Raw genomic sequence first — 144,179 nt, 5'->3', positions numbered from 1 at the left:
GAGCGGAACGGATTTTGCACCCATGCTTAATATCTTTATTCAGGACAAGTGCCGCGCAGCGACCAACAGGCAAGGTAAGCATCAGATAACTGACACTGGAAATACAGTCTAACATCAGCATTCTAAAGAAGAATACTCATTGACTCGCGCGATGAATCTCATGCTAAACTTAAGAGAAAAGGTTAAACACTACATTATCCTCCTTCTATATACAGAGAAACATAAAAAATTAAAAAACAAAAACAATAAAAAAACAAGAAAACATTTTTAAGAACTGAAACGAAACAATCTTAAGCGTAAAACAATTGTAAAAATGTCCAAAATTAGATTTACAACTGTAAACCTAACAATATCTTGCAGGAACAAATATATTTCTATGTAAATCTAACAATATCTTTCAGGAACAAATCTTTGTCTATTGCTTCTACGTAAAACAATGTTGGAATGTACTGAATTAGTGGAAACACCATCTTCGCAAAAAGATGTTTCCACAGGTCTTAAACCTCCAACATTTCTCACAACTCTAGAAACATTCCACTACTGTTTATTAGTCATCCTAACAGCATTTCCTTGAACTTTCTCGATGATCATTGGATCAGAGAATTTCAAGCTTCCTTTCTTCTTATGCATAAGAAACCTAACCCGTACAACATCACCAATAGTAAACAAATTATCAATCACTCGTTTTCTGAAATCAAAATATTTTTTCTGTTTAGATAGTGCTAACGAAACATTTTCTCTAACAACTTTGCCAATATCAGAAATTGAGTTCATTTTAACCCATTTAGACATCCATCCTGGACAAATCTTAGAACAAGGTTTTCTTCCACGTAAAAGTTCATAAGGAGAAACTTTGGTGGAGGAATGCGGAGTAGTGCAGTAAAACCATAACATAGATCTAACTGCATTTTGCACATTGCATTTCTCTGCCAAAGCCCACTGAACACAATTGTTGAGAACCCTGTTCATTCTCTCTACCAAACCATTTGTTTGTGGATAATAAAGAGAACTCTTTAAATGACTAATACCACTTTCGTTCAAATATTCCTCAAACTCATGACTGACAAACTGTACACCATTGTCACTTACAATGGTTGATGGAAACCCCTCACGTAAAAAAATGTCTTTTAAAAAACCAATCACATTCTTAGAATTAGGCTCACCAATAAAACGCACTGCAGGCCATTTAGAAAAATAATCAATTGCAACTATGGCAAATCTTGATGAAGATGGAAGTACATTGAACGGACCAACCAGATCAATAACAATTTTCATCCATGGTGAATTTGGCAACTCTATGGGTTGCAAAGTTGGTGTTCTCACAACAAAACTTTTCTCTGCCCCAGAACAAACCACACAATCACCCACAAACATATCTACATCTTTGTCCATCTGTGGCCACCAAAAATATTCACGTAATCTTCTCTTGGTCAATGTCCTTCCCAAATGTCCCTCATGTGCTCCTTTAACCAAACGTACTAATTTCACGCAAATCATCCAGATCAGCTATTTTAACGCAAACACTGTTTTACTTGTATAATAGACTTTTGTTATCTCCACAACTTTTACATAAAAGATTCACTAATACTCCGGATACTTATTGGTCTTGTACATCTCCAAATGCAGACTTATTCCATTTGCTGTTCTCATGTCCACCAGTTTATAATTTTTGAAAACAGGTCTGGTCCCAAATGAATTACATTTTTAACACACATTTTCCGTTTTCTATGACAAATATCTTCTTAGGCTGACTTTCTTCGGTTTGGGATAACAATGCAAATAACTTCAAAATAATTGATCTATTAATAGCTGTCGCTTTCCAACAAATAACAAGAAATTGGAAAGATTTCATGTAAATTTCATACAAGGCCTGGTGGTATGATGTGTGCCACAACCATAGACTGGATACATTATCCAATTTACCTTCACCCACTGCTTTCTAAAGACTTCAGTTATGGCTACCAATTACGACATTTTTTGACAGATTTGCTAAAGAACACTCCTTATTATTGCCTTCTCAACAAGAAGTACTCAAGCCTCCATAGTTTCTCAAACTTCCTTTTCTTTCTTTTGTAACTCTTGTATTATCTTTTTTTCTAATACTTATTATGGATGCTATTGTTTCTGTTTGTATTTAAATATCCATACTGAACTATGATAGTATTTTATTGTTTTTGACTCAAAACGTGTTGCTTATTTGCATTTTTAATACAATGAAGCTGAAAAAAGTGAGCCTGCATGGCTCAAATGTCCAATGCTTGCCTATATTGTGAACCTAAAAGATCCAATCAAAGATGATGAATCCTAGAAATACATTTAAAAAAAAATCAATATACTTGTTTGCCAAGTTGGTTGTAATGTGAAATACTCTGATGCACTCTCTTCTTTATATGTGTAATAGCAAAATTTAAAAACAAATAGTGAAGTTTTGTTGAATGTTTTGCACATTTTGCACATTTTATTCTCATCAGTATGATTGTCTTTTAAAAGTTCTGTGGCATGAAATCTGAAGCGACAGTAAAAGAAATCAGAAATGTGTCATGTCAGTTTAAGTTTTCTTTTTAACAGCAATCATAGGCAATATGATTTTATCTTCCCGTACGCCACCCGTAATCCTACCATACTGCAGTTGGCATATTCACAGAAACAATATTAAATATGTCAGCCGGATTTTTGTCATTTATTTGGTTCATTGGCATAAAAAGTAATCAAGAATTGCTTTAATGACAAAGATAATAATTGTGTAGATTCTGTGTGCTTTTCAATCTGCCCTTTCAAGGATTGAATAAATCATGTCCTTAGAGGCAAACACAGATGGGAAAAATATGTGTCATTGTGGAAGAAAAACTGTACAGGATAGTTAGTATTGTGGTTCCATAATAGCTATAAATCTAGATAGCAGATGGCCATATATGAATAAAGATGCGGGCCTGCTCTGGATTAGCAAAGAGATCATGGTAGGTTTAAATGCATTTTAATATGAATTGCGACTAAACATACAAAGTCAATACTTTACAGTAAACCCTTTCAATAGCAGTCTACGCTTCAATTTCTGTTTGCCTATTGCTTTTTTATGTTGTCCTATGGCCAAACAAAACAAACATTGAGGGGCTTATTTTTAAGCTCCTTGCGCCACCGGTGCGTCACTTTTAACCCGGTAAAAAGTGGCGTAAAGAAGCGCAAGGGGCTCTGGTAATAATCCCCTCAATATTTCCTCTTTCATAAAAATATAGCGGCCATAATGATTCTTGTTTCGACATCTTTCCTCGTCAAATCTCCTTAACAAAATGATGACCACAGAAACGGTATGTAAAAATTACCGGAATAGTGGTGTTATGTATTGAATGAAAGTGGGTTATTATTTCACAAGTGATAAGTCTGCAACCCTTTGCCACACTCGACTCTTCAAAGGTAGCAAGGCAGGGCAGTCCAAGGCCTACTTGGTGGAGGAGGTGTGAGGTAATATCCCAGTAAGCAGGTACATAACCGACTGCAACCAAAAATGATTGTCCACTCAGTGATTTTACTTACGTAAAAGAAAGGTACTTTATTTCCACACACAACTCTATACTACACATTAATTCATAAACATATGCAAGCTGGCAGGTGGAAATAACTAGGATAACACCCTCTTAATAGTTCTCACCCCTAGCAAGCCCCAAATCCCAAAAATGCTGTAGCTTCCACATATATTAGACACAATGAGTGGTGTGGCTCACTGGTTAGAGGCGGCAGACCAGGAAGCAGAGGACGGCCCGGGACCAGGGTTCAATCCCTGACGCGGCAGGGTCGTGAACCAGGTTTAGCGGACTCGATAATTCTCGCCTCGGTGCCTACTCTAACCAGGGATCACTCTGGGCATTAGCTTGCCTCATCCCCAAAACGGCCCCCCACAAAGCCGGGGACGCCTGGTTTCATCTTGGAGATACCCAGGAGGGAACATCTCACAGGGAAAGCCAGGACGGGTTCCCCAGCGGTCTATAGCGCCAGGACGCCTCCGGGTAGCAGTGCGCTTTACAAGACACACACATTTACATTTACAATGTAATGGAATGTAGCTGTCAAAGTTAAGCTTTACTTACATTGGCAGGGTGTCTCTTAGAATAATTAGTCAGAGAAATATATTAAATCGTGAAGTCTGGACATATGATATTACCATTAAACATGCAAGTTATTTGTTTTTTACAGTAGTATGGGTGTGTCAACCTAGTCTGTTGGATTAACCATGACGAAAACGTGATTTGGTGCAGATTTTACCCATAATGCTTGCGGGAGTACAACACAGATACTTTTTAGTGCAGCACTACATACTTACTCTATCAATGCCCACCCACCTTAAGACTTGCACAGGTCAGAACCAATCCATGAAGGGTCCAATTCTTCGAACGGCTACCTGGGCTGGCATTAATCCTTTCCCCCAGCCAGCCCATACATGTCTGCACTGTGCGTGCACTCATTTTCATATGCAACCAACCAAGCGCCTCTAACCCCAGCGGTGCAACAGTAGACCTAATTTTAAAATAACAGAATCTGTGGCAAGTACTCCCAATACATTTTTAAAAGAGCTCTCACTGGGTGAGACTCTGTTAGTGACACACACTCTCAGCACAAGCCCAAATGCCAGGTAGAAAAAGAAGAGAAAATCCAGGGATTTAAATGAGTTAGAACACGATTTCCTACACTTGTATTTGGTATATACATATTTATAATGGTCAGGAGCATAAACAATATAACAATTCATAGGTTTATCAATTAAAAGAGTCATAGATAGGTCATATGAGGTTTAGTATCTATACAACTTAGAAGAAAAAACAAAGTAGGAACTTGCAATGTTCATAGTGCATTTTGCCTTGTGCAATTTTGAAAGTAACAATGAAATTAATGAAAAGGGTGAATCATTCAAAGTATGAGTGAAAACGTTTACTCAAGTTGAAATATCACATTCACCAGTTTTCCTTCAGTTCTCAGAAGTAAAAAAGCATCTATCCATAACATAAATGTTAGGTCCCATCTGGGATGTTGTGTACTCAGTAATATGTCATCTGTGACCACGTAATATGGAATTTATATGGCAAGTACACTCATTTTCAATTGAACACAGTGCTGCAACCTAAGTTGGTATGCTGTATTGAGTTGAGGATTGAGAGGGAGAAAAACAGTGGCCCTACTTTTACGATACTCTGCTTCTGCTCTCCTTCCTGCTGCTGGTGGACTTTTTAACTGTTTAGTGTGAGGTGCAGACCCCTGTATAATAGACTAGGCTAGCATTAGACTTGTGGTGAAAAGGTACCATTCTAGTACAAAATATTATGCTTACACTAAGATTAAAATACCTCCCCTTTGTTTGCATTTTGTAGAGTACTGAACACATGCAAAGTAAAAAAAATGACATTTTCCCCCTACTTTGCTCCTGCCTTAGGAAGGTGTACATTTGTGGTACAAAGTGCCATCTACAAATGTCATTAGATAGGGTTTATGCATTAAAAGCCATGAGTGGCTGCATAGTAATAGCCATGTATTAACCTTGGAATGCCCTGTGACACAAAATAGTGCAAAATAAGTAAAAAAGAACGCAACGCACGCGCAAAAGTACTATTTCAAATGCAATACAAGTATTATGCTGGAAAGTTAATCTGACATAAACACCATTTTATCTCACTGTTGGTGACTTTATACATTCACAAATTGTTTCTAAAGTGTGACACTATGTTTGTAAGTAATTTTTTGAGACTCCACAAGGTAGTAGGAAGAGCTCATTATTCTTAACTGTTGTCTTAGGGCTTTTATAAAAAAGGTGGAGGGTACACGGACCCCCCTTCTGGTACTGGGGCAAAAAAAAGGAAAATGTAGTGGGTCTGTGCGGTCTGTACAGATACAGAGCCCTGGGGACAACCACCTCTCTGGGGAAATACATTTTTTTAAAAGAGGGAGGCTGTAGGGACCACTACCTACCTGGAATACAAGAAAGGAGGGGGACCACGCGACCCCCCCCCCCTTGCTGGAGCCATATATATGGCCCTGTCGAACACCACCCCCAGGGCCAGTTCCTACTATCTCCAGAGGTGCCCACCCTTGAGAGATAGCTGTTTGCTTTTGATTGGCAAGGCGTGTGGCAGCTCCCACCAAGAAACATCTAACACTCCTCTTCCAGTAAGCAGGAGCTGTCAAACTGTGGGCAGGGAAGCTGCATTTTCAGCAGCTCCATGTGTGCGAGAGCAAAATTGGCTACCTCAGGAGGAGGGGTGCTGGCTGGGACCACATGAGCCTACACACAGACTTACTCAAAGACACACACAGGCACTCGAACACCCACTCAAAGATCCACCCAGGCACTCAAAAACCAATTCACAGAGCCAAACAGGTACTCAAACACTCACTCATAGAGCCATACCGACACACATTAGAGCTGCAGTAATTTTAACTACAATGTATGCAGAAGCTGTTTGACGGCAGGACCCGTACCTTCATTTTAGGTAGAGTTGCTGGAAAATGGAACCTGGGATAATATTAAAACAAAGATTCATATGTGGGAGAGTTTGATGTTAAAAAAGTGGCAGTGAGGCTACCTGCTTTTACACCTTTCAGATCCCCCAATCACACAAACTCTTTTAGTCGTTCTTTGCCCAGGGAGTGAGGTACTAGTTTTGCAATGAAAGCAGTACCCCAAAGCAGATCAAAGCCTCTCTCATACAGGGTGGTCTTACTATAAGCAAACCAAGCAATCCTCTCACAGCCAGCAGATTTGAGGAGAGCCCTATTCACAGTTCTATAGAATTCCAGTTTGTCTATCAACCACAGTCTATGCCCGTACAAGATAGGGATTTACTGGATAAGTTGGTTCATAGGACCGATTCCCAGGTCAAGCACTTGGGGGGAGTTGGAAAACACTCTGAGGAAGGTTGAGAACGCTCCTCATAAATCCTTTTTCAGTTTTACTGAGATCATTCTCTTTGACTTGTCCCCATAATTCTACACCATTCATTGCCAAGCTTTTCGTTTTGATGTAGATCTCCACTGCTGGTTCTGGAGAATATGCATGGGCCCATTTGCACAGTTTGCCTCTGGCACCAGCTTCTTGTTTACGTTTTAGTGGACATTTCTTGATAAGAGAGGACCGACTCATTTTATGATTCAGGCAAACCCCAAATACACAGACATCTGCAATTTTTCTAGAGCATTGCCCTGCACCTGAAAACTTGCTCTTACAGATTTATATGGACTAAAATCCAACAATTTAGTTTTATTGGTGTTTAGTTCAAGGTCACACTTGCTACAGAAGATTAAAAAGGTGTGAAGTAGTGCCTGCAGACCATTCAGGGTTTGGGAAATTAAGAGCGAGTCATCGGCTAATAGTAGCATGTCAATTTCATGAGGGCTAAGTTTGGGTGAATCATTTCCGGAAAAGTCAAGTGCAGTTTCAATCTTATAAGGGTCTGTGAGCTCACCTCAGTTGCCATACCTGACCCTGGCAGTATTGAGTGCATGCAACCTGATAAGGACTGAAAGAATGTTTCGGGGTACACCCATCTTTTCCAGAACTTCCCACAGGTTGGCTCTATGTATAGAATCGAAAGCTGTCTTCTGGAAGACAAAAACAACTCATCTAGTAAAACTGTTTTCCAATATAGGGCACAGAAATGGATTATTTGGTCCACTGTACAGATCCTGTGTCTCAAATCTGCCGGAGCTCTGAGAAAACAGAACTGTAATTAGCCCAATCAAGCAGTTCGTCCAATATAAGGCAGACTGTTTGAGTACCGCTTAATATTCCTTCCTAGCATAAATTATTTTTTGAATAATTACGTTTTTTGAACTTTGTATAACACTACAGCTGGAGTTCCAGGAACTAGAATTGAATAAGGTACAGCAGGATATGACCTTTAGGGTTTTGCGGACATCCTTGCTAATTATGGCATTAATGGAGATTCAAAAAAATGTCATGCAATATAGCAATAGATTTATAATCTATACTAGGTGGCTTCTCGGTGTTCAGTGCATACAGGATATCCTTATAAACAGCACCTTATTTTATACTTATTACCAGTGCTTATCTGTCCGGCCTACTTATGAATAGACTCCAACACTCCTAAGGTAAGCAATTTCCAATATTTATTTTAATTCTCAGCTTTACTGCACATAACGCAGTTCGTCTGGCTCTCCAACCCTTTTTCAAAACACATTCCTTTGTTGAGTGCTATCCACAGTAAAATGAAAATTGACAAGAGGATGAGTGCAGGTTTTCTATATGTTTTCTATTGATGGGGAGAAATAATGTATATATATCGGGGTCCAGTAGGGCAGTAGAGCAGGGAGTGAAGTAGTGTGGCTCACTGGTTAGAGGCGGCAGACCCGAGAGCAGAGGACGGCCCGGGACCAGGGTTCGATTCCCGGCGCGGCAGGTTTCTGGACCAGGGTCAGCGGACTCGATAATTCTCTCGCCTCGGTGCCCACTCTGATCAGCGATCACACTCGGCAACTCTGGGCATTAGCTTGCCTCATCTTCACTAACGGCCCCACCAGACCGCCGGGGATGCCTGGTCTCACCCTGGAGATACCCATTAAGGGACCATCTCTCAGGGAAGCCAGGAAGGGTTTCGCAGCGGTCGAAGCGCCTTGGGACCCTACGGGTAAGTAGTGCGCTATATAAATGCCTATACATACATACATACATACATACATACACATTAGTTCAGTGGCAGTGGACTATTTGGACCTGAGGGTGTTCATTGATAGCGGTAAAATCTATACTGCACTTTTCAGAAAAGAAACTGCTTTCAATCCCATCTTGTTCACCAGCAGTAGCCACCCACCCCAGATGGTCAAAAGCATACCCGATGGGGAACTGCTAAGACTTCGAAGAAACAGCTAGAGAGATCAGGATTTCAAGGGGGCTGCCTTGGATTGCCTCACGCGTTTTAGTCTTAAAGGGTATGATGATGGGCTGTTACAGAGCACCCTTAAAAAGTCAGAAGAATTCTGAGGAAAGAACTCCTGAGTTAAAAATCTTTGAATAGTGAGACCAGTAAAGAAGGGAAATTCAGGATGGTGACCCCGTACTCTTCTGGGGCCAACCATTTGGGAGCCATATTGAGAAAGAACTGGCACATTCTCCTTAGGGACAATGCACTGAAGGATGACTTACCACCTCACCCCTTAGTGACCTTCAGTAGAGCAAGGTCATTGAGGGATATGCTGGTGAGAAGCCAATTGGAGAAACCTATTATCAAGACAAACACCCTGAGGGCTATGAGGGTGTTTTATCCCTGTGGCCGCTGTAAGGCCTGTGCAGCAAGTAGAAGGGTTGTCACCTATGATATACAGGATACTGGGAGATCTGTTAAGATATTGAAATGTATTACCTGCAGTTCCACCTATGCAGTGTATTGCTTGGTCTGCCCGTGTGGCTTGAGCTACATTGGGAGCACGATCAACCAATTAAAGATGTGAATACTTGAGCATCTCTGGGCCATCGATAAGGCCAATCCGGCATATCCGGTGGCCCGGCACTTTGCAGAACAGCATGGGAAGGACAGAAACAAACTGCAGTTCTTCAGATTGGACTCTGTACCACAGAATGCAAGGGGAGGGGACCGCTTGAGGTGGCTGAGGAGGCTTAAATCTAGATACATTATTGATTTGTCGACCAAATATCCCAGAGGCTTTAATAGTGGTGAGGAGATGGCAGTGCACCTAGGGAAATGATTAGAAATTACAGAATGTAAATATTAATATTTTTCCTTTTGTCTGATGAGTTTTGATAATGGGAATGATCTGATGTATTGGATCTATGAATTAAGTAATGTGTATATATCATTTTTGTATTGGTTGAATACTATTGTCAGTTTCACTTGGAATGATAGAGCTAACATTTTTGTGTACTAACTTTCGAGGGACATTAGCCGATCGACAGCAAGATAATTTGGTATTTTCCATTTTGCATTATTTTATACCCACTGCATCCTAATGAACCGACACATGGTTTAACGATTGTGCTTATATGTGCATCCAGCAACATACTCTAAGATGGTGTCTCATTTGACACAGAGGGGTTAATCCCTTGTTTGTTGCCACAAAATTGCAAATGCTTTATCAGTAGTGCATTAGCTATGTGTCATTGACACTGATGAAGGCTTAACGCCGAAACGTGTTTGTTGTTATTCGAATAAAGACCCGTTCAAATCTGCCATCTCCAGAGTGCTGTTTTTCCTGTTGTAACTATAGGAAAATTAAGCGTTATATATATATATATATATATATATATATATATATATATATATATATATATATATATATATATATATATATATATATATATATTACCTACTGGCGGTCGCCAGTAGGTATATATAGTTAGGATTTTTTCCCTATGGGATTTCTGAAAATTCTATGTCTAATAACTTTGGCGTTTGTGGACGGAATCGGCTGAAATTTTTAGGAAAATGGCACATTTTGTTTCTGAGCAGCTCCTGGAAATTTGGGGGGGGTTCGTCAAGGGGGGGCCGAGAAAAAAGGGGGGTCCCAAAACGCGTTTTTCCCATGTTAATTTCCATAGGGCAGTTGGACTCACTTTTAGCCCGAACGGCTGAATGGATTTCCACGAAACTTGGCAAAATTGTAGGGACTGCTAGCCCGATGTGCCTTTGCTAGGTCTCAATATATGTGCTTCAGTGGATTTTGAGAAATTAACGTTTAAATCAAGATATATATCTGTAACAGCGCTCCGGGCAGCGATCCGGTTAGCGAACTTTTCGCGTATCGGAACTTTGCGAAGCGAAGCTGATTGGCTCTCCGGTGTCTGTCAACATTCTAAACAGTCCGGAGCGGCCGCCATCTTGTCTCTCGGTAGGATCGAGAGACAAGAGGAGGCCAAAACAAAGGGGGAAATGAAGGAATGGGGGCAAGGAGACCCCTTCTGACCCCCTAGGATTGATGAGGGGGATATTATAGAGCCACGCGGGGCCCCAAAAAAAAAAAAAAAATCCGATTTTTTCGCCGTAGAGACGCGTCTTGGTAAGCGAACCGGGCAGCTAACCGGGCATCTAACCGGGAAGCTAACCGGCAGTGTAACGGGAGTCTGAGGAGTAGCTGATTGGCTGTCAACATTGTAAACAGTCCGGAGCGGCCGCCATCTTGTCTCTCGGTCGGATCGAGAGACAAGAGGAGACCAAAACAAAGGGGGAAATGAAGGAAAGAGGGCAAGGTAGACTCCTTCTGACCCCATAGGTTTGATGAGGGGGATATTATAGAGACACGCGGGGCCCCCCAAAAAAAAAAAATTCCGATTTTTTCGCCGTAGAGACCCGTCTTGGTAAGCGAACCGGGCAGCTAACCGGACAGCTAACCGGGAAGCTAACCGGCAGTGTAACGGGAGTCTGAGGAGTAGCTGATTGGCTGTCAACATTGTAAACAGTCCGGAGCGGCCGCCATCTTGTCTCTCGGTAGGATCGAGAGACAAGAGGTGGAAAAAAAAAAGGTGTAAATGAATGAAAGGGGTAAGGCAGACCCCTCCTGAACCCCTAGGATTGATGAGGGGGCTATTAAAGTTCCCTGCGGGGCAAAATAAAAAAAAATTGCGATTTTTCGCGGTAAAGGTGCTTCCTGGTACGTTAACCGGGCAGCTAACCGGCAGCGTAACGGGAGTCCGACATATTGTGTTTTTTGAACGTTTGTGATATGTGCACGTGTGCATTTTGTCTAATTAAGGTTAAAAAAATATATATATATCTTTAAGCGTGTTCTGGCGCGCTTACGTTTTGGGTTTGGTTTGCGCTGCAGAGACGATACGTCACGGTTATGCGATGCATCATGAGGCGTCTCACGGGCTACGTGATACGTCACTTAATAAAGAATATATTTTACAGCTATAGATATTAGCTTTTAAAAAACCAATGAAATTCACAGAAAAAACCATAGGTTATAGACCATATATAGTTAGGAATTTGCATTTACAAAACCTTGAAAATTCACTGAAAAAACCATAGGTTATAGACCATATATAGTTAGGGATTAGCATTTAAAAAACCTTATTTTATTTGCACAAAACCATTGAAATTCCATATATAGTTAGTTGCACTAACTATATATCGCGGACCCGCAATCCACTGCTAATGATGTCACATATTACATCATTCATGACATGGTCAGTGACATCACTGATGACATCACTGATGACATCTCAAATGACATCACTGATGACATCACTGATGACATCTCAAATGACATCACTGATGACATCACTGACATCTCATTTGACATTACTGATTACATCACTGATGATATCATTTATGTGATAATACATCTTCAGACTCTAATATAACCTTAGATACACTCAGTGTAAACAGGCACTCACAGACTGTCACACATCCATGGAGTTACTCACACACCTAGTCAGTCATGCAAAGAATCAATCACATCTCCATTTCCTCAACTATACAGTTATACACACCTTACTTATTCAAACATATAGTAACACATATTTACTCTCTTATACAATCCTTGATACAAGTTCACAATGATTCATACAGCCACTCACACATTCACTGGCTCTTATGTTCAGTTATTTATATATGTCAACTCTCACATGGAGTGTGTTTTACATATGTACTTACTTTGACATGTAGCACTGAGATATCCATTCACTCACCAATATACTCATGCACACAGTCAACTGTCCATACAGCTGTTTCTACATGCACTTTTGAACCCATACACCTAGGGAATCAACTGCTCACACATCTATGCACAGAGTTATACACCTCCCAGCCACCCACACACATACTCAGTCTCCCATACAAATACTTGGGCAACCATTCAATAACCCATATAGTTACTGATATAGCTACTGATTTAAACATGCAGCAGTTTACAGAACAACATAAATAATGATTGCCAAATTAAGACACTTTAATCACTAACCCATACACTCAGTGAGACACATTTAATCATTCTCTCATACAGTCAGTCATGCACCTACTAAATCCTTCATCCAGACACTTATACATCCACTCATTCTTCAATATGTAAGACATATTTTAACTTTACAGAAACATACAGTCACTGGGTGTTGTCATCAGTGATGTCATCAGTTATGTCATTTGAGATGTCATCAGTGATGTCATCAGTGATGTCACTGACCATGTCATGAATGATGTAATATGTGACATCATTAGCAGTGGATTGCGGGTCCGCGATATATAGTTAGTGCAACTAACTATATATGGAATTTCAATGGTTTTGTGCAAATAAAATAAGGTTTTTTAAATGCTAATCCCTAACTATATATGGTCTATAACCTATGGTTTTTTCAGTGAATATATATATATATATATATATATATATATATATATATATATATATATATATATATATATATATATATATATATATATATATATATATATACCTACTGATGTGGTGCAGTAGTCCTATGTTTATGTTGATTTTCTGTGATGTCCACACTTAGGTTTTTTTCATGTATACTTTGTTGAAAGAACAAAATAATGACCCGTGACCAAGGAGCTGGACTCCGAACGCGTCGGGCAGGACTGCCGATTTATGACTGAATAAATCAATTTCACATGCAAAAACGGAGTTTGGGCTCGGTTCTTTCGCTCTTTGCTCGCAAAGGTATCCACGAAGGAAGTTGGTGTCATATTGGGAGGTTTGCTACCTTACCGGAGCCCACCGTCACTCAAGAGGCAGAGGAATCGCGAATTGTTTGTTTGCCAATCCTTGGAGAAAAATACTCTGCCCGCGGGAAAGTACGGTGCCTCATGTGAAGTGAAATCACCGAGGTCAGCAGGAGTATCAAGCAAAAGGGAGACGCGAGACCGGAGGGTCTTTGCCGAAGTCCTGAAGCGAGAGAAACGGGCTGACTAAAACCAGCGGTGAGAAAAGAATTGTGTATTGAGGTAAACGTAATTCCCGGCTGACTGAACCGGCGGAGCGGCTGCTCTTTGCCGAGGAACTGTGTGTGAGCGCTGAGCAACGAAGCGCATCTGTTCTATTTAAAAGTGGAACGGCAAATCAACATTACAATGTTGTCGGCAGATAGAGAGGCTACAAGGAGACAAGCAGCTGACATGCTGTTTACAAAAAAGTGACATCGGAACAGCAGGGCAAAGTGCAAATAAGGATAGCGCTCTAGACAATAAAAAAACGCTGTGGGACAAACTATGGAGGGCTGCAAAATTGGAGCAAGTCAAGTGGTGGGAAGCCACGGCACTGCAGAAATATGTGGAGGCACAAATGGTCCCGAGGGGGCTGAGAGTATTTATAACACAAACCTTTGCAAACCCAGATCCAGAACTAATTAAGGAATGGGTACAGAGTAATCATGCCTGCTCAACTATAATGCTAAAATTGCTTATAAAATATGCCATTAAAGAGAAAGAACAATTGGCTGAAGAAATAGAGAGGATTTCAACTCTATTAAAGGCACTCTATACAGATACAGAATTTGAAACAGAGATTAAAAAAGTCAACCTTCGCCTACAGAAAGCGGAAGATGAAATTAAGTTAAAAAAACAGAGAAAATTCTACAGAGACCAACAAGATTATAAATTGGGACAAATATTTACCTTTGGCAAAAAGTTTGATCAATTAAGAGGAGCAAAACAAGGCGGCTCTGGCAATATCCTAGAAACTGTTACAACAGTACAAACTGTGGAGCAGGAAAACTCTGTGTCACAAGTAGTAAGTAATCAAACCACATCAAGCAGTCAGGTGGAAGTTGATGCAAGCACAAGTGGGCAAGCAGGAGTAAAATCAAAAATTTTAAAGGAGTTCGACCTAATGGCACTGGCGAGACAAGGTCAAAATCCTGAAAGTCCAGGACCCCAAGCAAACAAAGGACGTGGTTGAGGCACCAGAGGAGGAAAAAGTCGAGGTGCAGGAAAGCAATGGAATTCAAATCCGTCCGTGGGAATGATGACAAGAGGAAAAGCGGTAAAGGAATAATGAAGGAGCTGACTGTGGTAAATTTATCAGATATTATACTTACAGATACCCAGATCAATGTACTCTCTTTGGGGTTGACTTTCTGCCCGACGATCAAATTTGACTACACTGGTGGGAGAATAGATCTCTTCCACTTCACACGTAAACTAAAACTAAAGAAGTGGTTTGAGCATAAAAAATCATTACAGGGGTTGAATAATGTGGGAGATCCCAGTGAATTAACAATTGGGGATTTCTCCACTGTACAACTGCTACATGAGCTAAGATATGAGGAGACTAATGAAATTGATCCAGCTATAGTAGCAGCTGAAGAACAGCTTATCATTGACAAACAAAGTGGCAGTAGCTTAAAACCCCGTTCTGTATTCTTACCTCAAATTCATTGTGATTAGGCCTGGCCGAAGCACTACGCAACGCTCGCGGAGTTTGTGAAGTTTGCGCAACTTCGCAGTACGCGAGCTGCACTTAGCACAGTGCGAACACGCGTAGTGCAGCGTAGCGTAGTGCAGCGCGCATTTTTTGCTTGTTCGCAATCCTGAACGTCATGTTTGCGACCGCAAGCAGGCAAAATGAAATCCCGGCGAGATTCTCAAGGAGGGGAGGTACGTTTTCTCATTGTGAACGGTTGCGCATGCTCGCGACCGCTCTCAATGAGAAACTACCAGTTCGCGTTGAGAAAGCTGCAGCTCGAGTAATGATCTACTCGAGCAGCAGAAAACTACAGCTCGCACTGTGCAAGATGCCGTTTTCAATGATTGCACAGTGCCGGATGCTTGTCCGCACTGCGCAATCATTGAAAACACATCTTGCACAGTGCGAACATGCTACTACGCAGCTCGCGTAGTGCTTCGTGAAGTTCGCGTATTGCGAAGTGCACTTCGCGTTGCTTCGCGTAGCGCTAGTTCGCGAACTACGCCCCACCTTAATTGTGATGCCATAGACATTTTTGAGAAAGGTGTCAAGGATGAATTTAAAAAACTTAATCAAAGCAAAAGTAAAATTGTCCATAATCTAACAGTAGAACAGAATAAAGCCATTGTGGAATTGAAGAATAACACCTCAATAGTCATAGAAAAAAAGTGACAAAGGGGGGAATATTGTTGTCTGGCCCTTAAAAATTTATTTAGAATATGGTCTTAAACAGTTGAATGATAAAGATAATTAATGTAAGACAACAAGGAAATGTTAAGAACAAAGCAATGAACAATATATGAATTGCTTAAAAATATGGAAAAATGAAATGTTGATCTCTGATGACGAATTTAAATTTCTGTACTGTGACTATCCAAGGCAATCCACTCTGTATTTACTGCCTAAGCTCCACAAAAACAATACGACCTATAGTTTCTTCTATGGGGAGTCTATATGAGATGACGTCCAAGTACATTAATCATTTTTTGAGACCCTATGTACAATCACTACCATCGTATGTACGTGACACAGGACATTTCCTAAGATTAATTGATACCATTGAATGGGATGAGGGGATGTGGCTAGTAACACTAGACGTGAATAGTCTATATACCTGCATACCCCACTCCCTGGGTATAGAAGCCAGTAAACACTATCTAAAAAAGAGACAGGTGTCATACCTCAAACATACGGACATTTTGGTAGACATGATGATGGCATGTTTGAATAACAATTTTTTTCTATTCAATCACTCCATCTACAGTCAGACCCAGTGGACGGCAATGGGAACATGCTTCGCCCCCAGTTACGCTGGATTATTCCTAGGCTGGTGGGAGGAGCATGTGGCAAGTAAGATCTATGCCTTTTCCCATAACGTCGTCCTCTGGGCCGGATACATAGATGATATTTTTTGTATCTGGCGGGGCACAGAACAGGAAGCACTTGACTTCACTGATACACTAAATAATAATGAGCTGAATCTCAAATTTATAAGTACAGTGGCTAAGAAGAGAATGTAATTCTTAGACATTGAGATTTCAGTGAATGACAAGAAATTAGAAAGCAGGCTATTCAGAAAAGAAACATCAGGGAATAGCCTGCTTCATTCCAGCAGCTGCCACCCTAGGAATTTAGTGAACAGTATTCCGTATGGAGAACTGTTACGTGCAAAACGTAATTGTAGCACAGAAGCAGGGTTCCTAGAAGAGATGGAGGTCATGTCCATACGTTTTAAGGAAAGAGGGTACCCTGACAAGATTGTGAAAGAGGCATGTAAGAAAATCCTACTGGTAGACAGAAAAGAATTGCTAGTAGACAGAGGAGAGGAAGTAGATGCCAACGCTCCATTACGTTTCATTACAACATTTAGCAGCCAAGCTTGGGAGGTGCGGCGCTGTTTGAAAAAGTTCTGGAGTGTGTTCCTAACTGATAATACCTTAAAGAAATGGATAGGCGATAATCCCAAAATCACCTATCGCAAATGTAAAGCTCTAGGCGATCTATTGTGTAGCAGTGAGGTGCAAGACAAGCAGAACAAACCACCGATTATAGGGTTCTATACTTGCAGAGCCTGTAAACCCTGCAAATATATCAACAATATGAAACAAATGGAACTGTTGACACATCATAAACCTTTTGTGATAGACAAACATCTATCATGCAAATCGGATTACTGTGTATATGCCCTGATCTGCCCCTGCCCAAAGATTTATATAGGCAGTACTATGCACAAAGTCAAGAAGAGGGTCCTAGAGCATAGACGAGCTATCGTTAATGAGGATAAACAATACCCGATAGCTGGGCATTTTAAGGAGAAGCATAGTAAAAATGTTGATCTCCTTAAATGTTGTGCATTGGACCGAGTTGCAAAGGATGAAAGAGGGGGGAATCGCCTGAAAGAACTTAGACGCAGGGAATCCAAAATGATCATCAAATATGAAACATGTTCCCAGTAGGATTGAATAAGGACGAAGAGCTTGCGGTCCATCTAGGATAATATGTTAAATGCTGTATAAACCAAAGTAGCCTGTATTGATTTTATTTGTTTAGTATGAAATACTTTTTTAAGAAAACCATGAACTCACTGTACGTATATGTATATTTTATCATAGGAGACGGAGACACCAGCATCTGTAAAATGGACTTTATTGAGGAAGCCAGTATTGCCATACACAATAGCCCACTGGGGCAGAATTGTACCAAAATTTCTTATTCTGTTGCTAAGTATACTTGGTTATTTAAATAGCCCACTGGGGCAACATTGACAAATGTATATAACTTACTTTTGACCACCAATTAATTGGAAATAGGATAATTTTCTAAAAATGTAATTCCTAATGTAAAGTATATTAATTTACATCTGGTCATATTATTTGCCTAAACCAATTCTATACAATGAATTGTAATCACATTTAACCAATATGAGACTGATACAAACTATGCTTTGGATAAGGAAATGTAATACTACAAAATGGCGCCCACGTTTCCTTACCTTCTGATGTGGTGCAGTAGTCCTATGTTTATGTTGATTTTCTGTGATGTCCACACTTAGGTTTTTTTCATATATACTTTATTGAAAGAACAAAATAATGACCCGTGACCAAGGAGCTGGACTCCGAAACGCGTCTGGCAGGACTGCCGATTTATGACTGAATAAATCAATTTCACAAGCAAAAACGGAGTTTGGGCTCAGTTCTTTCGCTCTTTGCACGCAAAGGTATCCACGAAGGAAGTTGGTGTCATATATATCTATCTATCTATCTATCTATCTATATATATATATATATATATATATATATATATATATATATATATATATATATATATATATATATATATATATATATATATATATATATATATATACATATATATATATATATTACCTACTGGCGGTCGCCAGTAGGTATATATAGTTAGGATTTTTTCTCTCTGGGATTTTTGAAAATTCTATGTCTAATAACTTTGGCGTTTGTGGACGGAATTGGCAGAAATTTTCAGGAAAATGGCACATTTTGTTTCTGAGCAGCCCCTAAAAATTTGGGGGTGTTTCGTAAAGGGGGGCCGATAAAAAAGGGGGGTCCCAAAACACGTTTTTCCCATGTTAATTTCCATAGGGCGGTTGGCCTCACTTTTAGCTCGAACGGCTGAATGGATTTCCACAAAACTTGGCAAAATTGTAGGGACTGGTAGCCCGATGTGCCTTTGCTATGTCTCAAGATATATGCTCCAGTGGTTTTTACAAAAATTAACTTTGAAAAATATATATTGGGCTACATTGGGCTATATATATGTTAGAGCCCAAATGTAGCCCAATGTAGCCCAAAGATGGCCACCAGAGACAAAAAAAAACAAATGTAGCCCAAATATCAGCCAGATGTAGCCCAACTATAGCCCAGTGACAGAATGTCCCAGAGTGTTCTAAAGAACAACTAGAGCGCTAACAGTCTTACTTATGACAAAAGTCTGGCACACCTGAAGTCATCTTGATTGGAATAAAGTGTTAAAACTTAAAACATTTAATTTGCAAAGGAACAAAATGAGGGGTTTCATTTTGCCATAGAAATGTTATATATATATATATATATATATATATATATATATATATATATATATATATATATATATATATATATATATATATATATATATATATATATATATATATATATATATATATATATATATATATATATATATATATATATATATATATATACATACATATATATATATATTACCTACTGGCGGTCGCCAGTAGGTATATATAGTTAGGATTTTTTCTCTATGGGATTTTTGAAAATTCTATGTCTAATAACTTTGGCGTTTGTGGACGGAATTGACTGAAATTTTCAGGAAAATGGCACATATTGTTTCTGAGCAGACCCTGAAAATTTAGGGGTGTTTCGTCAAGGGGGGGCCGAGAAAAAAGTGGGGTCCCAAAACGCGTTTTTCCCATGTTAATTTCCATAGGGCGGTTGGCCTCACTTTTAGCTCAAACGGCTGAATGGATTTGCACGAAACTTGGCAAAATTGTAGGGACTGGTAGCCCGATGTGCCTTTGCTAGGTCTCAATATATGTGCTCCAGTGGATTTTGATAAATTAACATTAAAAAAAATATATATATCTGTGACAGCGCTCCGGGTAGCGCTCCGGTTCGCGCACTTGACGCGTAACGGAACTGTGCGAAGCGAAGCTGATTGGCTCTCCGGTGTCTGTCAACATTCTAAACAGTCCGGAGCGGCCGCCATCTTGTCTCTCGGTAGGATCGAGAAACAAGAGGAGGCCAAAACAAAGGGGGAAATGACCATAAGGGGGCATAGTAGATCCTCCCTGAACCCCTAGGTTTGTTGTGGAGGCTTTAAAAGGGCCCCGCGGGACAAAAAATAAATAAATAAATAAATAATAAAAAAAATCGTTTTTTTGCGTGGGGAGCGCCTGGTACGCTTTTGTGCAATGGGCGGTGGTAATCTAAATGATGAGGAGGGGGGGGGGGCAGCGTTCAACGCACATCAGCGTGCATCAACACGAAAATGTTTTTATCTACCACGTACTTGACTTATCTCTCTTAGATGCATTCCCTTGTGTTTCAGCAATGGTAGTCTGTTCATTACATAGATCGCCCGAGGGCGGTAGTACAGACCGCGCGTAGGAAAGGGTCAAAAGCCAGGGGTATAGGAGTATGTAACAAGCGAGCCATTTAATTGAAAAAACTAAACGTGACAAATGGTTGCAGGATCAGTGAAGGTTGATTTTATAATTGAAAGTATAACAGGATCAGTTACAATGAAATCGTCCGTACGCACACCATGGGCGAGTATCATGGGTAACATTATTTCGAAGCTTTATTAATACAATAATCAATAATGAAAAATCGACATCAATAGGGTTGTCCGTATTCCCAGTCAGTACCCTTCCCCGCCCGCCATGTGCACAAAGACCGCATACATCCCCCATAACGTCAAGGCTAAGTAACTAGAACGTCATAAGGAGTTGCAAGTCGCTCCCATACTGGCGCCATTTTGGTCGAGGCCAGGCAGGTCCAGAGTATAGTTCAATGTCTCCAATAAGTAGCGGCAGGACCAAAATCCCTTTCGGAAGTTCTGGCTTCGTCATTACGAGCACTAGAAAACAAGACATTCTGGGCAATACCACCCTTGACGCAGCCCTTCATTCTACAAGATGGTGTCTTTCAAAAGCCAGGGGTATAGGAGTATGTAACAAGCGAGCCATTTAATTGAAAAAACTAAACGTGACAAACGGTTGCAGGATCAGTGAAGGTTGATTTTTTAATTGAAAGTATAACAGGATCAGTTACAATAAAATCGTCCATACGCACACCATGGGCGAGTATCATGGGTAAAATTACTTCGAAGCTTTATTAATACAATATTCAATAATGAAAAATCAACATCAATAGGGTTGTCCGTATTCCCAGTCAGTACCCTTCCCCGCCCACCATGTGCACAAAGACCGCATACATCCCCCATAACGTCAATGCTAAGTAACTAGAACGTCATAAGGAGTTGCAAGTCGCTCCCATACTGGCGCCATTTTGGTCGAGGCCAGGCAGGTCCAGAGTATAGTTCAATGTCTCCAATAAGTAGCGGCAGGACTAGAATCCCTTTCGGCAGTTCTGGCTTCGTCATTACGAGCACTAGAAAACAAGACATTCTGGGCAATACTACCCTTGACGCAGCCCTTTATGCTACAAGATGGTGTCCTCCATTCAGAAAATATTGTTGGCAGCATTTTGAAAGGAAAGATAAACGGCCGTTCTCCTGGTGAGTCTCACATTGTTACATTTATGAAGAATGTTGAAGAGTAGTATGTTGAAAATCTGAAGCCATCGTTCTACAAACTCTCAACCAGCCTTGGATGGAAAAATCCTGAAGAATGTACAAACTGAAAACCAGTTTTTGTCTGCATAGCATCAGCAGCAACACTTGAGTCAGCTTTGTGTGAAGCTGCCATCTTGATCCAATCAATACTGTCCCCCTGCACACATTCAGGGACCAGGCCGCAGGACGTTTCTTCAGGTCAAACGGATTGTGGGACAAGGTCCAGAATGGAAGAGTCACCAAAAGGCAAAAAGTTCCGCCGGACCCCGGGAGCCAGCTATGTCGGGGGCGATCTCAGGCCACACCAGGGCAACAAGACTTGGGGAGGGGGCAGGAGCCAAGCACCCCCTCCCAGTCCGCGCTACCACACCGCCCCTCGGGGGCCTCCGTCAAGCGGTTCAGGGAGGCACCGCAGGCAGCGGTTCTTCAGATCAGTGGCTCTCACCGCCAAGGCTCCCCTCCGTTAGCAGCGATCGTTGGCGCTGTGGTTGCGGCCGGAGGCCCCGCCTAGTCAACGCCCCGGCCTCTCCATGTCGTAGGCCGCAAGAGTGGGCGCAACTCAGCTGGCCGAGCGAGACTTGGGGAGGGGGCAGGAGCTAAGCGCCCCCTCCCAGTCCGCGCCACCACACCAACCCTCGGGGGCCTCCGTCAAGCGGTTCAGGGAGGCACCGCAGGCAGCCGTTCTTCAGATCAGTGGCTCTCACCGGCAAGGCTCCCCTCCGTCAGCAGCAATCGTTGGCGCTGTGGTTGCAGCCGGAGGCCCCGCCTAGTCAAAGCCCCCGCCTCTCCATGTCGTAGGCCGCAAGAGTGGGCGGAACTCAGCTGGCTGAGCGAGACTTGGGGAGGGGGGCAGGAGCCAAGCGCCCCTTCCCAGTCCGCGCCACCACACCGCCCCTCGGGGGCCTCTGTCAAGCGGCTCAGGGAGGCACCGCAGGCAGCGGTTCTTCAGATCACAACAGAGTCTCATGCTCGATCGATTGAGCTGGCCGAATCAGGCAACAAGAAGGTGTGGGGGGGCACCTCTTGCTCAACCACCACCTGAGGAGGTGGTACTCTCTTCCTAGGAGGTGGTGGTGGTGGTGGGGATGCACCAGCTGAAGCTACAACACTGTCAGAATCTGTCGCGCCTCAAGAAACTAACGGGTCCGATGGGGAAAAACTACATTTCCCAGAAGGCTCAGCGGCCGAGAGGCGGAGTATAAATAGACTCTACTTCCTGCAGCCGGTGTCGGATATTCCGGTTCGTGGTTCCTGGCGTTCCTGTCGACTGTGCGGTGAGGTGTTTCCTGAGCTCTAGTTTTACTCTGTATCTTGGACTCCCTCAGTTGCGTTTATTCCGGCGCTGTTGTTTCGGTTCTGTCCTCCGTTGGAGAGCCTTGTCACCGGCTATTGCGGAGGACGGTCTTGTATTGCTGGCATTGTTGTTTCGGTTCTGTCTTCCGTTGGAGAGCCTTGTCATCGGCTATTGCGGAGGAAAGTCATTGTATTTCCAAAGTTGAGTGCACATGTCTCCGTTGGCGAGCCCCCTTGCCCAGGCTCTTGCGGAGGACACGTTTTGCTTAATCCCGTTTCCTCCGTTGGCGAGCCTTTTTGCTACGGCTATTGCGGAGGAAACAGTTGTTTGTTTTCGCGGTATTTTCTGTACCAGATCCTCTGTTGGAAAGCCTTCTTGCACCGGCTATTGCAGAGGGTCTGCTTTATTTAGTTCCGGGCTGGGACGAAGAGTTTCCTACACCTGAAATCACTTTCCTTCAGGTAACCTTGTTCTCCTTTATTTTTGGGTGACGTAACCCTTATTTACTTTGTGGGAGTTACTGGATACGTTCTACGCTTTCCTTAGAACCTTGTCTACGTTTCTTCAGAACTCTGAAGCAAAAAGATTAGGGTATGTAGTGTCCTTCTTTACCTATATAGGTGTTGCCATTACCGGGGTCTTAGGGGGTTGTCTTACTATTAAGTTTTGTGTTCACAGGGGAAGGCAATCACAGGCTGAATTTACGTACCCTCAGTAGAAGAGAGGCATCTCATGAGTTAGTGCGGTCAGCATTCTTATTACAGGTATAGCACGGTATAGTCGGATTGGTAGCTTGAGTATAGAGAGAACTTTCCTGAGAATTGACACCAATCAATTGTTTGTTTGTTTTCTGTCTTCGCAGCTCTCCCTCCCTGCAGTCCCCTTCCTTTCCTCCCTGTTTATTATTTTGCCCTCACCTGATCCTTCTCTAGCCCACGGCTATTACAGCATTCGGGGCTTGGATAGATCTGGAGGTGGCCTACTTGTACCACAAGCTGATCCTGAGGACGGAGAGGATAACAGACACATCCTGAATGGCAACTACAACATGGCTTTCCAATCAACCAAGGACGGATGCTGGTGCCCTCTGAATCTTTGCGGAAACAAATGTTTGAGTGGTGTCACACTTCACCCAGTGCTGGACACGTTGGGGTAGATAAGACTATGGATCTGATTCAGCGTAGGTGTTGGTGGCCTACGATCAGGGTTGATGTACGGAAATGGGTGACTGAGTGTGAGGTTTGTGCTCGCGCCAAGACTGATCATCGTCGTCCTGCAGGGCTGCTGCAGCCCATGCCTACCCCTTCTACTCCCTGGGAACGTATATCTTTAGACTTTGTGGTAGGTCTACCCAGAGATCAAGGTTGCACAACCGTGTTGGTAGTCATTGATTATCTAACTAAGATGGGGCATTTCATTGCTTGTCCTCAGGTGCCTACAGCAGGTCAATTGGCACAGCTTCTTATGAGACATATTGTGCGTCTGCATGGCCTACCAACTGTCATAGTGTCAGATATGGGCTCTCAATTTACCGCACGGTTTTGGAAGGCATGGTGCTCCTCTCTCCATATCGAAACTGCGCTGTCCACGAGCTTCCATCCACAGACTGATGGACAGACGGAACGTCTCAACCAGACATTGAAGCAATTCTTGCGATGCTATGTTTCTCAGGGTAAAAAGGATTGGGTGGAGCACCTTTGGCTTGCTGAGGTGGCATACAACAATGCGACGCATTCTGCCACGAGAGTATCGCCTTTTTATTGTACTTATGGTCATCATCCCCGATTTCTCCCCTTTGTGCAGCCTTACAATGAGGAGACAGTGCCTGAAGCCGCCAGGAGGGTTTCCCGACTCAAGAGGATTTTGGAGCAGGTACAGAACTCCCTAAAGACCTCCAAGGTGGCATATAAGAAAACGGCTGACAAAAGACGTCGTCCTGGTCCTTTGTATCGTGTGGGGGATTGGGTGTGGTTGTCCACCCGGAACTTCAGGTTCAGACATTACAGCGTGTTTAACCCTCGATACATAGGTCCGTTTCGTGTGGTGCAGCGCATCAACCCGGTGGCAGTGAAGTTGCTGTTACCTAGACATCTGCGTATACATCCAGTTTTCCATGTGTCCCTGCTCAAGCCTGCAGCTGCAGTAGTACGACGCCTCCCTCCCCCTTTGCTGGTCTCGGAAGGTCTAGAATACGAGGTGGAGGGGATTCTGGACTCGAGGTGGCGTGGACGTGGCCTTCGGTATTTGGTGGCCTGGAAAGGCTACGGTCCCGAGGAGAACTCGTGGGAGCCTGCATCGGGTGTTCATGCTCCGCGCCTGGTGGCTGCTTATCATCGCCGTTTCCCTGAGCGCCCTGGTCCCCTTCGGCGCTCTAGGTCAGGGGGGATGTACTGTCAGAATCTGTCGCGCCTCAAGAAACTAACGGGTCCGATGGGGAAAAACTACATTTCCCAGAAGGCTCAGCGGCCGAGAGGCGGAGTATAAATAGACTCTACTTCCTGCAGCCGGTGTCGGATATTCCGGTTCGTGGTTCCTGGCGTTCCTGTCGACTGTGCGGTGAGGTGTTTCCTGAGCTCTAGTTTTACTCTGTATCTTGGACTCCCTCAGTTGCGTTTATTCCAGCGCTGTTGTTTCGGTTCTGTCCTCCGTTGGAGAGCCTTGTCACCGGCTATTGCGGAGGACGGTCTTGTATTGCTGGCATTGTTGTTTCGGTTCTGTCTTCCGTTGGAGAGCCTTGTCATCGGCTATTGCGGAGGACAGTCATTGTATTTCCAAAGTTGAGTGCACGTGTCTCCGTTGGCGAGCCCCCTTGCCCAGGCTCTTGCGGAGGACACGTTTTGCTTAATCCCGTTTCCTCCGTTGGCGAGCCTTTTTGCTACGGCTATTGCGGAGGAAACAGTTGTTTGTTTTCGCGGTATTTTCTGTACCAGATCCTCTGTTGGAAAGCCTTCTTGCACCGGCTATTGCAGAGGGTCTGCTTTATTTAGTTCCGGGCTGGGACGAAGAGTTTCCTACACCTGAAATCACTTTCCTTCAGGTAACCTTGTTCTCCTTTATTTTTGGGTGACGTAACCCTTATTTACTTTGTGGGAGTTACTGGATACGTTCTACGCTTTCCTTAGAACCTTGTCTACGTTTCTTCAGAACTCTGAAGCAAAAAGATTAGGGTATGTAGTGTCCTTCTTTACCTATATAGGTGTTGCCATTACCGGGGTCTTAGGGGGTTGTCTTACTATTAAGTTTTGTGTTCACAGGGGAAGGCAATCACAGGCTGAATTTACGTACCCTCAGTAGAAGAGAGGCATCTCATGAGTTAGTGCGGTCAGCATTCTTATTACAGGTATAGCACGGTATAGTCGGATTGGTAGCTTGAGTATAGAGAGAACTTTCCTGAGAATTGACACCAATCAATTGTTTGTTTGTTTTCTGTCTTCGCAGCTCTCCCTCCCTGCAGTCCCCTTCCTTTCCTCCCTGTTTATTATTTTGCCCTCACCTGATCCTTCTCTAGCCCACGGCTATTACAGCATTCGGGGCTTGGATAGATCTGGAGGTGGCCTACTTGTACCACAAGCTGATCCTGAGGACGGAGAGGATAACAAACACTTGCTATTGCTAAGTGATGAAAAAAGGTCTTCCTCTCACAAAGATTAAAGTTAGAGTGAGGAAACAAGGAGGGGTTTTCATCATTTGGGACAAAAAATAGTTCTAAACCAATGAAAAGTGTTATTTTTAGGTCAAATGACCTAGCCTTACATCATTAGGAACCCAAAAGTGAAATGAACCAATGAAAAGTTTTATTAACAAGTCACATGACCTATTATGCTTACGTTACGCGCTCCGCGCCGCGCCCCGGATCGCTTCCGGGAAGCTGCGCTTCTCGCCTCGCGCACTGGAGCACTTCCGGGTGCGCTAACGCAGCGCGTCATATGACGCATTACGCGACAACGCGATAGGTTGCGGTTACGCGACGCGTCACGATGTTGTTTTCTAACGCAGCAGTTGCGCAAACAGAACGATTATCGGCCGGGCATATGGAATACATACACATTCATACCATACAATCAGGGTCTTCAAGGCTGAGGGGACGCTTTTGGGAATGGGGCCCATGCCCTAGCAGTCAAGCGTCCAAGTTCCAGGGTTGCCCAGAGCCATCCTTGCAGGCCAGGCCCAAGTCTGTGGAGCCGACCGCCATTTCCTGAGCTCCGTGGCAGCCGCCTGTCGCTGTACCACAAGAGTGGGTGCAATTCAGCCGGATTGCGGGTGAGACGCTGTAATAGCAAGAGCAGGCGCAATTCAGCTGGCCGAGCGAGGCACTGTGCAGGAGCGGGCGCAACTCAGCTGGCCGAGTGAAGCGCTGGGGTGTAGCTGAGAAACCTCCACCTGGGGAGGTGGGGGAGGCTCGTTCGCGCCGCCTCTCCCTTCCAGTGCACCCCACGCCGTCTCCTGGCGCAGGTATATGGGATGGTTGGACCAGGGCACCGCAGGACGTGTCTGACTTCAGGTCAAACGGATTGTGGGACAAGGTCCAGAATGGAAGACTCACCAAAAGGCAACAAGTTCCGCCTGACCCCAGGAGCCGGCCGCCTATGTCGGGGGCGATCTCAGGCCACACCAGGGCAACAAGACTTGGGGAGGGGGCAGGAGCCAAGCACCCCCTCCGAGTCCGCGCCACCACACCGCCCCTCGGGGGCCTCCGTCAAGTGGCTCAGGGAGGCACCGCAGGCAGCGGTTCTTCAAATCAGTGGCTCTCACCGGCAAGGCTACCCTTCGTCAGCAGCGATCGTTGGCGCTGTGGTTGCGGCCGGAGGCCCCGTCTAGTCAACGCCCCGGCCTCTCCATCTCGTAGGCCGCAGAGTAGTCGGGGAGAAATCCCGGGAACGGCGGCATGCATTTGGATCGATGTTGCAGCAGGCTGCCATGTAAATAGTTATTTAATAAAACGTTTTACCCTGTTACTTTGCTGCTGTGTTGTATATATTTATAATATTTGCATAGGGTTTGTCGTTATTTTGGACGGGGTGGGCGGCGGAGCCGAGCTGTCTTGCAGCCATCATGGCGTCGAGCTCAGTTCCTCTCACTAGTTTCATATTTCTCATGAGGGGTTGTTCCTAATGTTTCTATTTTAGCGAGGTCAAAAAGAGATCCCATTAGTGCCCTACTGATTTTGCTTGATTCCTTTTGTTTTTTCTAACGATTTTTCACTATCTGCTAAGACTAAACAGAGTATTGCGACTCTGTGCTTGTTTGTAAATAGAGAATGAACCAAAGAGAACCAATTCCAAAACAGTAAATGCTTGGATAACAATCAATCAAATGGAGAGGGAAGCAGGCACGATGGATTACAACGGGGGCAAAGGCCTGCGTTACCTACCCTTCACTATCTGCAAAGAGAGAATACTCCTAAAAGAAAAGAGGGGGGGGCAGCGTTCAAAGCACATCAGCGTGCATAAACACGAAAATGTTTTTACCTACCACGTACTTGACATTTTAAAGCTTTTGATATTTGCTATTAAAAAAACATTGAAATTCACTGAAAAAAACATAGGTTATAGACCATATATAGTTAGGAATTAGCATTTACAAAACCTTGAAAATTCACTAAAAAAACCATGGGTTATAGACCATATATAGTTAGGAATTAGCATTTACAAAACCTTATTTTACTCACACAAAACCAGGGACTGGCATTGCTGGGGGGAGATTATTTCAGGGTTGAAAGGTGCAGGCTTCCAGCTGTTGCCCCCGTGTTTTGCAGCATGTCCTTAAGCCTCCTTGGGTCCCCACAATCGTTCTTGCCCCTCAAACAGACATCCGGCGGGCCTTGCGACAGGATACAATTATTCCCACCGCTTCGTGCAGGGACGAACTGCTCGTGGCAGAAGCCCTGTCCTTCGTTCATCCTCCGGGGCGGTCCAGAGTTAACCAAAACCTTGGTAAAGTCAAATAAGAACAACCTGAGTTGGACCAGCAACACTCTGGACTCTTTGCAGAACTTGGGCCTCTGGCACGCCACTGGCAGCATGCAAATATCCAAGACAGTAACCCTCTAATAAAGAACGGTGAGAAGCCACACAGGGAAACCTTTTGGAAGCTTTATTTAGAACACTGCGGCATAATGCATTTCGGCGCGACACGCGCCTTCCTCAGATGCCCGGAGAAACACAGTCTTTCAGGTCCCACACCTTTGAATACCTCATGATGCGCTCCCATTGGTCCGGGAGCACCTGCCCTTGATCACATGTCGCGAAACAACAGAATGTGCCCCCTCCCTCAATTACTTCAATGTTAGGGACCCAATGAACGAAAAAGTTAAATAAGGTCCGGTATGTTTATTTATACCTTTTTCTTTGAATGAATGTTTCAAAAAACACTTTTCTATGACAGATAGATAATACAACATACACAATCATTGACAATAAACATTAACCTACATAAACACAATGATATTGACAAACTATGTGAAAAACGATTTCAAGTGTAACATCCCACAAATAATGCAGTGCTAAATCATAAGCATAACGATAAGACAATTTTATACAGACAAATCAGAAACACGAAAAAAGAGCCATTTCAATACAAGAGCACACAGGCGTAAGGCAATATGTTTTAGTACACAGTCAATGTATATAATTAGCTCTTGCTGGGTTGCCGACGCGTTTCAAGTTTAGGCATGGAGTTTCCAAACTATCATCAGGGCTCTTGGTAATGTTCTGAATGTTGGTAATAGGTTGGCCTGTGTGGGTTTCTATCAACGGACCGAATCCTCTATTCAGGACACAACCGGAATGACTTCAATGACAACACCAACCTTATGTAGATCGGTTTTATGGCCAAAAAAGGGGGGCTGGGGGGCGGAGGATTATCTTTTCTTGGAAACCTTTCAAGCTCTTTTACTGGGAGGCGGCAGGAACTTCTACCCTGTGCCTTTCGATTTGATCTTGGCAGCACACCTCGCCCCCACTCTACGGCCCCGGCCGGGGCTGTCTGGAATCGCAGGGATTCGATTCCAATCGGCGCTTCACAGACGCGAACCGTCGTGTTCTTGGAAACCTTTTTCTTTAGCGGCTTAGACGCGGTGCTTCTCTCTCGCTTGCTGTTGATCACATGTCACGCAACTTCTGCAGCTTGATGTAAGAACTACAGGTCCCAGAGTTCTCTTTACCGGGACTGGCATTGCTGGGGGGAGATTATTTCAGGGACCGGACCGGTTTCGAGGTAACATCTCTCATCAGCCCGGCTAGCTTGACTCCAGTGGTGTGGAGTGCCTGGGACCCACGTCTGAGCATCCACAGCGCACTTATGGCGGTATTGCAAACAAAACAGGTGATGGACCGAATGTGGATCAATGTCACACATTCATCCCAGTCAAAAGATCTGGGCGCAAATCCATTGTTTTTTTGCACTCCACACCACCCTGGGTTAGACAATGGTGATATGCAAATCAGCTCTGACCCTGTGCCCCATGGGAACAGTCCGGTCCGGTCCTCGGATGCTTGATTCCGTTCTGGGAAGGACATGGCTTTTGTAGTTCGGACTGGACTGTTCCCATGGGGCACAGGGTCAGAGCTGATTTGCATATCGCCATTGTCTAACCCAGGGTGGTGTGGAGTGCAAAAAAACGATGGATTTGGGCCCAGATCTTTTGACTGGGATGAATGTGTGACATTGATCCACATTCGGTCCATCACCTGTTTTGTTTGCAATACCGCCATAAGTGCGCTGGGGATGCTCAGACGTGGGTCCCAGGCACTCCACACCACTGGAGTCAAGCTAGCCGGGCTGATGAGAGGTGTTACCTCGAAACCGGTCCGTTCCTCGGATGCTTGATTCCGTTCTGGGAAGGACATGGCTTTTGTAGTTCGGACTGGACTGTTCCCATGGGGCACAGGGTCAGAGCTGATTTGCATATCGCCATTGTCTAACCCAGGGTGGTGTGGAGTGCAAAAAAACGATGGATTTGGGCCCAGATCTTTTGACTGGGTTGAATGTGTGACATTGATCCACATTCGGTCCATCACCTGTTTTGTTTGCAATACCGCCATAAGTGCGGTGGGGATGCTCAGACATGGGTCCCAGGCACTCCACACCACTGGAGTCAAGCTAGCCGGGCTGATGAGAGGTGTTACCTCGAAACCGGTCCGGTCCTCGGATGCTTGATTCCGTTCTGGGAAGGACATGGCTTTTGTAGTTCGGACTGGACTGTTCCCATGGGGCACAGGGTCAGAGCTGATTTGCATATCGCCATTGTCTAACCCAGGGTGGTGTGGAGTGCAAAAAAACGATGGATTTGGGCCCAGATCTTTTGACTGGGATGAATGTGTGACATTGATCCACATTCGGTCCATCACCTGTTTTGTTTGCAATACCGCCATAAGTGCGCTGGGGATGCTCAGACGTGGGTCCCAGGCACTCCACACCACTGGAGTCAAGCTAGCCGGGCTGATGAGAGGTGTTACCTCGAAACCGGTCCGTTCCTCGGATGCTTGATTCCGTTCTGGGAAGGACATGGCTTTTGTAGTTCGGACTGGACTGTTCCCATGGGGCACAGGGTCAGAGCTGATTTGCATATCGCCATTGTCTAACCCAGGGTGGTGTGGAGTGCAAAAAAACGATGGATTTGGGCCCAGATCTTTTGACTGGGTTGAATGTGTGACATTGATCCACATTCGGTCCATCACCTGTTTTGTTTGCAATACCGCCATAAGTGCGGTGGGGATGCTCAGACATGGGTCCCAGGCACTCCACACCACTGGAGTCAAGCTAGCCGGGCTGATGAGAGGTGTTACCTCGAAACCGGTCCGGTCCTCGGATGCTTGATTCCGTTCTGGGAAGGACATGGCTTTTGTAGTTCGGACTGGACTGTTCCCATGGGGCACAGGGTCAGAGCTGATTTGCATATCGCCATTGTCTAACCCAGGGTGGTGTGGAGTGCAAAAAAACGATGGATTTGGGCCCAGATCTTTTGACTGGGATGAATGTGTGACATTGATCCACATTCGGTCCATCACCTGTTTTGTTTGCAATACCGCCATAAGTGCGCTGGGGATGCTCAGACGTGGGTCCCAGGCACTCACACCACTGGAGTCAAGCTAGCCGGGCTGATGAGAGGTGTTACCTCGAAACCGGTCCGTTCCTCGGATGCTTGATTCCGTTCTGGGAAGGACATGGCTTTTGTAGTTCGGACTGGACTGTTCCCATGGGGCACAGGGTCAGAGCTGATTTGCATATCACCATTGTCTAACCCAGGGTGGTGTGGAGTGCAAAAAAACGATGGATTTGGGCCCAGATCTTTTGACTGGGATGAATGTGTGACATTGATCCACATTCGGTCCATCACCTGTTTTGTTTGCAATACCGCCATAAGTGCGCTGGGGATGCTCAGACGTGGGTCCCAGGCACTCCACACCACTGGAGTCAAGCTAGCCGGGCTGATGAGAGGTGTTACCTCGAAACCGGTCCGGTCCTCGGATGCTTGATTCCGTTCTGGGAAGGACATGGCTTTTGTAGTTCGGACTGGACTGTTCCCATGGGGCACAGGGTCAGAGCTGATTTGCATATCGCCATTGTCTAACCCAGGGTGGTGTGGAGTGCAAAAAAATGATGGATTTGGGCCCAGATCTTTTGACTGGGATGAATGTGTGACATTGATCCACATTCGGTCCATCACCTGTTTTGTTTGTAATACCGCCATAAGTGCGCTGGGGATGCTCAGACGCGGGTGCCAGGCACTCCACACCACTGGAGTCAAGCTAGCCGGGCTGATGAGAGGTGTTACCTCGAAACCGGTCCGGTCCTCGGATGCTTGATTCCGTTCTGGGAAGGACATGGCTTTTGTAGTTCGGACTGGACTGTTCCCATGGGGCACAGGGTCAGAGCTGATTTGCATATCGCCATTGTCTAACCCAGGGTGGTGTGGAGTGCAAAAAAACGATGGATTTGGGCCCAGATCTTTTGACTGGGATGAATGTGTGACATTGATCCACATTCGGTCCATCACCTGTTTTGTTTGCAATACCACCATAAGTGCGCTGGGGATGCTCAGACGTGGGTCCCAGGCACTCCACACCACTGGAGTCAAGCTAGCCGGGCTGATGAGAGGTGTTACCTCGAAACTGGTCCGGTCCTCGGATGCTTGATTCCGTTCTGGGAAGGACATGGCTTTTGTAGTACGGACTGGACTGTTCCCATGGGGCACAAGGTCAAAGCTGATTTGCATATCGCCATTGTCTAACCCAGGGTGGTGTGGAGTGCAAAAAAACGATGGATTTGGGCCCAGATCTTTTGACTGGGTTGAATGTGTGACATTAATCCACATTCGGTCCATCACCTGTTTTGTTTGCAATACCGCCATAAGTGCGCTGGGGATGCTCAGACGTGGGTCCCAGGCACTCCACACCACTGGAGTCAAGCTAGCCGGGCTGATGAGAGGTGTTACCTCGAAACCGGTCCGGTCCTCGGATGCTTGATTCCGTTCTGGGAAGGACATGGCTTTTGCAGTTCGGACTGGACTGTTCCCATGGGGCACAGGGTCAGAGCTGATTTGCATATCGCCATTGTCTAACCCAGGGTGGTGTGGAGTGCAAAAAACGATGGATTTGGGCCCAGATCTTTTGACTGGGATGAATGTGTGACATTGATCCACATTCGGTCCATCACCTGTTTTGTTTGCAATACCGCCATAAGTGCGCTGGGGATGCTCAGACGTAGGTCCCAGGCACTCCACACCACTGGAGTCAAGCTAGCCGGGCTGATGAGAGGTGTTACCTCGAAACCGGTCCGGTCCTCGGATGCTTGATTCCGTTCTGGGAAGGACATGGCTTTTGTAGTTCGGACTGGACTGTTCCCATGGGGCACAGGGTCAGAGCTGATTTGCATATCGCCATTGTCTAACCCAGGGTGGTGTGGAGTGCAAAAAAACGATGGATTTGGGCCCAGATCTTTTGACTGGGATGAATGTGTGACATTGATCCACATTCGGTCCATCACCTGTTTTGCTTGATCACATGTCAGCGCACCTCCTGCACCATAATGTAAAAACTATAAATATATATATATATATATATATATATATCTATATATATATATATATATATATATATAGATATATATATCTATATATATATATATATATATATATATAGATATATATATATATATATATATATATTCACTGAAAAAACCATAGGTTTCACACATGTTATAGCTAGCTGGACATTTCACTCATACAAAACCATTGAAATTCCCCCGTTATAGTTAGCTCAGCTAACTATAACTAGCCCGCCCTTAATGCACTGCTGATGACGTCACATACTACATCACTCATGACATGGTCAGTGACATCCCTCATGACATCACTGATGATATCTCAAATGACATCACTGATGACATCATCCTTGTGAAAGAGTGGCAGACCTCTTCTCACCCTAATATAACCTTTGATAAACACATTCAAAAATAGAAACTAAAATTTTCTAAATAATGGACATACCAATACCAGTTAAAACAACCTATTCAGTAATTCCAACATCTACATACACATCCACTCATTCAGCAACAGTTTCTATATAGTCAGTCATACATGTACTCATTCATCATATCTACTCATACACCTATACATCCTGTTACACACTGATACTCATGCAAAACAGCAATTGATGGACAGAATGCAGAACAATGTCATACATTCACCCCAGTACAGAGATCTGGGCCTAAATCCATCGTTTTTTTGCACTCCACATCATCCCAGTTCAGACATGGCCATATGCAAATCAGCCTTGACCCTGTGCCTCATGGGAACAGTCCAGCCCGAACTGCCAAGCCATGTCTTTCCTGGACCAGAATTAAGCATCCTAGGACCGGTTTCTGGCTATCAGCCATCTTCAGCCAGGATAGCTTGACTCCAGTGGTGTGGAGAGCATGGGACTCACATCTGAGCATACCCATCCCACTTGGGGTGACAAATGCAAAACAACAATTGATGAACAGAATGCAGAACAATGTCATACATTCACCCCAGTACAGAGATCTGGGCCTAAATCCATCGTTTTTTTGCACTCCACACCACCCCAGTTCAGACATGGCCATATGCAAATCAGCCTTGACCCTGTGCCTCATGGGAACAGTCCAGCCCGAACTGCCAAGCCATGTCTTTCTCTGGACCAGAATCAAGCATCCTAGGAGCGGTTTCTGGCTATCAGCCGTCTTCAGCCAGGATAGCTTGACTCCAGTGGTCTGGAGAGCATGGGACTCACGCCTTAAGTGTGGCAGGGTATGCTCAGACATGAGTCCCTTGCTCACTTTGCCACTGGATTCCAGCAAGCCAGGCTGAAGACGGCTAGAATGCCAGAGACCGGTCCTCGGAAGCTTGTTTCCGGTCCACTGAAGACATGGCTTGGCAGTTCGGGCTGGACTGTTCCCATGAGGCACAGGTCAGACTGATTTGCATATAGCCATATCTGAACTGGGTTGGCAGAGTGGGCTAAAGAACGGTGATGGATTAAACCCAGATCTTTTGACTGGGTGTGAGTGTTTGATTGATTCAGATGCTCCGTCCATCAACCCCCTCTTTTGTACCACACTGACACTCATCCATAGAGTTACTCACACATGCAAATAAACTATTAAACATCCATTTACTTACATATACAGCTATACACACCACTACATTTACTTCTACAGAAACGTACACATACTTACTCTCTTAAACAATCACTTATAGAAACACATACTTATTTATACAGGACCTCTTCCAATGTCTCACTCTCACTCTCACATATACTCACTTATATACATCAATACTCACATATACTAGTTTAAAACATATGTAGTTACTCATGAAGATACTATTGAGGCAGTCTTTCACTCACTAACACACCCATACACACACTCATCCACCCATACAGTCCTGCACACAGTCAGTCATTCATGCATCTGTGCGCTAAGTAATACCCCCAACAAACCATACAGACACTCATTCTGATACTCAAAAAAACAACTGTGCACGTGTCCGAGTGCCTTTCAAAACTCAGGCCAAATGAGGCGCATCTTGATTACAAGAGCCATGCAATTGTATGTGTCTACAAATTAAGGAGTTATCTGGTGCTCTTGTGCAATCCTCGCCATTCACATAGACTTCTTTTCCCTCCCTCATGCACCTATATGTAATTGATAATAACCAAGCGTCATGCAGATAAGCGCTGCCTAAAGATCCATATCTGCCTATAGCATAGTATTTCATGCTAACCTCAAACTTAAAGAGGCTAAAAAGTAACGTTATGATACCGTGAATAAGCCACACAGCTAAATCGCATCTCCAATGAGTGACCACTTCTAACCATTCTCATAGCGCGCCCTGTGCTCTGATTTGACAGTGAGAGAGTGATCGCACCATAGTTTGTACTGCTAATCATTCTCAGCATACGCTACGAATACGTTTTCACGTTACACGTCGCCTCAAAGCTTCCATGTGACGTCATGTACGGCGCCCCGTGAGCAAAGACGCAAATATTTTTAATTGTTTAAAAACGTATATTTATGTATTTATTGAACATACTAACAGAAGACATTATCTAGGATAATTATGATTTTTTTTTTAAAGCTCCAATAATCCTATATTACTTTTAAAAGCAATTACACAAATCACGGTGAAACGTCATGCGTACTCGCATCGTAAGAGCACCGTAATCACAGCGTAAGCGTACGCAAAGCCATGTGACTTTAAAAGAAGAGATCTGATTGGTTCATAACACTTTCTATTACAAGTGTTGAAACTTCCGTCTCATTTTAATAATTCTACTTTGACTTTCTAAGAAAAAGCATCTCTTCTGAGAATCTTGTCAAATAGAACGAAGTTTACCATAATAACAGCAATGGACTCATCTTCCAGACATTCTTCAGAGGAATATTTCATTCCTAAAGAACCTCCAAAGAAGAGGAAAGAAGCTCTAATTTGGCAGTTTTTTACTTTTCCAGATGTACAAAAAAAGGTTAATGCTCCAAAGGTAACATGTAAAATTTTCCAAACTCTTTAAAGGGGTGATCCATCTCAAAAATACTCCTTTGACACAGCAAATATGGAGCGACACATAAAGAACTTACACCCCAACAACTTTGCTCGAACTGCAACACAGAGGTTGAAGGACAACCCACCTGCTGCTGCACCAAGCACATCAACTGCTGCACTGGCATTTTCAGCAAGCAGTCCACACCCACAAATTCATCCTGATTTTGCTCTAGTTAAAATTCTATACATTTATTGCAATAAACTTTTGTGTTATGGGAAACTGTCTATTGACCTGATAAAACGCAGGAAGCAGGAGCATCGCTGCCCTCAACATTACTTTTTTTTTTCATTCTTTTGTTTCTGTTGGACACTTCCAAGCCACCATGTACCAGTACAATACACCTACAACGCGTTTTTTTATTTAAAAAAAATAATAATATTTGCGCCTATAGATCCATGTGGGACCCCCTGATCAGGCCTAGAGGGTCAACCTGTTTCTACCCTGCCCTTTTTCCTTATTTTTCAACTTTATTTTACTGACTCAGTGCTACCAAGGCACAGACAGTTGACATCCAATCAGCATGCAGCTCATGCTTGTAATTGTACGGATTTAAGTACGCATGCTGTACTTCGTTTCTAGATATTACTATGATTTTACTTTTTATTTTCACAGGAACTACAGAACGGATTTACACCATTTAACAAAAAGCACAATCTGCAAACCGAACTCTACCTCTCTGTCAATTTGGTGTAATTCCCTTCAGCCGTTCGGGCTGTAGCCCTGGCTAAAGGTCCCTATGGAAAATTGCATGGGGAAAACACGTTTTGGGACCCCCTTTTTTCTCAGCCCCCACTTGACGAATCACCCCCAAACATTAAGGGAAGGAGCGAAGCGGAGCAGGCCAATTTCTTGGAGAAATTCGCGATGATACTACTTCCACCAGCGCCAACGTTATTCCAAATAGAATTTTGTGGATTTCCTATGGAAACTAGGTCCTAACTATAACTACCTACTGGCGACCGCCAGTATGTAATATATATTCACTGAAAAAAACATAGGTTTTACACACATCATACTTAGGAATTAGCATTTAAAAAACCTTGCAAATTCTTTGAAAAAAACGTAGGTTTCACACTTGTTATAGTTAGCAGGACATTTCACTTATACAAAACCATTGAAATTCCCCCGTTATAGTTAGTTCAGCTAACTATAACTCACGCGCCTGCAATGCACTGCTGATGACATCACATATTACATCACTCATGACATGGTCAGTGACATCACTCATGACATCACTCATGACATCTCAAATGACATCACTGATGATATTTTGAATACACAAAAACCTGGGGGTCTGAAATCGCAAAAGAGACAAAAGTGCTCTAAGGACTATACTAATTCTTTAGTCATAAAAGTACTATATTTAATAATTGCATAGTCATCTTACAGAGTTTACAAAACCAACGCATATGACCACCAGCAAAGGTAGGTGAGACCCAAGATCCAGAGATGGATTACCATCAAAATCTTGTTAGTGATGTTATTTTCTTATCTGGCCATCCACAGTACAGGGCTGGATTGTCTCTAGATCATTTGAGACTTATTCCAGATCGCCTGACAGGACTTGGGTCAAACCCACTATCACATGCTGACCATGCGTGGGATCACTAAATGGAATCAAGTGCAGTGCAAAGAGTGAACGTGTAGGGAACATGAAGTTAAAAAGGAATAGAGAACTCACAGTAAGGAAACTTTAATGGCTGTAAGCCTCTTTCTGTTTAAAAACCAGAACAGTGCAAAATCGCAGTGTAAACAAAGGACTGCTTAGGGGCCAACATGTTTCTGCCAGGTCAGGGATTAACTCCCTTGGCTTTCTTCAGGGCCTCTGTTCTTAAAAACTTTTGCTACTGCTAGTGCAATGTACACTCAAAGAAATATAGAAAACAAAAACCGTGACATCATAAAGGATATATACTCCTATTCCTCCATGTCAGCTGGTGTATCAATCACCTAAAAAGAAGATGCACAGTGGTATAAATACATTGGATATTCAACAGTGTAAATCATTTTGGAAAAGGACTACCACGGTTCCTTACTGACCCTTCTTGACAGGGGAAATTACCTCACCTCACCTGGACCAAGCTCAGAGTAAGGGAGGCCACGCTCTAAGGATAAGAAAGGAAGGGGAAACCCAAAGTCAGACACAGAAAAGGAACTATACTTTTCTATCTTGCGGGAGTCCCTTATAGATATCCTATCTCAGAGGAACATTCTCTCCACCCGACTCCCTCCTGTGCTCACCCACGGGCCCTCAAACAACAAGATTTTGGAGGAAGTGTCTAAAAAGTTCACTATAGGGACATAGGCTTGTATTACAAAAAGTTGGGAACCACAAACTCCTGGCTACACTTACCTCTCCGTCGTTGCCCTGAACTGTATCTGAGGTTTGGGGAGGCAACGCCCTAGAGGTGTGTTCGTCATTTGTAAATGCCAAGCCTCTTCGATCACCCTATCACCCCAGAGGTTGATCACCATGTGAGTGGGAGGGCTCTGAATAGTTATTGTTGATTTCCGCTTTAGCGTTTCGCAAAGTGGTTTTAAAAAACGGACGCGGTTCCAATCGGCTCCGCGTAATCTCGCTTACAAAATGTTTTGGTCGCGTGTTCTCGCGAGATCTCTGCGGAACTACGAGAACATGGGAAATGTAGTTCGTAACGTGTCTAGATCAAATTAAACTAAATTCTCACTTATCGGTGTCTAGATCTTACTTTAATTATCTGAACCAGGGGCAGGACTCCATGTATATTATTGTAAATATAGGGACATCGCCGTAAGAGCCGGTTGCTCACAGCTCCGCGTAGTCTCGCAGCAAGTGTGCACGGTAGCGTGTTCCCGCTGGATATATTCAAGAACTACAAAACACTGGGAATTGTAGTCCACCAAATAACCTTGCTCAATTTCATTGTGGTTATAATCGATATTTAGCGTGTCAGTATTTTATATTATACTATTGTAATCAAGAACATGGGCAGCACTTCATGTATATTATTGTTAGTATATTCTGAACTATATAGGCCATTCAGGAGGGGGATACTCGAGCCAGTGAGCGACTATGATGATCTTTAGAACAAATGAGAAACTATGGTATTTCATAGTGGACAGATGACTATGTAGGTATTAAAACTAGTACTTTTATGACTAAAGAATTAGTATAGTCCTTAGAGCACTTTTGCCTCTTTTGCGGTTTCAGACCCCCAGGTTTTTGTGTATTCAAATTACGTAATAGGGGATGATAACCTGGGTAGGTCTCTAATTTCCATTAGACCCTCCAACCCCCGTCCGTGTTTTATATATTATCACTGATGATATCACTGAAGACATTATCCAGTGAATGTGTGTCTTTCTGAAAAATAAATCTTGTTTTTATATGTATATCTAAAGGTCGATGGAAAAATAAATAGGTAAATAACTGTCTAAATGGATTTTTTTTGGGTAAAATTTATGGTATAACTGACTTATTCAGTGTATCTTAGTGAATACATGTATTAACGAGTAATGTTTAAATATGTAAATATCTGTATCAGTGTCTCACTTTGTGTATAAGGGGCTGCATGGGTTGGTGAGTAGCTACATGAGTGTGTATATGGGTTATTAGTGTTTTTTTTAGTATCAGTATGTGTGTCTTATGGTTTGGTGGGGGATATTACTTAGCACATAGATGCATGAATGTCTGACTCACTGTTTATATGTGTTTTGAAGACAGCATGTGTGCAGGACTGTATGGGTGGATGAGTGTGTATATGGGTGTGTTAGTGAGTGAATGACTGTCTCAATAGTATATTTATCAGTAACTACATATGTTTTAAACTAGTATATGGGAGTATTGACTTTATTAGTGAGTATTTATGAGACTGTGAGATTGGAAGAGTTCCTGTATAAATAAGCATGTGTTTCTATAAGTGATTGTTTAAGAGAGTAGGTATATGTATGTTTCTGTAAAAGTAAGTATAGTGATATGTGTATAGCTGTATATACAAGTAAGTGGATGTTTGATAGTTTATTTGCATGTGTGAGTATGTGTGCGAGTAACTCTATGGATGAGTATCTGTGAATAACAGGATGTATAGGTGTATGAGTACATATGAAGAGTGAGTACATGTAGGAGTGACTATATAGAACTGTTGGTGTCTGAGTAGATGTGTATGTTGATGTTGAAATTACTGAATAGGTTGTTGTAACTGGTATTTGTATCTCAATTTTTTTGAAAATGTTAGCTTCTATTTTTGAATGTGTCTATCAAAGGTTATATTAGGGTGAGAGGAGGTCTGCCACTCTTTCACAAGGATGATGTCATCAGTGATGACATCAGTGATGTCATTTGAGATGTAATCAGTGATGTCATGAGTGATGTCACTGACCATGTCATGAGTGATATAATATGTGACATCATCAGCAGTGCATTGCGGGCGCGCGAGTTATAGTTAGCTGAGCTAACTATAACATGTGTGAAACCTATGGTTTTTCACTGAATTTGCAAGGTTTTTTAAATGCTTATTCCTTACTATAACGTGTGTAAAACCTATGTTTTTTTCAGTGAATTTGCATGTTTTTTTAAATGCTAATTCCTAACTATACCGTGTGTGAAACCTATGGTTTTTTCGGTGAATTTCAAAGGTTTTGTAAATGATAATTATTAAAAGTATTAATTATTATTTTTTTAATATAAATATTGATATTTATTTTATTATTTTATTTATAAGATTTATATTTTATTTTAAAACTAAATTAAAAAATATGTTAAAATTGAATTCTATATAATTCCTTTAGCTTTTTTTTTATATAATCATACCGTACGCATACGCTAAATAAATTACACCAAATTTGGCAGAGAGGTAGAGTTCGGTTAGCAGATTGTGCTTTTTGTTAAATGGAGTAAATTTGTTCAGTAGTTCATGAGAAACCCCCAACTGACTGTGCAGGTAGTCTTCTATGCACCGCCAAACTTGTATTTTATACCTTCAATTCCCCAATCTGTATCCTTACACTTCCAGTAAACACTATCACACTTCTGTTTCAGTATTGTAGTGACCATACAGCACTATGTGCTTATCTATACACTATTCTAAAAGAATCCATTCACTACATTAAAACACTAATCATCAGATGTACAATAAGTGGTACATTCCCAGAGATATGACAGTTATTGTGTACTGTGATATCACCTCCTTCTGGTGCAGGGCTTTATAATGTGATGCACCTTCCACACACCATGGCACATCTTTTGCACTACCAGTGCATCACAAAAGTGACGTAATGGCTGTGTTAAAAGAGGCACAAGGGGGTTGTAAATCCACCCCTAACACATACAAATTCACCCAGGCAGTTTCACCAGCGATGCAGATTGAAGCATAAACTTGTAACATATTTATATGGATAATTTACATTCAAGTGCTTCGGAGGTACTACAGTATAGTATTGGTAAACACCTTATAGAATTATGCTGTAGCACTTCCTTATAGTTCTGCACTTTCACATTCACCATACACTAGTAATGTATTCTTTCATTCATTTATGAACTATACATTCATTCTGAGAACCTTTTATACACTAACATAGAAATATAGTTCTTTCTTTGGCCAGTGAAGGTAGTTCTACAAATAACTGGTTTTTTGGTGTTTTTAAATTTCTATTTTTTGTGTGTTTTGTCAACAAGTTTTTTTTAAAACCAAAAAAATGGAACTGTAACCCAAAAAGTGTCCAACAGGAACAAAAGAATGAAAAGGAAAAAAACTAATGTCGAGGACAGCTATGCTCCAGCATCCTGCGTTATATCAGGTCAATAGACTGTTCTCTAAAGCACAAAGGTTTATCGCAATACATGCATACAATTTTAACGTTAGCAAAATCAGGATCAATTTGTGGGTGTGCACTGCTTGCTGAAAATTATGCTGCAGTAGTTGATGTGCTTGGTGCAGTAGCAGGTGGGTTGTCCTGAAACCTCTGTGTTGCAGCTCAAGCAAAGTTGTTGGGGTGCAAGCTCTTCACGTGTCACACCATATTTGCTGTGCCAAAGGAGTATTTTTTAGATGGATTACCCCTTGAAAGACTTGGTTGCCAAATTTTTCAGGTTACTTTTGGAGCATTACCCTTTTTTTGCACCTCTGAAAAAGTAAAAAAATTCCAATTTAGAGCATCTTTCCTCTTTTTTGGAGGCTCTTCAGGAATGAAATGTCCCTCTGAACAATGGCTGGAAGATGAGTCCATTGCTGTTATTATGGTGATCTTCCTTCTATTTGACAAGATTCTCAGAAGAGATCATCTTTCTTACAAAAGTCAAAGTGGAATGATTAAAATGGGATGGAACTTTCAACAGTTGCAATAGAAAGTGTTAGGAACCAATCAAATCTCTTCTTTTAAAGTCACATGGCTTTGCGTACGCTTATCTTGTGCTTACGGTGCCCTTACAATACGAGTACGCAGGACGGTCTACCGTGATTTGTGTACTTGTTTTTAAAAGTAATATACGATTGTTAAAAGTTTTAAAAAACTATTTTCATAAATATCCCAGATAATGTATTCCCTTAGTATGTACATTAAAGACATAAATGTATGTTTTTAAAGAACTAGAAACATTGGCGCCTTTCGCGTACAGTATGCCGTCCGTGGCGTCACACAAAAGCTTTGATGCGACGCGGAACGTCAAAGCATATTCATACCGTATTCGCGGGTACGCTGAATATGATTTGCAGTACAAAGTATGGTGCGATTACCCTCTCAGTGACAAATCAGAGCACAGGGCGTGCTAACGAGATTGGTTACTCATTGGAGATCTAATTCTGGGCCTGCCTCTGCGCACATGATAACCTCGCCCCGGTCTCTCTCTGTTGTTAATTGTTGCTGCACACACTCAAACTTGCACATGCGCAGTGCCACCCGTCCACACTCCCCAGATGCCACCACCTAGGATGCTTGCTAACACTAAGCATGGAAAGCAATACATTAACCAATGGGAGGTCCCCCAGGGACATCATTTTGGTCGAGCACGAAAAAGCTACCAATGACGGCCCTGGGCTTGGTTTGGTCAGCCCCGCGGTTCCCATATAATGTGGGCACTGACGTGACCACCCTCTCTTTTGCCTGCCTGTGCTGGGATGACAGACACACTGTCATGGTCGATTTTACTACGAAATGTTTGGTCGAGTGGGGGAGGACTTGTTACACTCGAAGTGGTGTCACTCCTGCTGCTGCGCAGCCAGAACACCAAAGGCGCGGAGGCAGCGGCGCCAACGCGCAGCCCACCCCAGTTCCAGCCAAAGCCCCATCCTTTGAAGACAAGACAGGAGACAACAGAAGCAAAGGTAGGAGAAGCCGTCACAATATCAGCCTCCGCTGTAAATTGTACCTGCATGATAGAATTTATTTTACTGCGTCACGTGGCCCTCCCAGCTCTGATTTGATTTACTTGTGCTTCATCCTATTTGCTCCCTCCTAATCCTGCCGTGACTTTTACTATTTATTGTTACCTTACATGGCCTTTCCAGGCTTTTATTCTTATTGATCGTACTTGGATAAATTTATTATTTAATTCCTTTTGCGTCATGGGACCCTGCTGGGCCTCTCTTTAATAATTTATGCGTGCATTAATTTCTGTGTCATATTTTTGAAGTGTGTCACGTGCTTTTGTGTCTGTTCTTAAAAATCTTACGTGCTTGATGGTATTTTTTTCTGTGTCACGTGGCCCTCCCAGCTCTGTTTTGCTTTATTTTTGTGGGTTGCATGCTTTGTGGTTCATCGTATTAGCTCCTTCCTAATTCTCCCATGACTTTTAATATTTATTACTGCCTCACGTGGCCTTCCCAGGCCTCTATTCTTAATGATCGTAATATTTTTTTCTTTCTGCATCATGGGGCACTCCTAGGCCTTTCTTTAATAAATTATGCGTGCATGAATTTCTGTGTCATATTTTTGTAGTGTGTCACGTGCTTTTGTCTCTGTTCTTATAAATTTTACATGCTTGATGGTATTTTTTTGTACGTCACGTGGCCTCCCAGCTCAGCTTTGCTTTATTTTTGTGGGGTACGTGCTTTGTGCTTCATCGTATTTGCTCCCTCCTAATGGTCCCATGACTTTTAATATTTATTACTGCCTCACGTGGCCTTCCCAGGCCTCTATTCTTATTGATCGTACTTGGATGATCGTAATATTTATTTCCTTCTGCGTCATGAGGCCCTCCTACGCCTTTCTTTAATAAATTGTGCTTGCATGAATTTCTGGGTTGTATTTTTTAAATGTCACGTGCTTTCGTGTCTGTTCTTAGAAATTCTACGTGCTTCATCATATTTTTTTCTGCGTCATGTGGCCCTCCCAGCTCTGTTTTGCTTTTTTTGTGGGGTACATGCTTTGTGGTTCCTCGTATTTGCTCCCTCCTAATTCTTCCATAACTTTGAATATTTATTACTGCCTCACATGGCCTTCCCAGGCCTGTATTCTTATTGATCATACTTGCATGATCCTATTAACTCCTTCTGCGTCAGAGGGTCCTCCTATGCCTTTCTTTAATAAATTGTGCGTGCATGAATTTTACAAGCTTGATGGTATTTTATTGTACGTCACGTGGCCCTCCCAGCTCTGCTTTGCTTTATTTTTGTGGGGTACGTGCTTTGTGCCTTATCGTATTTGCTCCCTCCTAATTGTCCCATGACTTTTAATATTTATTACTGCCTCACGTGGCCTTCCCAGCCCTCTATTCTTATTGATCGTACTTGCATGATCCTATTCCTTCTGCGTCACGGGGCCCTTCTATGCCTTTCTTATAAATTTTACGTGCTTGATGGTATTTTTTGTGCGTCACGTGGCCCTCCCAGCTCTGTATTGCTTTTTCTTTCTCCCATGAATTTTAATATTTATTACTGCCTTCCCAGGCCTGTTTTCTTATATATTGTGCTTTCATAAATATATATGTTGCATTTTTGTGCTACACCACGTGCTTTGTGTTTCAACATACTTACTCTCTCCTAATCATGATATATTCTCCCTTTTAATCCTCCGCTAACTTTTAACATTTCTTGCTTCCTCTCGTGACCTATAGTTGTTTTTTATGTGCTTTAGTTGCCCTACGAAAGTTTTGCCTCCTCAGACTAGCATAGTTTTAATTCATAATAATCGTTGGATTTATAACCTTGACACTATGGTAATGTATTGGCCCTTTATTTGGCTTAGGTTCCCTAACCATTTTTCTCTCTATTATACATCTTTTTATGATATGCTTTCGCCGAAATACATGTTTTGGACACTTCACCACTTCATGATCAGTCTTTAAGTGCAATTGCTTCCTTTTGAAAGTGTATTGTTAATTGTTTGTCCATGATTAAAATGTTAGCCTTGATAGTTATGTATGCTATGGGGTCGATTCCGATCCTGGAGATAAACCGTACGTACAATTCGTATCCGGAGCCCTCTCCTTAGGACTCGTACAGACGCCGTACGACCCGACGAGTATGATCCGGACCGCGGTATCAGGACTCGATTCGTATGGTCCACGTTAGGTAAGTGCAATTCGTATGGAAAAGCACACATTCACATACACACCATACGGTGTGTACCCCCTATGATCGCAGGGGTACGCACCGTACCCCTGCGATCATGGGGGGTACGTGCATAACCCCGCGATCATGGGGTGTACGCACCGTACACCCAGCGAACATGGGGTATGGTGCGTACACCCCATGATTGCGGAGTACGGTGTGTACCCCACATGATCGCAGGGGTATGGTGCGTACCCCTGCGATCATGGGGGGTATGCACCATACCTGGGGGGGGCGCTGCATACCTGTTTCAGCGCGAACTCTGCTTTTACGGCTGTTTTAAGCTCCCATAGAAATAGGGTCGTACGGTGCGTCCCCAACACGTATCGTACTTGCTGGGTCATAAAAACCAGCTGTGAACCGTACAGATGTCGCGTACAGCGGGTTCCGAGGGAGAATCGTACAGTGATTAGAGTCGTACGGTCTCTGTACGATTCGTACAGAGTCCAGCCCCTGGTACGAATCGTACTTCGTCATACGTACGGGGGACATTGCAGGGTACAATTTGTACGGGAAAAACGCTCCGAACGGCTATTCGGAGCGGTTTTTGCCCGAATCGGAATCGACCCCTATGTATACCAAGGCTGCTCATGTAAATGCTACTACTGGGCCTACTGCAGTAACTGTGCCATCCACACAAGAAACTCTAAATATAAAAATCAAGCCTATCACTGCAGGGCCTGAGCCCCCTATGTTAAACTGTCATGTTTTTAAACTGCATCCATTTGACAGGCCTTACCTCTGTATTTGTATAGACTGTACTCTATATCCCTTGCTTAAACATATTTTTCAAACTACATTAATATAAGAAAGGTATTTCTGATGGACTTTTTGTGTTTGAGAAACATTTGTGGTAGGGTATTAAACTAATTTCTTCTTTAAGAAATGTTACTTTTTCAAAATGAATTTGCAGGAAGCATAACAAGTGATAATTCACCATGACCTGATCCATCTTCAGGACCTGTTCCATCTTCAGGAACTGTTCAATCTTCAGGACCTGTGCCAGGTACCTCACGTTCTGCTACATGTAAATTGTGTATACTATGGCTAATAGCGTATGATGTACATGTTGGTTCCTCTTTAGAAGCTCATTTGCTTTCATATATTTTTACAAGTAATTGAAAAATATGTCCCTCAACACCAAATATATGTATATTTTCATTCCTATTACAGTTACTTTGATCAACATTAAATCTGGGTGTTTGGAGCAGGGAGGCCGTATTATATTTGCCAGGTCGTATTAAAAGACCCTATGCAGGAGGTTACCCTCTGAACATCGTGCCGGCCATCAAGATATTCTTTTTGCACAATTATTTATTACCAAGTGACTCGTTACCGAATCTGTTTTCACCTGGAAAAGAACAGAGCATTTTCACAAGAAAATGCGCATGCGCGGCCGCCCGCACATGCGCATTACTAAAGAAGACGGAAGACGGAAGATAGTGAGCCCCGGGGACGCGGCGGGCAGCGGCGGGCAAGGTAAGTGCTTTTTAAATTATTTGATTCCTTTATTTGAAAGTATTTAGGGAGGGCGGGAGGGAGGCGGGTGGCGGGGCTGGCGGCCAGTGGTGTTTGCGGAGTGGGGCAACGCGGAGTGCGGAGGTGGGCGTAGTTTCTCGCCCACTTCGCGTAGCTCCGCGAAGCCCCACTCCGCCAACTCCGCCCAGGGTTAGATATAAGTCCTTGGAGTCTTTAGAACGCATTAAGTCTCCAGTTCACATTTGTCTGATACAGGGCGTATATTAGTGTGACTCAGATAACTGAGGCATTTGCAAGGGTCTTTTTAAAGTTACGTCCACCATGTTGGAAAGCTGACTATGCACCCTTCCAAGTTATGGAGTCATTATCACATTTCCACTAAGTGTTGAGAGATCACTATGTTTACCATGTAAATACATATAAAGTTTTCATTTCAAAAAGCTATTGACCTTTAAACAATGCAATGTTAATAACAAGTTACTTTTCACTATCTTCCCAACAGGCCCAATGTTTCGAATACAGCAGATGACTCCACCTTGAAATTATAAAACCAAATGTAAATCCTACTTACCTTTTACTGGTTAGATATGTACAAAATGTATGTTTTTAAGTAACATATGATCGCATGCAAGATGTCTAATTAGATAGACACTCCTGCAATCTAGTGTTGTGTCCGGATTATCATGAAAAGTAATGTTTAGACACACTTCTTTCAGCTGTCACGATTTGCACAATCCTTATAGAGTTGGACCAGACTTCCTCTAACATTCCTACTTAATTTTTTTTTTTAAATTGAGCAATTATTTTGTTTAGGTGTTGAAATATAAATGTAAATCTTCCTCCTCTTTAAAGCTCAACAAGCAATACCGCTCCCCTACACATTATTGTTCAATGGTAGTCTAAAAAGTAGTGGTAATTGCACTATCACTAAGGTAGACATCTGACAATAGAATCCATGGTCATAATACAAAACGTGTGTTTAGACTCAACAAAAAGAACAATTATGCACTTTTTATGCTGGACAGTATGACTTCTAAACACCCTTTCACTCCTTCTTCCATAACTTCAAAAAAGATTTCATGGATTTACGTGCATAGTCTTTCAGGGCTCTATATCTCTAATGTAAAACAAGCGTACTTGTTTTTCTTTTCTTTTGTCACTGACCTATATAAACTCATCAGTCACTCCTATGGTAAGCCTTTAGAATCCTGAATGCTGAGTGCTGGGTTTTGTGTGAGAGGATGCCCATGCATAACCAAGCTAAGTTTTCTTTAGCTGCATGGAAACATGTAGTGTAACCTGTCAAACACTTTGAAATGCTACCCTGCCACCAGTCCTAGAGGCAGATGTAGAATTCAACCGTTCTTCATAACATCGAATTGGATGCCACTAAGTACAAAGTGTTTCTGTAATATGCAAGCCCTAATGTAATTAAAAGCAGGAAACAAGAGCATTGCTATCCTCCACATTAGTCTTTAGACCTTTATCAAGCCTACTTTTTGTATCAACTACCCCGGCCGAAGGCAGTGGGTAATTTGCGCACTTGCTCCCTTTCTTGGCTGGGGTTATCAATTCTTCTTCTTGTAATACAAATTCAAAGTGCAGGCCCTTTATTGAGCCTTCTTGGTAACTATTACTCGTGAATGGCAGTAGGTAATTTCCACACTTGCAGCCTTTCTTAATACTTACAGTATTCATCTTCCACTCAATCAAACCATCATCTACACATACACACACCTACTTGCAGCCTTTCTTAGCTATAGTTAACAACTATTCTTCTATTTCATATCTGTATTCAAAGTGCAGGCCCTTTATCGAGCCTTTTTGTTGTAACAACTACCCCGGCTGAAAGCAGTGGGAAATTTGCACAGTTGCATCCTTTCTGTGACACACAGTCTGTGTAATGAGCTGGGTATCCAAAGGTCTACTTCCCTGATAAGACATTGGTTACTTTGCACGTCTGCAGTCTTTCTAACTTTTTACCTTATTCATCTTCCATTCAATGAACACATCATCTACACATACACACACCTACATGCTGCCTTACTTGGCTATGGTTATGAACTATTCTATTTCATATTCATATTCAAAGTGTAGGCCCTTTATCAAGCCTTTTTGTTGTAACAACTACCCCAGCCGAAGGCAGTAAAAAATTGCACACTTGCTGCCTTTCTTTGCTGGGGTATCAATTATTCTTCAATTTGATAATCTGTTTCAAAGTCAAGGCCCTTTATGGACCCTTTTTTGTTGTAACTACTTCCCCAGCCGAAGACACTGGGTGATTTGCACACTTGCAATTTTTCTTGGCAGGGGTTGTCAATTATTCTTCTATTTAGATAATATGTATCACAATATCTGTATTGATACAACAGTGAAAAATATTGAAACGATTGGTGTACAAAATGTTGAAGATAAACCGCTAGTTATTTTAGTTAATGGCGTTCGTACTGAGAGTAAGAAAATCTGGCAAGAATTAGTGCATGTTAGGAAAGTGAAAAAGGCAACGTTGTATCTGGTAAAAAATAATCAATACTATAAAAATTTGTATTTGGTAGAAGAAGAAATAACTGTAGAAGAAGAGATTCCACATTTGGACAAATTGAACGACTAGATGAGTCCAGAACTGTAGAGATCTACGAACAATACAGTGTTCATCCACTTCATTATAAAGAAGTGATGGGGAATACTATAGAGTTATTCCAAATGAAAGAAGCAAAGGGAATTCCCATTAGTGTATGGGAAAAAAAGCTTGGAAGCGTGTTGTTTCCCTCAGTTGTTTCCAAAAGGGAAAGGACGACGATATGATAACCAACCTGTGCAGATTCCTGAATCTGAATACCGGACATCAAGGTTGTATGCAGAAGATCCAAGATTTCGACAATGTATTCCGTATTTGTTTCATCTTTTGTATGAAAGTGATTTGTCTGGACTTTCTTATGCAGTAAACCATATATTGAAAACAGGTGTACATCTGCAAAATGTTTCGGGAAAGGAATTCATAGATAAAGTACTCCAGAAAGGTAATGTTTTGGAATCTCAGCTAATTAATCTCATGACATGTCAGGGTGGTACTAATGAGTACTGGTACCGTCGTCATGGAGAGTTTAAATGTATCCCAAGGAACTTAGGAACTCCTACATGATTCCTTACTCTAAACTGTGTTGAATATGCTTTCGATGATTTACTTCAATTTGTTCGAGAAGCAAATCCAAATATACTAAATATTGAATACAAGATACCTGGAGAAATGTGCTCTTTCGATCCAGTTAATGTATGCAAGAGTTAAAGCTATGATGTCTTTTATCACCAATATAAAAAATCCTCCTCTTGGATAGGTTTTGGATTTCTTTTGGAGAAAGGAGGATCAAGCGAAAGGTGCTCCACACATACATATGCTAATATGCATCAAATATGCTCCCAAATTTTGAACTGAGTAGGATGATACTGTACTGTATTTCATTGAAAAATATGCTACATTTGATATACACAAAAGTACACAAGACAAGAATTTGAAACAACAAGTTTTACGATTCCAAAGCCATTGTTGTGGGAAATACTGTCGTCGAAAATACAAATCTAAGGACAAGTTCTACACCAAATGTTGTTTTGGATTTCCACGTCCTGTAATATCGAAAGGAATAGTGAACAGTTTTCTGTCATCTTTGCGACATATTATCACAAGAAAGTCTCCAAACAATACCTACAACTCAAAAAGAAATGAAGAAGCAAAATACATAAATCACTACAACCCAGTCATTTTATCCATGTGGAATACCAACATGGACAATCAATATGTTGCAGACAATTCCATTGCTGTTCCTCCATATGTAACATCCTATATAACAAAATCAGAGAAGACAGAATGTGGGAAGAGATTTCCCACCAGAAGAGTCTAACTAAGAAATTATATAGTTACAGTTTGAAGATGTTATCTCATCGAGAAATTGGAACATAAAAATGTTCAGATGGCTTATCATCTGCAAATCTTTACTCCAAATCTAGAAGAATCATTTGGGTGATTCTAGGTCTTGCTGCAACACGAAATTGAGTACTTAAATCTGTACAAGAAATGTAATATTTAGCTGAAAAAGAGCCAGAAAGTATATTTATTGTAGTGTATTGGTTCATAACACATCCTCAACCAACTGTTGAAACATCCCTCCCATTTTATACATTCTACTTTGACTCACTAAGACGAACCATCTCTTCTGATAATCCGGTCAAATTGAAGGAAGCTCACCATAATATTAGCAATGGACTCATCTTCCAGCTATTCTTTAAAATGAGATTTCATTCCTGAAGAGCCTCCAAAGAAGGATAAAGAAGCTTTAATTTGGAAATTATTTACTTTCCCTGAAGGGCAAAAAAAGGTAATGCTCCGTTAGTAACCTGTGAAATGGTACTCATGAACTTTTGTGTTACTTGAAACAGTCTATCAACCTCATAAAAAACAGGAAATGGGAGTATCACTATCCTCAACATTAGTCATTAGACATTTATCAAGCTTTTTTTACTGTAACAACTACCCCGGCCAAAGGCACTGGGAAATTTGGAAACTTGCTGCCTTTCTTGGCTGGGGTTATCAATTATTGTACAATTTCATATTCTGATTCAAAGTCAAGGCCCTTTATCAAGCCGTTTGCATGTAGATACTGCACTGCCAGAAGGCAGCGGGAAATGTGCGCACTTGCTGCATTTCTTCGCAGGGGTTATGAACTATTATTCAATGTCATATTCCTATTTAAAGTGCAGGCCCTTTTTGTTCTATCAACTACCCCGGCCAAAGGCAGTGACAAATTTGCATGCTTGCTGCCTTTCTTCACTGGGGTTATCAATTATTCTCGAATTTCATATTGTGATTTGAAGTCAAGACCCTTTATGGAGTCTTTTTGTTGTAGCTACTACCTCGGCCAAAGTCAGTTATCAACTATTCTTCAAGTAATTCAACTTCAAAGTCCAGACCCTTTATTGACCCTTTTTGCTAACTATTACTCGTGAATGTCAATGGGTAATTGGCGCACTTCCTGCCGTTCATGTATAAAAAAAAAGCTTAACAAAATTCTACCAATATTAAAAATGTGTTTGTTATTCTAATTCAAACTACAGGCTTTTTATTGAGCCTTCTTGATAACTACTACCCGTGAATGGCAGTGGATAATTTGCACACTTGCAGTCTTTCTTAGTTTTTTACATTATTCATCTAGCACTCAATCAACACATCATCTACACATACACATACCTACTTACTACCTTTCTTGGCTATGCTTAATACCTATTCTTCTATTTCATATCGCTATTCAAAGTGCAGGCCCTGTATCAAGCATTTTTGTTGTAGCTACTGTACTAAAGGCACTGGAAAATGTACACACTTGTTGACTTTCTTCGCACGGATTATCAACTATTGTTAAATTTCATATTTTGATACAAAGTCAAAGCTCTTTATCTAGCCTTTTTCAATTACATACTATCCCGGTAGATGTTAGTGGTAAAGTTGCACACTTATTGCCTTTCTTTGCAGGAGTTATCAACTATGTTCAATTTCATATTCCTATTCAAAGTGCAGGCACTTTATCAAACCTTGTTGTTGTATCAACTACCCCGAAAAAAGGTAGTGGGAAATTTGTGCATTTGCAGCCTTTCTTCGAAGAGGTTATGAACTATTGTTCAATTTCATATTCCTATTAAAAGTGCAACCCCTTTATCAAGCATTTTTGTTGTAGCTACTACCCCAGCCGAAGGCAATAGGAAATTTGCACACTTGCTACCTTTCTTGGCTGGGGTTATCAATTATTGTTAAATTTGATATTCTGATTCAAAGTCATGATCCTTTATCGAGCATTTTTGTTGTACCTACTACTGCAGCCAAAGGTTAATACTGCAAAAGTAATCTTTAAAATTCGCCAAACAACTCTTTCAAAGGGTAATCCATCCAAAAATACTTCTTTGGCACATCAAATGTAGTGCGACACGTGAAGAACTCGCACCTTAACAACTTTGCTTGAGATGCAACACAAACATTGAAGGGCAACTCACTTCCTGCAACAACAAGCACATCAACAGATAAGTTCATCAACCTCATCAAAAACAAACAGGAGCATCGCTGTCCTCAACATTACTCATTAGACATTTATCAAGCTTTTTTGTTGTAAGAACTACCCCGTCCAAAGGCAGTAGCAAATTTGCACACTTGCTGCCTTTCTTGCCTGAAGTACTCAATTATTGTTCATTTTGATATTCTGATTCAAAGTCAAGGCCCTTTATCAAGCCTTTTTCAAGTAGATACTACCCCGGCAGAAGGCAATGGGACATTTGCACACTAGCTGCCTTTCTTGGCTGCGGTTATCAATTATTCTTGAATTTCATATTCTAATTCAAACTCGTGGCCCTTTATTGAGTCTTTTTCTTATAGCTACTACCCCGGCCGAAGGCAGTGGTAAATTTGAACACTTACTACCTTTCTTGGCTGGGGTTCTCAATTATTATTCAATTTCATATTCTGATCAAAGTCAAGACCCTTTATCAAGCCTTTTTGTTGTAGCTACTACCCCGGCTGAAGACCGTGAGAAATGTGCACACTTGCTGCCTTTCTTGACTTGGGTTATCAATTATTCATGAATTTTATATTCTGAGACAAACTCCTGGACCTTTATTGAGCCTTTTTGTTGTACCTACGACCCCGCCCGAAGACAGCAGAACATTTTCACACTTGCTGCTTTTCTTGGCTGGGGTTATCAATTATTCTTCAAGTAATTCAAACTTCAGACCCTTTCTTGAACCTTCTTGGTAACTACTACGCATGAATGGCAGTTGGTAATTTGCACACTTGCGTCCTTTCCACCACACAGTGTGTGTACTTTGTGCACTTGCTTAACTCCTTAGATGAGATTCCCATTTCTCAGGCTCCCAGTGCGGAATCCGACTCAAAGTCTGTAATGGACTGGAAAACCAAAAACCAATTTCCTTTACAAGGCAGTGGGTTGTTTCCGCATCTGCTACCTTTCTTCCTTTTCACCTTATTCTGCATTCATTACCTGAAACACACCTACCTCCTAATTTTCTTGCATCCTTTGCCAAGTATTATTCTAATTCAAAGTAGAATCCCAGAAATGGGCCTGGTGTTGTAATTTTTCAGCCTGCCGCCCACAATGGTAACTTACTGCACTTCCATTGCTTCCTTCGATGTCATAGCCATTTCTTATGCTCCTACTGCAAAATGTGATGCCCTATCCGTATAATGAGTTAGAAATCCAAAGATCCACTTCCCTGAGAATGCAGTGAATAGTTTGTGCGTCTGCAGCCTTTCTAATTTTTTACCTTTTTTTATCTTCCAATCAATCAACACATCATCTACATGTAACACACACCTACTTGCTACCTTTTTTGGCTCCAGTTATCAATTATTTTTCAATTTCATATTCTCATTGAAACTCGTGGCCCTTTATTGAGCCTTTTTCTGTTGTAGCTACTACCGCAGTCGAAGGCAGTGGCAAATTTGGACACTTACTGCCTTTCTTGGCTGCGGTTATCAATTGTTCGTGAATTTCATATTCTGATATAAACTTGTGGCCCTTTTTTGAGGCTTTTTGTTGTACCTACAACTTCGGCTGAAGGCAGTGAAAATTTGCACACTAACTAGCTACTTGGCTAGGGGTTATCAATTATTGTTCAATTTCATTTTCTGATTCAAAGTGAAGGACCTTTATTGAACCTTTTTATTGTACCTAATACCCCAGCCGAACGAAGTAGGATATTTTTACAGTTGCTGCTTTTCTTCACTGGGATTGTCAATTATTTTAAAAGTGCCTACAAGCTTAGCAACAATATTTTCTTTAGGAAACAAATTTCAAACTAATCATCTCTGTAAAACTTCTTTGACATGTTCAGTCATTTCTCCAATTCTTATTTCTTGTAGAATAGTTCCAAATTCAGCATAATTTCCCTATTGCATATTTGTAATAACTTCCTTATATTAAACATATAACCAAATGTTAACATTACCAATGCTACTTTAAATTTTTTACTTAAACTACCTATGGAACATAACAACAAATTACAGTACCACAAGATATCTGGAGAAGCTTGTTGTGAAGACTCTTCAAGAAAATGAAACTTCTCATTATTGATTACATAAGCATGGTATCAAACGTAATGCTTGCCTTTGTGCATTTAAGAATGCTGCAAACTCTTAAGGAGTACGACATATTAGTCTCAATTTATTTAAGGCACAGACAATTGTACTATGTCCTCAGATTCTGTTAACTGTAGAAAATACCATTCATCAATGTTTGTGTCTAGTAGCACCTCCAATATACATTGCAGACATCAGGGTTCACAACTTCAATTCAGCTTTCCTTCTACATTAATGACAGCATTGAATCCAGCCATGCTTTACTTAAGGCAGAGACAATTTTACTCTGTCATCACATTCTGTTAACTGGTACGATAGAGAATATAGCAGGTGACAGTACACTAGAATAGTGCCACAATGTAGCCTAACAAATGGTAAAGTATTGAAAGTATAACTAGTACTTGCGCTGAATTTCTTTGACATTGCCTACTACTACAAGAAATAGTACTGAAGGTGAAGGACACAGCAGCGTAATAATTTGCCACTTCTAGGAGGAGGATGTTCTTGATGACCTATCAAGTTGATGGCGGCATGGAGCACATGAAAATCTGCTTTCATTTGCCAATAGTGACTGAGTGTAAAGCTGAGTAAGTATATAATATATCCTCGGATTCCTTCACCAGCCTGTTGCTATGAACTTATCCTCCCCAGCAAGTGTGTGGAATTATTGCTGTCATTTAGTCACACATCAATCAAAACCACACAGCCCAGGGAAAGAGGGTTAGGGTTTGTAAAATGGATGGGAATGGGGGATTTTGGGAAAGTTTTTTTGAGAGAAGAAAAAAAAGCACAGCATGGACAAACAATAATTGAAGATAAAGAAATCTTTGGGTACAAAGCTAACCATAAATCTTTTAAGTGACATAAAGGAAGTGCATGCACTACTGCATGCATGGTTACTGGAAAGTAAGTAGTACTTTCGACAACCTTGAATGACAGAATGCGACAGTACAGGGCTGCAGCGTTTTCCCTTGCCTATCTCTGCACTCAGAGAAACACTTCTTCCATTATATTAGGTTTAAAAAATAGCCAAAGTAAAACCTATAGAATGGCTGTAGGGATCAATTTAGAAGCAGAGAGAGATCCAAGAAATGCAGAGTCACACTCATAGAAGTTCACAGTAATAACATTACTTAAAAGATAATTAGAAAAGAACGGATACTGTATCTGTATGTTGTTGTAGTTGTCCTGTTGAATTTGGTAAATAAGTTGCATGCATCAAACCATTCCTCTTATTGGCGGCACTCCTCCATTCCAGCTGACACTCTGTCCATCAATGTTGGTGACCAGAAGACACCTTGTCCACTGCCTGCCTGGCGGATGCTGAATTGCGGCTCACTAATGTGAAGCCTGACTTCATCCTTTTTTCCCATTTCACAGACTGAAACCCGGCCTGTAATTATTGATGGAAAAACAGGAAGTGATATTAGAACACCACTGAAAAATAAATATAAGGTATGTACGCTGTATAGCGTAAAAAGTCACACTTTGAGTGTCCTAATAGACACTACAATATTTTTGAAAGTGCGTACTGTCTGATTCTCCTTTTGAAAGATAATTAAGTATGGGCAAATGAATTTACGGATCTTTCCCCTCAAGCTATGTGTACTGTAAACTGTGTTTTAGAACAAAATTAGACCTTCCCAGCAGTGCTCCCACCTAGACCCTTACTAAAGCCAGTCGCAAAAATGTAGAAGACCCCCAATCACATCTCAAAAAACGAGGCCTAGTAGAAAACTGGTGACAAAACGTACTTTGAAAGTAAAAGTAGGTCCAAATCCCCCCTTACCCACCGTGGATTGTATTCAAACCACTTGCAAGCAAGCAAAAGTATCCATACCCAGCATCGCTCCAAGACTCACAAACCCCCCCACAAACAGCCCCCCACCCAAACACATGCAATACAAATACTGCTAACCCTAACGAGCCCTAAGTTAAGAATAGTGGCAAATGCTTTCTTTAACTATGCCAAATCCCCCCCTTTCCCACCATGGATTTTCTTCAAATCACTTGCAACCAAAATTACACATTCCCACGAGTGCTCTAAGACCCCAGAACTCAGTTGCAAAAATCTAGAACACCCCGAAACACATGCAATCCTGCTGCTAGGGCTAACCCTAACAAACCCTAAGTTACAAAAAGTGCCAAAAGGCTTTTCCGCATGGATTTTCTCCAAACCAGTTTTATCCTTCAACATCGTGAAAGAGCTTTCCAACCCCAGCGCAGGAAACAACGACATCACCCCATCGCAAGACCTCTGCAACTCCCTCGCTTCATACTTCCACAACAAGATCGCGGACATACACAACAGCTTCAACAACCAACCAACGCACACCATGACCGAACAACCACCCCCCACCACCACCCTCCACGCCTGGACCCCGATCAGCACCGAAGACACCATCCGCACGATGAACTCCATCCATTCCGGATCACCGACCGACCCCTGCCCTCACCACGTCTTCAACAAGGCCGACGCTATCATCGCACCCCACCTGCGAGACATCATCAACACATCCTTCGACACCGCCACCTTCCCTGAGAGCTGGAAACACACCGAACTCAGCGCTCTACTCAAGAAACCAACAGCGGACCCCACCGACCTCAAGAATTACCGCCCCATCTCGCTCCTCCCGTTTCCAGCCAAAGTCATCGAGAAAACCGTCAACAAGCAGATGGCCGCTTTCCTCGAGACGAACGGATCCCTCGACCCCTCACAGTCCGGCTTCCGAGCCAACCACAGCACCGAGACCGCCCTCATCGCCGCCACCGATGACATCCGAGCCCTGATGGACAACGGAGAAACAGCGGCCCTCATCCTCCTAGACCTCTCCGCGGCATTCGACACGGTCTGCCACCGCACCCTAGTACGGCGCCTCAGCAACGTCGGAATCCAGGACAAGGCGCTGGAATGGATCATCTCCTTCCTCGACGGAAGAACACAGAGAGTCCGCCTACCACCGTACAAGTCAGAGGCCACCGAAGTCATCTGCGGCGTCCCCCAAGGATCATCTCTGAGCCCCACCCTCTTCAACATCTACATGAGCCCCCTCGCGGCCATCGTACGCAAACACAACCTCAGCATAATCTCCTACGCCGACGACACCCAGCTGATCCTCTCCCTGACCAACGACCCCGCCGCCGCCAGAGCCAACCTACACGAAGGGATGAAAGAGGTAGCCGAGTGGATGACGACCAGCCGCCTGAAACTGAACTCGGACAAGACGGAGGTCCTCATCCTGGGCTCCTCTCCCTCTGCCTGGGACGACTCCTGGTGGCCTCCCGCCCTGGGCACCGCACCCAAACCGACAGACCATGCACGAAACCTGGGCTTCACCCTGGACTCCTCCCTCTCCATGACCAGGCAAGTCAACAACGTCTCCTCGGCATGCTTCAACATCCTTCGCATGCTACGGAAGATCTTCTGGTGGATCCCCACCGAGACCAGGAAGACCGTCACCCAGGCCCTCGTCACCAGCCGACTGGACTACGGCAACGCCCTCTACGCCGGTACCACCGCCAAGCTCCAGAAGAGACTCCAGCGGATCCAGAACGCCTCAGCCAGACTCATCCTCGACATCCCACGAACCAGCCACATCTCCGGACATCTGAGAGACCTTCACTGGCTCCCCGTCAACAAAAGAATCATCTTCCGCCTCCTCACCCACGCACACAAAGCCCTACACGACCAACGCCCGAGCTACCTCAACAGCCGAGTCAACTTCTACGCTCCCAAACGCCACCTCCGATCAGCCAACCACGCCCTCGCCACCGTCCCCCGCATCCGAAGAGCGACTACAGGAGGAAGGTCCTTCTCCTACCTGGCCGCCAAGACCTGGAACTCCCTCCCTCCCGACCTGCGCCTGACCCAAGACCACCTCTCCTTCAGGAAGAAGCTGAAGACCTGGCTGTTCGAGCAGTAGCGGCTCCCCCCCCCCAGCGCCTTGAGACCCTACGGGTATGTAGCGCGCTCTATAAGTGTCACTGATTGATTGATTGATTGATCCGGTATTAGACCTTCCCAGCAATGCCCCAAGACCCGCCAACCCACCCGCAAAAAAGCACAACACCCCCATACAGCCAAAAAGCCAAAATGGAAAATCTCATACTTACAATATTTTTCGTCCTTCTGTCCAAACGCGCTGTCATAACTCCCGTTTTCCACCATGGATTTCCTGAAAAGCAAATGCAATCAAAATTAAACTGTGCCAGCAGTGCTCCCAGACCCCAAAACTCACCCACAAACACACGGAACCCCCCCAAAGAGCACCTCAAAGACAAGCAAGTCAGCAAAAACGCGAAAAGAATTTCGCCTCCGATCTGGTCCAAACCACTTTTATCCGGTATTAGAGCTTCCCAGCAATGGCCCCAGAGCCGTCAACCCAGGTGAAAACAAGTAGAAGACCCCCAAACAGCCAAAAAGCAAAAGTACAAAAATGGGGCCTTAATCATTTTCATGGCAATTTCCAAAATCACTCCGTGCGCGCTCTGCAGCTAGGCCCTATCTCCCCTCTGCCACCATGGATTTGCTTCAAACCTCTTGCAATCAAAAGTATCCATACCCAGCAGTGCTCTCAGACCCCGAAACCCACCCACAAACACCAGGAAGCCCCCCAAACTGGCCCCTGAAAGCATGATAGTGAGCAAAAAGTCAAAAACGTTTTCAAGTCTGATTTGGTCTAAACCAGTTTTATCCGGTATTAGACCTTCCCAGCAATGCCCCAAGACCTGCCAACTCACCTGCAAAGAAGTAGAATACCCCCACAAGTGCAGAGTCTTTCTTCATTGGGTGTAATCCAGCCCTCTGCTTTGAGGGAAATAGGAGTCTGGAGGAGGAGGATAGAGGAGCATGTTCTTGTGAACTTGTGAACCTGAGGAATGCAGACTGCGGCACCTTCAAATCAATAAGCAAATAAGTGAAGACAGTTCTGCTGATGGGCTTGTTTTTGTGATTAGGTGATTAAAGTTTTAATTATATTAACTGTGCAAAACAAAGAAAGACAGACACACAGGAATAAAAGTGAATAAGGACGAAAAAGAAAGTTATTGATTCATTTGCTCATTTTCAGGGCTCGGTGTCAGGGAATAAGAGTTCGTCCTCATACTCTGCGAATTCAGGCAGGAGTAGGTTAGTGTCACCTAACAGAGAAGAAATTCCCTCATCTAAATTGCTGTCCTCCTCGTCTTCTTCCGGCGTGTATTCTCATACTTTGTAATCTGGTGGTATGAGGTGCTGATTCATCTTGATCATTGTTAACCTCTCCACATTTTTGGGCGAGAGGCGGGTCCGTTTGCAAGTTACAATGCCACCAGCAGCACTGAAAACACGTTCAGAAGACACGCTTGCGAGTGGGCAAGAGAAGTAGTTTATAGCCAGTTTGGAGATCTGTGCCCACAATTCTTTTTGCCCATGCCAATACGCCAAAGGGTCAGCATTAACATAGACCTCTGTTGAGTCATTCAGATAGTCCTGCACCATCGACTGAAGGTTCTCCACGGTTCCTCCACTTTGCTTACTTTTTGCTGGGACCTTTTGAGAACCAAACCCAAGCAGAGTTAGCCAATCCTCTTCTTCACCAATGTTACTGTTGTGTCTGGTGCAGATGATCCGGTTGCCGGTGTCTATAATGGCTGAGAGGTCACTTCTGCCACAGCCGCAGGTGCAGAAGTGTATTCTTTTGACTGGGGATGGCCTGCTGATGCTGATGTACTGCCTTTTCCTTCAATTTTCTGCTGTTCTCTTTCAAACCTCATGGCTGACAAGGCTAGCCAACGTTAGTACTTTGTAACATCTTCATCACCAAAAGGAAAGAATGCTCTGCCTGCCAGCGCCTTTTTGTAGCGTGGATCCAGAATAGTAGCAAAAATGTAATGATTTCTGAGTGGATCATTTGAAGACGTTCATCGCCAAGTAGGCGCTCTAATAATTTTTCCACCAAAACAAAAGTTTCTTGGTTTTCTTCATCTTTTTGAAACATAGAAGACACCGCCTTCAGTTGGTGCTCCAGCATGCGCAACAATGGGATAGCTTTTCCCAAATTACAGTCCTCCCTGCTGACTGCACGCGTGAAGACCACAAAAGGACGAAGCATGTCTGTCAGGCTTTTAACTAGCTTCCATTGCGCCGCATCTAGCCTCAGGTCCTTCTGAGCTGTACCCAGTGTTAAGAAATACAGATCGAGTACCGTAAACTGCTCATACAGACGCTCAAGCATGTAGAAGGTTGAGTTCCAACGTGTTGGCACCTCCTGGATGAGTGCTTTCACTGGCATACGACGTTCATGTAGCAGGCCCCTCAGATGCTTCCGGGCCTTAAAAGAATGGCTGAAATTGTTGCAAATTCTTCGGCAGGTGGCCACTAACTCGCACCCTGGACTGTCTTCACTCAAGAATTTTTTAATAACCAGGTTTATACAGTGCGCCAAACACGGCACTCTGAAATAGTTACCCAGATCCATGGCCTTAACTACATTGGCGCCATTATCCATGGAAACATAACCAATCTTGCGTTTTTTTGGTGACAGCCAGTGAAAGACCTTTGTGTTAAACTCATTCAAAATGTTTTCTGCTGTATGACGTTTCTCCAAGCCAAACATGGCTAGTGTTGCATGTTTCCGAGCAGCTTTGAAAACTTGGTCCGGGTCAACACCTGCATTTAGCTTTGCTTTAACCCCTGAAAAAGAGACCCAGTGTGCAGTGATGCACATGTAATCAGTGCCTGCGCCACTGGTCCACATGTCTGTTGTCAGATGTATAGTGTGAACAGCACTCTTCTGCAAAGCTGCCCCAATCACCTCCAGCACATCTTCATGTAGTGCTGGAACCGCAACTCTGGCAAAATAAAACCGGCTAGGAACCTTTCATTTAGGGCTGAGCGCTGCCACTAATTCTAGAAAACCAACCCCTTCTACAAAAGAAAAAGGGAGAAGGTCCAGAGCTAGCATTTTAGCCAGCTTAGTGTTATACAGACGCGTCAGTGGGTGGTTGCGTTCATATGGCGCTTCTGAAAACAACATGGTTCTAATGTTGGCCTGGACCATTTTACGGGATGATGATGATGACTTCTTCGACCCAGTTACGCTCGCTGATGAACTTTTTCGCATTGGTGTCTCACTCTCTCCCACACTCTTAGTGTGGCTCACAGGGGGTGTGCTGACAGGGGTACTGGGTGTAAGTGAAGTGTTTGACGCTTCTTCCTCCTCGTCATCATCAGATGAAACATCAACGTTTTGTTGACTTGCAATTCGGGCTTCCTTGATCTCCTTTAGGTGCGCAAACCATTGGACAAAGTGCTGTCTCTTAAGATGACCTCTCTGGCCTCCGGTCCCAAAGTTGGTATCAAGCTTACCATGACTAACTGCAAGCTTATAAATGCTACAAATGGCTATGTTTTCCTTTTTTGGGCAAACACTAAAGAAGTCCCAAACTGCGGACTTGAAATGTCTGTGGGGGCCGGAGGAGGCGATACTGGTGGTGGTCATGATGCTAATGCCAGATGAAGTGGAGGATGTGTATTGCCGAACTTTAGTACGTTGTGCACTTTCACCACCACTAATTGAAGTCGAGGTGGATGGAGGTCCCTTCTGGCGACGAAGAAATATGGAAGCGGTAGGTGGTGGTGTATTAGTTAACTCCAATTATGGTGTTCCCATTGCCTCCTCGTCAACAACATCATCACGCTCAGCAGCTTTTCTGGCTAGGGTCAAAATGTCTGTTTGCTGCATGCCTGCTGAGGCTGGAGTGAAGCCTATGATGACTGCGTCGTCGTCGTGAGAGTCTTCATCAGCAGGAGTATACGCCACTTCTTGTTGAGCGTCATCACACTCCATAACTATGAGAGTTTCGGGGACCTTCCTTTTACGCTTAGATACCTTTGTCAGATCATGGTGTGCCGCACTCTCAGACGGCAGTGGTGGTTCCCAAGTTAGATCCATATCATCAGAAGGAGGTGGGCTTGAAGAAGAAGTAGACACCACCCTTGATCTTTTCCTTGCTAGGGATGTGGAAGACAATGAATTATCATCAGGAGGAGTGGCTTCCTCAAATGATACCTCGGCTTGATTGTCGATTTCCTGATGTGCCCCTACTTCGGGAGGAACAACTATTGTGGGCACTTGTGCCCCTCCATGCACCTCTGCTTGCGCATCTCCTTGCGCTGCCTCTCCTTCCACATGTACTTGGGCTTGTACTTGCACATGTGGTTGTTGTTGCGGCTGTGGTTGTTCAACACTCGTCAGATGAGTTACAACAACCTGTGTTGATTGAGGGACATTGCTGCTACTTTCTTGCGATGAGCCAACATCACTGGTCGATGGTGATTGAACAAGTAGACTGGCTGCCTCTGCAGCACTCAAGGACTTGGACTTAAGTTGGCGTGGTGGTGGTGGCACTGAGACCAATGGAGCGGGGGTGCTGCTCGCAGCTTGGTCCCCAGCAGATCCAGCTGCTGCTGCAGGCGTACTTTTTTTTATTCCAAAAAAATGTGGCGGGCGGCACACCAGTCTCCTTGGTAACTTGCTTCTTCTGCTCCATACTGGCAACTTTCTTGCTAGAGGAGCTACGGGGAACTTTTTTTGGGGCCATCTTCTTCAGAGGTCAGAACAGCAGGCCGCAGTTGCCCGAGTTGCAGAGTTGTCTGTGGCCAGACGTGACATCGCGTGACGTTATGCTGCACATACACACCGCTGCAGGACTTCTTCATGGCACTGGTGGTTCTTGTGAGTCTTGTGCACCTAAAAGCAATGGAAGACAGAGGAACATCAGTTCAGTTATACACCCCAAAAAATCGAAAACCACATAAAAATCAGCACAATCCCATGCCATCCAAGCCCTCAATGATGTTTAAATTCAAGACACCCCACAGAAAGACTAGGCCCATGCACCACTCACTACCCCTGGGCATAATGAATAAAAGCTAGGCAAAATGGGTGCAGGCCTGAGAACACTACCTGCATTCAAAATGGCCCCGTGCCTCCCAGCACATGGCCAGGGCCTGCCTGTACCAGCACTCAAAATGGCCCCCACCCACATGGCCAGTCCCCATGAACACCCCAAAAAATCGAAAAACACAGAAAATTCAGCACAATCCCATGCCACCCATGCCCTCCATGATGTTTAAATTCAAGACACCCCACAGAAAGACTAGGCCCATGCACCACTGACTAGCCCTGGGCAAAAGGCCCCAACAACAGCCCAAAAATCGAAAAATACACAAAAATTCCCACAATCCCATGCCATCCATGCCCTCAATCATGTTCAAATTCAAGACACCCCACAGAAAGACTAGGCCCATGCACCCCTGAGTACCCCTGGGCATAATGGATGAAAGCATGGCAGGCTGGGTGCAGGCCTATGGCACAACAAAGCACACTGCCTGACTTCAAAATGGCCCCTAGACCCCCACCACATAGACAGGCCCGGCCTGCACCAGTCCTCAAAATGGCCCCCACCCACATGGACAGGCCCATGAACACCCCAAAAAATCGAAAAAACACACAGAAATCACAATACCATGCCATCCATGCCCTCAATTATGTTTAAATTCAAGACACCCCACAGAAAGACTAGGCCCATGCACCACTCACTAGCCCTGGTCAAAAGGCCCAAACAACAGCCCAAAAATCGAAAAACACACACAAATCACCACAATCCCATGCCATCCATGCCCTCAATCATGTTCAAATTCAAGACACCCCACAGAAAGACTAGGCCCATGCACCCCTGAGTACCCCTGGGCATAATGGATGAAAGCATGGCAGACTGGGTGCAGGCCTTTGGCACAACAAAGCACACTGCCTGGCTTCAAAATGGCCCCTAGACCCCCACCACATGGACAGGCCCGGCCTGCACCAGTCCTCAAAATGGCCCCCACCCACATGGACAGGCCCATTAACACCCCAAAAAATCGAAAAAACACACAAAAATCACCACAATCCCATGCCATCCATGCCCTCAATGATGTTTCAATTCAAGACACCCCACAGAAAGACTAGGCCCATGCACCACTCACTAGCCCTGGGCAAAAGGCCCCAACAACAGCCCAAAAATCGAAAAACACACAAAAATCACCACAATCCCATGCCATCCATGCCCTCAATCATGTGCAAATTCAAGACACCCCACAGAAAGACTAGGCCCATGCACCCCTGAGTAACCCTGGGCATAATGGATGAAAGCATGGCAGACTGGGTGCAGGCCTATGGCACAACAAAGCATACAGACTGGCTTCAAAATGGCCCCTAGACCCCCACCACATGGACAGGCCCGGCCTGCACCAGTCCTCAAAATGGCCCCCACCCACATGGACAGGCCCATGAACACCCCATAAAATCGAAAAAACACACAAAAATCACCACAATCACATGCCATCCATGCCCTCAATGATGTTTAAATTCAAGACACCCCACAGAAAGACTTGGCCCATGCACCACTCACTAGCCCTGGGCAAAAGGCCCCAACCACAGCCCAAAAATCGAAAAACACACAAAAATCACCACAATCCCATTCCATCCATGCCCTCAATCATGTTCAAATTCAAGACACCCCACAGAAAGACTAGGCCCATGCACCCCTGAGTACCCCTGGGCATAATGGATGAAAGCATGGCAGACTGGGTGCAGGCCTATGGCAAAACAAAGCACACTGCCTGGCTTCAAAATGGCCCCTAGACCCCCACCACATGGACAGGCCCGGCCTGCACCAGTCCTCAAAATGGCCCCCACCTACATGGACAGGCCCATGAACACCCCAAAAAATCGAAAAAACACACAAAAATCACCACAATCCCATGCCATCAATGCCCTCAATGATGTTTAAATTTAAGACACCCCACAGAAAGACTAGGCTCATGCACCACTCACTAGCCCCGGTCAAAAGGCCCCAACAACAGCCCAAAAATTGAAAAACACACAACAATCACCACAATCCCATGCCATCCATGCCTTCAATCATGTTCAAATTCAAGACACCCCACAGAAAGACTAGGCCCATGCACCCCTGAGTACCCCTGGACATAATGGATGAAAGCATGGCAAACTGGGTGCAGGCCATTGGCACAACAAAGCACACTGCCTGGCTTCACAATGGCCCCTAGACCGCCACCACATGGACAGGCCCGGCCTGCACCAGTCCTCAAAATGGCCCCCACCCACATGGACAGGCCCATGAACACCCCAAAAAATCGAAAAAACACACAAAAATCACCACAATCCCATGCCATTCATGCCCCCAATGATGTTTAAATTCAAGACACCCCACAGAAAGACTAGGCCCATGCACCACTCACTAGCCCTGGTCAAAAGGCCCCAAAAACAGCCCAAAAATCGAAAAACACAAAAAAATCACCACAATCCCATGCCATCCATGCCCTCCATGATGTTTACATTAAAGAGACCCCACAGAAAGACTCAGTCCATGCACCACTCACTACCCCTGGGCAAAAGGCCCCAACAACAGCCCAAAAATCGAAAATTCCAAAATTGTAGTTGCAGCAACTGTAATGCCCCAAACAAACTTACTTGTGAAATTTCTAATCCAAAAGTGATCCAAAGAAAGTCAAAAAGGCCTCAAATCCAAATATCCAGCAGCATCCACAAAAAGTAATCCTTCCATGTCAAGATCCGAATGAAAGTTACCAGCACATGAAGAAAGCACTGGGAGGAGCCTGCTGGACAGGAACAGGAAGTTGGAGACTGTGGGGCACTTCCTCCCCCCCCCCCCAAAACGGACTCCTTGCAAAAAAAAGTGCAGGCAAATGTCAACCTGAGGAGTTATTCTGATAAAAATCATCATTTTCAGGTTTATGCTGCTTGCTGGTGGATTTCTTGTGCAGAATTGCAAATTCTGTATTTCGCGAGTGCGAGATTGTTGCTGCCCGCCGCATCTACGTGTTCGCAATTGCGAACTCTCGCGACGCGTGCTGTGCAAGGTGGCAAGCCGCGATTACGTAATCGCGGTCACCAAACTCCCGCGGGATCCTGCAGCAAGATACAAAATGGCGCAGCACTCGCAAAATATCATGAAAAACAACTCGGCAAGTGCTGAATGGCGGTAAGTGAACGCCGCGCGCCGCAATATTGTATCACCAAGCAAATAAATCCGTCGCGTGCGAATTTGCGGATTTTTGGCAAATTCACGAGAGTTCGCAGATTGCGAATTTACAAAAAATCCACAAAATCCGCGAGCGGAACGGATTTTACACCCATGCTTAGTTGTTATTTGTTTTTTTGACTGTATGGGTGGATGAGTGTGTGTATAGGTGTGTTAGTGAATGAATGACTGTCTCGATAGTGTATTTATGAGTAAGTACATATGTTTTAAACTAGTACATATGAGTTATGTGTGAGTAACTCTATGGATGAGTGTCGGTGTGTAACAGGATGACCAGGATGTATCAGTGTATAAGTACATATGATGAGTGAGTACATGCATGAGTGACTGTATAGGACTGTTGATGAATTAGTCAATGTGTGTATAGATCTTGGAATTACTAAATCGGTATGTTGTAAGTGGCATTGGTTTGTCCATTGTTTTGAAAATGTTAGTTTCTATTTTTGAATGTATGTATCAAAGGTTACATTAGAGTGAGAGGAGGTCTGCCACTCTTTCACAAGGATGATGTCATCAGTGATGTCATTTGAGATGTCATCAGTGATTTCATGAGTGATGTCACTGACCATGTCATGAGTGATGCAATATGTGACGTCATCAGCAGTGCATTGCGAGCGCGCTAGTTATAGTTAGCTGAACTAACTATAACGGGGGAATTTCTATGGTTTTGTATGAGTGAAATGTCCAGCTAACTGTAACATGTGTAAAAACTAGGGTTTTTTCAGTGAATTGGCACGTTTTTTTAAATGCTAATTCCTAACTATAACGTGTGTGAAACCTATAGTTTTATCAGTGAATTTGCAAGGTTTTTTAAATGCTAATTCCTAACTATAAATAATCAACAAAGACCACCTGAAACAGACATACAATACATATTCCGATGGTGTTGGAATACACTCAGTGTGTTAACCACGGAAGCCACTGACGAAGGAGGAAGCACTGAGGTGTGGGGGTTGATTGGACCCTCTATACCCTTCGCCCAGCTTGGCTCATGGGGCATTGTCTCATCATTCAATAAGCTTACATCATCAGTATTACTGACCGAGCTTCTTTCACGTGTATTTAAATTATTTATACACATTGATCATACACAACACTCTCTATCTGTGGGAGCGCATTAGTGAGTGACAGGGGGATCTATACATCCCGGTCCTGACGAAGGGGCATGTCGCCCCGAAACATGTTGACCCACACAGGAGAGCAAGACTAGTAACCCGATCTTGCACTCCGCCTCACCCCTTTTAACGATACCAGCCAGTGCCTATTAAATAATTTTTTCTAAACACCAGGCCAGGTATTTTTTAACTTTAATTTCACTGTTCATCACTTCTGACCTCACTGACACTCACTCCATTATCACTCACATAGTACTCACAATTAAAAGGTGCTCCGGCGTAGCCGCTTGTCGCAGCACTGCCCCGTCCCGCAGCGGGGGCGGGAAGACCCCGATGATGAAGCATGACACCAAGGGCCCTTTTGGTGTGTGAGGGGTATTTTAACACACTGAGTGTATTCCAACACCATCGGAATATGTATTGTATGTCTGTTTCAGGTGGTCTTTGTTGATTATTTAGACGTTCATAAGAGGAGGATTAGCCCACCGCGGTGCCTTGTTGCACCACCTCTTCACTCCCTTTGTTGATATTTTTGGTAATTCCTAACTATGACATGTGTGAAACCTATGGTTTTTATAAGTGAATTTCAAAGGTTTTTAAAATGCTCATTTCTGAATCAATTATTATATTTTTTATATATATATTTTTCAACAAACTGCCTATGTATATTGTAATAGATTGACTGTATCCTGTAATATGCAATGGCTCAGCTATTTTCTTCGATTTGGATAAAGTTGAACAGTATAGTCGGCATCTTTAATCAACATATAAACAGTCAAATTTGTTAATGTTTTTGTTGTTTTTTTTCAACATGTGCGCAACGTACGCACACCTCGCAATAAAAAAAAAGGTTGTTTTGCCCTTCAGGGTCCTTCAGGGACCCCCTGAGAAGGCTTAGAGGGTTAGGGATTCTCTACCCTGCCCCCTTTTCATGTTCTCCACATTTGTTTTTGACTCACTTCTGCCTCGAGGGTGCATGCAACGTGCGCGCACCTCGTGATTTTTAAAAAAAAGAAAAATATGTTTTTTTTGCCCTTCGGGGTCCTTCAAGGACCCCATGAGAAGGCCTAGGGGGTCAGGGAGTCTCTACCCTGCCTCCTTTTCACGTTTTTAAAAGCATTTACGAAATCTTGTAAAACGTCATTCATATGCGACGGTCGCGCAATGTGTGAGCTCTCGTGCACGCACCCTGCGTGCATGTAAAGTCATGTGACTTGAAAACAAAGTCATGTGACTTGAAAACAACGCTTTTGATTGGTTTAGAGTAGTTTCTTTTCCAAATCTTTAAAAACCCCACCCACTTTCCTCACAATCTATATCACTTCTTTGAGAGAAGCATCTTCAGGATTTTTTTACAAGAATTTGAAAATGGCAGTACAACAACAGGCACTGGAATCTTCATCTGATTCGGATTTGGACGTTGGACCTGAGCAGCCACTTCCAAAAAAGAGCAAAGAATCATTTATTTGGAAATTTTTTGAGTATCCGGAGGGGCAGAAAAAGGTAAATGCCTCAAAAGTGACATGCAAGATCTGTGGAATTGTACTTTCTAGAGGAGTTGCCAGAAAGCATTATTCATTTTCCATTCATACCATGATTAGGCACATCAAAAATGTGCATCCAGTTAACTTTGCAAGGGCATCTACTCGAGCCCTTGCAGCCAACCCTCCAGCTGCCGGCCCCAGCACCTCTTTGGCAGCAGCATCTCCATAAACCACTGCGTTGGATATCCGGCCAGTATTCAGCAAAGTACATATACGTTGCAATATGTGCAACTAAATACTCTGTTATGGAGAGCAATGTGTTAATTTCATTGAGTTAAAGATAACCCAACACACATGCTCCCGCAGTTAATTTTTTTCTTTTAATATTTTTGTTCCGGTTGACCGGTTTTTTATTACCTGTTTTTTTTTTCTAAAATAAACAAAAAAAATATAACATTTTTGAAAATTTAAATTAAAATTGAAACATGAAAAAAACTGTTCTTTTCAGAACTAACTTCACTTCTCCAAGAAGAGCTATATTTCTAATATACTGTGTCATACTTTTTTGGAATTAATGTGTAGTGTATAAATGAATGACTGAAAGGACTGAGCGAATGAATGAGGAAAGGGTAATATGGTGAGTGAGGAAAGGGGAGGAAAGGGGAGTCAAAGAGTGACTGAAACAAGTGGACTAAGGGTAGGGGAGTGATGTAAGGGGAGTGAAAGAGTAAGGGAAGGGCAGTAAGGAAAAGAAAGTGAGGGAGGAAGAGTGAGAAAAGGGGAGCAGGGGACGGAGACAAGGAAGTGAGAGAAGGGGCCTTCGGGGTCCTTCAGGGACCCCCTCAGAAGGCCTAGGTGGTCAGGGGGTCTCTACCCTCCCCCCTTTTAACGTTATCCACTTTGGTTTTTGGCTCTCTTCTATCTCGGAGACACGAAATGGCGGCTCAAGGGTGCTTGCCCCGTGCGTGCACCTCGCGATTTTGTTAAAAAAAAGAATTCCTTTTTTTGGGAATTCGAGGTCCTTCAGGGACCCCCTGAGAAGACATAGGGGGTCAGGGAGTCTCTACCCTGCCCCCTTATCACTTTTTCCACTTTTTTGGGGGGCTCTCTTCTGCCTCAGACATAAAATGTCGGCCAACACTTCCTGATTTCCACCGATTGGAGTGCTGACAGACGTCTAACAGCAAATCAGAATTCCGCTCGTGCACACCCGGTTCGCGCACAGGTGTGCTCACAGTGAGCGCTTATAGATATATATATATATATTTTCTTCTGATTTTCTCAGAAACTACTGGAAGGATGTACACCATTTAAGCAAAATGGTGATCTGCAAATCACACTCTAACATTTTGCCAAATTTCTTGTAATTCCCTTCAGCCGTTCGGGCTGTAGCCGTGTCTAATCGTGCTATGGAAATTAACATGGGGAAAACACGTTTTGGGTCCCCCCTTTTTTCTCTGCCCCCACTTGACAAATCTTCCCAAGACTTTCAGGGAAGGAGCGGTGCAGGCCATCTTCTTTGAAGAGTGTTGGGGTCTGTTTCGCAGTCTCAAATCAAAAAGTTTAAATGCAAAAGCAACTGGAGGTCTTTGGGTTATTTCACTCCTCCAGGGTGAATATCCAGCTGGCCTAGGAATTAGACTAAATTGAGATATCAGTAATGAAGTAAAGTCAATATTGATCAGGATACAGGTAAGTATTAACGAGATGCACCAATCATGAGGTGTGCACCTAAATCTGAATCCCAGCTGGATATTCACCCTGGAGGATTGAAATAACCCAAAGACCTCCAATTGCTTTTTGCATTTAAAATTTTTGATTTGAAACTGCGAAACAGACCCCAACTCTCTGGCCTTCATCACATGACCACAAACACCGCCAAGGAGATGACATCTTATTCTTGCCCTGAAGAAGTCCCACCCGGGACGAAACGCGTCGGCTGTTCGTTTTTCTTCTGTTGACAAATAAATCAATCAAACAAACCAGACCTTTAGACATCACTATTTGTGCCTTTATGATAATTGTGTTGTTTTTGCACACTTTTAATTTATGGTGCACCTGTGCTTTTTTTCATAGAATATTAGAAAGGGTTAACATTGGTGACCATTCAGAAGTGGTCTACCATATGTTAAATATGAAAAGGATGTTGTGATTTGTTTTCCGGGTGAGTAACCTTGAAAGCAACCATGAAAAGTTTGCCTTTGTACGAGAGTGGTGTACCATTCTTCTGCTTGCGGTGTGCACCTTTTCAGTGAGAAGGGATTCTAACTGATACTGAGAAAAAAACAATAAAAACCAACAAACACATTTAACAGGTATGTGAATTAAGGCCTAATTTAAAAATGTTGCTAGAAAATGTATGTGTATACATAAGATGGATTTAAGTGAATAGTATGTTTACAAAAGGTAAAACTAATTGTAAATGGAGGGCATGTTATGAAACATCCAGTGAAACACACAGACAATCTCATAGTCACTCAAAAATTAAATCAAGTACTGGCACAACCAAGTCAGCCATCCAGACAAGTCACCCTTTAAACATGTCTCAGGCGTGCTACTGTACAGCCTTTGTGTGCAGTTTTACTGCCAGTTGACTTGGCATTTAACTACCATTGCTAAGCTCTAAATACCTCTTTTATTACATACTGATGATCCGTAAGGTAGGCCGTAAGTAGGCCACAAGGCAGAGTGCTATGTGTTTAAAAGGTAAGAGAGGTACTTTTAAGTTGCAGTGAGTTACACACTCAAAGGCCTAGTTATACATCCAGTATCTCACCCACATTGCAACTAACATACCTGTTTTCAATAGCATAGAGTCACTCACATACCCAGTCACACAGCGATAGAGGCATTCAAATATTCATTCACACAACCATACAGCACCTGTGCATTGGGGGCTTATCTGTGCCAGTTGCACACACAGTTACATTCCCCATTACTCACTAACACAGCCAGTAAGTAATCCATATAGCCACTAACATACAAATGTACAGACCCATAGATTTACTAAGAGAGGAAGTCATATAGTGACATAGTTACTTAAAATCCAGTGACATACCAACAGAGGGACTGATACACTTACTCAGATATATAGTCAAGTACTGACACAGCCTGGTAACAAGCCACTTAAATAGAAATGTACTCATCCATAGAGTTATATATAGCTGTTAGATTAGAGAAATATGCATTCATAATGTTTAAATCATAATCAAAACTAATTCTTTGCTATATCTGAGAAATTGCCTACCTTAGGTTTTGTTTCTCCAAGGCTGAGTTCTGCTTTTCTAATGAGTATACTTTTCTTAATAGTGCATACCTTTCTTGTTATATATAGGCCTTCTCCCACACTGTCTAGAGGTGGGCACAAGCAGAGTGACCTTGAATAGTAGATAATGTGTGCCCGGCCTCAGAATCGAAACTTACTGCTTTGCAATTTACTGTCCAGCTGCATCTGCTAGGAAAATTCCATGGTGGGCGTGCTTTCATTGGTTTCAAAGTGTACATAATATATTGTTGTGCTTGCTAATGTCCAGTTCCTCTGCAGCACTCCTAGCGACTGGGCAGAGTGGGCTCCACTCTAGGTTTGCCTATATAAATAGATACTTGGTCTGTATTCTCTACTGTCTGACGAATTCTTCATTTGGTATGAAAGGCTTAGAGGTGGTAGTGAGTGACCCAGGTGACCCTAATCTGGCCACTTCCTTCATAGCAACATAGTTACTTACACTGCCAGTGGCACACCCAGAAAGGGACTGATACACTCATTCACAAATATACATTGATGCATACGTTGACACACCAAGGCATATTCTGATTTAATCCTGAAAAGTAACAGAGTTATAATTGTTATAGGATATTGAAATAACTGTTTATGAAGATACCTAAATGTGCAAATTATGCAATTTAATACTAGATAATGAAAGCTAAATGTATTTATATGTTTTTTCTTACAAGACATCCATTTGTTCTGAAAAACAGAGAGTTATAAAGACAAATAGAAACAGAGACAAGAATGAAACAGAGAAAAGAATACTATCTCCTTACAACAGAGAGAAATGCGGCGAATGTGGTTAAAGAGAGGGAAATGAGTTGCCGGTAAGAAAATAAAAATACATTCTTTAACCCTTTTCATGCTGATGACGGCACCCACCCGTCATGCATCACGGTGCTCGTGTGCTGATGACGGCTGGGGGTCGTCATGAACCCGCCCACTCTTAAAAACGGCCGCACAGGTGCACAATCGCGGTCGTGCCCAAGGGGTAAGAATAGTATGTAGAAAATGCACAATGAGCAAAACCATGGTTTTATAAAGCAGCAAATAAATCCAGTTAAGAAAGAGGAAACACTAAGTAACAATAAAAGGAATGCATGTTATAAGAAAACAAATAGTCTAACAAGAAGAGAAAAGCAATTTAAGAAGTAAGAGTCAGAATGTTTCGTAGTAGAGTAATTCAGAATTTGGAACAAACTATGAGCAAGTATAAAAGGAGAAGAGAAGTGATGGAGCAAAGTTTTGTATGTGAAGAAACTTGTTTGGACTCAACTCTCTCGAAATATTATGTGATAATGTAACCAACATGTTTGTGATTACTAATAATTGCACCACACAACATTTTCTTCATCTAGGGGAATCTTATATATGTGCTTTACTAACAAGTAGCTCGAGTGTTTAATATGGATGCCAAAAACGCGGGAACTCTTCTGCGCATGCGTCTACTGCATCAACGTAGTATGACGTGTTTCGCTTTTGGTGGGAATTATTTGCAGCTGCGCAGTAGCACTTAATATGGCCATTTTGAACCTCACATGCTAATGCACATAGCTATGCTTAAAATAAATTTTGCATGTTTTGCTAATCTGCTAATGCAATAGTTAAAATTAAATAATGGAATTAGAGTAAGTATAAGTGGTATACTGGGCATTCATTTATTTTCGTATTCTAAAATGTTCTTCTTTGACTTTATTATTAGCTCGTATTTGGTCCTGAGGGTGACTGAAATCTCCATCTTGAAAATTTGCACGCATGCATCAGGGACACTGAAAAGACCTCGAGAATGACATTGAAGAGCAGCCAAATCCCATTTTTATCGCGATGCACTTGAGAACCTCACCTCTTGACCCAAAGAGAGGAAGACAAATTGAATAAATTGTATATACATTGTACATGAAGTAATGTGAATATTGCTGAGAGGAATAAAAGCATGGGAACATTAAATTAAGGGTGGGAACTTAGGACAATTAAACTAAAGAAGATGACTTCATATTAGTATGGTGTGATGACCTCTCCCCATCCCATTGACCAATCGATTGAAGGGTATACACAAATATTGAAACATTGAAGGGAGGTACATACACTGAGAATAGTATAACTAGGGTGGCTCAGTCAGTTAGATTGTCCAACTTGTCACAGACCTGACACTAACCCAACACTGCAGAAGAAGTAGCCAGATGCCACGGAAATCAGAGGGCCGGTCGAGCACTCTGAAAGAAGAATCGGGAGATTGCTGAAGGAGAAGAATCTGTCCATCTAGAAGGGGAACAAGAGTAGCACCAGAGAGGGGTGTAATGCTGGTGTGGTGCACTTAGAAGAGGTTACCTGTCCTGCACCTGTCCTGAACTGTTGGCTCCTGTATAGTCGGGCGTCCCTCTTTTCCAGCCCTTGGCCAGGGATTGGTCCTTGCACCATTCTAGGTAAATATACATGTTCGTGATATGTCCTTGTACCGTTTCCTTTATCCACCCATCCCAGGTACCAATGTCATGAATTTTTACTAAGTCTTTCTTATATGAATTGTTCTATATATCTTAAATTTCTCCTCAATAAGTTGGGGTTACACGTATTGGTATTTGACTCACAAAATGATTGCATAGATAAAGGTTTTAAAACTTTCCTGAGTCTGTGGTCATTTAAGAAATAAACGTAAATGTTGTTTATGCCTATTATGCTAACAACCTGATCTATCGACATGAGTACATTAAGAACAAAGGTGACAAGGGATTGGTAGTAAATGGTGTGCAAGTATAAGTTATTATAAGGTAAATAAAATTCCTGATCAGCAGCAAATAGGTTACCAGCTTATAGTATATACGTTTATGGGCCCAGGTAAGTATGGTATTTGTTGAGTAACCCGAGCTGGTAATCACACGCCATCAGAAGCAGTCCAACAAAAACAACATAATGAGGGTACATTAGATAATGCATATGCCTTGAAGAGGACACTATTTGTTTTACTACTAAACAAGATGAGAACACTGGCTGAAACTGTTGTTATTGAAAAGAAGAAGCCAATAACAAGACTTGTGAATAGAACTCATTTTACTAAAATTGTCAGAGGTTATTGGAAGCATACATCCAGTATTAAGTCTTTCTTTAATGAGGAAAGTTACCTCCAATAGAATACATTTGTTCATGCAGTTAAAACAACTGGTTGATGGTATGAAGTGAAATATGGCAGCCCCATTGCAAAAGAGGATATGTTCCCTAGGAATATAGAGGAAGTGATAGCTGAATAAGTACAAGAAATATGCAGATGATGGAGCAAGGATTCGCACGATAAGTGACTTGCTTGTATCATGAACCTCAAATAATGTTAATAAAATAAACCAACATGTTCGTCTTACTAAGTTTGCACATTTTCCATTATACGGGGTGTCATAGTAACGCTTGCCTATGTGTTTATTCATCCTAATACGCTTGCATTCTAAAAATGGCCGCTGCTACGCGGGAATTTAGACTACGCATGCGTCGATCATACCCATGTGACCTGACATACTCGCAGTTCTGGTAGGAAAGTGTTTGCTCATGCGCAATATAGCTAATATGGCTGCTCTGTGTTCTCACATGCTCAAAGCTTGCATTGCTGCTTTTGCTAAGCTGTCCGTTCTGCTTAAAAGTTAATGCTTTAGTTATTATAAAGTAATGGGAATAGTATAGTAGTTCATGGTATACAGTGAAATCATTATTTCTATGTTTTAAAACTATTTCTTTTCCATTTCATGTACACTTCGAAACTTGGGCCGTTGAATTATTCTGTGTTCCATTTTGAACAATACTGCGTCTGCGCGAGATCCGCGAGTCTTCAAAGCAGATGACCTTTGAAAAATTGCCAAGGAGCAGATTGACTGTGAAGATGATCCTGAGAACCTAAACTTTCCAACTCATAACGAATACAATGTATTTGTAAATAGAACATTTATTGTTATATGAAGTGAAGACATCATGAGAATCCAAATTCAATGGGCGTGAACAAGATGTAAATAAGAAGCCTGGGAAAGTCTAAAATTTAGGTGGTGTTATGACCTAATCTCCTCCTTTGTCCAATCAAAATTGGGGATCCTTACACTTGCAACATTTGGGGGGTGGCACACTGACCCAAAAAACAGTATAACTAGCGTAGGTTTAGCTAGAGAAATTGTCCGACTTGTCCGAATAGCTGATCTGTCACTGACCCAACGCACTCTATAGGTGACTGAACTCAGAGAGCTGTGAAGCACTCTGTTGGGAGGTTCAAGAAACCCATTCGGGGTTTATGCAGACTTAGAAGTGCTAGCAAAGCACTTTGCTGGGAGGTTGGAGAACCCAATCGGGGTTATTAGCCGATTCCTTGCAGAGAGGGAGTAGCGCAGGCGTTGCAACCGAAGCTGCAGGTGTTGGTCGTACCCTTTGGTGAACCCGGTCCTGATCCAAATTATGGGGTTATCCTGTCCTGACTGCCCATGAGCTGTACCTGCTCGCCTACTGGCACCTAAGTCCTTGAGGTTCTTTTCCCGTCTTTTCCAATCTGACCCGTGGCCAGGGTTGGTCTTCACTCTATCCTAGGTAAATATAAAGTCTGTGTGGGTGATTGCTTGTCTATATTTGCATTTCTAATTTTCGAATATTGCAAAGCATATTTGCATATGTTCCTTTTCTCCCTGTCCCTTTATATATAAGATTTTCATGCATTACTCGTCTATTAGCATGTTCCACTTTTGACCTACCTTTAGTTAATGCTAAATCGTCTATCTTAAGTATATGTTCCTTATCTTACCCTCCCTCTACGAGATAAGCTGAATCTTACCTACCCTTTAGCATTTGAGCTAAATTAAAACCACACATTTCAATAAGGATTCTTTGACTGCTCTAAAGACCTTTTGAATAGCATGTTCCCTTTCTTTACCCTCCTTTAATCAGGCTGCGAGAGGTTGTTTTGCAGATAGAGCATGTTCCTTGTTTTCCCTATCCTTCAGTTTTAATTTATAGATGCTAAGCATACTATGTCTTATTCATAGCTATATACTGTTTTTGATGCTAGTTATTGATAGCCTTATCACATTTAATGTCCTGCTCATGACATATGATAATGAAGATGATTAGATAAAGTTTTGAACCTACCCAGAGTCTGTGGTTATTTCATATTTCTCAAATGTTTACAAATCTTCTTGACTACCTAATATTTCGACTAGACTCCCTGATCCTAGGTGATTAGGTTCCTACTATTTACATTGCTAGGTTGTAGATATGGGAATCAGTGTAGTATAGAGAATCTCAAGATATACTGATAGTAGAGCGTGAGTTACCCAAGGTAAATATTGATGTTGCGTGGTTTAATAAAATTTATGGGCCCAGGTGAGTATTTAGTAAAATTATCTTAGCCGAGTGACCTGCGTGCTCTGTCTCAGACAGGCACTTGCAAACAAACTGTAGTAGTATTTTCAGTGTTCGGCAGCAGCCAATTGATTTATTTAGATATTTTGTATGTACATTTCCAGATAGAAAAGTCAATTGGAACATTCCAATTCTGTAGGATTAGATACATGCAAAGTTAAGAAGTACAGTATTTTGCTGGGACCTTCACTGGCATGTCCTTCGAAGAATGTGTGCACAAGCACCTTTTATCACTTCAGGATGTTAGCTGATCATTATTCTAAGATCTGAAATCTAGTTAGGAGACTTTATTATGTAAAAACTCCTGCCTTTTGTTTAGGAGGGCTGAATAGAGCTCTATTGCACGATACACTGGCAGAGGTAGAACAGTTTGTCAAGATGTTCAGTTTTATTTCTTTGGTCCTGAACAGGAGTGTATGGTGTAGAGCATGGGTACTCACAAACTTTCTGTTGGGGCCAAAATTACAGTGTGGTTTGTGACTGAGGGCCGCACTGGTAGGGCTGGGGTCAGTGGGGGTGGCAGGGCTACAGTAAAAACAATATCAAAGCTGTTTCAAAACATTAGACAATGATGTATTTCAAAAGTAGATGTAACTACAAAGAGCACATTTTGATAATGCATTTTTATTAGCACACAATAGCAAACTTATGAGGCATTGCATAGCTTAAAACACACTTTGACCCAAATTCCATCACAGTCTCTCTTTCGGTCAGTCATTGCATAGCTTAAAACACACTTTGACCCAAATTCCATCACAGTCTCTCTTTCGGTCAGTCAGTCTCTCTCTTTCAGTCAGGCAGTCTCTCTCTCTCTCTCTCTCTCTCTCTCTCTCTCTCTCTCTCTCTCTCTCTCTATCAGTCACTCTTTCTCTGTTAGTCAGTCTCTCTCTCTGTCAGTGAGCCAGTCTCTCTCTCTCTCTGTCAGTCAGTCTCTCTCAGTCAGCCAGTCTCAGTCAGTCAGTCTCTCTCTGTCAATCTCTCTCTCAGTCACTCTGTCAGTCTCTCTCTGTCTGTCAGTCAGTGAGTCCCTCTCTCATTCAGTCTCTCTCTCTCTCTCATTCAGCAAGTCTCTGTCAGTCTCTCTCTCTCTCAGACTTTCTCTCTCTCTGCCTCTCTCTCTCAAACAGTCAGTCAGTCTCTCTCTTAGTCAGCCAGTCTCTCTGTCAGTCAGTCTATCTCTGTCAGTCAGACAGTCTCTCTCTCTCTGTCAGTCTCTCTCTCTCTCAGTCAGTCTCTCACTGCCAATCTCAGTCAGTGTCTCTCTCAGTCAGTCAGTCTCTCTCTGTTAGTCTCAGTCAGTGTCTGTAAGTCAATCAGCCTCTGTCAGTCATTCAGTCTCTCTCTTTGTCAATCAGTCCCTCTCTCAGTCAGTCAATCTCTCTGTCAATCTGTCTCCCTCTAGTCAGTCAGTCTCTCTCTGTCAGTAAGTCTCAGTCAGTCAGTCTCTCCGTCAGTGAGTCTCTCTTTGTCAGTCAGACAGTCTCTCTCTCTCTCAGTCAGTCAGTCTCTCACTGTCAGTCTCAGTCAGTCTCTCTCTTAGTCAGGCAGTCTCTCTCTTAGTCATTCTATCTCTTTCTGTCAGTCAGTATTGCTCTCACTGTCAGTCAGTCTCTCTGTCAGTCAGTCACTCTCTCTGTTAGTCAGTCAGTCTAAGGAAGCCAGTCTCTCTCTTAGTCAGTCTCTCTCTCTCTCAGTCAGTCAGTCTCTGTCAGTCTCTCTCTCTCTGTCAGCCTCTCTTTCTGTCTGTCTCTCTCTCTCAGACAGCCAGTCAGTCTTTCTCTTCCACAGTTAGTCAGTTAGCCTCTCTCTTAGTCTCTGTCAGTCAGTCTCTCTCTGTCAGTCAGACAGTCTCTCTCTCTCTGTGTAAGTCTCTCTCTCAGTAAGTCAGTCTCTGTCAATCTCAGTCAGTCTCTCTTAGTCAATCAGTCTCTATCTGTCAGTCAGTCTTTCTCTTTCAGTAAGTCAGTCTCTCTCTAAGTCAGTCAGTCTCTCTCCCAGTCAGTCAGTCTCTCTCTCTCTCTGTCGGTCAGTCTCTCTGTCAGTAAGTTTCTCTGTCAGTCTCAGTCAGTCTCTCTTAGTCAATCAGTCTCTGTCAGTCAGTCAGTCTTTCTTTTTCTGTCAGTCAGTCTCTCTCTCTGTCAGTCAGTCTCTCTCTCTCCCAGTCAGTCAGTCTCTCTCTCTCTCTCTCTCTCTGTCGGTCAGTCTCTCAGTCAGTCAGTCTCTATGTCATTAAGTCTCTCTTTGTCTCTCAGTCAGTCAGTCTCTCTGTCATTAAGTCTCTCTTTGTCAGCCAGACAGTCTCTCACTCTCATTCAGTCAGTCTCTCACTGTCAGTCTCTTTTGCTCAGTCAGTCTCTCTCTCTGAGTCAGTCTCTCCCTTTCTGTCAGTCAGTGGCTCTCTCTCTGTCTCTCTCTCTGCCAGTCAGTCTCTCTCACAGTCATTCTGTCTCTCTCTTTCTGTCAGTCTCTCTCCCTCTGTCAGTGGCTCAGTCAACTAGTAACTCATTCTCTCAGTCAGTCAGTCAGTCTCTCTCCCTACTCTCTCTCCACTCTCTATCACACCTCTCTCTCTCTCTACTGTCTCTCTGCACTCCCTCTCTCTCCACTATCTCTCTCCACTTCCTCACTCTTTCTCGACTTTCACTCTCTATTGCTCTCTGGACCATGGGTACATTACCTGTACGGTCAGCGGGCCTCAAAGGAAGGGCTGCCAGGCTGCTGGCGGCCAGCGGGCCGTACTATGAGTACCATGGGTGTAGAGGAACAGGACTTAGACATTAGTAATAACATTACACAAGAGACTGCAAAGTGTAACACAGTATCTTCAGAGAAAACAAATTGGGTTTGTATTTGTTTGTTGATGCACTCACTACAAAAACCAAACTCGCAATGTTTCTTCAGAAATTGAACAAAGTAAACTGAGAAGAGAGACAAGAATTAAGTGTATATTTATTTTTTTGAGGAACACTTTGGGTTGTCTACATGGGAAATTTTATAAAGTACTGCAATGATAAGTTAGAAGATCACAGAATGCAATCTAGAGCAGTGTATAGCAACGTAGAATTAGTATCTATTTCACAAGAACTATGAAATTTAAATGTTTATGAATCAATTATTATACAATTTATACCCTCATTTCAGGCTATAGTTCATTTGGAACCAGGGATGTTGCCACCAACTGAGATACAGAAAGGCCTTAAAGGAAGAGTTGTGTACTTACCTGTAGAGGTAGAGAGAGATATTGATGGACCTCTTATCATCTAAGTTAATGGTGTGCGTACAAAGTGTACAAGATATGGCAAGAGTTAGTGCATGATAAGAAAGTTAAAAAAGTGACATTGCACCTGCTGCAAAATATTTATTATAAAAATGTTGTTCAAAATGTAAGTTGTATGGAGGAAGAAACATTACTATTAAGTGGAAAGATTGAAAAGGTGGATCGAACCAAATCAGAAGAATTGATGCTATTGATCTCTTTCAAATGAAACAATCAAAAGGAGCTCCCATGAGTGTGTGGAGAAAAGTGTAGACAAACCTTCTGTAGTCGCCCCGTGAGTCATAAGAAGGCTCTCACCTGCGTATGAGTTTTGGGGGATTACCACGCCAGAATAGTTCCAAATTTGGGCTGCAGGGGCGCCACCTGGTCGCTCCCCACCTGGTGCCCCAAATACACTACAATCTGGCTCTTACTGGCTCTTACTGGCTTTGATTGTGAGGCCTGTCTTCCGCAGTGCCATCAATAGGTGGTCCACCCAAGAGGAGCTAAACACCGCAATGTCATCCAGGTAAGTGGCACTGAAGTCTTCCAGCCCAATCAACACCCTGTTGACCAACGTCTGAAAGGTGGCAGGGGCATTCTTCGATCCAAAGGGCATCACCCAGAACTGGTAGTGCCCATTGGTTTTGGAAAAGGCAGACCTCTCCTTTGCTCCCTCGGTCAAGGCGATCTGTCAATACCCAGACATCAGATCAAACGTGCTGAGGTATTTTGCAGCCCCTAAGCAATCTATGAGCTAATCAGCTCTGGGGTGGGGGTGCGCATCAGTCTTCATGACTGAATTGAGGCCAGATAGTCCATGCAGAACTGAAGTTCTAGGGTGGTACCAGACGCTGCAGCTTTTGGTACCAGGACAAACATTTTGGTAACCTCATCCTTAATGTTGGCCCTTACCCGGTCAGTCACTTGGTAAGCCTTGTGCCTAATGGGAGGACTGTCCCCAGTGTCAACAACATGGACATACCAATCAGTGACACTCAGCACCAGGGAAAACAGATCACTGAATTGCCCCAACAGTTGGCAACAATCACCGTGCTGCTCAGGAGTCAGTGTGGTGGAGAGGACCACACCATCCACTGACCCATTTCTCTCGCCTGCACACAGGAGGTCAGGAAGCGGCTCGCTCTCCTCTTCCATCCCAGCATGTGTGGCACTTCAGACCTCTCAAAGTAGGGCTTCAGGTGGTTAACATGCAGGACCTGCAAGGGGTTCCTGGGAGACTGCAAGTTAACCACATGGGTAACAGAACTCTTGCGCTCCACCACCTTAAAGTAGCCATTCCAACTATCCTGGAGTGCACAGGGCTCCACTGGGAAATGACCCAAAGCTTTTGTCCAGGCCAAAACTCCAACAGAGTGGCATTCTGATCGTGCCAACATTTCATCTCTTCCTGGTTGGCATCCAGGTTTGCCTCAGCAAGTTTCCTGAAACACTGAGTCTAGTTGTTGAAGGCCAGTATGTAACTAAACACACCCTGTGGAGGTTTCCTGGGAGATTGCTCCCAGCCTTCCTTGACCAGACTCAGAGGCACTCTTACCGGGTGACCATAGAGCAGCTCAAAGGGACTGAACCCTAAGGACTTCAGTGGTACCTCACAGTACGCAAACAACAGGCTTGGCAAGAGGACATACCACTTACGCCTCATGGGCTCACCTAGGCCCATAATCATGCCCTTAAGGCTCCGGTTGCAACTCTCAACCAGCCCATTACCCTGGGGGTGGTAAGGAGTGGTGAACGTATACGTTACCCCAAACACCTCCCACAGAGACTTTATGAACTTGGAGATGAAGTTAGTTACCCTATCGGACACCACCTCATTGGGGAATCCAACGTGGGAGAAAATCCCCTTCAATGCCCAACCCTCCATGACTGGAGCCGCATAGCTGAGCGGACGCGCTTTGAAATGCCGATCGGAGATTGTTAACTCCTTCGTGATGATCGCACAAATCACCAAGATTACGCACGGATAACCAGATAAGAGGAACCAGGGCATCTGTGCTCACCCCATACTATCGGAGACATCACTAGAACCTCCAATTAATGAATATTGGAAAATATTACAAGTGATCCTGATATTTTCTAAAAATTCACCAGTGGATATGACTATTCATGGACAAACGCTAAAGGTTAATTTTGAATAGATATTCCTCAAATATAAAAGAAGACCCCCTGACCGAATAGAACATCAGGATGTCTGACTCATGAAGATCTGGCGCAATAGTCCTTCACTGCCCCCGTCCTGAAGAAGACCCGCTAGAGACCCACAAATAAGGTGTCCATAGGGTCGAAACGTCGACAGACTCTCACAAAGGACCAGCTAACCATGTCCAACACACCACATCTATTCAATATAGTGTGCTGGTTTTGAGTATCAGCGAAATAAGAATTGGCCTTTCTAATTCTTTTTCTTCCCTCTAATATTCCTTCACTCACGTGTATATAGATCACTAATTGTTATGTCACTGTGTCACATTTATTTCACACTATGTCACTTTGTTCACTGATTTGAATTGTTGCGCCGTATTTTGTAAATTTTAATGCATATCTAAAGGTGTCAGCTGATGAGAACAAACAAAATCAAGAACGAAAAATTATTCAATAATTAAAAATCATACTGACCCTTGCCGTTGTTTGGTTTTGCACTCCTATGGCCTAACAGAGGTAGCATAATAAGTAGGAATGTTATGCTTAGATTTCAGTTGAAGATAAATACATGATTTAAAGTAATTGTGTTCATACCTGACGGAACCATTGTTGAAACTATTGCAACCCACCATAGGGGCCGTTGTGAGCGGGATGGCCAAGGTACTTGGTGGCATGGTCCACCAATACCAGGATGAACCTTTTGCCCATTGCTGTCTTGGGATCCAAAGGCCCACATTATCAATACCCACTCTCTTGAATTGGGTACTCACATTGGGAAAGGGCTCTTGTGGGGCCTTAATCTCCCCCCCCACTCTTCCCACTTGCCTGGCAAGTCTCACATGTCCTGCAGTGAGCATCTGAGCTCCTACGCATCTGAGGCCAATAGAAGTGGGTGAGCAGACTCTCAAAGTTCTTGGTCTGCCGGCCAATGGCACATCATGAGCCAACCACAGTAGGAAGATCCTGAAGCGCTGGGGTACCACCAGCACATGGGCTGACCCAGGCTCAGCAACCTTGGGCTCACTGTAAAGGAGGTCATTCACCCAATAGATCCAATGTGACCCTGTCTGATCAGCTGCTGCTCGGCGGTGGCCTGTCGCTGTACCCCCTTCAGAGAAGGGAAGGTTCTCTATTGCTCGCAAAATTCCTACCTGGAAGGCCCCCCTTCCTGCTGCCAATGGGTCAGCTCAGGTAGGTCCCCCGTTCAATTACTTGTTCCCCTGTAGGTTCCAGGGTATCCTCCTCAAGGCCTGCTCCCTTCGGCACTGCGGGAACTGCAGGGACCAGTTTCCCACGCCCCCTACCCCTTCTCTTTATGGCAGGGGCCTGGGCCATACTTTCAGGCTCCAGGCCCTCCTGAACACCCTTCTTGGCTGTCATGAACCACGTGGTTGCACACGCCCACTCAGGCAGACCCAACATTTCCAAATGAGACTTTCTCTCCACTATAGCCCATGGGGAGTTCTCTAGATTATTTCTCAACAGACAGTCTACAGGCATGTTATGTTATGTTATGTTATGTTATGTTATGTTATATTAACGTATAGCGCGCACAGCTACTCATGAGTGTCCCGGTGCGGAGCCTAGCGAGGTACAGGCAGGAAGCTTCAGGGAAAAAGATGTGTTTTCAACTTCCTCTTGAAAAAAACTGGATCCTGGATGGTGCACAGGGGAAGAGGAAGAGCATTCCATACAACTGCCGCTTTTACTGCAAATGAACTTCCCCTATCCTCTGCAGCTCAAAGCGAGGGACCTAAGCATAACATAAGGAGGAGGATCGCAAGGAGCGCGTGGGAACATAGAAAGAAAGACGCCTCTGTAAGTAAAGAGGGCCACAGCCGTGGAGTGCAAGGTGGGCCAAAGTGAGTAGTTTGAATTTGACTCTATCCACCATGGGGAGCCAGTGGAGAGAGTGTAGCTATTGACGAACACTATTCCTAGCCAACAGGCCCAGTAGAAATCTGGCCTCTATGGACCCTGCTCACCTCTGGCAAAGTCTCCCACAAAACCTTTGCAGACCCGGGTACTCACCCAGTGGTCCGCCTCCTAAGCAAGCTTTCTAGGGTTAGTCAGCTTGCTATCAATCAGGTGCTTGCATAGCTCTGGAAAACAGGTAATAGAAACATGCTCCCATGCAAACAAATCATACAATTGCTCAAAAGTTTCCACTTTGCTACCTTTTACTCAGCAATCCATTGCTCTGCTGAAAAAAGACACCTATTCAACCCACGTGGTACCTTCTAACTTCTTACAGGTTCTAAACCTCTACCTGTACATTTCTGGGGTCAAAGCATAACGGGTCATCAAAGCTTCTTTCATATGAGCATACACTATCCGGCTCTCCTCAGGCAGGTCGAACAGGGTATCCCTGTCATCACTCACAAAATGTCCCCACAACCCCACTCCCCAATCCTTCTTAGGTACTCAGTGGAACACCATTGCTATCTCATATGCGGCAAACCATTGCCCAATATCCTCACTCCTGTGAAAATCCTTAACGACATCCTTAGGAATATAAACTCTACCCTCAGGAGTTACTAAAGGTATGCTGCCACCAGAGGGGGAAACATCCTTTACAACACAACCATTACATCGCACTACACTTACAACACAGTCATTACATCGCAACATTCTTTTCAACGCATGTCACTACAACGCAGGCATTACAACGCATGACACTACATCGCATGCCACTACATCACATGTCACTACACAACACAGGCATTACAACGTATACCATTACAATGCATAGTACCCCTATACTATTCAAAACTTACCCCACTGTTGAAGCCCTGAAGTTAGAATAGTAAATGTTACCCCTACACTATCCGGCACTTACCCTACTGTTTTACCCCTGGAGTTAGAATAGTAATATACTATCAATACTTACCTTAAACGCAATGTAATGGTATGCGCTGTAATGGTATGCTTTGTAAAGGTATAATTTGATGTAATAGAATGCGTTGTAGAAGTAGTTTCTAAAAATGCAATGTAGTGTCATGCAATGTAATAGAGTGCATTGTAAAGGATGTTGCCATGTAGAAACTCAGTTATAAAGGCATGCATTGTAAATGTATGAGTTGTAACATCATACATTCACCAGAGGGGGAGACCGGGGCAATCCTCGCCCTGATCTCTATCTCCCTCAGCAGTCTCTCATGCTCCATTCTCATTTTCTCAAGTTCAATTGACAATCGATTCTTCTCAATGTCTAACTTCTTACTCTCAAGGTCTTTATGACCTTCCAATTTAGCCATCTCCAAACTATGCCTCCTATCTCTCTCTCCCTGTCCTCCATCTCTTCTGGGGTCAGGCTCCTTTGGGACACACTAGTACCTAGATTGGAGGGTGTAATATCTCCCCCCCCCCTCTACTGCATCATCCTGCTGCCTCCACATTCTCTTCCTCCTCCCCAGCGGACTCTCTCGCTTCCCACCAGGCCTTCCACGCCTTCTGGTACTCTTCCTTCCTAGAGAGACCTATCACAGGGACAGCAAGTCCCTTACAAAATGATATCAGCTGTCTGGCAGTATAGGTATTATTTATTTATTTTATCAGCTTGTAGAGCGCGACAGCTACCCAAGCAGGGTTTCCCGGCGCTAATGAAGACTAGAGCAGCATGCAGTAGATGGAAAATTATTGGTTAAACAGCCAGGTCTTGACTGCCTTCCCGAAACGGCTGAAACAAAGTTCCGCATGAATGACCGGAGGGAGGGAATTCCAGAGCCTAGGACCCATAGAGGCAAAGGACCTCCCACCCATCCTGGCAAGTCTGACCTTGGGTACACAAAAAAGTTCTTGGGTGGATGACCTCAATGTGCGGGTTAGGGAGTACATCGTCACCAAAGATTGTAAATATCTTGGGGCCGTTCCTGCTTTTATTTTAAACATGTAACTTAAGGCTTTAAACTTCACACGGCTCTCCACTCTGAGCCAGTGAAGTTCCTTGAGATGTTGTGTGATGGGTGTGTTCCTCTTGCGGCCACAGAGTATAGGCGCCGCAGCATTCTGGGCCATTTGAAGGCGACAGGTAAACGCCTTAGTAGCCCCCAGGTAGAGCACATTACCGTAGTCCAACCGGGAGGTCACCAAGGCGTTAACCACAGACCTCTGGGTGTCGGGTGGCAACATCCACAGTATCTTTCACAACCAGCGCAAGATAGAAAAGCAGATTGCCGCCACTTTCATCACTTGCGTCTGCATTGTTAGGCCCTGATCTATGGTGACCCCTTAAGTTGCGGACGTGTGTTGATGGTGGAGGAACAGGGCCCATTTCCGCCGGCCAATGTTTAGCACACCACAGGTCGGGCCTACTCCCGAGGATGAGAATCTCTGTTTTTTCCCCGTTGAGCTTCAGCAAGTTTTGGTTCATCCAGGTGGCTATTTCGCTGAGCCCCGATTGAAGAAGGGAAGTAGGGGACATCTCTGATTGCGAGAGGGAGAAAACTATCTGTGAGTCATCCGCATAGGAAAAAGCCTGAGCCCAGCACGTTTCGCAATGAGAGCTAGCGGAGTTACATATAAATTAAAAAGAAGAGGGCTGAGAATTGAGCCCTGGGGGACTCCAAATGGGAAGCATGGACCTTAGATGTCGAGGAATGGGAGAAAACTTGGAAAGTCCTGTCCGTCAAGAAAGATTCAATCCACTTCAGAGCTTTGCCACCAATACCTAGAGAGCCCAGTGCTCTAAGTAGGATGGCATGGGAGATGGTGTCGAAGGTCGCACTGAGGTCTAATAGAATCAGTGCGGCGGTGTCCCCTCTGTCGAGCATCCGACGGAAATTCTCGATGACACCCAAAAGTGTAGTCTCTGTCGAGAATCCTGGGCGAAACCCTGACTGTGAATCGTGCAACAGATTGTTGTTCGAGACGAACAGGGCCAAATGTTGGTAGATGTGTCTTTCCAAAACTTTGGAAAAGATGTGAAGTAACGAAATCGGCCTAAAGTTGGCAGGGATTTTAGGATCCGCCAAAGGTTTCTTCAACAAGGGAGAGAACATGGCATGCTTCCAGCATGCCGGGACACTAGCCTGATGTAGTGAGGCATTGAGCGTGGAGCAGATCCTGATGAGTTGAGGGTCCTCCAAAAGTCTGAGCACGGAGACAGCGAGAGGGTCATTAGCGGAGCCAGATTTGATCTTAGCCAGATGAAACAATAACAACAATGGATTAAGGTCTGGTCATTCCTCCAGTAGGACATATGAGACCGGCGGCGAGCTAGTGGGGCTCACGCTCATGTCAATAAGAGGGGACCTTCTTACTTCATATTGCTCAGCTATATTTTGATAGATTTTCTCGATCTTAGTTGTAAAATACTGGGCCAGCTCCTCACACTGGGAACTATCCAGGGGTGGAGGTCCAGCCACTGTGCCAGATCCTGCTAAGTCCTTGACTAGCCCAAAAAGCTCTTTTGATTTATTTGTGGCGTCATCTATCGTTTTAGCGACGTAGGTGGTTCTGGCCTGGCGGCAAGCTTTGTGGTAGTGCTTCAGTTCCTTTTTGTAAGCCAGATCAGCAGTAGGAGAATAGTTCTTTCTCCACACTCTCTCTAGTTTTTTGCAATATGATTTCTCAGATTTTAATTGGTCATTGAACCAAGGGGCTGGAGGTTTGTGGATAATTGGTTTTTCACAGGACGCTGGCAGGCAACTGTGGCTTCAGTGAGCCAGGAATTTGTACTGGCAGCTACTACGTCTACGCTGCCCCAACCGGTTTTATCCTTAGGCAGTCGGGAATTGAGGTGCTGCTTAAAGGCGGCTGCATCAAGCTTTTTCCAATTTCTCATTAAGGTAGTTGTAGAGAATTTGGGCTGGACCTGAAGATCCCTTAGTGAGAGATCAAACCTGATCATGTAATGATCTGACCAGTGGATAGGAAGTACTGGATGGCATTGTATGTTATTCAAGTTGGAAAAGATAGGGTCCAACAGATGGCCCCGTTTATGTGTTGGGCCCTGATTGTGTAGCACCACGTTAGGGGTTTCCAAATCCGACAATAGATTAGTGCTTACGCTATATGTGGGGTCTTCCAAATGAATGTTAAGATCACCCAAAATCATAAAATTATTGGAGTGTAATAATGTGGTGGCAACAAATTCTGATAATTGTGGGGCCCACCCATTAGCTGGCCCTGGGATGCAATAGATTAGCAGGCCGGAGAGAGTAAACTTAGGATGGAGCGCAAGCTTGAAGTAGGTTGCCTGACAATCTTTAAGTTTAGTAGGTTCAAGCAGGCATTGGACATTGCTCTTGGTGATAATCGCAATGCCACCTCCTTTTCCATTAACTCTATCCTGCCTGGAAATGGTATAGTTTGCTGGTAAGGCTTCGGCAATGTCTGTCCCTGAGCTATCATGCAGCCATGTTTCCGTAAGGAATAGTGCATCAGGGCATTGGTCCATAAGGAGATCAAAGATCTCACGCCTATGCTTGGCTAGAGATCTGCAATTAAGGCTGCAGAACTTGAACTCCATGTTACGTATTGGCCTGATACAAGGTGGGCAGATCCTACAAGGATATGCGGCGTCCAGACCAAAAGGGCACATTCTGCATGCTCTGGGGACGTTATCGTATGGAAAGAAAACAGTACATTCTGCCCTAATGGCTGATCTGAGAGACATTAATTGGGCCCTCGAGTAACCAGTCACTGAGTTCGAAAATTGAGCAGGGGGACTGGCCCCTGGCCCCGTCTGGGCGCGGACGGGCACAGGCGGGCTTGCCTTTGGCGTGCCTTCGGCATACCGCCGGCGCCCACTGCGCGGCTCGGATAGCGCCGCCATAAATACGTAGTGTGGGCGGGATCAAAAGGAACAACTAGTCCGTACCTCCAATGCCTTCCAATCTACCCGCAGGACGTCCACAACAGCTCCTAATCGTCTGTGTGGGCGGGGGTACTAACGCGGTGTGGAGGCGATGGGAACAGGATTCCAAATGTGCAAAATAGGCAAGTTAAAAAGTTTAAAATGCTAACAGTTCTATTTCCCGGCTTCCGCCTTAGGAAAACTCAGGTACGCTACTGCAATCAATCAACCTGTGCTGGGGATGGATCGCGGCTTATGTAGCGGTATGGGCGGGGTCCGATGCCTTCCAATCTGCCCGCAGGACGTCCACAACAGCTCCTACTCGTCTGTGTGGGCGGGGGTACTAACGCGGTGTGGAGGCAATGGGAACAGGATTCCAAATATGCAAAATAGGCAAGTTAAAAAGGTTAAAATGCTAACAGTTTTATTTCCCGGGTTCCGCCTCAGGAAAACTCAGGTACGCTACTGCAATCAATCAACCTGTGCTGGGGAGGGATTGAGGCTTATGTAGCGGTATGGGCGGGGTCCGATGCCTTCCAATATGCCCGCAGGACGTCCACAACAGCTCCTAATCGTCTGTGTGGGCGGGGTTACAAACGCGGTGTGGAGCCGATGGGAACAGGATTCCAAATGTGCAAATAGACAAGTTAAAAAGTTTAAAATGATAACAGTTCTATTTCCCGGCTTCCGCCTCAGGAAAACTCAGGTACGGTACTGCAATCAATCAGGTATCTAATCTTTCCTCCTCAAAGGTGAGATCCTCCAAAGCATTGGATGTTGGACTTCCCATATTAACAGTACTCATGGCTGCGATCAACAATTTAATACTAGAACACCATCCCCCCCCCCAAAAATCAGCAGGAAAAAAACATGCGTGGCTGCGCTTTGGTCTGCACTACTAGTGGCGTCAACCAGTCATTGTATGTGGATCACAAATGCTGCCCGCCAATGCCAATGTTAGAAAGGGAGGAATCTAGTTGGCAATGGCTGGCGCGAATGTCCAAATGGGGACTCTATATCCTAAGTCAGGGCAAGTGAGCTACCCCCTTTGATAACCCCTGCTCAACCCTGTTGTAATGTAGCATGAGCAGTTAGGCTGCGGCGACCCGGCTGGTGGTGGCGATGACTCTCATCGTGCAGCTTAATGGTAGGCTCACAGCAGCAGCAGCTCTCTCTAAGCTGCGGTGACCCACAGTAAAATCACGATGGTGCACAGTTGGCAAAGATGCACGCACTCAGCGGCAGGCACTTTCTCTTAGCTGCGGTGCACCACAGGACAAATCATGATGATGCAAAGTTGGCAAAGGTGCGGGCACTCAGCTGCAGCACCTCGCTCTTAGCTGAGGAGGCCCACAGGACAAATTTCAAAGATGCAAAAATGTCAAAGGTGTGGGCACTCAGTGACAGCAGCACTCTCTTAGCTGCGGCGGCCCAAGGGACAAATCACGATGATGCAAAGTTGGCAACGATGTGGGCACTTAGCTGCAGCAGCTCTCTCTTAGCTGTAGCGGCCAACAGGACAAGTCAAAATGATGCACAGCTGACACAAGTGCGGGCACTAAGCTGCAGCAGCTCTCTCTTAGCTGCGGCAGTCCACATGGAGTTAACAAGGGTTACCAGTCCGCATTCCTCACAGTAGAACTAGAGGCTCTGGATTACTTGACGGAGGCCTCACCTGCAAGTAGAATTCCTCGCACAGGAATTCAGACGGCTAATGGGGTGAAGTCTAATGTCCCTGTGACTTCAACAGGAGGCGGTCTCAATTCGGATAGTTTCTTCAGCAAGCTTTGTGAAAGTTTTAAATCCCTTTCCTCTGTTCACTCGGACAGAGTTTCATCTTGACATCCAGAAGGAACACACTTGAAAAAGGTTTCAGCGCAGCATTTTATACCTAAGGAGTCTTTGTCACAAATCACTGAATCCAGCCATAACCAGTTTGGTGGGGTCGGGGAGCACTTGATTTACAAGGCAACATCCTGCCCTTTGAGAATGAGGAGGTCTACTATCAGACGCCCAGAGGGAGGTGGAGCCATCATTCACCATGCCAGGCACGGCCCTGCTCTGACACCCCTCCCAATGCTCTGAATGCCGATCTCTTTTTCTAGCCAGGTCTGACCCAGCTGGCCCAGCTGCTCCAAAACCAGACGGTCAATACACATACTAGCAAAGCCTACAGGAAAGCTTAGTCAAGAAAATACCTCTTTTCTAGAAGAGGCATTTTCAAACACGGGATATATAAATGATCCTTACTAGAAGATGTATCTCAATGTCCTTAGCTTAAACATATCAAATTCAAATTTCCTAACAGGTCCCTGGAGTCAGGTAGGATTATGGAATGTAAGACTCAGCCTGCCCATTCTGGCCTATAAGAACAGACAGCCTCACAATAGTAAACCGTGAAATGGAGGGTAACTCGCTAATAGAACATGCTACACAGACCTAGGCATATTCTTCCTGTCACAACAATGCACCCTGCCATAGGGGGTCTTACATGGTGTGAAGGCAAGGTGCAGGGACTAGGAAGTGGGGGCACCTCACAGTTACAATGGCAGTTCTGGACTGCCTATAGACTCTGCAATGGCAGGTCTGAAACATACTTTAAAATCTGCTTCTGTGGGTAGCGCAAATCAGCGCTGCAGGTTAACAAACAGTATTTGGTCTATCAGCCCTGGGCAGACACATTAAACTTATACTAGAGACTGACAGGGAAACCAAACGAGCCAATTATGGTTATCCCAATTCAAACAGTCATCTTTACACAGGGAGCATTCGCGCTGTGGCACTGATTAGCAGTGGCACAGCGCCTAGAGCATCTAAATCCAGAACACATAAAAGATAGGAAGCGAAAAGATGATGGTAGGCCCGCTCCAATGATGCTAAGTCTAACAATGACCTGCTTGAATTCTTGGGAGAAGTAAGCTCAAACATTAAGGACATCAATGTTAAGACAGTAGGATTGCTTTCCTCTTTGGATCTTGTAATGTTTGACGATAATTCAACCATAGGTTTCAAGCCATGCTGTCTTTCATCTGCAACAAAACAAATTCTCCACTTGCCAAAGTATGTGTTTTTTGGAGGTGTAAAGAGTACCAAGCAAATGGTACTAAACATATTGACATGCTGTTGTGGGTACAAGATGCACCGAAAATTAAAACAGACAATGATGAGTCGATACTGTCTTTCATAGAACAGTATGACATATACATTATCCCAAAAGTCAATAATGAAACAGGCCTCTGACAACATGTTTGCACTTCTAAACACATAGATGTGGTGAGTATTGCCATTGCGAATACAGATGCACAGGAAGTTTTATACTAAATGCCAGTTTGCATTTCCATGACCTGTCATTTCCCAAGGATGAATGAGCAGATGTTTATCTGCAGTCAGATGTACACTAACATGAAAATCACTTAAACACAAAGTAAATAATGATGATATAGTGATTCTCAAAATGTGGAATGTGAATATGGATATACAATTGCTCGGTATGTCACTTCATATATTGCAAAAGCAGTAAAGACAGAGATGAAGGAGATGTGGGCAAAGATTTCTGCAGAAAAGACAAGCCAAAATATTGTACAGCTTCAGCTTGAAAATGCTTTTCCATAGAGCGATGGTGTCCTGTGAGCTCAGCTAGTTTGTTCTCTAAGTTAAGGGAAATTGTTTGGGTAAGTCTAGGCTTAGCAAGTACGCAAGAGGGAATGTTTGTCTTTTCCATGAATTCAGTACCTAGCGGAGTTCAACAAGGAAAGTACAGACATTGTGAAATCAAATATGCTAGACACCTACTATCTAAGGAGTCAACATCTAAAAAAAAATGCGCCTTTAAAAAGTACTTGAACTCTACAGATACAAAAGCAATGTAGCAGAAAACAAAGAAGAAGGAAAATATGCTGTAGTTGGATTTGATGGTTGTTTGGTGAGACATGCAAAAGGAAATCTAATTAACCACTGAAAATGTAGTTGCAAACACCAGACACAAAAGAGTTCATCTATTTGGCACTTCTGCTCAAATCTTGGCATGTTGAATTTGAATCACTTAGAGCCTTTCATTGCTCCGAAGATTCTGTCAACACTGTGAAAGATGCAAGTCAGTGTTCTGTTTTCCCAATCTATTTGCAAATGTTAAATGATGAAATTGAACAGGAAGAAACAATTGCTGCTGAGGTAAGTAAGTAAAGGTTACAAAGCAGTCAAAGTCAAAGCAGTCAAAGTTCAGGACTACTAACTCAAGATCCTTTTGGATAACCAATCATTGAAAATGAAGCTCCAATAGCCATGAATGGTTGGAAATGTAATAGAACAAGCAAGACAAGACAGCTATTGATGTTGAACACTTAGTCGAACAACTGAATGATAAACCGAAAGAAATTTATATGGAGGTAAAAGTGAAATATATGGATTCCTCCACAAAAAGAAAGATTGCAAATGCTTATCATATACCCCTATCCTATTATACATCAGTGATCACATTGGCATTAGAAAAGGTTTTTTAAATAAAAATTCTCATTGCTTACCTACAGAAGACTACAGAATCAAATTTCTAATGTGTAGTAACAGCACAAATTGGCTTAGCTGCACAATTGACAATTGAATTAGTATTTATTATGATTTAGAATTCCGAAGAATTCCACATAAAGTACATAAATAAAACATCATTCATTACATACAGAAATGCGGTGTAAGAATATAAGTTCAATTTTGTACTAAAATCCCAACGATTAAAAAAGATGACCTTTTCCTGCAGTAGACTAAACTATACACTTGGCTACGTCATATCAAAACAAAAGATCTTTTTTCAGTTGAATACACAATATGAGCTGTCGGAGAACCTATTTTGAAAAAGAAGTACACAGAAGAGTTAATCACAATCCTAATAGGGCCATAGGGAAAGGGTAATCCGAATTTAGGGAAAGGGGAAAAAACAATCCATTGACATAGAAAAGTGCAAATGCTCTGCGCAAAATTTGGCGGAGATATTACCAACACTCCCATAGCAGCTATTCAAAGATTTTAACCACAGAATATGAAACAACTATTTACATGTCATACAAAAAAAGTGCAAGTGCTCAGTGCAATTTCATTTAACAGATATAGCAGCAGTGAAGATTAATTACCTTTAAGGTATTTCAATCTTTCAACTCACTTAAAAATATTACAATCCTAATAGACATTTAAAATTCTTTAAAAAAACGTAATTTTTTAAAACACATCAGTTCAGACGGAGGGGACAAAAGATAATTACGGGCCTGTTCAGCTGTTGAAATATTATACTTTAAAAAAAGCCATCCTTAGATATCTTTGTCGTATTGAATGGAGTGCGGGACACACAACCAAAACATGATTCAAATCTTGTATTCCACAATTACACAGATGACAATATCTTTCATTTTTTGGAATACCCTCCCAGGCACCTGTTACAACTCTCAGGGGTAATAAATTCAATCTTAGCAACAGAATAACCCTACGAACACCGTGTTCCAGGGTCCACAGAACATATGGCTGGGGATTTTTGACAATAGAACTCCCCGCAATACAGTCTATCCTCTCATTCAATGAACATAGTATCAGATCTCTTTTGCGAGAGACCACATAAATTGACTTCCTAATTATCTGCTTTAACAGGGTTTTACATAAAGCTGCTGCCCCTTCCTTATCTATACCAAACATACTTAAAGCTTTTATATGATTTCTAAAAATTACGCTTTTCCCCTTCATATTTATGAATATTTCTCTGTGCAATGCTGCCCTAAATAAGTTATCGGGGCTAATATTCAAAGCATTGCACCATCTTAAACAGGCAGCCATTGAAAACACATATGTTGAAAGAAGACCAAATTCGAGCCTAAGTGCCGCAATTGGCGCAGCATAATTCAGGTTACATATTTGGCGCCAAATCTTTCCTTCCACTTTCTCAAATTTGGCCCATTCACACTCATCTACTATTTGACTTGCATAATTCAATGTCGGCGGTATTTTTATTTTGTACATCGCAATGATGTGGGAAACATGTCTTTTCCCACATTGCATGTACAGGCGATTAATTGCAAATGCTTGTGAAATAGCTTTCCCTTTACAATGGTCCATATGTCTGCTGCAGAGCACCTGTTTGAGAATATTTTTCCTAAATATGGATAAAATTTCACAACTTCAAGTTTTTCCCTTTCCAAAAACCAAATCAGGATTTTTCTCACCTTACACCCTTGAGAGCTAAAAATCATAACTTTGCTCTTTAAAATGTTTATTTTAAAAAAAATGCTCCTCTGTGTACTTAACCAGCTCTCTAATTCTTCTTTGCAGCCCAATTGGTGTTAAATCCATTATTATTGCATCATCTGCATACAATAAACAACTTAATTAAAGAAGACCTAATTGGGGAGGGTCACCTTTACTCCGTCCCACACTACTCAGCAGATCATTAATATAGATAGAAAAAAGTAAAGGTGCCAAAAGGCACCCCTGCTTTAGCCCGTTGTGGGTACATATTTTCCTTGATAGGCCTTGGGATCCCCCCAATAATACTTGTGTCCACGTAGAGGAATGAAGTGCAAATATTAGTCTTAAAAGGTTCCCTGGGATCCCCATTGTCACCAATTTCCTCCACAGCGTCCCCCTATCAACCCTATTGAACACTGTGGAGAAGTCTATAAAAGCGGTGTACAACGGGACCCCACGGCCCATAGGATATTTTTCAATTAAAGTTTGTAAAACAGAAATGTTGTCCAGAGTGCCACTATTCTTGTGGAATCCTGTTTGTTCCAGAGGTATATGATTGTTTCCAAATGCCCACTCTTGCAAGTGGCCAAGAATACTCTTCGCAAACAGTTTCTAGGCATGGGCGAATTTTGAGACTTCGCAATTCGCAAATTTTGCAGATTTGCGAATTCGCAATCCGCAAAATCCACGATTTTGCGGAATCGCGGATTTTGCGGATTTAGTGGATAATGGCCGGGCGGGAAAACGGTGCACATCGCTAGTGTGAGGGGCAGGGCCAAACTGGCGAGGCTTATATGCGAGTTCACATGCCTCTTGTGTGCATAAAAGGACAGGCACGGATCAGAGAAGCTCGTGGTCACAGGAACTGCACAGGGATTGAGCTCGTGAAAGTCAATTATGCAAAGGCCTCCATCAAGCATCAAAGCTAATTTTCGACGATAGATATGGGGAGAGCGCACACCTACCCAGCCTCGACAAAACACACATTTTTGGGGGTGCTGATTACCTTTGCCATCACACCAAAGAGCGCCGGGGTCCCTCGAGTGATCTGTCCATCAAGTGGGTAAAGGGCGCGAAGACGGTGCACACACCACTAGTGTGTGGGGAGGGGCCAAACGGGCGGGGCTTATATTCGAGTTCACATGCCTCTTGGGTGTATAAAAGGACAGGCACGGATCAGAGAAGCTTGTGGTCACAGGAACGGCACAGGGATTGAGCTTGTGAAAGTCAATTATGCAAAGGCCTCCATCAAGCATCAAAGCTAATTTTCGACGATGGATATGGGGAGAACGCACACCTACCCAGCCTCGACAAAACACACATTTTTGGGGGTGCTGTTTAACTTTGCCATCACACCAAAGAGCGCCGGGGTCCCTCGAGTGACCTGTCCATCAAGTGGGTAAAGGGCGCGAAGATGGTGCGCACACCACTAGTGTGTGGGGAGGGGCCAAACGGACGGGGCTTATATGCTAGTTCACATGCCTTTTGGGTGTATAAAAGGACAGGCACGGATCAGAGATGCTCGTGGTCACAGGAACTGCACAGGGATTGAGCTTGTGAAAGTCAATTATGCAAAGGCCTCCATCAAGCATCAAAGCTAATTTTCGACGATGGATATGGGGAGAACGCACACCTACCCAGCCTCGACAAAACAGTAAACAGTCACACATACTATATTAGGATGGCGCCGTCAAGCTGCCAGCGCCATCCTAAAATAGTTACTAAATTAGCTTAATCAGGCACTAATAGATAAAATAAAGCAGGTGCTCGAGCACCTGCTTTATTTTATCTATAAGTGCTTCCTGTTGAAGCTAACTTAGTAACTATTTTAGAATGGCGCTGGCAGCTTGCCGGCGCCATCCTAAAATAGTTAAAAGTTCAACAGGCTTGAACTTTTGCCCCCAAATCCGCCGCTCACCGATCTCGCGGATTTTCAGTAAATTCGCGGGAGTTTGCGGATCGCGGATTTACCGAAAATCCGCGAAATCCTCGAGCGGAACGGATTTTCTGCTCATCCCTAACAGTTTCCCCGTTGCATCTAGGAGGGAAATTTGTCTGAATCTAGACAGGGAATTTCTTGGGCCCTTCTTATATAATAGAACCAATATACTTCTCTTCCAGGAATACAGGATGTTTCCAGTGTCATAACAATGAACAAACAATGGATGTAAAAATTTTGCCCAATCTTCACAATCCTGTTTTATAATGGCTACTGGAACATCATCTGGTCCATTGCCCTAGAGTATCTTGATCCCTTAATATAATCTACAATTTCCAATTCTGTTTGTTCCCCTACGTCAACCCCCAATTCTGAGTTCTTAAGAACTCCCTCAAACTGATCTGTAAATTGATTAGGGGCATACAGTTGGGAGATATAAATAGGCCATTCAGATTCGGAGATTAAAATGGGTTGTGATTTTTCTCTACATCACAAAACTTCGCTCTCAGTGCCCATTACTTTCTGGAGTCCCCGGATAAGGACACTTCACGAAGAGTTCCCCATTTTTCATCTTCTACTTTCCTCCGATCTGATACTTTTTTCTATTCCGTACCTGTTTAAGTCTATGAATCTCTATCTGATTTTTTAAGCTAGGGGCTTTGAATTGGAGTCTTATCAACTCGTTAATCTCCTTATTCAGTTTTTTAATTTCCCATGAGACTAATACTATAGGGGAGGTTCTCATATCTTTTTTGTTTCTTCCCAGTTTTCTGATTGCTGCCAAAACTCTCTCATACCTCACAATCGGAGTCTCCAGACTAAGTCTAAATGCAATATTCTTAAAAACCCTCTGGAAGTTCTGCAGTGCCTTGTATGACCAATAGGTACGGCCATTGTTTTGGGAATAGGTGACATTTTCCTTTCTCCAATTCCAGAGTTCGGGCTTCTCGGTATTTATAACCATCTGTACTAATAATATATTATGGTCACTCATCGTAGAGGGGAGCATCTTAAACAGTGTACACGCAATAAACAGTTGAATGGAAACTGCAATATAATCAATAAGGGTCTGACTATAGGTACCATTGAAAGTATAAGATGCAGGTGAATCCTCTGGAAATCTACCATTTAAAAATATTAAATCAAGATTCCTAAGGTTTTGTAAAAGGGAAGGGCCTCGTTCATCAGATTTTAACTGAGCCGGAAATACAGGCTCTGGAATAGCCCACACTTCCTCTAGATCCGTATTAGAGTAGACCATAGCAGCACTATTATTTATTTTAGCGTTAAAGTCCACTACCATCAATATACGCGCAGACAACATGAAAAGAATTACTTTGCATTGACTGTTTATGCTACCTGTTAAACCTGACGATAAACTGGATTACCAGAATTTATCCAGTGAAGCTTATCATAAAGTTTCAAGAGTACAGAAGAATTGGAAGCTTTTATTCATCGATGAGATGAGTATGATCTTACACTTAAGGCTTGCCTTCATACACTTGAGAATGGAACATATTTTAAAAAGTGAGCATGAGGTGCTATTTGTAGGAAAGCATGTAATTGTCTTCAGTGACATACTGCACTTTATCCTGTCAAAGGACAGCTTGTTTTCAAAACGCTTTTGCATGAACTTAGAATTCTTTGGGAACTATTGGCAATGTAAACATTTGGCTGAACTTCTAATACAAGGAACTACTGAGGAATATGCGTCAGTCATCTGACGTGGAATATGAACATTTTCTGCAGGACAATAGAGTAGGAGTTCTGACAAAGGAAGGAACGTACCTTAGAAACTCAACTTATTAAAAAGCAATTCTCCTCTTAGAGCACAGCAGCACAGCTAATGTGAAATTTCATTGACGAAGGGAAATCCATAATCTGTTTAATGCCTACACTTCAAAAGTGCTCCAATTTTAATAAACAATTACTAAAACTGGAGAAAGAAGAAACTTTGGAAGTTACAGTTATAGAAAAATGGAACACCAGGGAGTAACAGCACTGCTAAATGGAAAACTACAAGCAAAATTGGAATTATTGGAGAAAGCTGTATCCAGGACTGCAGGATCTGAAAAGTGTTTATGGGTATGTGTAATGACCGGATTCTCGGACCAGATAGAATCAGCTCACCAGAGCACCACCAACCCAGCCGGAACGTAACCACCTCCCTCCTTAGGACCTATTTACAACAGGTATCTATGTCTCCTACCCAAGGATGGGGAATTAGCAATATACATACCTAAGTTTTCTACAATACCACACTCTTACCATATAGTCTCACGGCAACTCTGACCCAGACTATACTACCCTAAGGCAGTTCTGATTATTTACCATTACACACTGGCCACAACCAGTGCTCGCTCAAGCCACAATCCTGTGGGTATAGATACCAGTATCCCCCCTGGTGCTCTCTTATTTCCGTACAAGCCACAATCTTGTGGGTATAGACACCAGTATCCCCCCTGGTGCTCTCATTAACGCCGCCTCACAACGACAATCACTTTCCTATGAATACCGTTAGCTCTTCATGTTGGGGAATCTCTCGCTATTTACTAGAGGACAATATTATAGATCATACAATGATGGCCAAATTATATGATGTACGACTTATTCTCCATTTCAAGGGCTCCTCTCTCCCTCATTATTCAGTTACCATTTACCTGATCGGGGGTAGCGTCCGTTCGTGAAACAGTACCTGACCAGAAGAACAGGTTACCTTTATTATACAAGAACAAGAGGCACATGCTGGTTCACTAAGAACTGGGGTACTTTATTTATCACAATAACAATAACAATATAACACTATACTATAACATATAGCCTGCAAAGGAAAATGAAACGTTAGAATGTGTGCACGCTAATAAGAAAGGGTCGACGTCACCTTATTAATATGAAGTCTGGACTCAGCAGTCATCTGGGTTCCCTTCTCGTCTGTGCCTTGGCTCGTCTTTATTTATTTATTTATTTATTTATATTTCTTATATAGCGCAGGAATTCGATCTCCGAGGAGATATCTCCGCGCTGTGTTGTTCCGAAGATAAGTAATGACAGAAAGTTTATGTGACATATCTAGGATTGCTGGGTAGGAAATAAGTACCTCTTCAAGTATTTTCTGAAGGTAGCAAGATTGGAATTTTGTCTTAGGAAGAGGGGTAATGAATTACATAAAGTAGGACCTCTAAATGCAAGGGCCCGGCCTCCTTGCCTTTCTCTTTTGATCCTAGGGATCTGTAGCAAAGCTTGATTTTCAGATCTTAAGGTTCTTCCTGGTTGATAGGGTTGGAAGATTTCAGTCAGATACCTTGGGCCAGTTCCGTACAAGCATTTGTGAATGGTACAACATATCTTAAATTGTACTCTCTGACGTATAGGAAGCCAGTGTAGTTTGCTCAGTAGGGGATGTGAGGGGGATCTAGCAGGAACATTAAGGATCAATCTGGCAGCAGTATTTTGAACAACCTGCAGTCTCTTCAGCTTTTCTGCATTAGCGGATATGAGCAATCCGTTGCAGTAGTCAAGCCTACTCATAACTAAGGTTTGTACTAGTGTTCTCCGATGATAGTCAGCTAAATATGGGAAAACCCTTCTGAGTAGGCCAATCACTCTCATGCAGGTTCCCGTGACATGTGTGGCATGATCTTTTAGCACCAGGGATTGATCTAGCTTGACACCCAGATTTTTCACACTTTCCTTGGGACAAGGAGCTGTACCTAATTCTGGAGGCCACCACTCGGGTGACCAAAGGAGTGGGGCATTTCCAAAGAGCATGACCTCCGTCTTGCCCACATTACACTGTAGGCAATTGGAGGTCATCCATCCAGCTATGGCTCTCATTCCAGCAGCAAAGGAATTCCTTACTGCGGAAGTCATGTTTTGGAATGGGAACAGCAGCTGGGTGTCGTCTGCATAGGATATTGGTGTGAACCCAAATTTCCTTGCGACCTTCGCCAGGGGGCCACATACACATTAAATAATGTGGGGCTTAGACATGAGCCCTGTGGAACCCCCTTGGTGAGCTCCCTGGAGGTGGAATAGTGAGAGCCCAGCCGAACATTTTGGGATCGGTTGGAGATGAAACTTTTCAACCATGATAGAGCGGTTCCCTGCACTCCTACTCCCTCCAGGCGACTGATCAAGGTGTCATGAGACACCGTGTCGAAAGCAGCGGACAAATCTAATAGCACCAGAATCATAGAGCCTCCTCTATCCTGTGCCATTCGGATGGTATTGGTCACGGAGAGGAGAGCTGATTCTGTGCTATGATTTGGCCTGAACCCAGATTGAGAAGGGTCCAGACAGTCCGCTGCCTCGATGAATTTAGAGAGATGAGTGTTGACGTGTCTCTCCGTCATCTTGCTGATGTAGGGTAGGAGGGATATGGGACACAGGTTATTAAGGTCTGACCATGGTAGCGTGGTGTTTTTGCGAATGGGGTTCACTACCGCCATCTTCCAGTCATTAGAGATCCTTCCTTCCTTGAGGGAGATATTGATCAATGCTCTAAGGCTTGGAGCCAGAATGCTGCCCAATGGCGCAATCACCGTGGCTGGTAGTAGATCAGTCGGTGATCCAGATTTAATTAAATTAAGAAGCATGTCTACTTCGGTGTGACTGATCTCTGGAATCGAAGTCAGAGTGAGCCTACATGTTCCATTATTGGTGGATTCATCTCTAGGACTATCTATGATGTCTCTGTTATTGTATGGTGTGTTAGTAATTTTATCATAGATTAAGTCTATCTTTTTCTCAAAAAACATCGAGATCTCATCACATAGATTTTGGTTAAAATCATCTGGACTCTCACAAGCTGTAGGTTTAACAAAGGATTGTAGGACTTTGAACAATTCCCTAGTGGAATTTCCTGCCTCTGTAATTTGTGAGTCAACTTTGTGCCTCCGAGCTTTTTTTATATTTTTAAGGTAGTTGGAGTGAGCTTCTAGATAAAGAGTTTTGCTCATAGGAGTGTGAGTTTTTCTCCATTTTTTCTCCAAACTCCTGCATTTTTGTTTTTCAACTCTTAGTTCTTCTGAATACCATATTTCAGTCTTTGGCCTAATGCGTTGTTTATGTAATTCTAGTGGAGCAATTTGATCAATGGCCTCTAATAGTGCTTTATTAAATTTGGCCAATCCTGTTTCAATATTATCCTCTTCAAGAAAGGTAGGTTCTTTCCATATTTGCTGTAATGCGTCTGGTGTTATTTTATGCCATTTTCTTTTCCATATAGGTGGAAGAGGTTTTTGGGACCGTGAGTATGAGCCAAGTAATTGGAAGGACAGTAAGTAATGATCTGACCAATGAATAGGAGTAGGTGAACAACATATTATTTTAGGGCAGTTAGTTAGAATTAAATCTAATGTATGACCTCCTATATGTGTTGAGCCATTGTTTTGAATTTTGAGTCCTAAACTGGATAGATCATCAAGTAAAGATCTGGTATCGAGATTGTTTGATACATCTACATGAATATTAAAATCTCCAAAGAGAATAAAGTCTTCATTGGCTCTAAAATATGGGGCTAATAGTTCTATAAGATTTAAGGAAAAATCCAGACAAGAACCAGGGGGGCGATATAATAATGCCCCTTTCCACTGTGATTTGGGGGAGGAAGAGAATCTAAAAATCATTATTTCCATCTGGTCGTTGCTACACTGGTCAAGTGTTGAGACCTTTAAGTTATCTTTATAGACAACAGCCACACCACCTCCAATTTTGATCTGACGATCTAGGTGTAGAATCTTATATCCGACAGGTATCGCTAACATGATTGTAGGGATGGTGTGAGGTTTAAGCCATGTTTCCGTAAGAAAACAAATATCTGGCAATTCGGAGTTAATAAGATCCCACAGTTGTTGGTGGTGTTTGGGTAGTGAACGTATATTCAATAAAAAACATTATGTCCTGGGGATCCTTTCCTGGCAGCATGATTAATATTGTCTGTACTATCAGCTCCGGTTAGGGCAGGGGTCCGAGCAAACTGTTTTGTCACAGTTATAGAGCCCACATCAGTGGGGATATCTCTAGTTAGGCATATGTTTGTGGCCTGAAAGTGGCAGTTAGCACAGGAAAAGGGGCCTTCAAAGTTAGGCCAAGTGTCACGTATGCATATCTCAGCAGAGGTTGTCTTTAAACTGAGAAGCGTTTCTCTAGGGTAACATAAAGTGGGGCTAACCTGAGTATTGAGTGATCCAGGGATCCGCGCCATGTCCCTTGTCCCGTCTTGTCGCGGACGGGCGCAGACGGGCTTTTCTTCGGCGCTTCTTAGGCGCGCTCGAAGGCGCCCCCTGCGCGCAACCGCTGCGCGCTTGTTGGGAGGGCGTTGCTAAATAGCCCTGAGGACGGTGACAGCTAGAGTGCTGACCTCCGCTCCAGCGGAAGTATGAATAGTAATGCCTGGTTCTTACCTGGCGGCCCTCCGGACAGGCTTCAGTATCGAACCAGACAATGCGGACAATGCGGGGGAGAGTATTAGGAATTTAGGCAATTGTAAGTAATATTTGTGGATTTTTAAAATCAATTCCAACAAGTAGTTAAAATCACTGTTAATTCACGATATTCACTATTAAAAATGCCTCGCGTGTCGTTCTCCTTCCTAACTCCTGGCAGCCCTCGCAGTCAGGACAAGCAAGCAGTCAGGAGCTTTACCTTCGATTGCAACAGCGGGTCAGGGGACGCTGCCACCACCTCCCTACCGTAGCGCCTCCGTGGTCTGACCAATTTAAATAGCCCTGAGGGCGGTGACAGCTAGAGCGCTGACCTCCGCTCTAGCGGAAGTATGAATAGTAATGCCTGGTTCTTACCTGGCCGCCCTCCGCTCTACGGCAATAATTGCCGAGTCGGACCGGGGCGGACAGGCTTCAGTATCGAACCAGACAATGCGGACAATGCGGGGGAGAGTATTAGGAATTTAGGCAATTGTAAGTAATATTTGTGGATTTTTAAAATCAATTCCAACAAGTAGTTAAAATCACCGTTAATTCACGATATTCACTATTAAAAATGCCCCGCGTGTCGTTCTCCTTCCTAACTCCTCGCAGCCCTCGCAGTCAGGACAAGCAAGCAGTCAGTAGCTTTACCTTCGATTGCAACAGCGGGTCGGGGGATGCTGCCACCACCTCCCTACCGCCTTAGGGTCACACCTCTGCAGTCACGGATACACGTCTGCACCGCTAGGCTCTGTCTCCTCCGCTTCCCTCCAAGTCACTGGAACCTTCCTCTCTATCAGCTGCTTTCTCTCTGGCTGTTCTGCACTACTCCTCTCTCCTCTCAATCACAGACCATCTTCACTTCTCGGCTTCGATCTTATAACTCAGTTTCTGCCACTCTGGTATTCGTTCCCTCAACTAACTGCTTCACTCTGTATGCTCTGATCTTAATGTCAAAGCTCGCCAGCTGCTCCAACTAGAAAAACTTCAATCTTTCTAAGAGAGTATCAGCTTCTCAGTCTTTCTCAGACTTCAAAATGGCGACTGCCTGCCCTGGAATAATTAATGGCATTGATGCTAACGACTACTTGCCGCCTACAGCCTGACTCATTCACTACCTCATGCCTTCGCTAATATGGAAGCTTGTCCCTTCATGGAAAGTTACGGCCAGTAACCTGCCGCCCACCAAATTCTTGTACCTCCCCGTACCAAGGACACGTTCTCAGCCGGCCGGCCTGATGTTATGTCTTTGGAATGGAGAAAAATACAGTCTTTCCATAAGGGCCAGCCTGAGCCGGTTCTCTCCAAGCGAACAACACTTCGTAACTAAAACATTACATTTGACATAGAAGCATCTCAAGCTGCCGGGGCAGAAAGAAAGATGGAGTCTCTCCCGTTTGAGGCCTACAAGGCCTGAAATAAGCATAACTCCATGGAAAGTATACTAACACTCTTACAAAAGGACGGATTATCACTAGTACTAATGAATCTATCCCCTAACATAAGTTTATAAGCCCTGATCCAAAGAAAAGGGTATGGAATTATATCAACACGCCTTGTGAATAGGCTATATTTACGGTTCTAATCCCTCCATTAGATTGATAGTAGACTGAAGTCACCTCCAATCACCTTCCCTCAAGGAAGGGCCGAAAAAGTCGGTCAGAACAGTATGCAACAACTAGAAAGTCATTTTGTGGCATAACATAAAGGTTTATGACTGGCGCTATTGGTAAAGTGATTGATTTGATTAACTTTCCAAATAAGGATCACTTTCAATACATAGCCATACAATTTGATCGGATTGATGGCTTGACGCAGATTGGCTGATGTGGTGTATGTTTTTTGCCTGTAAAGGACTTGCATGTTCGGAGGCAGCATTTCCTCATCTCTCTAGCTTATACTGTAACTATCCATAAATCTCAAGTTTTAGGTGTAGACGCCGCTTTTATTAATAAAGGAACTACTGTATTAAAAAAAGATATGTTATATGTTGCATTGTCTCAAGTAAAAACTGTCCTGTTTGTTTTTGGTTTATTTTGATGACAGCAAATTTAGTGAAGCTGCAAGTTGTGTCAGAGAGTACAATTGGTTAAGAAGTGTATACGCTCTGCATTTAGGATTGTGTCCCATTTTTTAAAAATGGATAAACTGTTCAAAGCGGAAGCTCACAAAAAAATGTATGTATATTGCTGAAAAGAAGGAAACAAGGTAGTCGGTAAGAAGAAAAAAATGAAGAATGAGGAAGATATTGTAGGCTACCCATTCCCAAACCTTTCTTGTGTCAAATGTTATGCAAATGTTGTTCTCAATATACTTTGATTTACCACATCTTCTAAATGTAATTGAACAGAAATTACAGGAGAGATTATGTTCTGCACTGTGTGGTTTAATGCAACGTTTATATAGTGATTGGACTATAATACATTGAAGTTCAGGGATTCTAGATCTAGTAGAGGTATGTAGTGGATCAGTGCTAATCATTCATAACACTCAACAAGATGCGTAGGGGTTTTATATTGTTCATCCTCGGAGTATTAGAAGAAGAATACATTTGTATTGATGAGTTATATGGACTCAGTTACACACGTAACCATACACTTAAAGATTGCTCTTTCATGTCTAATATTCAAATAAACTCTAAATTATTTCTGTACATAACACTATCAGATTCCAAAACGGTGTGTTTTGAGACATTGGTCAGGCTAACCAAAATATGACCTGTCTAATTTGTAGATCAGATGTTATTTCTTCATGGCACATATCAAATCAAATCAAATCAAATTGACTTTGATTTGATTTGATTTGATATGTGCCATGAAGAAATAACATCATGGCACATATGAGTAAGCCTGGGCGTAGTTTGCGTAGCCGCACTCCGCGAGCTACGCGAAGATGCACTTGCACTCCGCGAACTACGCATAACTCCGCGAACATGCGTAGTAGCTTGCTTGACCCGTTCGCGAGCCGTTTTTGTCTTCCGGAGCGCCGTGGAACTCTGGAACCTGCTCGACACCACATCTCCAGACGTCGCCTTCCTCACGGAAACATCGATGAACGCCTCCTCAGCACCCGACATCGCCGTCGCCATCCCGGACGGATACAAGATCACCCGGAGAGACTGCGTCAACCAGACAGGAGAAGGCATCACCATCGTCCACAAGAACACCATCCGCATCACGACCAACTCAGACGACACCCTCACAGCCGCCGAACATCTTCACTTCCAGATACACACGGACCCCAAGACCACACTCAGAGGCACCCTCATCTACAGACCCCCAGGACCTCGCACACAATTCAGCGAAGACATCACAGACTTCATCAGCCCGCACGCCCTCGCCTCCGCTGACTACATCCTCCTAGGGGACCTCAACTTCCACCTGGAGAACAATAACGACAACACCACCACCACCCTGCTGGACAACCTCGCCAACCTCAGACTCATGCAACTGGTGAACACCCCCACCCACTACGCCGGACACACGCTTGACCCAGTCTTCTCCTCCAGCAAGTACATCTCCTTCAGCCGCTCCACCGGACTCCACTGGACAGACCACAGCTGCATCCACTTCAGCTTCAGAAAGACCACGACTCACCACCACCCACAACAGGTTCCCCGCAGGAACTGCAACAAGATCACCACCGACCAGCTCACCACTTCACTGAGCCAGAACCCTCCCGCCAGCTCAACGGACCCCAACCAAGCAGCCAACAACCTCACACAGTGGATCACCAATTGCGCTCACCCAACCAGCCTCGACCACTCGCAGTCCGGCTTCCGCGCCAACCACAGCACCGAAACCGCCCTCATTGCAGCCACTGACGACATCCCAGCCCTGCTCGACAACTGGGAAACAGCGGCCCTCATCCTCCTGGACCTCTCCGCAGCATTTGATACGGTCTGCCAACGCACCCTAGTGCAGCGCCTCAGCAACATCGGAATCCAAGAGAAGGCACTGGAGTGGATCATCACGTTCCTCACCGGAAGAACCCAGAGAGTCCGCCTCCCCCCGTACAGATCCAAGGCCACCGAAGTCATATGCGGCGTACCACAAGGATCATCACTCAGCCCCACCCTCTTTAACGTCTATATGAGCCCCCTTGCAGCCATCGTACGCCAACACAACCTCAACATCATCTCCTACGCCGACGACACCCAGCTGATCCTCTCCCTCACCAACGACCCAGGAACCGCCAGAACCAACCTACACGAAGGGATGAAAGACGTAGTCGAATGGATGAGGAACAGCCGCCTGAAACTGAACTCAGACAAGACGGAAGTCCTCATCCTTGGATCATCACCCTCCGCCTGGGACGACTCCTGGTGGCCCCCTGCCATGGGCAGCACACCCAAACCAACGGACCACACACGCAACCTGGGCTTCATTCTGGACTCCTCCCTCTCGATGACCAGACAAGTCAACGCCGTCTCATCATCATGCTTCAACATCCTACGCATGCTCTGAAAGATCTTCCGATGGCTCGCCACCGAAACCAGGAAGACGGTCACACAGGCACTCGTCACCAGCCGACTGGACTACAGAAATACCCTCTATACCGGGACCACAGCCAAACTCCAGAAAAGACTCTAACACATCCAGAACGCCTCCGCACGACTCATCTTGGACATCCCCCGACACAGCCACATCTCCGGACACCTGAGAGACCTTCACTGGCTCCCCGTCAGCAAGAGAATCACGTTCCAACTCCTCACCCACGCACACAAGGCCCTCCACGACCTGGGCCCCAGGTACCTCAACAACCGCCTGACCTTTTACACTCCCACCCGCCAGCTACGATCGGCCAGCCATGCCCTCGCCGCCGTGCCACGCATCCGGAGATCCACCATGGGAGGAAGATCCTTCTCCTACCTGGCAGCCAAGACTTGGAACTCCCTTCCCATCCACCTCCGCCTGACCCAAGACCACCTCTGCTTCAGGAAGCAACTCAAGACATGGCTGTTCGAGCAGTAGCGGACCCCCCTCCCCCAAGCGCCTTGAGACCCTCTGGGTGAGTAGCGTGCTATACAAATATCCTGATTGATTGATTGATTGATTGATTGATTGATTGCCTGCATGCTCGGGATGTGTAGCGCGCAAAGTTACCCATGAGGTTTGTCCCGCCCGCTCGCGTCCCCTTATTTCCGGTCACTACTAACGTGTTCGCGAGTAATTCTGTGCCAGATTGTAGTTTCTGCGTGTTCGGCAACTCAATCTTACCGACAAGCATCCTCGCGCACGCGAAAATGCTATTGAGCGCGCGAGAACTACGCTACGCAGCAGTTTGCGGAGTATTTGACAACTTCGCGTTCTCCGCGGAGCGCGGAGTTGCCGAAACTCCGCAAACTCCGCGAACGGAGCGTAGTTCTTCGCCCAGGGCTACATATGAGCAAGTGGAAATACGTTATATTATTGTTACAACAATGTAGGGCAGATGTATCTAAATTGGTACCTGAAATCACAAACTCAAAGCTGTACAAATATCCGTTTCTAGAAGAACTTATACTACTATATCTATTATCTTTCACAAAGGAGTTAATGTAACATCTGGACACCACACTGTCTAATTAAATAGTGTAATTAGATGAACAGAATGCAATGGCAGCAACCTTGCATTCACACTAAAACTGCCTTTCAAACAATGACATTCTTACCTTTTGTTTCTTCAATCAATGGTGTAATGAGTCTTTCTAGAGAAAAAACTAATGTACAGTGTTTCTTCTCAGTGGATCATCAGTGTTTTAGACATTATTTGGCCTATCAGGGCCGGTGTCCTTAAAACATTCTCCAAAATTCAAGAGTAATTTTATCTTCCACAAAAGAAGTTATTATGAGTTGTGGAAACTACACTGTCTAATTAAAGAGTGAAACAGGATCAGCACAATGCAATCAAAGCAACCTTAAATTGAAACAAAACTGCTTTTCAAACTGCAAAATTGTTACTTTTGTTTCTTCAATGAAAGTTCTACGTACTATTTCTGGAAAAAAGGTAATGTATGGGATTTTGTTTATGTGGATCATCACCGTTTAGACCTCATCCAGCCTGCTAGGGGTGATGTCTTCAAAAAGGTCCCAAAAACGCAATTCTTTTTCATATGTATTAGCATTATTATCCCAGTTATCATATTCAGAGAATCATTTTTAGGACACATTTGTACAGGTTAGTTTAGAAATTGAAGGTAAAAAATGTATTAAGTGTTTGTAGTGAGTGCAATGCATAGTATCATTTACTTGTAGTTGAAGAAACTTACATTGTCAAAGGGAGACTCCCACACAGCCTCTGAGACAACTAGACATACAATCCTAACGACACTCACACACCTATTCACAAACCCATGCACCAAATCACACACCCATTCATGCACACATACAGCCACTAAAACACCCGTTCATGCACCCATATATCCACTCATACACCCAGTCACTAACCTATGCAACCATTCAAGCACCTACTCACTCACCGATAGAGCCACTCACATACCCATTTGCACACCTATACAATCACTTATAGACCGATTCACCCACTCATATACCCAGTCACACATCCAGTCACACACCCATACAGCCACTCACACATCATTTCACTCACCTATTCACAGTCACAGACCCATATCCATACTTACACACATATTCATACACCAATACACCTACTCACAAACACAGACACACACACATACAGGCATGCATGCACTCACTCATACAGCCACTGAGACTCCACCTTATTCACCCATACTGGCATTCAGGTCAACTACTCACTCACCCATACAGCCACTGAAACATTCACTCACTCACCCACATAGCCACTCATGCACCCATTAACTCAAGTATACAGCCATTAACACATAAGTCTGTATTTGTGCACACTCTCAAGCAACTACACAGCCACTTACATACACATTCATGCACCAATACAGCTACTTATAAACTCATTCATAAACCCATATATCCACTCACAAATCCAGTCACTCACCCATACAGCCACTCATGTACCCTCACATTCACCATTTACAACAAACTCACAGTAAATCACCAAGGACACACTCATACATACACTGACACCCCCAGGGGCCCACTGATGCATACACTGACACACTCAGGCACTCACTCAAATATACACTCTGTAACCCAGAAACGCACTGATACATACACGGACAGACTCCGGCACACTCTATGTGCACTGATACAACCAGTGACACTTTAATACATTTTATAACACACCTAGGCACACATTTATGTATACATTCACATACTCAGCCACACCACTCTCATCCATACACTGAGGCACCCTCAAAACACCTATGCATATACTGACACACACACACACACACACACACACACAAGTATTCACACAGTTAACCAACCAGGGCACACTCAAACATTCTATGACACAATCAGGCACTAACTAATACATACATTCAGACACCCAGGGGCCCACTCAAATATACACTGACACACCCGGGCACATTCTACTGCATGCATTGAGAAATCCCAGTGACACATTAAAACACAAATTCACACACCCTAGCACACTCTTATATATGCACATCAACATATACATCCACACGCTCATCCATACACTGAGATACCCTGAACACACTCATGCATACACTCAGATACCCACACACACACCTATTCACACAGGTAACCAACACTTTCATTCATACACTGACACACCTAGGTACAAAATTCTGTATTCCCTGACAAACTCAGGCATTCACTCATACATATACTCGGAAACCTAGGGACATACACATACATACACATACACACACTGACACACCCAGGCACCCTCCACAACATACACTGAGACACCCAGTGACACATTAATATGCATTCCAACACACCCTGGTTCACACTTATCTTTACATTGACATATCCAGTCACACACTCAGAAATGCTGAACCCATTTATTCATACACTCAGACACACATGCACACACTTATTCAAAAAGGTAAATACCCAGGACACACTCATACATAAAACGACACACCCAGGCACACACTGATACATTCAATGATACACTCGGACACTCACTCATACATACACTTGGGTACCAAGGACATACTCATGCATACAAAGACAAACTAGGCACACTCTGCAACATACACTGTGACACCCAGATGCACATTAGCATTCATTCTAACACACCCTGGAGCACATGTATGTATACATTGACTTACTCAGCCACACACTAATCAATGAGCTAAGACACCCTGAACAAAACTATACATACACTCAGACACACACACAAACACACACACACACACACTCTTATTCATACAGTTAATTACCCAAGGCACACTCAAACACACACTTACATACCCAGGTGCACACTGATGCATTCACTGACACACTCAGGCATTTACTCATACATGCACCCAGAAGCCCAGGAACACACACATACATACACTGACAACCAGACACACTCTGTTACATACACCAAGGCTCCCACTGACACATTCATGCACATTCTAAAACACCCTGGCACACACTTATGTATACATTGACATACCCAGTCACACACTCTAACAAACTCAGAGCACACTTATCCATGCACTCACTCATGCACTCGCTCAGTCATACAGGTAACCCCCAGCACACACTCATACATACACTGACACACCGAGGCACACGCTGATACAATCACAACTCAGACACCCAGAGACACCCACATACATACACACACAGCCACTCGTAAGCACACTCTGCTGCATACACTGAGACACCCATTGGTACATTAATACACATTCTAACACATCCTTGCGCACTTATGTATATTTTGGCATACTCGGCAAAACAATCATCCATATAACGAGATACCCTTTACATACCTTTCCATACACTCAAACACACACACACACTCTTATTTGTAAAGTTAACCACTCAGGACACACTTATACGTATATTGACACACTAAGGAACACACTGATACATTCACTAACACACTCAGTTATACATACACTCAGACATCCAGAGACATATTCGTACATACATTGACACCCTCAAGCACACTATGTTAGATACACTGAGAAACCCACAGCCACACTGAAACAGATAATGACACAGACTGGCAGCCACTTATAAATACATTGATGTACCATGTCACACACTTATCCAAACACAGCACACCCAGGTACACATTTATCGATACACTGACACACCCAAGCACATGTATTCATACAGTCAACCACCCAGTGCACACTCATACATACACTGTCACACCCAGGCACACACTGATACATTCAGTTACACACTCAGGCACTCATTCACACATAGAGTCAGACACCCCTTGTCACACTGATAAATATTCTGACACAGTCAGTCATACTCTGGTACACACACTGAGACAACCACAGACACAGCAAAGCAATTAAACAAACATCCACTAAAATAGCCACTCACTCACCCATACAGCCACTTACATATCAAGTCACACACTCAAGCAACCACTCACATAGCCACTCAGTCACCCATATAGCCATTCAAATAGCCACTAACTCACCCATACAACCAATCGCACACCCAGTTACAGACCCACGAAACCACACACACACACACTCACACCCTAACACAATCACTCAAGTCAAATAACTTTATTCAGTTATTTATAGTAACAACCTACTAGAAGGTGGAATATATCTAGGCGAAACCTCGTCAGCAAAAAGCGATCATAACCTGACAAGGGCCATGACAGGTACGGTTCCATGCACAAAGATGTTTTTAATAGCACGTGTTTCCGAACACTGTCCTTCATTAATTCACCCTCCTCACGAGCTAAATACCTAGATGTAAGGAAGGTCTTCTTCACAAAGATAACATCAGATTTAGTGATAGACGTTGGAGTTACAAAAAGATCGAGGCGCCCTAGCTCAGAGAAACAGTTACTGATATATTTAATCCAAGGGACTTTGAACCTATTATCCCATGTTAAAGCTTCTTGCAGGATTAATTGTGTTAGAGGTATATCAGTATTTAACCAACAGTTTAACCAGCAAAGTAAAGTATTTACGGCTATCCTGTCGCATACATATGGCATTCCCAGCTCTTCATGCACTGAAAAGTTTGCTGTTCCCCTTGGGACCCTCAAAATCCGTTTTAAAAAACTATTTTCTGCAACCTCCAGGCCTCCAGGGGAGGCATATCCCCATAGCTTGCTTCCATAACATGCAATAGCAGTGCTCTTAGCTTGATAGAGTTGAAGCAGTGCAGCTGCTTTACTTGCAAAGTGAAGTATTGCTGCATTTGATCTGGTTACCTCGCCCGTTTTCCTCTCTACTGCGGGTCTCCAATTTAATTGATAGTCAAAGAGGACAGCAAGGTAGGAAAATGTATTAGCTACACGTATTTTTTCACCGTTAACGTTAAAGGAATTTGGCTTTTTTTTCCCTTGGCCTACCTTCATGACATATGATTTTGAGTTATTAATACTCAGGTCCCGGGACTTCATAAAGGCGTGGAAAGAGTTTAACAGAGTTTGCAGGCCGATTGCCGTCCTGGATATCAGGACTGCGTCATCCGCATAAAGCAGAACCGGTAGGCCTTTCCGTCCGACATAGGGGTAATCTGCTCCTGTACTTAAAAGGTGCTCTTCCAGTTCGTTGATATATAAGTTGAAGAGAAACAGAGCTAAAATACACCCTTGTCTGATGCCCCGATGAATTCCGAAATCCCTCGTTACTTTTGGATCTTGTGTGTAACGGACGTTTGCTCTTGTGTCGGAATGCATATCGGCCAACAAATTAATCAAACTCTGCTCCACTCCCATTTTTGCCATGGCATCCCATAGCCTACCGCGGTCTACACAGTTGAAGGCCGACAATAGGTCCATGAATGCCATGTGAATTGTACCTTGCCTGGCCATGGTGTATTTTCCTATAATCATATACAGGTTCAGGCACTGGGTGACCGTTGAGTGGCCAGGCCTGAAGCCGTATTGAATCGGGGAAATTATGTTGTTTTCATCTGCCCATGCTATTAACCTATTTAAAATTACGCCCCCCACTACTTTCACTACAGAATTAATTAGAGATATTGGTCTGTAGCAGTGAGGGCTATTACGGTCACCTTTTTTAAACACGGGTACTATGGTGGAGATCCCCCACGGCTTTGGGCAACCAGAGGCCGCTGCTGCATTAACTACAGCAGTAAGGACAGAAGCCCATAATGATGGACAGGATTTAAAAAGAACTGGGGGAAGGCCATCAGGCCCTGGGGCCTTGTTACAAGTTAGGCCTTGAATTCCATTTCCAACCTCATTAATTGAAAAATGCAAAAGATTCTCCTTAGGAGTGACACAACTATATTCAGCTTGTGGCTCGTTATTTTTAAAAATAGTACTAAAATGGGTGACAATCACTCATACACCAACTCATACACACACACTCAACTACTCACACACCCACTCAATACCCATATAGCCTCTCATAGAGCCACTCACACACAGATACACACAGTCACACAGCCACTCACATGATATATGTTAGAAGTAAAAAGTATCACTCGTTAGTTGTACACAAAGTATAGTAATCTAACTTTGCAGTAGCTTAGTATGTATCTTTAAGTTTCAGAAACTTTTTAAAACAGTCAACACTCACCGGATGATGTTGACACCAACTTTCCGGTGTCTTCTTTTTACTTTTACAGAATTTAAATGGTATTTTATGAAGTGTATTAAGGATTACTTTGCTGGATGATGTCATCTCTGATATCATCAGTGATGTCATCTGAAATGTTATCAGTGATGTCACTGACCATGTCATGAGGGATGTTATATGTGAGGTCATAAGCAGTACATTGTGGGGGTGTAAGTTATTATTAGCTGAGGTACTTAACGCCAAACTTACACTGAATCATAAGATTCTTACTGATTGTCTGGGGCGGGACAAAGGGGCTGATATTAAATGGCTGGCCTACATTAAAAAATCTTCAGCAACTTTAGGTCGACCGGAACTATATTTAGACCCGAAAAACTTGAAAAAAGAAGACATCAACTGGGTAAAACTGAACTTTATTAAGATCAGAGAAATGGAGAGAGAATCGACTGAAATCTCTAAACCCACAGTAAGGTCACATTTTATGCTGATTACTTCAATATCAGTGCAACCATATCTGACCATTGTCACACGCCCATATCATCGCTGGTTACTGACCAAATTTAGATTTAATCAGGCACATTTTTTGCTGGGTATTTACGAGAAATGGTGTGCCCCAATGGATAATGTGCCATGTGAATGTGACAACTTCTCTGACCAGGTTGATACATTTCGTATTCTTTTGCCCCTTCTTTTCGGAAGGAAGGGCAAAATATATTAAGCCCCTTCTAAGAGAAATGGGCTTTTTACAGTTAAAACCTGCATTGTTGTTTCTTCAATTAATGGAAAATCATCGGGTCATGTTCTGTGTAGCGAATTTTTTGATTGCATCAATTCGCGCTAGACGGAAGAGACTTCAGACGAGTATAGCTGAATGTGTGCCATATGCCTGATAGTATTATTAAATTTCCAGGTTCTGCCTAATTTTATATACGCTCTATAATGAATTGTGAAACATTGTTGATATTTGGTGTAAATCATGTGTGTTACACAACCCCTATGTATTGCTAATGAATTTTAAATGTACAGTTCTTAACAGCTCTGTATGATGTTTTTATGTATTTGCATAGTATACTTTTATGATTTTTATTTAATCGAATAAAGTATGTTTTGACTTGACTTATTAGCTGAGGTAACCACCACATCTAGAGGTTCAGGGTATTCCTACCCTGTCCAATTTTCTTTTTTTACCTCTTTTGGTGGGACTCAGCTGAAGCCAAGTCCCAAGATGACTGACAAAACTGCCTGTTTGAAAGTTTGGCAGGCGATCACATTTGAGCTCAGTGACTTTTGGATCCTGAGAGGATCCGCATCCCTCGCTATACAAATGATTATTATTTTTTATTTCTCCAAAACTACTGAACGGATTTACACCAAGTAACATGAAGCACTCTTTCTCAACCAAGAGCTAGCATTGTGCGAAGTTTGGTGTGATTCTATCCAGCAGTTCGGGTTGTAGTCATGTTAAAAATTTCCTATGGAAATGAACATTGGAAAACACTTTTTGCGCCCCCTTTTTCCCCTGCTAGATGGATCACCCTGAAACTTTACATGCAAAACAAGACTTACTATGGCACTTTTGTGGGAAAAGTCATGACAAATCGTCTGGCTGCGCCAAAGATTTATTCAAGTAAAAAACACTTTTCCTTTGGGAACACGATCCAAACTACCTACAGGTGTCCGCCAGTAGGTTATGCGGTTTATGTATATAGATATATTTATTTCCACACAATGTAGATGAAAACGGTATTGTGATAAACGATATTTTAAACACCATTTATTTGACAACTATATTTTGTACCACGATATTGCGATTGGGCCATGAATCTAGTTGCTTGAAATTCAAAGACAGTTAATATCTAATTTATAATTTTAGGCATTTGTCAATTACGGAATGTATAATTCTCTTCAATATTGCATTTATACTGTCCAATAGTATCTGAGGTGAGTAGCAAAATCTATGTTTTCAGCAAGAAACCGCAAGGTGTACGCTGCGCTCTAGAAGTATTTTAAATTAGAAATTAGAAATTAAATAACTAACAATGGACTTTATGATTAGATGTTGAGAGCCCAAATCACAAAGGTAAACACATACTTTTGTGGTACTTCTTTTAGGTGCTGTGCTACCTGAGTGACTGGCCAGTTTTGCACCTCGCCGAAGAAAGCAGCACTGGGCTCTGCCTATCTGCCTACAGGTGCTCTCAGCTGGCTGATTCGATGTGGGAGCGTGTGTGGCCGGTAGTCTGTACTGCCGTGGGTGTCGCTGGCTGGAGCTGCTGCCGATGCCAACTATTGGCCCTTGGTATGTGGTGCATGGGAGCATCCTCTGGCCTGCGTGGCCCGCGATCGCTGCAGACTCCATCTGTTGGCCATTGACGTGCTGCTGATTGGAACCCCGGGGATCTCAATTGTTAACCACTGCTCGTCTGGCCCGTGGTGCGGTCAGACCCTGCTGCCTGGCCTCTCCCGCCGCAGGCCTCCCCCAAGAGCGATGGATGCCCGTGGAGCAGCATACAGCTCGAATAATGTATCCAGTGGGAACAATATAGCACTGCTTATCCCCAAATCGCCCGCTGTTGAACTTTGGTGAAAACATTTATTTTTCTCTCTTTTATTTACCTACATAGAATTCTTGAGGGATATTGCCACATTACTACATTAACAGTATAATTGGACTACACCCCCAGGAAGACCATTCAACGGAAAGCGAAAGAGGACTTTTGCACGGGAACAGGCCTGTGGAGTAAGCAGGGTGGCCATCTTGAGCAGATGCATTCTAAATGGATTGGGCTCCCATGTACACAGACAACCCCTCTGATTTCCTCATACAATGAGCACAAAGATGACTTCCATGAACTCAGACAATCCCCTCATATCCTCATCTAATGAACACAAAGGTGCCTCCAGACAAGAGAGAACCTAAAACTAAATAAATAAAAAATATAATTGTCTAAGCCAATGCTAGCATTATCAGAAAGTAAAGAACGCTACCAGCGAATTAATAAGATGTTGTTCCACTCTGGCGACTGAGGAAATGTACTCCAGAGGTATCCCCTGGTGCCCTGCTGCGCTGCCCTGAGCATGGACTTGAAACTTTCTGGGTCTGGTGTGCGCCGACTCCAATTGGGGTCTTGGCCGGTCCTGGCATTGCCCTCTGCCTGAGGTGCTGATGCTGTCCCGACCTCTCGGGGGTAGAATCACCCTCCTGCTGTTTAGTTACCCATTTTTGATCCTTTACTGCCCCACCCTAGCCAGCATGGCAGGACTGACTGCTACTGGGGTAAACTGCCATACTCTTACATATCCTTCCTACATCTCTAAAACACCTGCAAAATCTCTCAAGCACTTCACCCAGAAAACTCACCCTGAGACCCGGATCTCTGATTTACGATACAGCGCTGACAAGGGCACAGTCATCAATGACCTTGTTTTCTACTCCAGAAGAACATCCGCATGGCGCTAAATCATCGCACACCTTCTCAATGTATATGGAACCAGGAACATAACGTATGGGACCAAATTCACGATAGTGCCCTCCGCAATCTTGCGAGCTGACCTCACCATCATCCTGTACAAAAACTGAATCATCCTGATCCAAGCTACAACTAACAACCTCAATAAATTTGCTGACCTGTTTACCCTCCTCAAAAATCATGTGCATGACACCTGCAAGGCGACAAACAACCGCCCGGTGACCCCCCAACTAGCCTGCCCAGCCACCCACAAAGCAATCCCCTAAGGGCGCACAACTCAGATCGGCCTAACCCCTCCTTTACACCACCTAAACCTACCTACAGAATCATTCCCAGACCTTTGGTCTCCCCCAGCCAGCTCCTCCTTCCGACTCTGAGACCGAACCGCTCCCATTGACCCTAAACACTTTTCGACACAGCCCATCAATCCTCCCACCAACGCATGCCAATAGAACTACTACCAACCCACTTTCCCCTTGTCTCCAGGCACCTCCCTCTTATATTGCTACAGAATATCTGCACTACAGAGCAGCTCCTCCTGATGACCCTGAGACTGAATCCCTTCCTCTGACCTACGACACAAGTCGACCCGGACCCTCTACCCTACCACCATTGCATGCCGCTAGAACTGTCACCAAAGCACTGCCCCCTTCATCTTACGCCTTCTTCCTCTAATGATATTGAAACTCTGCACTACAGAGCAGCCAAATTAACACACAGCATCCATAACTCCATTCTGGATCTAAAGAACCTCCTTCACCTTACTGAACTTTCCTTCTCTAAGCTTAAGCCTCCATGGAACCCCACACCCCTCCCTAACACAGAGCCCCTGTATCACCCACTACCCCTATCCTTGAGACACCTTTGCCCTCACAAGCAACCATGCCACCTCTCGGAGGAGGAAATCCTAGCCCTCCTCATCTCCTACAACTCTACCCTTGTCACCCAAAGTCTGCTAGACCTTACTGAAGAGGACATCCTAGCCATCCTCATTTCCCACAACCTTGTCCGAGTAACCCCTAAGCCACAAGACGTGAATGCCGAACATGCCATCTGCGCGGTCGCAATGAACCCCAGTAGATCAGCTACCTTCTGCAACAGAAGTGTAATGGATAGCAACCTAGCACCAGTACTACTGTCCGCCCCATCGCACAACACTCTCGCCGCCCTCACTCTATCTGGCCTCCTAATTACCTGTTGCTCAGCAGTTAAGCATGCTACCGATATAGCAGACCTCATACTGAGCCAAAACTTTGACTTAACTATCTGACTGAATCGTGGTTCAACAAATCCTCAACGCCATGCCTGGACCTCCTAGTCCCTCCCAACTACGACATTGTGAGGCTGGAAAGGCAATCTAGCAAAAAAGGGGAGGCATTGCCTGCATAAACCGCTCTAATCTCCTCATCACGGAACTCCTGGCAGACACCACAAACTCCTATGAACACCTTGGACTTTCCATATGTAGCAGCACCACCCAACTGTGCAATCTGCACATCTTTCACCTCCCCAGGCACTAACAACGCTTTCACTGTCCACCTTATGGAAATTATCACAGCCAAGGTTTCCTCCAACTCTAAAGACATTTTCCTTGGTGACTTCAACCTGCAATGGAGCAAACCAGGGTTCCTCATGTCAACGCCATCAAAGACCTCCTGCCCAACCAAGCCCTAACCCAAGCCTGTGCAGTCCCTACAGACTTGAAAGGTGCCACTCTGGACTGGATCATCGCTAGGAAAACATTAGTCAAGCTTATTGCTATTGACCCTTGTGACTGGTCGGACCCCCACGCTATCTCCTTCCTTTTACCTGGCATCCACAGCAAAAGGGCACTGCAAGAGGTGCTTCCCAAATGCTGGGACAGAGACATCAAGAACCTTGATCCCAGGGAACTGGCAGCTCGCTGTAAGTCTGAACTCCCCCCATCACATATCACTTTAGTCAGTGACATCAATGATAATTACTCTGCGACTCTAACTAACATCCTGGATGACCTTGCCCTGCTGAAACTAAAAAGAACCCAAACCAAAGACAGAAACCCCTGGTTCAATGGGTCCATTAACAGCAAGATGAAATACCTCCAGCAGGCAGAAAGAATCTGGAGACAGCACCCCTCAGCCGCACATTTAAAACTTCTCCGCCAGGCTAGAAATGCCTACAACTGGAACATCCTCAAATGAAAAAAAGAATTCTTCTGATCTGAACTGGGGAATGCAAAGAACAGACCCGGCCAACTCTTCAAATTGGTCAAATACCAATGCAACAAACTGGCCAAAACATCGAAAGAAACCCCCAAGACACTAATATCACCCGAGGAATTCTCCTCCCTTTTCTCAGAAAAAATATCTGCCTTAGGCAACAAACTCACATCAGCTACGCACAGCCAATTCAGCCTCTCTCCGAGCCGCTCCACAGGCTCCACCCAAAAACCAAGCGCACTGGACCGACTTCAAAATCTATGACGAACACTCCGTCTCGAAAATCCTATCCACCTTTAATCCAAACAATCACTTTAATGAACTCCCCTCTAACAGCCTTGCTGCAGCCGCCCAATCCATCATTCCTAGCTGGACTGCAATAATTAATGCTTCACTACTTCAGGGAACAATACCTGAGTCTCTGAAAGTCGGTCACGTCATACCCATCCTAAAAAAGCTGGTGCTTGACCCTGCCTCGCCTGACAACTTTACACCCATCTTTAACATCCCACTCTTAGCTAAAGTTCTAGAGAAGTGTGTGCAACAGCAGCTGAGCCAAGACGATTCTAACTTCCACCTACTAGATGCCTTCCGATCCGGTTTCAGGCAGGGCACAGCATGGAAACCACCATCCTCCACATTGTGGAAGATGCTCTCCGAGCCCTTGACCAAGGCAATACCTGCCTCCTAATCCTCCTAGATCTATCCTCGGCCTTCGACATGGTCAACCATGACAAACTACTCAAACACCTCGAATGGATGGCTCGGTTCTTGAATGGTTTAGGTCCTTCCTCCACAACCACTCTCAGAGATTCCTAATCAATGGCAGCTTGTGCTCCCTCTCCGGTCTTGGTTGGAGTCCCCCAAGGTTCAACCCTGTCCCCTACTCTCTTCAACCTTTACCTCGAACCACTTGCCGAAGGACTACACACCGCAAATATCTCCTACCACATGTATGCCGACGACACCCAGATCTACATCAAAATCTCCTCCTTCGAGGATATTCTTTCCCTGAATGACGTTCTGAAATTGACTGTCCCATGGCTCTCCTCCAATCAACTAAAACTCAACGTAAAGAAGACAGGATTTCTACTAATTAACCCCTCCTAATAGCAACCCTGAGATTTAGGTATGGATTAAGGCCCTCACAGCCTCATTGTCCTCCGACCATCATGGACTCGGCGAAATCTTTCGGAATATCCCTTGACTGTAAGCTGAACATGCGGGACCACATCAACTCGATGGCCAAATCAGCCAGATTCCACCTGAGCTACCTAAGGAAACTCAAACCCTTCATTGATACTCCTGAAATAAAAAAATTGCAGTCCAGTCACTTTGCAGTCCAGTCACTTGTCATCTCTAGACTCGAATATGGCTGCTCTTCCCTCTCGGGCTACCCAAGATCTCCCTGGCACCTTTTAAAGCCTTAAAAACTACTTTCAGAGGAGGGTCAAAGGGAGTGTGTTTATAGACCATCCAAGTTAAAACCCCTGCTGAAACTATAAAGAACAATAACAAACTTGAAGGTCTGAAGTTAAGCTAAGTCCTCGCGATTCTCACTGAAAAAACTACAAACTGACCATGCCCTGAACCAGCCCCCAAGTGGTCAAAAGACACTAAGGATTTGATGAAAGTCCTATCAGCCCACCCTCGTGGCGGAGCCTCGTCATTTAGGACGTCTAGAACCAGGCTGGTGTGTCCGTGCCCAGATGTATCGGCTGGATATCACACAGCTATGGTTCGGAGAATGAAAGTGTCCTTGCCACTGGCGGTGCTGATACAGTGCAGTGCAGTGAAAATAAAGTGAGTGATGTTAAAATGACGGTCAAGGCAAAAGAAAAATCCTTTTATTGGTATTCACCTGGACGTCGCGTTAAAAGGGTGGAAAACAGTGTGACAAAATCACTGTCTACTTTGCTAGGTGGTTAATAAGGCCAACATGTTTCTGCCATTGGGTGAAAGTACACCGGCATTCTTCAGGGCCACGACTATATAAGTGCTACTGCAAAGATACACTCTAATCTATGGTGCAAAAAAAGTGTTGACTGTAAGACTAAAATAAGTCTATCAACAGTGAATATGGTCAATTGGACCATCCTACTGTATCCTCGAGCTGTGTGATAATAGAGGATGCAATCCCTGCAAAAAAACAGAGAAACACAACAACTTGTTGTTATATCTATGTACATGATAGATTCCAGGGGGCAATCAGCCCTGGATATGACTATTTTATAATACAGTGAAAACCTAAAAGACTCAGCTAAGCCAGTCATACCTCTGACAGCCAGTACAATCATAACGGTTGCCCTGAGGGTAAACCACAAAAATTCTGTTAGTAAATTAAACAAACAAATGGACTTACCCAACTATGTGTGGGAGTATAGCCTCACCTCGCCCGGCAACAGCTCGGAGAATGAGGCCCCGCTCTGTGCACAGAAAAAATACATATAAAAGACACAGTCAGAAAACTGATCGGTGTCTTAAACGATTGGTGTGTGTTAAAATGTGCATAAAACTTGATTGTAAATGGCCCACAATGATCACTCTGCCATAAAGAAGAAGGTAGGTATAGCATCAAGTGCTAAGTGGAAAGAAATACTTTACTGACAAACAGGATGAGTTAATGTTAAAAAAGCTCAATCCTGCACGGTGTCGTTGAGATGTCAACAAGATGGCTGTCTTATTATTCATACTGGGGGTGTTGTTTGAGGTTAACAAGAACTGAGAAAAACGAATAACTCGGTTCACTTAATGCTTCAGCCTATGCTGGTAACCTGCTGATACCTGCAGTGAAACTAGGGGTAGTCTATAAGTATAGCTAAAGGGGTGGCATTAACAGATAGTATTTCAAATGAAAAAAACATATTTTCAGCGTGTAAATGTATAAACGCCAAATGACCCAACTATCAGGGGCCCAAAAACAAAACAAACAAAGGTGCAAGGCAGCCCTGTCACACGAACACTCACCTCTCCGTTGGTACCTCTCGGCGTAGTCCTGAGCCGAAGGGGAGGCAACGAGGAGAGGCGAGAGGCGCGTTTAAATACCCACATTCATTGGTGGGAAATGACATAGATTCGGCTCACCTGGTGTGCTGATGCACGTCATGCCGATCTTAATCCGGACGTTGTAGCCAATGCGCATGCGCGCCGGTGGACCACTCGTGAATGAAACATGTTGGCCTTATTAACCACCTAGCAAAGTAGACAGTGATTTTGTCACACTGTTTTCCACCCTTTTAACGTGACGTCCAGGTGAATACCAATAAAAGGATTTTTCTTTTGCCTTGACCGTCATTTTAACATCACTCACTTTATTTTCACTGCACTGCACTGTATCAGCACCGCCAGTGGCAAGGACACTTTCATTCTCCGAACCATAGCTGTGTGATATCCAGCCGATACATCTGGGCACGGACACACCAGCCTGGTTCTAGACGTCCTAAATGACGAGGCTCCGCCACGAGGGTGGGCTGATAGGACTTTCATCAAATCCTTAGTGTCTTTTGACCACTTGGGGGCTGGTTCAGGGCATGGTCAGTTTGTAGTTTTTTCAGTTAGAACCTAGAGGACTTAGCTTAACTTCAGACCTTTTAAAGCCTGCCTCAATGCAGCCGCTAGACTACTATTTGACTCAAGGAAATTCGACCACATTTCACCACATCTGAAAGCTCTCAACTGGCTTCCTCTACAGGCCAAAATCCAACTCAAATTGGCATGTATCACGCACAAGGTATTATACTCAAACTTCTCTGCATATCTTGTCCAAAAACTGGTGTTATCTGGAGGAACAAGAAACATGTCTGTACATTTTCGGAAAAAAACATATAAACTGCCCTTCTCTGGGGCAGCACTAAGAATATGGAACTCACTCCCGCCCGCCATTAGACAAAACCCTTCTCTGGCTCGCAACAAAAAGGAGGCCAAAACCTTCCTAATGGGCAAATTCCCATGAGGCACAGGATCAGACTGATTTGCATATGGCCATGTCTGAATAGGGGTGGCGGAGTGAGCTAAAGAAAGATGATGGATTAAACCCAGATCAGTTGACTGGGGGTGAGTGCTTGCAATGTTCAACACTCTGTCCATCATCCCCTTTAGTTTTGTTTTGTTCGCCCTAAGTTGGCAGGGTATGCCCAGATGTGGGTCCCTTGCTCAATTTGCCACTGGTTTCAAGCTAGCCTTGCTGCTGACGGCGGATTATCCCAGGATGCTTGTTCCCGGTCCGGGGAAGACATGGCTTGGCAGTTGGGGCTGGACTGCTCCCATGTGGCACAGGGCCCGACTGATTTGCATATGGCCATGTCTGAACTGGGGTGGCGGAGTGAGCTAAAGAATGATGATGGATTAAACCCAGATCAGTTGACTGGGGGTGAGTGCTTGCAATGTTCAACACTCTATCCATCATCCCCTTTAGTTTTGTTTTGTTCGCCCTAAGTTGGCAGGGTATGCCCAGATGTGGGTCCCTTGCTCAATTTGCCACTGGTTTCGAGCTAGCCTTGATGTTCACGGAGGATTAGCCAGAAACCGGTCCCAGGATGTGTGTTCCCCGTCGGGGGAAGACATGGCTTGGCAGTTCGGGCTGGACGGCTCCCATAAGGCACAGGGCCCGACTGATTTGCATATGGCCATGTCTGAACTGGGGTGGCAGAGTGAGCTAAAGAATGATGATGGATTAAGCCCAGATCAGTTGACTGGGGGTGAGTGCTTGCAATGTTTAACACTCCGTCCATCATCCCCTCTGGTTTTGCTTTGTTTGCCCTAAGTAGGCAGGGTATGCCCAGACGAGGGTTCTTGCTCACTTTGCCACTGGTTTCAAGTTAGCCTGGCTGATGACAGCTTTTAGAGCCAGAAACCAGTCCCAGGATGCTTGTTTCCGGTCCAGCGAAGACTTGGCTTTGCAGTTCAGGCTGGACTGTTCCCATGAAGCACAGGATGGGACTGATTTGCATATGGCCATGTCTAAACTGGGGTGATGGAGTGAGCTAAAGAATGATGATGGATTAAACTCAGATCAGTTGACTGGGGGTGAGTGCTTGCAATGTTCAACACTCCCCTTTGGTTTTGCAAAGCTATATGTACACCACCTTGAGAAGCATAACATACTGACTAATATCAACCGACAAGCCCACCATATACAACTGTGTAAGCGACACATTGATGGTGTGTTATTAATTTGGGAAGGAGACGAGTCTGAAGCCAACAAATTATTCACTTGGCTGAATCAACAAAATCCTTTCTTAAAATTCACACATACCATGAGTAGAACGCTGCTGGTATTTCTGGACCTAAACATCTATGCAGTTGATGGCTTACTCAAGACCACTTCACACTTCAAGCCCATTGCAAAGAACTGTCTACTAATATATGACAGCTTCCACATGAGACACCTAAAAGAGAACTTTCCATTTGAACAGTTCCTCCGACTTAGGAGGAATTGCACAGAGAAAAAAGACTACAAAATCCAAGCAAGAGAACTGTCTGAGAAACTGATTGCGAGGAAATATCCTTCACATCTGGTATCCAAAGCAAGGAAAAGAGCTTCAAATAACCACAGGGAGGCGCTCCTGGAAACATATCATAAAGATGAGACTGAGAAAGAAAAAAGACATATATGTATCATTTAACATGTTACTTTAATATAGCATCTGATCGCGTCGTAAAAATAGTCAAGAAACACTGGGTCACCCTAACCAGTAGTAACCTGAACATAACAAAACCTATGTTCTCCCATGGGAACGGGAAGAACTTCTGAGATATTCTGGTACACACACCCCCCACACCATCACCTGTTAATGGATAGACCCTACAGGTTTTAAGCACTCTACCAAGGGGCCACCATCCTTGTGCCACCTGACTTCCACCACAAAGAAAGTGAATTTTAATACGAACATGACCTGGGAATTGCGCAAGTTCACCAACTGCAACACCACAGGGGTGGTTTACATGATCACCTGTACATGCAACCAAAATTATGTGAGCCTGATTACTAGGAAGGTCAGCACCAGAATAGTAGAACACCGTAGCAACATCAGGTGCCAAAGGGCCACCACAAAAATGACATTGCATTTCATTGAGAAGCAACATACCCCCAATGATCTAATGTGGGTGGTGTTAGAGCACATCAGGCACTCTTACAACCTCGAACACAGATTACTAGAAAAGGAACAACTCTGTGTTTTCAAACTACTCATGGACACTAGGGGTCTGAATTATAATATCCCATCGGGCAAGTTCGTCAGGTAGCCACACGACCCAGCAATACTATCCCGCTGTAGTTACTATCATGCAAGAGACATTTTTCCGATCCTTTTTCTGTATCTATAGATGAAGGCCATCACACCACGCACACATATGCCTTTAGTGACTTATGCCTATTCAAAAAGGCTTTGCCAGCGAAAGCCAGCGCTCCATTTTCCTGAACACCAGAACCTATATGTGAAATTCGCTAACGGAGCATGATGGGAATTTCGCCCGCTGCAACCGCATGTAGAGCCTTTTTGCACACACATTTTTTGACTTTCAGAGGAAGTCTTTCATGCCTCGCCGACATTGGCATTTCCTTCATTATACAGGCTTTAAAAATTCAATACCAAAATCACATTTTATTTCACATATTATTAAATTTCACCAGGTGACTATTAAATTGAACTATTCTACAGTCAATGTTAACCTCTGAGGCATACTCATAACATGGCTAAATCCTGCCGGCCATCTTGTAAAATACACAGTCTAGACATTTCTGCAATGTCTAGGTGGATCTGAAAGTATTTAGGAAGCATCCGCTGAGAGACGCATTGATATGAGGTCTCCGGGGGAGTGAAAAGGGTAATAATCTTGAAGTGCGATCTGATGAAGTAAGTCCCCTGACTGAGTATGTGACTTTATATGTAAATATGTGTTTATACTAGGTGTTGTGAGTCATGTGGTGTCTTTGTCACTTTTGTTTTGTTTTAAAATAGCACTTAACCACTTTCTCCACCTGGGACGCATGCTCCATGTTTTTTCCCCACAATGCATGCCGGAAATCGAGGTAGTTGATAAACTACATGCACCATAGAGGAGCATTTTAATTAGGATATAATGCTGCCTGCATTAAATGCCTGCCAGATTACCTGGTAGGCCAGTGTTGGTCGAATTGTTCTCAGTTTTATTCCCTACAAATACTACTTACCATTGTGTAAATGTATGTATTTAAACCACTAGGACACACACAATAGGTGTGGCACATTTTAATTGTCTGCAGTTTTATTATTTATAGGTTTCTTAGGAGAGGTATGCACAGGGCTGGCCCCTGTGTGGTCCTGAAGAAGAGCTTTAGGAGAAGCTCGAAACATGTCGACCAGTACTAGGGAGGCTTAACTCAACATAGTTATGCTGTTTTCCCCAATATTCACTGGTGTTTTTAAACATACCAACTAGAAGCAGGAATAAAGCATTATCCCACTAGTTAGGTATTTTTAACCCACTTTCTTTCCCACTCCACATCACTGCACTACTCTATTTTCCGAAAAAAGTGCTCCTACATAATTTCGCAAGTTGCAGCACGCCTCAATCCGCAGCGGATTGAGAGGACCCCAATGATGAAGCAAGCCACCAAGGGGAAACCCTGGTGGGTGAGGGGACCCTAAAAATATTTCTTTCTGAAAAGGAGGTTTTGCTACTTTATAATAGTGGAAGCCCCATTTTTCTTCCATGGTTAGGGTCTTTATCCCGGGATCCTACGTTTTTTGTATTTTGTTGTGATATAGAGCTACTTGTCAACTATGTTTTAAACTTTCATAAAGTTGCCTACTCCATTTAAAAAAAAACTTTGTTTCACACATAAAACCTGATGTAAACTCTGCTCATATATTCTGTGAGGATTCACTCTTTCACTCACATCATTTATTACAACAGGCATTGGCAAAATGGGTAGCTTACTTATTTTTTCTTATGCAGAGTGGGATGTTTCATGCCAAGCTTCACAACACAATAAAGGCACAACATGGACAGCTGCTGAACAACCTTGACTAACATAAATATTATGTTACGGGCAGGTGATAGTAGCAGAAGCAACATCACACAATTCTTCATACATACAGTGCAGGTACAAAGCAGGTAGCTAATGCAATAAAGGGGTAGTGAGAGACATTAAACTAATGTTTTATGAACAGGCATAAATATGCAGAAATTACAAAACTCTTGCAAGAAATAGCCAAAAATAATATAGATTTGCCATACATTCAGGTACAATTTAGAATAGTAAATGTTCACCTACCTAGTACAATATACTTCATCATGGGTTCCTTATCTCCACTGGTTGTACAATGTCCTAGTTGCGGGTTCACTAGTTTGGGTGAGGCACATAAGTATTCCCATTATTATATCACTGTAGTGAGTAGCCCATATTAAAAAATAGTTCCTCTCTGCTGTAACAATTGTATTAATGACTCAAAAAACAAGTACATTATCTTAATTTCTTATGGCAATAGCAATTAAAGTTTCCATCACTCATACGAGGTAATACGTGCAATCTGTATTTTCTCAGAACTGATCCAGCATTGCTGAGTAGTGCAAGCTTTCATCACTCACAGACTATGAATGGTTAAAGCATTGCTGACATGTTGTTTAATGACAGATATCTGGAATAGTTGCTTAACTCACTGAGAGAGATGTATATGCAAACTAGTGAGAGAATTTAGTTGATATTCCACATCTGTGCCCTGCAAATCCTGCTACTGTCATTCTGAGATATATTTGTATTGATTCTTTGTTTTGCTTTGCAGTCACCTCGAAGGTCATTGTGATCTCTTATATGGAACAGCCTCGCCACAGCCCAAGTGACAATGCACTAAACAGGCACACAGTTGCCAATCTCATTGAACATGTTTCGCATGTGCATGCATCATGCTGTGTGCAATCACAGCTTCGGTGCTGCACTGTTCCAACTGTTGTGTGGCGGCAGTGGCACCTATGCAGCCATTTCCCTGACGCCTAAACCGGCAGAGGATTGCAGCACATGTTTCAAATAGGTGGCACCTCTCGAAATATTCATGAGAACAGGATTAAAAAATAAATATTACCAGCAAATAATATGTATTGACAATATATGAAAAAACAAAATGGGTTCTGAGCTACCATGTAATTAGGTGGGAAATACTATTGATTAATATGTTTAACTGCTCGCATATGAAAGTACACTTACATGTTACTATATCTGCTCTGCAGCAATCTTATAAAATACATCAAGTATCTTATTTTTCCTAACTCAAATTTTCTTATTATTGCACGTGCACTATAAAAAATCTGTGGTAGCACTTTCCCCAGGGTGCCCTACTTGGAAGCAGAAAGCAAAAATATAACATGAAGAAGCAATTTCCTGTCTCAGTGGAGCTTATGCAGCTTATTGTCTTCTATTTCTCCGTCTGATTTCTGACTCAACTGTGTGCAGTAGTGTGTTTTAAGCAACCTATTGTTTATCTAACTGAATTATTAGAAGCCACCTTTGTGAGACTGCACACCAACATTCGTTAACTGATTCCAAAAGACTGATATACCACGAGATGTTGTTTTAGATGTTTATGTAAAGGTGGTCATGGCATAGCCTTAATTTCTAATTGTCACAACAATATTTAAAAATGCTTAATCAGGGAAAAGAAGGGTATGATTGTAACATAGCGATCATTCATAACTGTCAACTGAATGTACTAAAGTAATTTTATTCTTACTCGTAACATTATATATATATATATATATATATATATATTCCGCTCAGTGGGGTTGTCCAAGTAGCAGGTAGCACCCGAGCCTGCGCGCGCCTTCCCCAAGGCGTTAGTTGGTATGGGCAGTTGCGTGCTTGTAATAGGCCCGACGCGTTTCGGAAATTTTTTTCCTCATCAGGGGCCAGCACTAAAGTGCACGACGTCTACCATCTCCCTGTATGAAAACACGCATTGTGCTTATGGGAGATGTAGTCCATATATCCTGGATGGATGCACTTACAAGTTACTGCTCGTTCCAAAGGCTCTAACATGAGCCCCCAAACATCACTCCTGTCCTCATCCGTCACGCAGCTCCACTTACGAGACTCCTTGGATAGCGGGTCTCGTGGCCCCCGTTTCTTCGGGGTGGTGCTACCCAGCGGCAGGACGCCGCTAATGTATTCCGCTCAGTGGGGTTGTCCAAGTAGCGGGTAGCACCCGAGCCTGCGCGCGCCTTCCCCAAGGCGTTAGTTGGTACGGGCAGTTGCGTGCTTGTAATAGGCCCGACGTGTTTCGGAATTTTTTTTCCTCATCAGGGGCCAGCAGTAAACTGCACGACGTCTACCATCTCCCTGTATGAAAACACGCATTGTGCTTATGGGAGATGTAGTCCATATATCCTGGATGGATGCACTTACAAGTTACTGCTCGTTCCAAAGGCTCTAACATGAGCCCCCAAACATCACTCCTGTCCTCATCCGTCACGCAGCTCCACTTACGAGACTCCTTGGATAGCTTGTCTCGTGGCCCCCGTTTCTTCGGGGTGGTGCTACCCAGCGGCAGGACGCCGCTAATGTATTCCGCTCAGTGGGGTTGTCCAAGTAGCGGGTAGCACCCGAGCCTGCGCGCGCCTTCCCCAAGGCGTTAGTTGGTATGGGCAGTTGCGTGCTTGTAAAAGGCCCGACGCGTTTCGGAATTTTTTTTCCTCATCAGGGGCCAGCAGTAAAGTGCACGACGTCTACCATCTCCCTGTATGAAAACACGCATTGTGCTTATGGGAGATGTAGTCCATATATCCTGGATGGATGCACTTACAAGTTACTGCTCGTTCCAAGGCTCTAACATGAGCCCCCAAACATCACTACTTGGACAACCCCACGGAGCGTAATATATATATATATATATATATATATATATATATATATATATATATATATATATATATATATATATATATATATATATATATATATATATATATATATATTCACTGAAAAAGCCATAGGTTTCAGCCACGTTATAGTTAGGAATTAGCATTTACAAAACCTTAGAAATTCACTGAAAAAAACATAGGTTTCACACATGTTATAGTTAGCTGGACATTTCACTCATACAAAACCATTGAAATTACCCCGTTATAGTTAGTTCAGCTAACTATAACTTGCGCGCCCGCAATGCACTGCTGATGACGTCACATATTACATTACTCATGACATGGTCAGTGACATCACTCCTGACATCACTGATGACATCTCAAATGACATCACTGATGACATCATCCAGTGAATGTGTGTCTTTCTGAAAAATAAATATTTTTTATATATGTATATCTAAAGGTCGACGGAAGAATAAGTGTCTAAATAGATGGGTTTTTAGTAAAATTGATTGTATAACTGACTTATTAATTGTATCTTAGTGAATACAATTATTAACGAGTAAAGTTTAAATATTTAAATATCTGTATCAGTGTATCACTTTGTGTATAAGTGGCTGCATGGGTTGGTGAGTAGCTACATGAGTGTGTAAATGGGTTATTCGTTTGTTTTTTGAGTATCAATATGAGTGTCTGTATGGTTCGGTGGGGGATATTACTAAGTGTGTAGATGCATGAATGAATGACTCACTGTTTGTATGTTTTTTGAAGACAGCATGAGTGCAGGACTGTATGGGTGGATGAGTGTGTGTATGTGTGTGTTAATGAGTGAATGACAGCCTCAATAGTTACTTTATTAGTAAGTACATATGTTTTAAACTAGTATATGTGAGTATTAATGTATGTCAGTGAGTATATGTGAGAGTGAGAGATTGGAAGAGTTCCTGTATGAATAAGCATGTGTTTCTATAAGTGATTGTTTAACCCCTTCTATGCTGGTGACGGAACCACTCCGTCACCAGCCACGGACAAGCTGTGCTAATGACGGAGTGGTTCCGTCACGGCCCTCCTGGCACGCCTGCGCCGCAGCGATTCTGTACCTGCGCTGGACGTTGTATTCAGTGGGGGAGGGGCCGTGATGGAACCACTCCGTCACAAGCACAGCACGCCCGAGGCTCGTGAAGAAGCGGTTCTGTCACGAGCATGGGAGCGCCGCGTGGCCCCCCTCCCCCTAGCGCTGCGGCGGAATTACTGTTGTGGCCAAGGGGTTAAGAGAGTAAGTATGTGTACGTTTCTGTAGTAGTAAGTGTAGTGGTGTGTGTATAGTTGTATATGTAAGTAAATGGATGTTTGCATGCATGAGTATGTGTGTGAGTAACTCTATGGATGAGTATTGGTGTGTACCTGGAGGTATAGGTGTATGAGTACATATGATGAGTGAGTATATGTATGAGTGACTATATAGAACTGTTGGTGAATGAGTGGATGTGTATGTAGTTTTTGGAATTATTGAATAGGTTGTTGTAACTGGTATTGGTATCTTCATTGTTTTGAATTTTTTTGTTTCTATTTTTGAATGTGTGTATCAATGGTTATATTACGCTGAGAGGTCTGCCACTCTTTCACAAGGATGATGTCATCAGTGATGTCATCAGTGATGTCATTTGACATGTCATCAGTGATGTCATGAGTAATGTCACTGACCATGTCATGAGTGATGTAATATGTGACGTCATCAGCAGTGCATTGTGGGCCCGCAAGTTATAGTTAGCTGAACTAACTATAACGGGGGAATTTCAACGGTTTTGTATGAGTGAAATGTGCAGCTAACTATAACGTGTGTGAAACCTATGGTTTTTTCAGTGAAATTCTAAGGTTTTTTAAATAGTAATTCCTAACTATAACGTGGCTAAAACCTATGGTTTTTTCAGTGAATTTCAAAGGTTTTGTAAATGATCATTTTTAAATGTATTAATTGTTATATTTTTTATACTAACTTACTACATTGTTTTAAAGTATTCCCTTTTAGATATTTTATTTTTTAAATTACATTACCTATTTTTAATATAAATTGAAAAAAAATGTTTTTAAAATATTGAAATTGTAATATTTATTTTTTATTTTATATTTTTTTAATTTATATATATTTTATATAGCAGGCAATGATATCCTATGGAAGGAAATTCAAGCTACTGGTAAGTTCAGTTAATTTACTTTTCAGGAATAGTAGTGAGCTGAAAGATGCAGCACTGAGGTCTCTCCAGATAACAGATGAGTAAATTGGAATTCGTAGTTTGGCTGATTTTTGAGGTATTTTTTTAAGTTCCAAAACTCCACACTTAGAACAATTTCCATGTGAAACCAGTCAATGTTTGCCTATGGAAGGAAATGCAGGTTACTGTAAGTATGGTTAGAATTACTTTTTAGGATCAGTAGTGGGCTTAAAGATGCAGCACTGATGTCTCTCCTGATAACAGTTGAGTAAATCGGAATTCGTAGTTCGGCTGATATTAGAGGAATTTTTTAAAGCTCCAAAACTCCACACTTAGAAGTATTTCCAAGTGAAACCAGTCAATGTTAGCCTATGGAAGGAAATTCAAGTTACTGTAAGTATGGTTAGAGTTACTTTTCAGGATCAGTAGTGTGCTGAAAGATGCAGCACTGAGGTCCCTCCTGATAACAGGTGAGTAAATTGGAATTCGTAGTTCGGCTGATTTTTGAGAAATTTTTTAAAGTTCCAAAACTCCACACTTAGAAGTATTTCCAAGTGAAACTAGTCAATGTTAGCCTAGGGAAGGAAATTCAAGTTACTGTAAGTATGGTTAGTATTACTTTTCAGGATCAGTAGTGGGCTGAAAGATGCAGCACTGAGGTCTCTCCTGATAACAGGTGAGTAAATTGGAATTCGTAGTTCCGCTGATTTTAATGGAATATATCACTCAATAGTGAAGGAAGGGGGCGAGGCCTGAGGTGACATGTGTGCAAAGACGCCCTGTGGTGCGTTTTGGTTTGGGGAATTAATTCGTCTTTGCATTGCACGCACAAGTTATAGTGAGTCCAACTAACTATAAAGTGGGAATTTCAATGGTTTTATGCGAGTAAAACTTCCTGCTAACTATAACTGGTGTGAAACCTATGGTTTTTTCAGTGAATTTCATAGGTTTTTTAAATGCTAATTCCTAACTATAACTGGTGTGAAACCTATGGTTTTTTCAGTGAATTTCATAGGTTTTTTAAATGCTAATTCCTAACTATATATAGGGCCTCAAACCTATAAAATGTAACATTTTTTATAATGAATCCTATATTGTATATTTATATACTTTTTTTGTTTTTTGTTTTTGCCCTGGTGCGCTCCCGGTGCGCGCCCCGGTGTGCGCACTGGAAAGCGCATTTTTTCGAAGCGCCCCGGGTCGCGCACCGGTGAGCGTCCCGTTAGCGGTATTGCCGCGAACGAAAACATCATGAAGTATCGCGTAGCCGCGTCCGCGTGATACGCACGGCGTAAGCGCACCTGGAAATACTCGAGCGAATACGATCGCGCAACGTAATCATCTGACGCGCTTACGCGACGCGCCCCGTGGCTCGCCCCGTGGCGCGCCCTGGGGCACGTCGCGTAAGCGCGTCGGGTCATGTGACCTAAAAATAACACTTTTCATTGGTGCAGAACAGTTTGGTTTCTAAATGATGAAAGCCTCGGTCATGTGACCTGAAAATAACACTTTTCATTGGTTCAGGACAGTTTTTTTTTCTAAATGATGAAAGACCCCACCTTTTTTCCTTATTCTGACTTTGTCCTTTGACTGAGGAAGACCTGTTTGGAAATATATCACAAATATTTTGTACTTTAAAATGGCTACAGTAGCAGCAGCTGCCTTTAGCATCTGCACCACCACCACCACCACCAAGAGGACCACCACGAACATTACATTGGTGGTCAAGAAGAGGAGGAGGAGGAGGAGGAGGAGGAGGAAGGGAGAAGGTGGCTGCCAGAAGACAATACCCCATACAAGCCAAGGCAGCACATTGTATGGGAGTTTTTTTCTATCCCAGAGGGCAAGAAAAAAGTCAATGCACCCAAGGTGACTTGCCTAATCTGTGGCATGGAACTTTCAAGGGGGAACCCTAACAAAAAATATTCTTTTGGTAATAATACCATGATTAGACACATGCAGCGCAAGCATCTGCACAACTATTCTGCCGCAGAGGTGAGAGAACTGGCCAGTAACCCTCCCCAATCTTCAACCTCCACCTTCAAAAGAGAGCAACCCACTCCATCGGGACCAGAGACAAGGGAGACGATCCCTTGCATACAACCACGGTTTGGGGAATTCAGAATTACATGTATTTTTTGTGGGAAGACCATCTCCTATGTTGCACAGAGCATAAAGCTCATCCTCCTTGCTGGTGACAACCACAATTGTCCCAAAAAACCCTAATTTTTTCCTGATTTTTTTTGCTCCAGTTGAGCCATTTTCAATTCCCTGTTTTTTATTTCTCCCCATAAAAATAACAAAAAAATATATAAAATAGTTCATAAAAGCCAAAAAAAGTACAAAATGTTCAAAAAACATTAAAAAAATATAAAACAACAAAAAGAAGAAAAAAACTGTTCTTTTTAGAACTACCTCAAATTTAAAAAAAAGGCTACATTTTTTAAAAACTCTATCATTCTTTTTTCCCATGGAACGCTTCCCGGTACGCTCCACGGTGCGCGTACCAGGCGCTTCCCCCGCGCAAATCAAAAAAAAATATTTTTTTTTTTTGCCTCGCGGGGCCCTTTTATAGCCCCCACATCAAACCTAGGGGGTCAGGAGGGGTCTACTCTGCCCCCTTATGGTCAATTCCCCCTTTGTTTTTGCCACCTCTTGTGTCTCGATCCTATTGAGACACAAGATGGCGGCCGCTCCGGACTGTTTGGAAGGATTACAGACATCGAGAGCCAATCAGGTTTCCGCGCGCGAACTCGCGTAGCGCGCTGGTTAGCGCCCCGGTGCGCGTACCGGGGCGCGGCCATATATATATATTTTTTTTTTAACCTAAATTACTCAAAATTCACTGGAGCACATATCTTGAGACATAGCAAAGGCACATCGGGCTACCAGTCCCTACAATTTTGCCAAGTTTGGTGGAAATCCATTTTGCCGTTTGGGCTAAAAGTGAGGTTGACCGCCCTATGGAAATTAACATGGGGAAAACACGTTTTGGGACCCCCTTTTATCTCGGCCCCTGCTTGACAAATCCCCCCCAATCTTTCAGGGAAGGACCGGGGCGCCGCAAGGCAAATTTGAGGAAATTTTCAGGCAGATTCCTCTACCGGCGCCAAAGTTATTCACAATAGAATGTTGAGATTTTGCATTGAAAATAATCCTAACTATAACTACCTACTGTGTGTGTGTTTGTGTATATTCACTGAAAAAACAAAGGTTATAGTTAGGAAGTAGAATTTAAAAAAAATACTGAAAAAAACGAAGGTTACAGGTACTTTATACTTAGGCTCAGGTTTCCATAGTAGAAAACCAGTGAAATTTAGCCATTATAGTTAGTGAGCTAACTATAACTCGTGCCCTGCAATGCACTGCTTATTACCTCACATATTACATCACTCATGACATGGTCAGTGACATCACTCAGGACATCTCAAATGGCATCACTGTTTACATCATTGATGACATCATCCAGTGACTGTGAGTGTTTTAAAAAGTTTATGAGTGTTACATATATACACCAAGGTGTATTGGTGAATCAATGGGTGTATGAGTGCCTGTTTAGATGATTCAGTGGGTGCGTGACTAACTGCATAAAAGAGTGACTGGTTGTGTGAATGTCTGTATCTATCTTTCAGTTGATGTCTAAGTGGCTCTATGGGGTGAGAGTGGGTACATGAGTTTCTGTATGGGTGAGTGATTGGTTGTCTGAATACCTCTATGGGTGTCAGTTTGTTGGTGTGGGTGGGTGGGTGAGGTGTTGAGTGACTGCAAGTATGAATGAGTGAGTGGGTGAAGTAGTGGCTGTAAGGGTTAGTAAGTGCATGCATGAGGGAATGTATGGGTGAGTGAATGTGTGTGGCTGTGTCGGTGAGTGAGTGCATGTGTCAGTGGAATATGGGTGAGTAACTGGTTATATAAAAGACAGTATAGGTGAGTGATGGGGTATGTAAGTGACTATATGGGTGAGTGATTGCATGTGAGATTGGCTGTATGGGTGAGTGTGGGCTTGTGTCAATGACTATATATGTGAGTGAGTATGTGTCAGTATCCGTATGAGTGAGTGTGTGGGTAACTGTATGGCCCCAATCACCCATGGAACGCCTCCTTTTGGCCTACATCTCTGGGGACGGCACCAATTCCCGTGAGCTCTGTCAAAAGCTTGGGGGTGACCATCTCCCAAGATCTTTCTATGAGACCCCACATCAACGCGGTAACTTCTGCTTGCTTTTTCCATCTCAGGCGAATTCGCAAGATCAGTAGGTTTCTGAACAAAGAAGCCCTGACTCAAGTAGTCATTGCTCTCATCACCTCCAGGCTTGACTACGCCACCATCTTGTACGCAGGAATTCCCGCATGTCACCTTCATCGACTTCAGTTGGTGCAGAACCAAGCTGCCCGCTTGATTTTCTGCCAGCCCAGACACCAGCACGTCACCCCCCTACTCCGCAGTCTGCATTGGCTCCCTGTCTCAAAACGGTGCATTTTCAAACTGGCATGTACCACCTTTAAGGCCCTAGAGGACGCAGCCCCTAAGTTCATTTCATCAGCCTTATCCCGTCATATTCCTGCCAGAGCTCTACGCTCAGCATCTTTGAATCTTCTCGAGGTCCCCAGATTTAAAAGAAAAAGGCATGGAGGCCTGAGCTTCTCTGTTCTGGCTCCCGCTACTTGGAACTCCCTACCCCTCTCTCTCCGTCTCTGTCCTAAGTACGATAGCTTCCGTACTCTCCTAAAAACTCTGCTCTTTCAAGCAGCATATGATTAATTCCCCCTTCCTGGATCACCGCTATCTTTATCAAGAGCGCCAAGAAACCGATGGTGATAGTGCGCTGTATAAATATTTCTAATAGAATAATAGAATAATAGAATAGGTGAATGAGTAGGTGTGTGAGTAGCTCTATGGGTGACTGACTCAGTGTATGAGTGCTTGCAATAGTGTATGAGAGGATATGCTAATGGCTGTATTAGTGATTAAGTAGGGTACATGAGTGGCAATATGGGTGAGTGAGTGGATGTGTGTGTTGATCCATGAATCCATGAAAGGCTGTGTATGTGCTAGTATGGGTGTATGAATGGGTTTGAGACTGGTGGAGTGAAAGTTGGAGTGGGTGTTTGAAAGGTTAAATGTGGGTGTGAATGGGTGCTTCAGAAATACTGTGGCTGATGTCATTAGTGATGTCACTGACCATGTCATGAGTCATGTAATATGTGATGTCACAAGCAGCACATTGCAGGGGCACAAGTTAACTATAACAACTGAATTTCACTGGTTTTGTACGAGTGCAATCTGAGCTTCGCTATAATGTACCTGTAACCTTTGTTTTTTTCAGTGAATGTCCAAGGTTTGTTTCATTCTATTTCCTAACTACAACATCCCTGCAACCTTTGGCTTATTCAGTAAATGTCAATGGTTTTTTTAAGTAATAGTCATGTTTCCAGATTGGTGGAGAAAGAGGGCAGGGATTCTGACCAGCTCTCATAATTCCCACTGTGTAAGACTTACAGGAAGTACCATGAGGGTTCTTGGCCCCAATGTCCCTCAGGAGTAAAGTGGACTTCCTACCCCAACCAGTATTGTGCCAGCAGCTGCATTCACAGAGTGGTGGGGAAAAGGGGCATGGCCTCCATAAACCGCTTAGAAATCTCACTGTGTGGGACTTACTGGAGGTAAGAGGAGGGGTAGTTTATAATATGGTAAATCCTTAAAGCAGATCAGATGTGTAATAAAAATTGGCAAATGTGCATTATTTGGAATTCTGTGCATTTAACATGATTATGCTACTTACAGCAAAGTGCTATCTCTGCATCAATAAATGTTAGTCCATCTTAGTGTAATTCAATATATGCCTTTCAGCACCAGCATAACGTTACTGCTTCCTCTATGTATGCATACATATGTGTAAATAGCATTGCTGTACGTTATTTGCAGTTTAAAGATCTATATGTGGTAACAGTGTGATTACTATATCAAGCAACACAATTTCCCACTTTGTAGTTCTCTACTGAATATCCTGAACTTTTCTTAGGGGCGTTATGGGTTATGGCTGTAGAAAATGTTCCTGAACAGTGGATTTTATCGCAATGCAGTCTGCTCCTAATGTCAGAATTATTTGAGCAAGACAAAAAACAAGAACATGTCATTTCAGAGTGAAAGGGTTTGGTAAATGGAAGAGCAACTACTAGGAGGAAGTAGATTAAGCACTCTGCCTACAATCCACCACCCTCCCAGGACATGAATTTGCCCCTGGACTCAAGGGATTTTTCATGGTAGAACAAAAGAAATAGAGTAAGGTCCTAGGCATTAGAATAGGGTCAAGGAATAAGGCACTATGGATTAAACTATCTTCAATACTCTCCATATGCATTAGAGTTTTCTTGGGTGACAGATCATGGTGTCATAGCCATCCACCCAAGTCTGGGACCTGGGAATGCTCACACTATGTCCAATAAGTTGTAAAACATAAAAATGGACAAGCGTAGCTGAGTATCATGGGACAAAGCTTGCCTCCCTCTGGGCTTTACCTAACATTTGCAATTTCTGCTTCCTGTGCCAAGCATTATTTGGGAGTTATCCTTTAACCTGTTCCTGCACGAAATTGGATTATTTGTTAAAGGGGGTGAGAACCCACTTCAAGTAATAATCCAAGTCCTTGTCACGGTGAACCACAAAAGTGTCTAAATAAACCTGTGCTTAGCTTAGCTTACCGTATTGGAAATGTGTGAAGTTTTTAGGCAGCACTCAATACAGTAATAAGCTTAATTCCCAACACAAAAATAATCCTAAACCAATGTAAAACAATTAAGGATAGTTTAATAAATAAAATGACACAGAAATGACAGAAATCTAATCAGTAAAAGGGTGGTTATATATTTTTCAATGTGAAATAAAACATAATGCCAAGAGTTGTAAAGCTAGTGCTTAAGAGATGTTAGGAAAGCACCCAACTAGATATCGCTCTGTATAGGAAGATATCCATCAGTTACTCGCCCTTTACCGCCCTTTCATCATTTGAAACACTTCCCAAAGGTGGATAATCTTAGTTGTTGCTACCTTCTGTGGGAAAGGCTGTTGTTGTGGGCTTAAAGGAAAGTGCTGTGTGGTAACTGAGGAGCAGTGCAATAAAGAGTAGTAAAAACCAAAAAGGGGAGGATGTGCTCTATGCTAAAATTGAATAATGAACGCAAAAAACTTTATTCTGGGGCCGTTCATTTCCAAACTTAAAAACAATTCAGTACAAAGTTGCCAGTGATTAACCCTAATAATTACTGGCCCAATGTGATGGTCGACATGTTTCTGCGGTAATTTAAAGATCAATAAGTATCTCCCGCTTCTTCAGGACCTATGACATTTGCTACTGCTCGATGGTGCGATATAAAAAGGATTTTTGATACAGTATCACCTGTTCAAGCCTGGTAGTCCTCCTATTTTGTGCAGGGGATGTCCCAGGAAAGACGTCATCAAGATATAGACAACATAAATAAAAGACACATACAAAGATAAAAACGACATTATCAAGG

Source organism: Lissotriton vulgaris, chromosome 3_2, assembly GCF_964263255.1.
Source record: "Lissotriton vulgaris chromosome 3_2, aLisVul1.2, whole genome shotgun sequence".
Classification (NCBI taxonomy): Eukaryota; Metazoa; Chordata; class Amphibia; order Caudata; family Salamandridae; genus Lissotriton; species Lissotriton vulgaris.
Note: the sequence above shows the minus strand (reverse complement) of the source record.